Source organism: Loxodonta africana, chromosome 4 (genome assembly GCF_030014295.1).
Source record: "Loxodonta africana isolate mLoxAfr1 chromosome 4, mLoxAfr1.hap2, whole genome shotgun sequence".
Lineage (NCBI taxonomy): Eukaryota > Metazoa > Chordata > Mammalia > Proboscidea > Elephantidae > Loxodonta > Loxodonta africana.
In genome coordinates, this window is record NC_087345.1 from 89244300 (window position 1) to 89387268 (window position 142969).

General features: G+C 45.0%; 5 protein-coding genes across 6 annotated transcripts; all 5 read left to right on the forward strand.

Moving 5' to 3' along the window:
- The first annotated feature begins 34533 nt into the window (after nucleotides 1–34533).
- KRT2 (keratin 2) lies at nucleotides 34534–42328 on the forward strand. Its single transcript, XM_003405462.3, has 9 exons — nucleotides 34534–35088; nucleotides 36092–36306; nucleotides 36657–36717; nucleotides 37505–37600; nucleotides 38323–38487; nucleotides 38824–38949; nucleotides 39806–40026; nucleotides 41548–41582; nucleotides 41692–42328. Exons 1-9 carry the CDS (start codon nucleotides 34534–34536, stop codon nucleotides 41982–41984), a joined length of 1767 nt encoding a protein of 588 aa, XP_003405510.1. The 3' UTR covers nucleotides 41985–42328.
- A 15554-nt stretch (nucleotides 42329–57882) lies between these two features.
- Nucleotides 57883–62631, forward strand: LOC100657984 (keratin, type II cytoskeletal 1b-like). The gene is given in 9 exon segments (XM_010600696.2): nucleotides 57883–58120; nucleotides 59830–60044; nucleotides 60283–60343; nucleotides 60730–60825; nucleotides 61021–61066; nucleotides 61069–61182; nucleotides 61969–62096; nucleotides 62283–62503; nucleotides 62628–62631. Coding segments are annotated over 9 exon segments (1116 nt in total). The 5' UTR covers nucleotides 57883–57889.
- Nucleotides 62632–68457: 5826 nt separating this feature from the next.
- LOC100657695 (keratin, type II cytoskeletal 73) lies at nucleotides 68458–78594 on the forward strand. The gene is made up of 9 exons (XM_003405461.4): nucleotides 68458–68904; nucleotides 70289–70503; nucleotides 71287–71347; nucleotides 71966–72061; nucleotides 72794–72958; nucleotides 75637–75762; nucleotides 76135–76355; nucleotides 77546–77580; nucleotides 78368–78594. Exons 1-9 carry the CDS (start codon nucleotides 68458–68460, stop codon nucleotides 78592–78594), a joined length of 1593 nt encoding a protein of 530 aa, XP_003405509.2.
- Nucleotides 78595–101114: 22520 nt separating this feature from the next.
- On the forward strand, nucleotides 101115–113382 carry KRT72 (keratin 72). 2 transcript variants are annotated; one of them, XM_064284183.1, is made up of 9 exons: nucleotides 101115–101567; nucleotides 103107–103321; nucleotides 106663–106723; nucleotides 107174–107269; nucleotides 108064–108228; nucleotides 108837–108962; nucleotides 111625–111845; nucleotides 112464–112498; nucleotides 113127–113382. In XM_064284183.1, exons 1-9 carry the CDS (start codon nucleotides 101115–101117, stop codon nucleotides 113315–113317), a joined length of 1563 nt encoding a protein of 520 aa, XP_064140253.1. In that variant the 3' UTR covers nucleotides 113318–113382. The 2 variants fall into 2 exon arrangements, with proteins under 2 accessions (XP_064140253.1, XP_064140254.1); XM_064284184.1 differs by lacking the exon at nucleotides 108837–108962.
- Nucleotides 113383–130894: 17512 nt separating this feature from the next.
- On the forward strand, nucleotides 130895–138564 carry KRT74 (keratin 74). Its single transcript, XM_003405037.3, has 9 exons — nucleotides 130895–131365; nucleotides 131977–132191; nucleotides 132628–132688; nucleotides 133137–133232; nucleotides 133790–133954; nucleotides 135294–135419; nucleotides 137141–137361; nucleotides 137840–137874; nucleotides 138359–138564. The coding sequence occupies exons 1-9, from the start codon at nucleotides 130895–130897 to the stop codon at nucleotides 138562–138564; spliced, it is 1596 nt and encodes a 531-aa protein (XP_003405085.2).
- The last annotated feature ends 4405 nt before the right edge of the window (nucleotides 138565–142969 follow it).

Here is a 142969-nt window from a genome sequence, read left to right on the forward strand (position 1 = left end):
AGAGGGAGGGAGAATCACTTACCAGATATTAGACATGTGTTCATCCTGGTGAAGGGAAAGACAATCACAATATGGGGAAAGTAAGCTCAATTCGAACAAGGTCAGTGAAGACACTGAGAGGTACACAAGAATAAAGGACAACTGTAGATATAGTTGTGGGCATTTGTATATACATATTTCTTTGTGGTACATATATATTCATATATATAATAAAGCACATGGGAGCACAGTTATGGAAACTTCTTAGACATATCCAAACACCTTGTGGGACTCAGTTACTGAGCTTGAAGGCTAAGGACCATAGTCTCTGGGGACATCTAGGTCAATTGGCATAAAGTAGCTCATAAAGATAATATTCTATATCCTAGTTTGCTGAGTAGTGCCTGGAGTCTTAAAAATTTGGGAGCAGTCATCTAAGATACAACTATTGGTCTGTTTCTGCCTGGAGCAAAAGAGAGTAAAGGAAACCAAAGACTTAAGGAAGCAGTTAGTCCGTAGGACTAATGGCCCACACACAAAGCATAACCTCCTCTAGCCTGAGACCAGAAGAACTAGAAGGTGCCTGGCTGCAACTACCAACCACTCTGAACAGGGAAACAATAGAAGGTTCTGGTTAGAATGGGGGAAAAATGTAGAACAAAACTCAAAAAAAAAAAAAAAAAAAAAAAACCAGACTTACAGGAATGATAGAGACTGGAGGAACCCCCGAGACTATTGCCCTAAGACACCCTCTTAACCTGGAACAGAAGGCACTCCCGGAGGTCACTTTTCAGCCAAATAATAAATTGGCCTATAAAATAAACAATAACACCCATGAAGAATGTGTTCCTTTGAACAATCAACTATTGAGACAAAACGGGCAGCATGTGCCCAAAAGCGAAGACGAAAAGACAAGGAGGGGCAGGGAAATTGGAAGGATGGAAACAGGGAAGGCAGGTGCTGACGCAAAGCGGGGATAGCAACCAATGTCATGGAAAAATTTTGTGTATAAATTGTTGAATGGGGAACTAAATTACTGTGTAAACTTCCACCTAAAACACAATAAAATGTTCAAAAGAAAAAGAAATGTCTACAGATACCACCTTTCCTTAAATCTAGACCCATGTGTCTCCTCCATAGTGTTCCAGCTGGAAGAACAGAATCCTACCCTCAGCCTGTTGGCTGACCAAGTCATGGGGCTCCCTCTGAATGCTCATAACTTTGCAGTCCTCAGTTTGTAGCCATTTTTCCTTCTACAACTGGCCAAAGTTTCATTCCGTAACTGTGTGGCTTTTACATAGCCACCCCTCTAACAGAGTTCTGGGATTCGTCTAACTCTAGAGAAGAATGGGCTATTCAACTTTTCCCCAAACTCCCTCCACACTACTGTCTCCTCTCCCACAATTCTGGGTCTAAGGGAACCACCTAGTGCCCCAGAGAAGACAAAATCCAGCAGGTCCCCCTGGAACTCTTGCTTCTCAGATCTGAGTTCAGCTTAGCTCAACTCTGCCATCCCCACTCCTTCCCTTCAGGGAGGTTCTTCACTGGCCTTGGGGGCTGTTCATTATCACTTTGGGAGAGAGAATACCATAAGACGATCTTGAACCAGAGCCTGTGGTTTTCTTAGATTAGGAACCACGACTCCCCCTAGGACAGACTTCATTGGACTGGGACCTTCTTTTGATCCCTTTGAGGAACCATGAGGAAGTCTCACATAACTGTCCAGTTCTTTTAGCAACGTGTGTGGAAATTTTAACAGGGAGTTTATGGACATTGATAAAAGTTGCCTTCAAAAAATAATATTCTTTAAGTTAGAAATTATAAAGGTAGAAGTCCCATTGCCCCCTGTTTTATAATAAAAATTAAAGTAATAGCCCTTTACTGTCAAAAAAGGGAAAACATAGATAATATATGTTATATATTCTATGATTACATAAAACTATGTAATCGTAGAAATATTCATTTTTATTTATTTAACTTTTTAAGTTCTCAGGCAGACAGCATAATAAAACAGATGTTTGCCTCTGTGGGTAGAGTTGCAATGTATTTGACCAGCTACAAATGCAGGCTGATGTAGGTGTGTTGTGTTGGCAACTTAAACACTATAAGTTGCTTAAACATTGATGACACAATTTTCCAAAAAGGTAAAAAACTCTTGTAAGTTTTCTGATTGAAAAAAAAAAGGTCTTGCCTTGATTTGTACAATAGTGGCATTCCTCAACAACCCAGGATATTTTAAAACTCCAGAAAAACACTCGCATCTGTATGTGATATGTATGGAATTAGGTTCTGGGCTCAACAATCATAAATCGTGGGGCATTCAAAAGTTTTGAAAGAGGTCTAATGTAATCTGACCCCTGCTTAGTCAATGTTAGCAGTAGTCCCCCACAACATGGTGACAAGAAAAAAATATCTCCACAAATTTCTAAAAAAACAGTAATGCTGCTTTGGGTCATGTGTGGCTGTGGACATTTTTAGAGCAGGAGGGGAGAATGTGAGGCACATATTTTCAACTTCATTTTTTTCTTTTTTAGAGTATATGTGTGGGGGGAAGGAGGCTGAGAAAAGGCCATATCTCTATCTGAATGTATGCTATGTGAATCCCTGAATCGTGTAAATTTCTCTGTTAGTAACTCTTTATTTTGCTATTAAAGAAATTCATTCTCTTAAAAACAGGCAGAGAATCAAGAAGAGAACCCAGGGACCACTTTGCTAAAGGATCAGATAAAGAAAGAAGAGTCAGTAGAATGTAAAGAAACACTTGTTAAGGATGGGGAGAGAACAGGGGGTCATGGAAACCAAGAAGGGAGCACATTTTTTTTTTTTTTTTTTATAATAACTTTTATTAAGCTTCAAGTGAACGTTTACAAATCCAATCAGTCTGTCACATATAAGTTTACATACATCTCACTTCCTACTCCCACTTACTCTCCCCGTCTTGAGTCAGCCCTTTCAGTCTCTCCTTTCTTGACAATTTTGCCGGCTTCCCTCTCTCTCTATCCTCCCATCCCCCCTCCAGGCAAGAGTTGCCAACACAATCTCAAGTGTCCACCTGATATAATTAGCTCACTCTTCATCAGCATCTCTCTCCCACCCGCTGACCAGTCCCTTTCATTTCTGATGAGTTGTCTTCGGGGATGGTTCCTGTCCTGTGTCAACTGAAGGTCCGGGGAGCATGGCCGCCGGGATTCCTCCAGTCTCAGTCAGACCATTAAGTTTGGTCTTGTTATGAGAATTTGGGATCTGCATCCCACTGATCTCCTGCTCCCTCAGGGGTCCTCTGCTGAGCTCCCTGTCAGGGCAGTCATCGATTGTGGCCGGGCACCAACTAGTTCTTCTGGTCTCAGGATGATGTAGGTCTCTGGTTCATGTGGCCCTTTCTGTCTCTTGGGCTCTTAGTTGTCATGTGGGCTTGGTGTTCTTCATTTTCCTTTGCTCCAGGTGGGTTGAGACCAATTGCTGCATCTTAGATGGCTGCTTGTTAGCATTTAAGACCCCAGACGCCACATTTCAAAGTGGGATGCAGAATGATTTCATAATAGAATTATTTTGCCAGTTGACTTAGAAGTCCCCGCAAACCATGTTCCCCAGACCCCCGCGCTTGCTCCGCTGACCTTTGAAGCATTCATTTTATCCCGGAAACTTCTTTGCTTTTGGTCCAGTCCAATTGAGCTGACCTTCCATGTATTGAGTGTTGTCTTTCGAAGGGAGCACATTTTAAGAAGCACCCAGGAAGAGAAGTCAATAGGACCCGAAGGTTGGCTGAGGAGCTACAAAATGAGGGGAACCTAGAAATAGGACCAGGATTTGGACAGGTGAAAGAGATGAAGTGAGCACTTCAGGCCCTTTTCCTGGTGGCTAATAGGCAAACTATTGTTGGAGGCCAGAAGTTGGTCTATAGAGTTGGTTCCCGGAGCCAGAGTCGGCTGGAGTCTCACAACAGATGAAAGGGAAAGTAAAGAAGCCCATGAGACATTTGGGTGGCGCCCACAATTTTCAGTTATTTGTTAAAAGGATGGATGCCCAAAATGTACTGGACCTCTCTGTGTCACTGCATTTGTCCCTCCCACACCTCCTGGAGGGAATGTGGCACTCCCTACCAATCTATTATCAGAAAAATGGCACTGCATTAGTCAACTTGTGACCTTCCCGGGTTCATGTATGGTTGTTTCCACCTCTGCCTGGTGCCCACACCCAGTTTCCTATCTGTCAACAGGCCCTGCTTCTTCTGTTTAGGCAGTATGGAGTGTCCTCTGCTGGTACAAAGGCTCCTTTACATGAACATTGGAACTCATATTTATCATCACAAGGCATCGGCTCCCAGGGTCAGTGAGGGTGTATGCAGTTTGGATACTTCAAAAAATTTTCTTGAGAATAATAAAAAGCCTTTTTCTTGGTACTGTTCTGTTGGTTGTAAACACATAAGGAAGCATCTAAATACTTTTTTGGTACAGAGAGTCTGACCATTTCCTGGGCTGGAGAGGATCCTGAGTGATCATTCCTAGGGAGACAGGCACCCAGCAAGGTGAGGAGGGGACAGGGAATGGCAAAACTCAGCCCGATTCCGTTGGAAAGCCTTCAGGTGCTAACACTTCCAGAAAGTGGGGGTCAGGCTGGGAAGTGCAGTCAGTTACAAAAGCCACTGGTGAAGGATTTCTCTCAGGGGCGGACTGGCTCCTCAGTGGTTGTTACAAATGTAGGTTCTAGAAGAACTGGACAGGGAAAGCTGCATAATCCAGGATGGCTTAGCATTCTGGGCCATTTCTAAGGATGCTGTTGGACTTTTGACCCTCAGTACAGTGCCTTGATTTTTACTAGGAAGATGAACAAAAGACCACAGGAGTTTAGCCTCTGCCGTGGATAGGTGCTGTCAGCTATGTCCCTGGGACAAGTGGCTTTTTGACTGAAACAATGAGTGTTGTCCCCTTTCTTTTAGACCTGTCCTTCATGGTTGCTGTCTTAGGCTGGGTTCTCTAGAGAAGCAAAATAAATGAAGTGTATATATATATGTATGAAAAATTATATATATATATCACACCACACCCACCCAGTGCTGTTGAGTCGATTCCGACTCATTGCGACCCTATAGGACAGAGTAGAACTACCCCATAGAGTTTCCAAGGAGCACTTGGTGGATTCGAACTGCCGACCGTTTGGTTAGCAGCCGTAGCACTTAACCACTACGCCACCAGGGTTTCCTATACATATATATTTATATCAAGGCAATGGCTCATGAGGTTGTAAAGGCTGGAACGTCCTAAGTGCATGGGTCAGGATAGAGGCTTCTCCTGAAGAACGTAGCCACAGGGCTGGCGTACCCAAGTTGGGCAAGTCAGAGAGCAGGGCTCTTGCTCACAGGCTGTGAAGACAGACAAATCCCAAAGATCAGCAGGCAAGACTGCAAGTAAGCTGCTAGCTCAAGTCCCAAGAACTGGAGGTCAGATGAACAGGAGGCAGCTGCAGGATCCAGAGCAGGCAAAAACCAGAACACCCACTTATATTTGAATGTGGGCCACAAGCACAAGGAAAATCCCTTTCAACTGATTGGCTGCTCGCAGCAGATCCCATCATGGGAGTGATCACATATAAACTTTGAGAATCATGGCCCAGCCAAGTTGACACACAATCTTAACCATCACAGTCCACTCCATGTCAACTCAGCGCCTGTACACATCTCTCCAAACCATACATGATCTCTGAATAAAGGCAGTTACAAAGGTGTACTTGCACCTAACATGATACAACCAATACACTTAAAACTGAAAACACACTAGCTCCATTTACGTCTTATATTTTATAAGTGAAGAAAACAAAAATACTTGTTGCACACAAACAAAGCAGAAATAAAACCCACTGCCATCGAGTCGATTCCGACTCATAGTGACCTTACAGGACAGAGTAGAACTGCCCCATAAAGCAGAAATACTCGTAACAATTATAGTCCTCGTTTCTGCAACTGGTCACATAGATATAACTGATATTTAGAACTACTTTCTTCCACCACCCATTTTGTATTCGTTTTGCCCTCAGCAAGTACCTTAGCTGGTCATGGTTCTTTACCTGGTGGGGTGACCCAAACCTTCATTCCTGAAGGGTCTGGGCCACTAGTACTCATGTTGGAATTGGGTTGCTGTGGTTTTCCATTGACTTTAATCACAGGGCATAGTAGTATTAAGGGACACCCTAAGGCAGCTCCTGCATTCCAGACATACTCTTCTTTGTCTCCATTATGTAATATCAGTCCAATTTCCTCTTGATAATCAGAATCAATCACTCCAGCCAGTGGCGTAACTCCCTTCTTTGCCTGTTAATCCAGAGGCATAAGGAGTCCAAAGTGGCCAGGTGGCATTCTTAGCTTCCAGTTCAATGGAATCAGTGATGTGTCTCCAGGTGGGAGCATTCCTCCCTTTGGAACAAGGACCTCTAGACATGCACAGCGTAAGATCGCAGGGACAGGAAGCAAAAATCTTGTGAGTGGGTCACTAGGGGTAGTAGTGAGTGGTGTCACTCTCATTTCCACCCCTTGAATCCTGGATCCACAAATCCTGGCTATGGGAGAAAAAGTGTCATATATTGGATGCCAGTTTAGAGCATATACAGTCTCCTGGAGACCATTGCCCCAACCCTGCAGGGTATTGCCACCTACCTGGCACCATAAATGTGTCTTTAGGAGGCCATTCCATTGTTCTATAAAGATGGCTGCTTCAGGATGATGAGTAACATGGTAAGACCGGTGAATTCCATGACCATGGGCCCATTGCCACACTTCATTTGCTATGAAGTGAGTCCCTTGATCAAAGGCAATGCTGTGAGATACAATGATGGTAGAGAAGGCATTCTGTAAGTCCACAGATGCTAGTTTTGGCAGAAGCATTGCGTGAAGGGAAGGCAAATCCATATCCAGAGTAAGTGTCTATCCCAGTAAGGACAAAACTCAGCCTCTCCATGATGGAAGTGGTCCAATGTAATCAACTTGCCACCAGGTTGCTGGCTGATCACCTTTAGGGATGATACCATATTGAGGACTCAGTGTTGGTCTCTGCTGCTGGCAGATTGGGCACTCAGCAGTGGTTATAGCCAGGTCAGCCTTGGTAAGTAGAAGGCCAGGTTGCTGGGCCCATGCATAACCTCCATCCCTGCCACTATGGTCACTTGGTCCATGAGCAATGACAGGGGTAGCTGGAGAAAGAGGATGACTGGTTTCACAGAATGTGTCACCCAACTCACTTGATTGTTAACACCCTCCTCTGCTAAGGTCACCTCTTGGTGAGCAGTCACCATAAGATACAAATATACTCACTTCTTTGGCCTATTCAGAGAGGTCTATCCATAGACCTCTTCCCCATAAATTCTTGTCTTCAATTTTCCAATCATGTTCCTTCCATGTCCCTGACCATCCAGCCAAACCATTGGCCACAGCCCATGGACCAGTATACAATCAAACATCTGGTCATTTCTCCTTCCACGCAAAGCAAAAAACCAGGTGCACTGCTGGAAGTTCTGCGTATTGGGAGGATTTTGTTTCACTGCTTGTCCACTTTCTGGTGGTGCCTGCATATTGCACAGGACCATCTGTAAGCCAGGCACTAGTTTCCTCTTCTTCAGTCAACTGATCATAAGGAACTCCCTGTAAGGCCATAGGTGCAGACTGGGAGATGGAAGGTAATGTGACCGGAGTAGGGACCATGGGCTCTTGGACCACTTCCTTATGCAACTTACTTGTGCCTTCAGGTCCTGCTCGGGCCTGATCTTGTATATATCACTTCCATTTAATGATGGAGTTCTGCTGTGCATGTCCAACTTTATGACTCTGTGGGCCAGACAACACCCAGTTCATGACGGGTAGCTCAGGCTGCATGGTGACTTGGTGTCCCATGGTTAAACGCTCAGTCTCTACTAAGGCCCAGTAACAAGCCAAAAGCTGTTTCTCAAAAGGAGAGTACTTATCTGCAGAGGATGGCAGGGCTTTGCTCCAAAATCCTGAGGGTCTGCACTGTGTTTCACCAACAGGTGCCTGCCAAAGACTCCACACAGCATCTCTACCTGCCATTGCCACTTCAAGCACCATTGGATCAGCTGGATTATATGGCCCAAGTGGCAGAGCAGCTTGTAGAACTGCTGAACCTTTTGCAGATTTTTCTCTTGTTCTGGGCCCCACTCAAAACCAGCAGTTTTTTGAGTCACTTGATAAATAGGCCAGAATAACACACCCAAATGAGAAATATGTTGCCTCCAAAATCCAAAGAGGCCCACTGGGTGTTGTGCCTCCTTTTTAGTTGTGGGAGCAGCCAGATCCAATAACTTATCCTTCACTTAGAAGGAATATCTCTATATGTCCCACATCACTGGACCCTTAGAAATTTCACTGAGGTGGATGGTCCTGAAATTTTGTGGGATTAATATCCTACCCTCTAACAAGCAAATGTTTTACAATAGTAACCACATCCCGTCTACCTTGTCTTTGCTGATTGAATGCCACCACTTGGTCCCTACTACCAATCAGCCCCATTGTAGTTAGGAGTCTTAATTCAGTTAGGGCAGTTCCCACTGTCAAATCTGACTTACATAAAATAGCAATCACAGCAGACTTCAAGGATGCTGGAGCTTGTTTCACAAATTTGTTCCTCACGGTTGTAGTAAAAAGGTGTGTCCTCTGGGTATTCCATGTGTGGATTTGTGGGCCTAACCTAATAAATCCTCTCTAGCATGCCAATTTCCCTAAGGTTTTGGATGCCTTCTTCTGCAGTATACCAAGGCAGGTCTGGGACTTCAACTTGATTTAGTGTAGGCCACCTTGTATATCCATGCTTCAGCAACCCAACCAAATAAACTAACCCCCTTGAGCTGAAACATTGAATGAAGAATCTGTGCTTAGTGGACCCATATCAATAAACTCAGAGTCGTCCATCTTTATGTTCCTTGTACCATTATCCCACACCATTAATAGCCATTCCCACACATATTCCCCAGGTTTCTGTTTGTGCATATTAGAAAAGTCAAGCGGTTCTTTTGCAGTGTAGCGTACCTCCTCCTGGGTCACACTTTGTACTTTACCTTTTGGGACTCGCTAGGATGTAAGTCTAGTTATAGGTCTAGAAGCCAGAATCGGTAGGGTGGAATTATTTTGAGAACATTCAGCATTGTCTTGTAAAGCACCTGCCTCAGGAGATGCCCCAGGCAATGACTCAGGCAAAGACTCTTTAGAGGGAGCTGGGCTAATCACATATGATGGGAGTGGAGGGTTTAATGGTTTTACTGGGCAGGGTGGTTTAGCAGACAAATATGGAGTAATCTCTTCAAATGGAAGTGATGGGGCTGGTTCTGTTGGAGGGAGCAATTCTATGAAATATGGGGGCTCAATGTCTCCAGCTTCCTGATTATCTGCCCATAGGTCCCCATCCCAAGTTTCAGGATCCCATTTCTTCTCAATCAATGCCCTCACTTTAACTTCACACATCTCTTGGGGTTGGCCATTGAATTGGTGTTGTAATTCAGTCACTCTTACAAGAAGACTCTGGGTTTGGTTCTCAGCAATTTTAGCTCTGTTACTAAAAGAAATAAGGCTTTCTTTCAAAGCACAAGTGGAAATTTTGATGTCTTTTATGTGGCACTTGAGTTTTGACCCTGAAGCCCCGAGCACATCTCTTTCTTTCACCAGTTAGTTTAGCAAAAGTAGGACCAACCAACCAGCTTTCTTATACTTCTGGTTAGGACAAAACTGTAGAAAGGTATCATATATGCAAACACTCAGAGCCTTGCCTTTTGCCAATACCTGAACTATTGGAGGTGATATTTCTCATATTCGAATTGCCACTTCACACCATGGATTACAGTGCCCTCTTTACTACTGGAAGCAGAGGCATCAACATATTTAAGACTAACCAGACTTGAGAACCAATTTAGAAAACTCATTCTTACAATTTTGTTTCCCTAGGACCACTCTTGGTACCAAATGTCTTATGCTGAGTTCTCTAGAGAAGCAAAACAAGTAAAGTGTATAAATATATATATATATAGAGAGAGAGAGAGAGAGAGATTTATTTCAAAGAAATGGCTCATGTGGTTGTAGAGGCTGGAATGTCCCAAGTCCATGGGTCAGGATAGAAGTATCTCCTGATGCACATAGCCACAGGGCTGGCGTACCCAAGTTGGGGAGGTCAGAGAGCAGGGCTCTTGCTCACAGGCTGTGAAGATTGACGAACCCCAAAGATCAGCAGGCAAGACAGCAGGTAAGCTGCTAGCTCAAGTCCCAAGAACTGGAGTCAGATGAACAGGAGGCAGCTGCAGGATTCAGAGCAGGCAAAAACCAGATCATGCATTTATATCTGAATGTGGGCCAAAAGCACAAAGAAAATCCCTTTCAACTGATTGGCTACTCACGGCAGATCCCATTATGGGAGTGATCACATATGAACACTGAGAATCATGGCCCAGCCAAGTTAACACACAATCTTAACCGTCACAGTTACCAAATATGAACAATTAAACATATAAAAGAATGTCTGATCTTAGTTTGAAAAACCCTGTTTGGGATGTTCTCTCATCAGGACAGCTGCCCCTTGGTCAAGCCCATAGAGGATTCTCCTGAGACGGTGCTGGACAGGGTCTGGGCCCTGTTGTGGGTGAGTTGGATGGAAGCAGGCTGGAGGCAGGAGCCAGGGTCCTTGCTGAGAACATGCACAGTACACTTCTCACGAGGATCTGTTGGGTGGGTCAGTGCTGACTGGTTTCTCATGTGGGTAGGCTTAGGGCATGGGATACTTGTTCTCCAAACACATCAAATTTTTGTACCTCTTTATGCTGTTATGGAAACCCTGGTGGGGCAGTGGTTAAGTGCTACGGCTGCTAACCAAAGAGTTGACAATTTGAATCTGCCAGGTGCTCCTTGGAAACTCTATGGGGCAGTTCTACTCTGTCCTATAGGGTCACTTCACTGAGTCGGAATCAACTCGATGGCAATGGGGTCTGGTGGTGGTTGGTATGCTGTTACATCTTCACAAATGCTTTTGCGTTTTCCTGATCTCCCTTTCTTCCTTTTTTGCATGCAAACTCTTATCCACCCTTTTAAAAACCAGTCCACATGTCTTCCTTCCAGGTAGTCTCCCTTGACCCTTGCATCACTTTCCCATTTATGTTTACTTGGCTTCTGATACATCCAGTAGTGTCCTGGAGACAGCTTGCACTAGCTTGTGAAAGCCAATTGTGCAAATCTCTTCCCAAATTTGTGTTTATTAAAGTCATGTTGGTAGTTTGAAATTGAACATGGTAGGTGAATTTACACCACAGAAATTGGCAAATGCTTTCCCTTAGGCTTTCCTACCTCTGGAGAGCCAGTTGTTAAACATTTACCAGCACAGCATGGCCTATCTCTATTACTGTGCCTTTACTGAGCTCCCTCACTTGTGTGTCTCTCCCATGAGACAGTGAATTTCCTGAGGGTAGTACCGTGCGTTCTTCTCCTTTTCATCCCAAGGATGCAGCAGAGTGTGTGTTCCACCACAGGTGATCAGTAAATCCTGTTGCTCAATAAATTGGGTAGACAATAAGCACTGGAGGAATTCATAGGGACGACAAGGAGGAGATTACATCTGAGTTGCGTCTTGGAGGATGGGTTGATAGTAAGTAGTAGGGTGGGGCAGGTGGGATTCCTGGGGATATTACCAATTCCAGGGCAAGGGAATTCTTGTCCCGAAAGAAGATCTTATGAGGTAATCTCCACTTTTGATTGTAGTCACCTGTCTACACGCAGAGGTGTGATGAGATGAGGATTGAGGTGAGGTATCTTGCCCCTCTCCCAGGCCTAGGTCCTTAACTAACTTCAAATATTTGGAAGATGGGAAGGGGTGTATGGGGCGATAGTACCTATCTTAGCTTTTTATACTCAACAACCTACACATTCCTATTCTCCATATTCCTGCTGTGCATGAAACAAGGTATTTTGTTAGTCCCTTTTGTTATCATGCTTTCCTTTTGTCCTATACTTGGAGGAGCTGGAAGAACACTCTAGGCAAAGAGAGAACATGATGCACTACCTATGTGTCCCTGAAGGAATAATGGGTTTATCTTGCCATTGAAACATCCATTATCAACATTCATAGATTAACATTTGAGTATCTTCACTCACACTGTGCCAACTGCTTGGGATTAGAGAAACTCCTCTAGGCCCCAGGGGGACTGTCCTGTTTTTGGCAGCCTTCTGCTTAGTAATCCTCTCTCTTGGCTTGATAATGGATAAACAAGGTTTCTGTGGTGAGGGCACCAGGCTTTGGGGCAGGTGGTGTAACAGGAGTCTCATAGGCTCTTATAACCTGCCATGTGCCACCATGGAGAAGTAGGCATCTGGCAGAACCAGGGGCTATGCGGTCAATCCCATAGCAGGACAATCACCAATTTAAGGCTATTGAGGGTCCGATGGAGCAAGTGTTAGATTATCTGGGACTGTAGGAGTCCCTGGTGGCATAAAATGTTAAGAGCGAGATTACTTAATCGAAATATTAGCAGTTCTAACCCACTTACAGGTAGCTTGCTTCTGAAAGTCCTGGTGATCTGCCTTTAAAATACTATTGAGATCCATCCTGCTCTGCAAAACATGAGGTCGTCATGAGTTGGCATTGGCTTAACAGCAACTGGTGCTCTTTTTTTGGACCCACCCTATCAGGCCTTTCCTGGCCATTCTCAGGGGTGTGAAGGAGCATTTGGTTTGATGCCTAAACAGCCCTGGGGGAAGCATTGCAATAAAAGGTTTAGAAGCCTTGGTGGTGCAGTAGTTAAGAGCCTGGCTGCTAACCAAAATGTCAGCAATTCGAATTTACCAGCCTCTCCTTGGAAACTCTATGGGGAAGTTCTACTATGTCCTGTAGGGTCACTATGAGTCGGAATCAACTTGGTGGCAATTTTTTTTTTATTAAAGACATCTTGGTGGTGCAACAGGTAAGCACTTGGCTCCTAATAAAAAGGCTGGAGGTTTTAACCCACCCAGTGGCTCTGTGGGAGAAAGACCTGGTGATCTGCTTCTATAGATTACAGCCTAGAAAACACTGTAGGGCAGTTCTACTCTGTCACATGGGGTCGCTGTGAGTTGGAATTGACTCAACAGCACCCAACAACAACAACAAAGGCACAGCTCCTACTTGCTAACTATTTCCTATCATTGTGAGTAATTGAGTGTTGACTGCAGTAGTTACTAAGCCACTGTTGTTAGTCTACCTCAGGCCTTGTCTGGCTTGGAAAATTCAATGCTGCGAAGGGTGGTGTGGAGCCCTAGTGGTCCAGTGGTTAAGAGGTTGGCTGCTAACCAAAAGGTTGGCAGCAGTTTGAATCCACCAGCAGCTCCTTGGAAACCCTGTGGGGGAGTTCTACTCTACAGGGTCATTATGAGTCCGGATTGACTCGAAGGCAATGGGTTTGGTTTGTTTTTAGGGGCGGTGTGGTTCAGTGGAGGAGCTACTGGCCTGGGTTCCAGCTCTGTCACCAGGTAGTCATGCGACCTTGGCAAGTCACTGGACCTCAGTTTCTTCGTCTTAAAAATGAAGATACTTTTGAGTGGTCTCCACTATGCTTCTGAGCTATTAATTAGTACAGATACTAAAGTGGGGTGGAGAGCCTTTCAGAGGGGCAGAGTGCTCTCATTAAAGATGTGTATTGTGAGCAGGGGATTAAGTGGAAGAGGGTGGAGTGGGCAGAAGTGGGGCTCCCAGAAAGATTTGGAGTCTGAAGATGTTGGTGCAAGTCCTGGGTTTGTCACATTACTCATTTTGTGATCTTGGGCAGGTCACTTCACTTTCTGAGGCTCAGTTTGCTCATGAATGAAATGGGGAGAACAATCCTTGCCCTACTTATTTCAGAAGGAGATTGTCAAAATGAAATGACACAGGCCAGGGTAATCTGAAGCATTACTTGAAGTGAGCCATCATTACCACTGTTGTTCTTCCTTGAGCAGACTCCTGAGTGTGTGAGTGGGTTGGGGGGAGGTGTGCTTCCTGGGGGCACCAAGGTGGGGTCACCCCTCATTATTTCCTATGGCTTTGTTCTTATGGGCCTTGAAACATCCAAGACTCCTCCTTTTAAAAGACATACCTATTCATGTGGGCAGGGCTTGTATCCTACAACTGTTACAACTAGCTCTGTAATGAATGGCCAGTTAATACCTGAGTGGGGGTAAGCTGACCACCAGCTGGGACCAGGGTTAAGAGGGAACAGAAGCTTCAAGGAGTAGGCAGAGACTGGAAGGTGGGCTTGTAGGTCACAGGCAGGTGGTGCCTGGTCAGGTGGCAAGATGCAGCCTAGGAGATGATGTCGTTTTTATTTTATTAGCACAAGACTGAAATTTCTAGGCATTTTCTACAACTTCTGCAGACAATAGGAAAAAGTAGAAATATTTACTTTGTGTTGGAAATTGTGCTAAGTGCTGCATGTATTATTTCTTTTATTTTCAGATCAACCGTCTAAGGTTAAGTATTACTATTCTTCCCACTTTACAGATGAGAAAGTGAAGGTCGTGGAAGGGTAGGTAACCCTTCCAAGGTCAGAAGTTATAAGTAATGGTGCCAAGATTCAGTCCAGGTGTGTCTGACAAAGTCCATGTCCCTAACCAGTACACGTACAGCCTTTGCTTACTACAAGGTATTGTGCAAGGGTGAGTTATTATCATTGCTTTTCTCTCCCTAAACAGAGAATCTCTCAGGATCTTTCCTCTTGGACACTCCTCCCCACATCCACAGTAGCCCTCCTCCATCCTCTGTGCCTGCCCACCCATCTGCTCTTGGGTATGAGCAGAAACTCAGGGCAGCCTGATGCTTTTCATGCTGAGAAACAGGGCAAGGAGAAGACCAAAGGCTCAGCTTTTGAAAGTCTGAGGAGCTCTGCCTGGGACCCAGCCTCAGAAGTTTCTTCTCACTCCCTTTCCTTCTGGGGTTCTGGCAGATGAAATGAGGAGCATGCCCTCTCAGTCCTTTGAAGAGCCCTTGGTTTCTGCTCGTACCCAAGAGGGTGGAGATGGTGGGTAGGCAGGCATGGGGGGGTGCTTTGGATGTAAGTCAAGGGGGATGACTCCTGTCAGGCAGAGAGCCAAGTGTCGCTGCTAAAATGTTAGTGAGGACACCTGGCCTGGCATCTTCCAGCTCCATATCAAGTTTGACCTACATCCTGCCCTTGCCACTGCCCAGGATTTTTTTTTTTTAAATTTATTGTGCTTTAGATGAAGGTTTACAGAACAAACTAACTTCTCATTGAACAGTTAGTACACATATTGTTTTATGATATTGGTTAACAACATCGCTATATGTCAACACTCTCCCTTCTCGACCTTGGGTTCCCTATTACCAGCTTTCCTGTCCCCTTCTGCATTCTAGACCTTGCCCCTGGGCTGGTGTGCCCTTTAGTCTGATTTTGTTTTATGGGCCTGTCTAATCTTTGGCTGAAGGGTGAACCTTGGGAATGACTTCATTACTGACTTAAAAGGGTACCTGGGGGCCATACTCTCATGGTTTCTTCAGTCTCTGTCAGGCCAATAAGTCTGGTATTTTTTGTGAGTTAGAATTTTGTTCTACATTTTTCTCCGGCTCTGTCCAGGACACTCTATTATGATCCCTGTCAGAGCAGTTGGTGGTGGTAGCTGGGCACCATCTAGATGTACTAGACTCGGTCTGTTGGATGCTGCCCAGGATTTTTCCCTCTTCCCACTCTCAGGGGGAACAGGGGAGACTGCTCCTCCCCCTATTAGATAACTGTCCAGGTTTTAGGGCAAAGACTGCCCAGGTTTTAGGGTAGAAAACTTCTGCAGGAGCAAGGACTAGACAGATGTAGAGGAATCCTGGGGAGTCAGTTTACTATACTCTCCCACATGCTAATCTGGGAAAGGAGGGAAGTGCAGGTAGAAAATCGAGAAAGTGGGTGGCTGGTGAGTAAGAGATCAAACCCCAAGGGTTCGGGGAGTTGTTAAACTACTGAGCAGACAGCCTGGGACTTTTGATTAGCAGCAGGACGGAGTACTCACTCTCCCTGCTTCTTCACCAGCATCTCTCGTCTTGCCCAGGTAGATTCACTCACCTGATCAAGTCACTCTCACCACCATGTCTTCCCCCGGACAGCCCTCCAGCCCCCGGGATGACAGGCTTTTTACCTCCCAGCCTTCACACAGCTGCTGACACCCTCTCCTCCAAGGAGGCTTTGGTGGCTCCTGTACAACATGGTGTCAACTTCCCAGCCTGTGTCCTTGATTTACACCTCTCTCCCCACTGCACCACAGTAGGGCTTCTGGGTATTGGACAAGGTGACTTCTCCTGCTAACTCTTCACTGGGCGTCAGTCCCCAAAATTGCTGTGTCAGTGTCCCTGTCCCCTAAGAAAGCAGGACCTGGGCCTTTTAAACTTGCTTTTAACAAGGCCTCAGTAGTTCCCCATTGTTTCTACAATAACACACCAAAGAGGAAGTGAGCTGAATTCATGCCTTGGATGAAGAGGAAGGATTCCAAGAGTCATCCCCATCTTAATTAGTTTGTGGCATATGGACTCTCTGAGACACAGGAGGAAGGAGGGGATCTCCCATATTCTTCATATTCAATCTGATAATCTATCATACTTTCTTCCTCCCTATTCCTCTCATCCCCCTCCACCCACATCCACAGCCCTCCCTACCTCCATGCCCTCCTGGCCACTGGCATCTCCAGCCTCTTGGGTGTGAGCAGAAACCCCAAGAATCCTGACACTGCAGAGACCTCTCACCCATGCTCCAGTGTGTGTCTAGGAAGCAGTGGACTTGAGAGACAAGCCAGTCAGCACATTTGTTGGGCAATGTAAGTGCTGGCTCTGGGAGTGGGGCCTGGGGCAGATAGTGAGAAACACAAAGATGCGAGGTCATCTCAGGACAGTGGGGTTTAAACCTATCTGGGTCACAGACATGCCCCTCTGAGAACCTGAAATAAACTTTACTCCCCCTACTCTGAAACTGCACACCCCCATGTACACACATTCAGTGTTGCAAGAACTCTCCAAAGCCCAGCCATGGATTCCCCAGTTTAAGGACCTAGATTTGAGGGTTTGTGGTCCAAGACACATAAAGGTGGCTTGGCCACTTGAGAAAGCTGTGTGATAAATAAGGGGAATGAAGGCACTGGTGTGGTGGAGTGAGGGAGCTCAGTTAAGGGTGTGGGTACCCAGTGGGATTAATCAGCAGACACATTCTAGGCAAGGGGAATTTCAAGCAGGAGAGGGCTGGGGAGAGGAGAAAAGGGGAACATATGGACAGGAGATAAGGACAAGGGCCATTCAAAACCATCAGCCATTTGGCATCTCTGGAGAGACCCTGGGAACCCTTCTGTTGAACAAAACAAACACATGTCTTGGCTCTGCCACTCATCACCCATGTAATTGTAGCAAATCTTTTGATGTGTCCAAGCCTCAGTTTCCCCATCTGTAACAATTCTCATCTCATGGGATTGTTAGCAGATTTAATGAGATCAGGAATACAAAACCAGCCAACCAAGCAAACACCAACCAACCAAACTAACACTAGTAAAGGACAAAGTGCAAATGGGGTATATTTTAAAGACCTAAACAGAGATGAACGAACGATTTCTGTCCCCTCTAAGAGTGAGTAACTGGAGATGCTGTCTCTAGTTTTTGTGGGAGGGGGTACTAAGGGAGACCTACTCAGCTAAACCCAACACTCCCTTCTGCTTCCTATGGGTGTCAGAACTTGTCTTTGGTTAGTGTCTACACAGACGGGGCAGAGGAAAATGCCAGTCGTGACCTGGTTTCATGGATTTGCCTAGACAACCCTATCACAACAACCCCATCATAAATTCTGCCTTGATCATCTCTCTCTGGCTTGCCAGATAACCGTTATTTCTGCTTAATAGTGAATGGCATGAAGTTAAACCTCCGACAAAGAGAAGTACAGACACCAACGTGGCCTCCTAGAGGCTTCCAAGGTAAGGACAGAGTATCAGCCTCATTCTGTGGCAGGCCCCAACAAGTGGATATGATTGTCTGAGCCTTGCCCTGAATGAGGGGGCGAGGGAAGCCACTCTGGTGTTTAGGTGCCAGCTGAATACTGATTGGAGGGCTGGAGGGGGAGGTGGAGTTCCAAATAGACGCTCCACCCCCACTTCCCACCCCAGGGATTTTTCCTCTTTGGGAGGATGGATGACATTTCCATCTTGGGGCTCTCTCTGTGGGAGAAACACAGCACCAAGCAGGCAAACCCAAACAAACAGGGTGTTCAGATGAATGCCAGAAACAGCACGTGCGTTTCTGCCCAGGTGAGGGTATGGCCTGCAGATTTTATACTCTGAGAGAGTCCAAACCTCGGGCAAGCTTATCTCAATACTTCTCTGAGCAGCTAATGTGGGGTCCCGTAAGATAAGGGGGAGTTCTCTGCCTGTTCTCAGTATGCTGGTGAACTCTGATGTCCAAGGAAAGACAAAGAATAAAAAGAGAAGTTGCAGACCCAGATTTTGAACTGCTTTGCTGAGCTGTTGGCAGTGGTAAAATAATATTTCAAAGATATGCATACTTATTGATCAAATCTATTTCTAGGCACCTTTGAAAAACAGAGACATAAACCCTGGAGGAGCTTCCAAGTCAAGCAATCAAGACCTAATGAAACTACTCCTCTCAGATCCTAAGTATCCAGCATTGTAGGTGTTTCAGCTCCTGTCTGACAGTGAAACACTTTCCCTCTTAAGGGATATCTGATTGCCCTCCTCCTGCCTCCCTGGTTCCTCTCTGCCTGCTTTGCTGTTGTCATTCTGCCCTTGTCTTCAACGAGGAAATAAATGAGAGAAGGGTCTGCATCTTTCATTTTCCAAGCACTCCCAGTTTGTTTCAGCTCTCAGGGTTTAGCTATCAATGTCTCGTTGAAGCACAAGCAGACATCCAAACTTGAGGGACACTTAGGGATCTCTAGTCCATGCCTGCATTTTGCAGATGAGAAAACCAGCGCTCTGAAAGGCTGAGGGTTGCCTGCAGCTTCTGGGGTTAGTTGGTTGCAGGGCTGCAAATAGAGGGCAGTTCTTCAACTCCTCGTCTAACATTCTTTCCATTTCTTTTGGTTTCCAAATCTTTCTGTTCACAGGTGAGAAAAGGGAGGCCCGACAAGGAAGGAGATATGCCAAGGTCACACTGTTGTTTCCTGGCAGAGGGATTTGACTTTTACTCCTAAACACACTCACTCCAGTTTATCACAATGTCAACTTCCCTTATAAAAGTCCAGTTAAATAGGAGCTCTGATGGCGCAGTGGTTAAGCATTGGGCTGCTAATGAAAAGGTCGGCAGTTCGAATTCACCAGCTGCTCCTTGGAAACCCTATGGGGCAGTTCTATTCAGTCCAATAGGATTGCTATGAGTCAGAATCGGGTATGCACCTATGTAAATAGAGACATGTATACTGCTTTGAACACCCAATGGGCTGTGAAGTGCACCTATACCTCGTAAAAGTATAATTAAAAAAATTTTTTTATTGTTCTTTAAGTGAAAGTTTACAAATCAAGTCAGTCTCTCATACAAAAATTTATATGCACTTTGCTATATAATCCTAATTGCTCTCCCTCTAATGAGACAGCACACTCCTTCCCTCCACTCTCTTTTTTCGTGTCCATTCGGCCAGCCTCTGACCCCCTCTGCCCTCTCATCTCCCCTCCAGACAGGAGATGCCAACATGGTCTCTCGTGTCTGCTTGATCCAAGAAGCTCATTCTTCACTAGTATCATTTTCTATCCCATTGTCCAGTCCAATCCCTGTCTGAAGAGTTGGCTTTGGGAATGGTTCCTGTCTTGGGCTAAGAGAAGGTCTGGGGACCATGACCACCGAGTCCTTCTAGGCTCAGTCACACCATTAAGTCTGGTCTTTTTACAAGAATTTGGGGTCTGCATCCCACTGCTCTCCTGCTCCCTCAGGGGTTCTCTGTTGTGTTCCCTGTCGGGGCGGTCTTCAGGTGTAGTGGGCCCCATCTAGTTCTTCTTGTCTCAGGATGATGTAGTCTTTGGTTTATGTGGCCTTTTCTGCCTCTTGGACTCATAATAACCTTGTCTCTTTGGTGTTCTTCATTTCCCTTTGCTCCAGGTGGGTTGAGACCAATTGATGCATCTTAGATGGGTGCTTGCGAGCATTTAGGACCCCAGATGCCACTCTCCAAAGTGGGATGCAGAATGTTTTGTTAATAGATTTTATTATGCCAATTGACTTAGAAGTCCCCTAAAACCGTGGTCCCCAAACCCCTGCCTCTGCTACACTGGCCTTCAATGCATTCAGTTTATTCAGGAAACTTCTTTGCTTTTGGTTTAGTCCAGTTGTGCTGACCTCTCCTATATTGTGTGTTGTCTTTCCCTTCACCTAAAATAATTCTTATCTACTATCTAATTAATGAAAACCCCTCTCCCTTCCTCCCTCTCGTAACCATCAAAGAATATTTTCTTCTCTGTTTAAACTACTCCTTGAGTTCTTATAATAGTGGTCTTATACAATATCTGTCCTTTTGCAACTGGCTAATTTCACTCAGCATAATGCCTTCCAGATTCCTCCATGTTATGATATATTTCACGGATTCATCATTGTTCATTATCGTTGCGTAGTATTCCATTGTGTGAATATACCATAATTTATTTATCCATTCATCCATTGATAGACAGCTTGGTTGCTTCCATCTTTTTGCTATTGTAAACAGTGCTGTATGAACATGGCTGTGCATAGTATATTTGTTTGTGCAAAGGCCCTTATTTGTCTAGGATATATTCCAAGGAGTGGGATTGCTGGAACGTATGGTAGTTCTATTTCTAGCTTTTTAAGGAAGCGGCACATCAATTTCCAAAGTGTTTGCACCATTTTACATTCCCACCAGCAGTGTCTAAGTGTTGCAGTCTCTCCACAACCTCTCCAACATTTATTCTTTTGTGTTTTTTGGATTAATGCCAGCCTTGTCGAAGTGAGATGAAATCTCATTGTAGTTTTGATTTGCATTTCTCTAGTGGCTAATGATGGTGAGCTTTTCCTCATGGATCTGTTAGCTACCTGAATGTCTTCTTCAGTGAAGTACCTGTTGATATCTTTGGCCATTTTTTTAATTAGATTGTCTTTTTTTAATAATTTTTATTGTGCTTTAAGTGAAAGTTTACAAATCAAGTCAGTCTGTCACATATAAGCTTATATACAACCTTACTCCATACTCCCAGTTACTCTCACCCTAATGAGTCAGCCCACTCCCTCCTTCCAGTCTCTCCTTTCATGACGATTTTGCCAGTTTCTAACCCTCTCTACCCTCCCATCTCCCCTCCAGACAGGAGATGCCAATACAGTCTCAAGTGTCCACCTGATACAAGTAGCTCACTCTTCCTCAGCATCTCTCTCCAACCCACTGTCCAGTCCCTTCCATGTCTGATGAGTAGTCTTTGGGAATGGTTCCTGTCCTGGGCCAACAGAAGGTTTGGGGACCATGACCGCCGGGATTCCTCTAGTCTCAGTCAGACCATTAAGTATGGTCTTTTTATGAGAATTTGGGGTCTGCATCCCACTGATCTCCTGTTCCCTCAGGAGTTCTCTGTTGTGCTCCCTGTCAGGGCAGTCATTGATTGTGGCCGGGCACCAACTAGTTCTTCTGGTCTCAGGATAATGTAGGTCTCTGGTTCATGTGGCCCTTTCTGTCTCTTGGGCTCTTAGTTGTCGTGTGACCTTGGTGTTCTTCATTCTCCTTTGATCCAGGTGGATTGAGACCGATTGATGCATCTTAGATGGCCACTTGTTAGCATTTAAGACCCCAGATGCCACATTTCAAAGTAGGATGCAGAATGTTTTCATAATAGAATTATTTTGCCAATTGACTTAGAAGTCCCCTTAAGCCATAGTCCCCAAACCCCCACCTTTGCTCTGCTGACCTTTGAAGCATTCAGTTTATCCCGGAAACTTCTTTGCTTTTGGTCCAGTCCAGTTGAGCTGACCTTCCGTGTATTGAGTATTATCCTTCCCTTCACCTAAAGTAGTTCTTATCTATTAACTAATCAGTAAGAAACCCTCCCTCCCCCCCTCGTAACCACAAAAGTATGTGTTCTTCTCAGTTTATACTATTTCTCAAGATCTTTTAATAGTGGTCTTATACGATATTTGTCCTTTTCCCTCTGAATAATTTCACTCAGCATAATGCCTTCCAGGTTTCTCCATGTTATGAAATGTTTCACAGATTCGCCACTGTTCTTTATCGATGCGTAGTATTCCATTGTGTGAATATACCATAATTTACTTAACCATTCATCCGTTGATGGACACCTTGGTTGCTTCCAACTTTTTGCTATTGTAAACAGAGCTGCAATAAACATGGGTGTGCATATATCTGTTTGTGTAAAGGCTCTTATTTCTCTAGTGTATATTCCGAGGAATGGGATTTCTGGGTTGTATGGTAGTTCTATTTCTAACTTTTTAAGAAAACGCCAGATAGATTTCCAAAGTGGTTGTACCATCTTACATTCCCACCAGCAGTGTATAAGAGTTCCAATCTCTCCGCAGCCTCTCCAACATTTATTATTTTGTGTTTTTTGGATTAATGCCAGCCTTGTTGGAGTGAGATGGAATCTCATCGTAGTTTTAACTTGCATTTCTCTAATGGCTAATGATCGAGAGCATTTTCTCATGTATCTGTTAGCTGCCTAAATATCTTCTTTAGTGAAGTGCGTGTTCATATCCTTTGCCCACTTTTTGATTGGGTTGTTTGTCTTTTTGTGGTTGAGTTTGAAAAGAGTCATATAGATTTTAGAGATCAGGTGCTGGTCGGAGATGTCATAGCTGAAAATTCTTTCCCAGTCTGTAGGTGGTCTTTTTACTCTTTTGGTGAAGTCTTTAGATGAGCATAGGTGTTTGATTTTTAGGAGCTCCCAGTTATCTGGTTTCTCTTCTGCACTGTCTATAATGCTTTGCATATTGTTTTGCCATGTATTAGGGCTCCTAGCATTGTCCCTATTTTTTCTTCCATGATCTTTATCGTTTTAGATTTTGTATTTGGGTCTTTGATCTATTCTGAGTTTGTTTTTGTGCTTGGTGTGACGTAGGGGTCTTGTTTCATTTTTTTGCAGGTGGATATCCAGTTATGCTAGCACCATTTGTTAAAAAGAACTGTCTTTTCCCCATTTAACTGACTTTGGGCCTTTGTCAAATATCAACTGCTCATATGTGGATAGATTTATGTCTGGATTCTCAATTCCGATCCTTTGGTCCATGTATCTGTTGTTGTACCAGTACCAGGCTGTTCTGACTACTGTGGTGGTATAATAGGTTCTAAAATCAGGTAGGGCAAGGCCTCCCACTTTGTTCTTCTTTTTCAGTAATGCTTTACTTATCATGTCCTCTTTCCCTTCCATATGAAGTTGGTGATTTGTTACTCTATCTCATTAAAAAATATCATTGGAATTTGGATCAGAATTGCATTGTATCTATAGATGGCTTTTGGCAGAATAGACATTTTTACAATGTTAAGTCTTCCTATCCATGAGCAAGGTATGTTTTTCCACTTATGTAGGTCTCTTTTGGTTTCTTGCAGTAGCGTCTTGTAGTTTTCTTTGTATAGATCTTTTGCATCTCTGGTAAGATTTATTCCTAAGTATTTTATCTTCTTGGGGGCTACTGTAAATGGTATTGATTTGGTGACTTCCTCTTTGATGTTCTTTTTGTTGCTGTAGAGGAATCCAACTGATTTTTGTATGTTTATCTTGTATCCTGATACTCTGATGAACGCTTCTATTAGTTTCAGTAGTTTTCTTGAGGATTCTTTGGGGTTTTCTGTGTATAAGATCATGTCATACACAAATAGAGATACTTTTGCTTCTTCCTTACAATCCGGATGCCCTTTATTTCTTTATCTAGCCTAATTGCTCTGGCTAGAACCTCCAGCACAATGTTGAATAAGAGTGGTGATATAGGGCATCCTTGTCTGGTTCCCGATCTCAAAGGGAATGTTTTCAGACTCTCTCCATTTAGGATGATGTTAGCTGTTGGCTTTGTATAAATGCTGTTTGATTATGTTGAGGAATTTTCCTTCTATTCCTATTTTGCTGAGAGTTTTTATCATGAATGAGTGTTGAACTTTCTCAAATACCTTTTCTGCATCAATTAATAAAATCATGCGATTCTTGTCTTTTGTTTTATTTATATGATGGATTACATTAATTGTTTTCTAGTGTTGAACCATCCCTGCATACCTGATATGAATCCCACTTGGTCATGGTGAATTAGTTTTTTTATATGCTGTTGAATTCTATTGGCTAGAATTTTGTTGAATATTTTTGCTTCTAAGTTCACGAGGGATATATGTCCGCAATTTCCTTTTTTTGTGGTGTTTTTACCTGGTTTTGGTATCAGGGATTTGCTGGCTTCATAGAATGAATTTGGTAGTATCCCATCCTTTCCTATGCTCTGAAACGCCTTTAGTATTACTGGTGTTAACCCTTCTCTGAAAGTTTGGTAGAACTCTGCAATGAAGCTGTCCTGGCCAGGGTTTTTTTTTGTTGTTGGGAGTTTTTTGATTACCTTTTCAATCTCTTCTTTTGTTACTGGGCCAATTTAGTTGTTCTACCTCTGTTTGTGTTAGTTTAGGTAGGCAGTTTGTTTCTAGGAATTCATCCATTTCTTCTAGGTTTTCAAATTTGTTAGAGTACAATTTTTCATAGTAATCTGATATGATTCTGCTAATTTCAGTTGGGTCTGTTGTAAAATTGCCCAACTCATTTCTTTTTCTGGTTATTTGCTTCCTCTCCTGTTTTTCTTTCATCAGTTTGGCGAATGGTTTACCAATTTTGTTAATTTTTTCAAAGAACCAGCTTTTGGTCTTGCTAATTCTTTCAATTGTTTTTCTCTTTTCTATTTCATTTAATTGTGCTCCAATTTTTATTATTTGTTTTCTTCTGGTACCTGAGGGTTTCTTTTGTTGCTCTCTTTCTATTTGTTTAAGTTGTAGGGATAATTCTTTGATTCTGGCCCTTTCTTCTTTTTGTATGTGTAAATTGACCTCTGAGCAATGCTCAGAGGAAATTCTCAGAGAAATTCTATGAATTTCTTTTTTCTATTCTTAATGTCTTCTATAACCCAGTCTTTTTGGACAGGGTATTGTTCAGCTTCCAAGTGTTTGATTTCTTTTCCCTGCTTTTTCTGCTATTGGTTTCTACTTTGATGGTCTTATGGTCAGAGAAGATGCTTTATAATATTTCAATGTTTTGGATTCTGCTAAGCCTTGCTTTATGACCTCATATGTGGTCTATTCTAGAGAATGTTCCATGTGCACTAGAAAAGAAAGTATACTTGACTGCTGTTGGGTAGAGTGTTCTGTATATGTCTATGAGGTCAATTTGGTTGGTTGTGGGATTTAGATCTTGCATGTCTTTATTGAGCTTCTTTCTGGATGTCCTGTCCTTCACTGAAAGTGGTGTGTTGAAGTCTCCTACTAGAATTGTGGAGCTGTCTATCTTACTTTTCAATGCTGATAGAGTTTGTTTTATGTATCTTGCAGCCCTGTCATTGAGTGCATAAATATTTAATATGGTTATATCCATATGGTATAAAAAAATGGGATATTGTCCCTTTAATCATTATATAGTGTCCTTCCTTATCCTTTTTGGTGGATTTAACTTTAAAGTCTATTTTGTCAGAAATTAATATTGCCACTCCTGCTCTTTTTTGATTGTTTGCTTGGTATATTTTTTTCCATCCTTTGAGTTTTAGTTTGTTTGTGTCTCTAAGTCTAAGGTGCATCTCTTGTAGGCAGCATATAGATGGACCCTGTTTTTTAATCCATTCTACCACTGTCTCTTTATTCGTGCATTTAGTCCATTTACATTCAGTGTAATTATGGATAGGTATGAGATTAGTGCTGTCATTTTGATGTCTTTTTTTGTGTATTGTTGACAGTTTCTTTTTCCCACTTAATTTTCTGTGCTGGGTAGTTTATATATTATCATTTCCTCATATTTGTTGTTGTTGATTTTGTTTCAGCTGAGTCTGTATTTTTTTCTTGTGTTTTATTTTAATGAGTAGGATAGTTAGTCTCCTTTGTGGTTACCTTAACATTTACCCCTATTTTTCTAAGTTTAAACATAACTTTTATTTCTTTATATCGCCTTGTCTTCCTCTCCATTTGAAAGGTCTATGACTACATTTCTTAGTCCCTCTTTCTTGTTTTAATGTTGTCTTCTTTTGCATAATATCATTGCAGTTTCCCTCTTTTGAGAGTTTTTTAAATTTTGATTTATTTTTGTGATTTCCCTGTCTGGGTTGACCTCTGATTGCTCTGTCCAGTGTTCTAGTCTTGGGTTGATACCTGATATTATTGATTTTCTAACCAAAGAACTCCCTTTAATATTTCTTGTAGTTTTGGTTTGAATTTTTACAAGTTCTCTAAACTTCTGTTTATCTGTAAATGTCCTGATTTCACTTTCATACTTGAGAGACAGTTTTTCTGGATATATGATTCTTGGCTGGCAATTATTTTTCTTCAGTGCTTTATATAAGTCATCCCTTTGCCTTCTTGCCTGCATGGTTTCTGCTGAGTAGTCTGAGCTTATTCTTATTGACTCTCCTTTGTAGGTGACTTTTCATTTATCCCTAGCAGCTCCTAAAATTCTCTCTTTATCTTTGGTTTTGGCAAGTTTGATTATTATACATCTTGGTGACTTTCTTTTAAGACCTACCTTATGTTGACTTCCATGAGCATCTTGGAGAGATATCGTCTAATCTTTCATGATCTCAGGGAAGTTTTCTGCCCACAAATCTTCAACAATTCTGTCTGTATTTTCTGTTATCCCTCCCTGTGCTTGTACTCCAGTCACTCATAAGTTATTTCTCTTGATAGAGTCCCACATGATTCTTAAGGTTTCTTCATTTTTTAAAAATTCTTTTATCTGTTTTTTCTTCAAATATGTTGGTGCCAAGTGTTTTATCTTCAAGCTCACCAATTCTGCCTTCCACTTGCTCAATTCCGCTCCTCTGACTTTCTACTGAGTTGTCTAATTGTGTAATTTTATTGTTAATCTTCTGAATTTCTGATTGCTGTCTCTCTGTGGATTCTTGCAGCTAGTTAAATTTTTCATTATTGTCTTGAATAACCTTTTTAATTTCTCCAACTTCTTTATCTGTGTGTTCCTTGGCTTGTTCCGCTTATTGCCTGATCTCTTTCCTAATCTTTTTCCTGATGTCTTGAAGAGTTCTGTATATTAATCTCTTGTGTTCTGCATCCGTAATTCGAGGAAGGCACCTTCATCCTGAAGATCCCTTGATTCTTTGTTTTGAGAGCTTGTTGAAGTGAGCATGGTCTGTTTCATTATGTGATTTTATATTGACCGTTGTCTCAGAGCCGTGTATAAGTTATTGTATTAGTTCATTTTATGTTTGCTTACTGTATCTTAGCTTCTTACTTTGTTTTGTTTTAATATGTCCAAATGGGTTGCTTGAGTGAGATAGCTTGATTGTTTTCACCCTTGAAGCTCTGACATCCTGTCACCAGATGGCTAGAGCTGTTATCAGGTATATCAGTCTAGGAGTCCATTCAGTTTTCTTGTACATATTCAGTTCAGTTGTCCAGGTAGTGGTCATCAAATGTGTGGTACAGGCTTTGTCCTACAGTCTTAGGGGGGCAGGGGTGATTGGTGTAGGTACTGGTATCTGGTTGCAGCAGGGGGTCACGCTCTGAACAAGGCAGGGGCTGAGAACTGTCCTCTGAGTGTCTGTGAGGAAAGCATGTCCTTGTTCCCTACAGGGTACAGATGGGGGGTGAGGGGGTTCTGCAGATGGACCATGGACACCCAATGCTTTTGGTTGTAAGGACTGAGAGGTACCAGTTATCCTTGGACCCCTGCCACTGTGACATGAGTGCAGCCACCAGTCCTTAGGCCTCTGATACGGGTAGGTGAGGACCCTGTTTAATAGGGAAAGTGGTGTCAAATATCAAACATCCACCTCTCTTTTGCACAGCTGAAACAGTTGGAGTCTGCTAACAAGAGCCTATTCACCTGAAATAGGCCCACACAGGTCCATGCAGAGGGGAAAGGTATTCAAAGTCCACAGACCGTTTATGCCTGGACAGGAGTTGCTTCTGTCCTGAGTTCCTCAGATTAGTGGAGCTGGCAAATTATCTTTTCCCCCAGTTGTAAATTTGTTCCTTCTCCAAGGCCAGAAGAAAGGCTCAGGGCGCTCAACAGGACCTATCTCAGGCCCAAGGAAATCAACAGTCACTGAACCCAGCTTGGGGGCAGAGAGCCCAGTAAAATATATGCAAGTACTTGGCTTTTGCCGAGAGCACCGTTCTTCTCTGGTTCCGGAGGTGTGAGTAGGCTGTGTGGCTGGCTTCTTTTCCCTGAAGAAACTGTGGCCGAACGCTACTACTAACCTGCCACAGCCGCTCCCAGGAATGGTGCTTGAGGGATCCCAGCAATTCAGGTCTGGTAACTCCTCTCCACTTCTGAACAGTCTCTCCCTCCCCCTGCTGCTCAGTTCATTTTCTAACTTTGCCTTTGATGTTCAGAGCTCCTAGCTTGTCATAAATATAAGTATTTCATTTGTTTTTTCAGGTCTTTGTTGTAAGAGGGATCTTTGGCAGCATCTGGCTATTCTGCCATCTTGGCCCTGCCTCTCAAAAGTGTAATATGAATGTCATAAATTTAACGCATCCAAATGAAAGACTGTGTTATCTCTATTAAGCAAAAACCAACTGGTTAATTAACAATGATTCCGTGTACTTTTTTAGAATTTAAGAGAAGAGTTTGGGAAACCCATGATTTTTTTATGTGAAAAAAAAAAAAAATCCGCCCAGATTATTTTGAACATTTATCTTCTTTTTTTTTCTTGATTAAAAATGTCTGTAGCAAGCAGATCACCAAGAATCAATCAAGGGTTTGGCCATTCTTGCCAGAGTTAGGCATTCCAGCACCCATAGGTCTCAAGGTGTCTCTAAGAGCTTTGTTGTTAGACTCCGAGTAGCAGGAGTTTTCATTCTTACTTTTTTCCTTTCTCCGTCTCTCTCTGTTTTCCTACCTGCCTCTTCCTACCTTTATCCCTGGCCAACCCAACACAGGAAGACTAGAAAGCAGTAAAAGAGCTCATATTGGGGTGGGGAGGGGAGTGGGAGGGAGGCATCCTTAATGATGAGAAAGGGTGAGGTGGTGCGCTGAAAAGTTCTGATCAAGCCCCCTGTGGGTCCACAGGGGCACTGCTGAAGAATGGCAGGTATCCAGATAGAGGCACTGAAGTGTGAATTATAGCTGTCAATGGCAGCAGGGCAAATAAAATTAGAGAATGGAGTACCTAAATTGGAGGCGGCGAATAAGAAGGGGGCAGCATTAACTCTGGGAAAACCTGGAGGAGTCTTTGAATTGCTAGGAAGACATGAGTGGTATGGCTGTGATGATCTCACGTTTCTGCAATAACAACCAAGGTGGGATAACATATTCGACAATTGTGTTTTCGTTCTATGTATTGCCGTAGGTGGATATAGGGGTAATGGGCAAAAGTAAGAATATTGGTGCCAGAGGGAGAGGAGAACTTGGTCCAGAGAAATCATTTGGCTGCAAGGGGATTTGGGCTGGGAAAGCAAGAGCGTTTCACGGATGACCATTTTGCAGCTCTCTCTGTGTGAATGAAGACATATTGTGGGTAGAAACAAACATGCACACATATCAGAGCAATGCCATTAACTAGACAGCATTTTAGCAAACAAGGAACAAGCCCCAGTGAGTTGTACACAGCCCATTACATGCAACTGGGTTAACTGAGCTGTGGATCCCCTTGAGATCAAAGCTAGAATGTCTCACTTCCCATTTTCTGGATCATATCTGCTGGGGCCCCAATTAGAAAATCAGAACAATACATGGCATCTATGGCTACAGCAATGGGAAAGGAAGTGACTTTTCTTCAGTAGTTATTATGTAACAAGTACAATACTGGGGGCTCATTCATTGATTTGATGTCATTGCTCTGGGGTTGTTTCACTAGCTCAGCCAACATGCATCTAGTCCTTGTTGTGTGCTGGGGAGTTCTTCTGCCCTCCTTTCTCCTCTTTTTCTGGGTCGGCATTATTTTCGGGTAGTGAGCAGACCCTGCGTTCCAGGTAAGTCTGGCATGTATGTCCTGGGATCTTTTCCTTTAGGATGGGGTTCTGTGTAGTGGCAGCATTGAGTACTTCATGCTGTGGGTGAGCCTGGCTGCCTGCCAGCCTCTTTTCTCAGTAACAACTAGTTTGGTGAGGGTGACTTAAATCAATAGCACAAGCTTCACTGTAAGAAAAGAAAAGGACATGTTAGGTAAGAAAGGAGGGGCTGCAATGGAGAACTAGGTCAGGGGCTGGAACTACAGACTGAGCAAGCAGTTTCAAAATAATAATTTATAAAAAATGCCCTGGAGGGAAACATTGAGCAAGTGGCTTCTGTTGGGTGCCTGTAAGCCTCCTGTCCCACCTTCCCTTGGACCTACCGAAGCTGGGAGCTCTGTGGACCAGGATCTGCACTCTGGGATGGATGTGCCAGGGTAGTGGGCAGTGCAGGAACTGGACACCACCACTAGGGAGTCTTTGGCTTTGGGGCTGTCCTGCTGGCCAGCTTGTCTCCACCTCTTGTTGAGTGTCTTCTCTGTTGACGTTATTGCATCTCTGTGGAGTTTCACTTCCTCGAGCAGCCTGAACCCAGCAGCAGGGGCTGGGACAGGAGGGCTTTTTGTTTTATTTATTTATTTTAAAACTCGTACCCTTGATTTTCTTTCATTCCAGAGCAGTGTGAGCCAGATGGCATGGAGGTTCGGCAGCCCTGTTTAGCCAATGCTTTGAGTCTTTGGGAAGGAGAGATGAATTCCACTGGCCTGGGAGGGAAACCCCTGATTGGGTTGGGACAGAAACTTGAGACAGCTTTCCAGGTGGGAACAGGTACTTGAAAGGCTGTGAAGACTCAGAACATCACTAACATTCACATGCATACATCAGGGAACCCTGCATTCCAAACCAAAACCCACAGAGATGACCTCAGAATCATAGGCTTATTATCTGAGTGATGACTTTGTGCTAAGGGGGTGGAATTTTTTTTTTTTTAATAATTTTTATTGTGCTTTAAGTGAAAGTTACAATTAAGTCAGTCTGTCACATATAAGCTTATGTACACCTTACTACGCACTCCCATTTAGTCTCCCCCTAATAAGTCAGCCCGTTCCCTTCTTCCAGTCTCTTCTTTCGTGACCGTTTTGCCAGTTTCTAACCCTCTCTACCCTCCCATCTCCCCTCCAGACAGGAGATGCCAGTACAGTCTCAAGTGTCCACCTGATACAGGTAGCTCACTCTTTCTCAGCATCTCTCTCCAACCCATTGTCCAGTCCCTTCCATGTCTGATGAGTAGTCTTTGGGAATGGTTCCTGTCCTGGGCCAACAGAAGGTTTGGGGACCATGACCACCGGGATTCTTCTAGTCTCAGTCAGACCATTAAGTCTGATCTTTTATGAGACTTTGGGGTCTGCATCCCACTGTTCTCCTGCTCCCTCAGGAAGTCTCTGTTGTGCTCCCTGTCAGGGCAGTCATCGGTTGTGGCTGGGCACCATCTCGTTCTTCTGGTCTCAGGATGATGTAAGTCTCTGGTTCCTGTGGCCCTTTCTGTCTCTTGGGCTCATAGTTATGGTGTGACCTTGGTGTTCTTCATTCTCCTTTGATCCAGGTGGGTTGAGACCAATTGATGCATCTTAGATGGCCACTTGTTAGCATTTAAGACCCCAGGCGCCACAAGGCGGGTGGAATTTGATGTGAAAAATAAATAGGACCTTGGCTCTGCCCTGCAGAGGTCCAGGGACACTGCTTGTCATTATACAAGAGGACTGTGATGTTAGCTGTAAGGGAGGTACATACACAGCTAAGGGAGGGCAGAAGGGACAAACTAATTCCAACTGGGAGAATCTGGGGTGAGCATACACATCTGGTCGAGAATTTAGTTTATTTCCCATTGTTAACCAGTTAATCCCTCTCTGCTGAAAACTCGGGGCTCACTATTCTGCCCACAGGCCAGGGGCATGCTCTTGAAAACCTGTGAGGGTGCATTTGGGATTCTGGGCTTGCTAGCAGATTGTTGAGAGAAAAACTGGGGAGCAGAAAGATTTTGCTCTACAGGATCCCTGTTTTGTTTTTAGAGATAGCAAAGCTTAAAAACCCGTTTACACCAACAGGCCAGTATCCTCGTGGGGCAAGGGGCAGCCATGATAAATGGTCTCATTTTATAAATGAAGAAATTGAGGATCACAATGGAAATCAGTGGTAAAAAGGCACTGTCAGAACCAAGATTCTTAACTACCATTTTACTCCCTTAATTAATGAAAAGCATATTGTCCAAAAAAAGCATATTTAGATCGTGCAAAGGGAGAAATTAAAGACATGTGAAAATAAAACATAATATTATAGAATATCCAACTAGCCTTAATGCTATGCTCCACATTTCAAAAGAGAAGGGCTCTTCCTCTTCAACTAGACTTACAAATATTGGCTTACCGGTCTAAAAAGTGAAGGCACTTAGCAGACAGAATCAGAAGGAAGACCAGCACGATGGCCATATTATAGAGCAGTAAATCACGCAGGCTGAGTGCCCAGCACAAGTCTGGGTCATGGTAGATGCTTGGTAAATGTTTGTTCCTTTTTTCCCCATAGGGATTAAGACCTCCCAGAAGCTGGCATGGCCTCAGCACAGTCATAGCAGAGTGTTGGACAATTAGGGCGTTGTTCAGACATCCATAGATAAGAACGCATTAGGCTTTGGATTGAAACTCTCTCCAACGCTTTTTAGTTTTATGGTGTATTTGCATGTGTATAATTATACAAACTAGCTTTGGAAAAAAAAAATCAAGGAGCCAAATGGATTTTCTTCCTTGAGCATTCTCTTCTTGTACATTAAATATCTTGAAGAGCTCCCCATCCTTTACCCCTGCATGGGGAAGGGGGTACAGGAAGGCAAATAGGATTTATTGAGTGTCTACTATTAACTAGGAACTATGTTTAGCATGTTGTGTGTATTATTTCATTCTGTTTTCACAACAGCCACATTCTTCTTACTATTCCCTTTTTGTAGATAAAGAAACTGAGGCTCAAGGATTATAAATTATTCAAGTTTATTTAACTAAAATATAACAAAACTGGGACTTAAACTCACAGTTTACGTTTTATGTCATTTCATAGTAGCTTTGTACTAGCATCTGGGAAAGAAATTCGAGTTCTGTAGCTAATGGTACCTGTACGGGGTGGATGGTTGTAGCCACCAGAAGAGAGAATAACATACCAAGGGTGAAAGAAAAAGGAGATATTTTTGCTTTGCCCAAAACAATAACGGTAGCTTATATTAGTATTGTGCTTCATGGTTTTCAAAACACTTCATGTAAATTTTCCACTTTACAAGTAAGAATACAGAGCCTCAGAGTTTAATTCAAAGTCACAGTCAGTAAATGGCAAAAGTGGGACTCAAACTCAGAACTTCTGACTTTAACTTCAATTCTAGTATTTCATAGTAACTTTCCCACATACTTAGCCTCATGGACAAAGGAAGGACCGTGGTTGGGTTTTGTGCGAATGTTCTGTGCATGTGATGATTCTGGCCAGGCTTAACAGCTCTTCTGATGTCCAACTCTGGGTATCAGTGAGGGCTCTGCTCTCCCAATTGCTTAGCAGAATCACTGAGCAATACATGATTACTAACTGACTGAATTAATGTAAGGTTGGATCTTGACTTTTTGTAGTCTTTGAGTGCAACATTTGTTGGATGCTCAAATCACACAAACCCAGGAACAGAGGAACTTTCCTAAAACCCCTCATGCTCTGTCTGGGGTTTCATGTATAAAAGTGACAGAGTTGATGGGTATAAAAACTCTAGTTACAGGAAAGAAAATTCTCATCTACTCGTTGCCTGGCTTTGATACACTCCTGTGTTCCACAGGAAAGAAAGAACCAATTTGGAAAATGACAACTTGTTTGCAGCATCTTCCACCAACTTCTTTCTGTAAGAGGTTGCCTATTTCCCTACATCACATTCATGTTCCACAGTGTCTTTCCTGTATTGTTGAAGTTTTTTCTGCAACAGGGTTACAAGCAAAGAGGACTTTACGGCTGCCATTGAGAGGCTTCTGCAGTCTATAAACCTGGCATTCCTTTTATCAGCCGCACCAGAGTGGCAAGCCTGTACAGGCCCAAGTGGTAGCCAACTTCCCCTTGGTTCAGTCCAGAACAGGAAACAACATTCCCCAAAATTTTTTTCAGATTGAGAAACCCCAATCCTGATTTCCTTTTCTGATGATTTTACAAAAATCAAATTGTGTGACAGATGCTCAGATAAACAGAAGTTTGCAATCAAAGCAAGCTCTGGAATAGAGCTGATTAGCAGATTTTTAATGGCTATTAGCTTGATAATCACTCTCCAGAAATAGCTTCCAGGAAGACCAAACCCATGCATAAGTGCACCCGCACGTGTGCACACCAGCACCTACTTGACGGGTTTATAAGGGGACCCTGATAGCCTCCCGACAGCAGAGTTGAATCTCCAGCCTTAACTCTTCTCAGGAACCTTCGGCTTTCCTCACTGGGCAAGGCATCATGAGTTGTCAGATCTCGTGCAGACCTTGTGGGAGAGGAGGAGGAGGAGGTGGAGGAAGACCCCTGGGCTTCAGCAGCGGCTCGGCTCTGGCCTTCTGTGGGAGCCGAAGATCAGGCTTCAGCTTCCCCTGCTTGAGCCGCCATGGTGGTGGTGGACGCGGCTTTGGCAGCTGGAGTCTTGTTGGCCTTGGAGGAACCAAGAGCATCTCTGCTAGTGTGGCTGGAGGAGGTAGAAGCTTTGGCTCCAGGGGTGGATTTATTTGCAGAGGAGGTGGCTTTGGAGGAGGCAGTGGCTTTGGAGGTGGCAGCGGCCTTGGAGGTGGTGGTTTTGGTGGAGGCGGCTTTGGAGGTGGCGTTGGTTTTGGAGGCTTTGGGGGCCCTGGTGGCTTTGGGCCTGGAGGATTACCTGGTGGGGGCATCCATGAAGTCTCCATCAACCAGAGCCTCCTGCAGCCTCTCAACGTGAAAGTTGATCCAGAGATTCAGAATGTGAAGTCTCAGGAGCGGGAGCAGATCAAAATACTCAACAACAAATTTGCCTGCTTCATTGACAAGGTGAGTTAGGAGAAGCTGGCTCCTTCTAATGCTCAGGATGCCCTGCTTTCAGTGCTGATCAAAAAGGAAATAACATAGAATTGTTTCATTTAGGTGTCATTGGTGTAGCAGCCATGGTTTGTTTGCTTTGGGTTACTTGCAATTTCCAGCTGGAGAGGTGATGGCATCATGGGCTACATTTTCTATAACAGTAGGCAGTTAGGAATGATTTTGCCCCTTTGGCTTTATTGTTTCAGTCCAAATAAATAATATTTATGGAAAAATCTGAAAACCATAAAAAAGCTGATGTAGGCAAGTAAAGGACTGACTAGCTCACGCTGTACGACAGCTGGCTTTGGAAGGGATTGTGAGACAACTTCTGAGAAAGTCTTTTCTTCCCTAGAAGTTACTACTCTGTTAAATTCTGGGAAGCTGAGCCTGATATATCTGCTTGAGGATAAATAAAATTGCTGCCTTCAAGAGAAGCGTTCTCAGTTTTACGTCCATAAAGTCTTTATTCCTGTCACTTCGGAGTATTATTGGGCTTTCTCCTATTTCAAGGCAGGTGAACCTGTCTAAGGAATTTACAAGGTCTTAAAAACCAGGCCGAGGAGCCCTGCCCTCCAGTACTCTCATACTCAGTATCCCTAGGAGCAGCGCCAGTGAATGCTTGCTTCTGGTTTTCCCAAGGATTTATGCCAGGAATTCAGCTAGGACCGGGGAGGAAAATGGCCTGGAGTCTTGGGAGCAGCTACAAAACAAAACAGTGGGCAGTGAAGTTGGAAAGAAAGTTTTCCACACGAAGAGGGCCAGATGTAGTATTCAGAGTCTGTAGAACTTTCAAGTGTGCAGGCAGGGAGATCAGAAGCTCTACCTGGTCTGATCTGGCACTCAGCTGGTCAGAACGGAGCCTTATAGATTCTCTAATTCTCAAAGGAAGACCAGAGCTGACCCTGGGCAGTGTGGCTTGCTGAGCTGATTGGTGGGCCTCAGAGCTCATGGGCTCTCCTTTTGGTCTTGGTAGGTGCGGTTCCTGGAGCAGCAAAACCAGGTTTTGCGGACGAAATGGGAATTCCTGCAGCAAATAGATGGTGACACCTGCATCATCAACCTGGATCCCATCTTCCAAGCATACATTGCCAACCTGAAGAAAAAAGTGGATGTGCTTTGCGCCGAAAGGGCATCACAAGAATCTGAGTTGTGCCACGTTCAGGATCTTGTTGAGGATTATAAGAAGAAGTATGTAGCAGCGTAAACACTAAAGGGAGATACGTATCCATGAGTCACCTGAGCATTCCCCCAGAAAGCCACTGTCTCCCAGTTGCGCTTGTGGTGATAAAAGGGAGAGTCTCTGTACCTTTGTGGATCATTTGTGAGGGTATTTAGGGCTTTAGAGATCCTATTTTTGACATGTTAGTTAATTGATAGAAAACTGTCCTCACTTGGAATATTGTAGTTTCAATTTACACATTTAAAGAGTGTTTAATACTCCCAGAAGATTGGGTACTTTGGGTGAATCCAGGAGGAAAAGATAAGAAAAAGAAAAAACTAGACCTTGACTAATTGCTGCGTCCTTTGGGTGCCAACAGGTACGAGGATGAAGTTAACAAGCGCACGTGTGCTGAGAATGATTTTGTGACACTTAAAAAGGTGAGCAAGGGACTTCCATGGCTGGGGGGTGGTGAGCAGTAGCGGGTGCTTCAGGACACCATGTGTCCAAATGGACAGGCTGGAAAACAGCTATGAGTGAAAACAGCAGTAGCCAGAGAAAGGCGTGCCTGTGGCTGGTTCTCGTGAAACCAAGGTGTCTCTGTAGTTCAAGCTTCCAGTGGCAATTTTCAAAGATGTTCTGCAAATTTGTTAGAGCATTTCCTTATCCATAACCCGCCTAAGGCCTAACTGGGTCATAAAAATTGCCAACATAGAAAGCATCTTATTCTTCTCCTAAAGAGCAGAGAAAGGACTGGGACTTCCTTAGAATACCTTCTTAAAGATGCTGTCATTGTATAGACAAAGGTTTGAGCTAGAAGGCCAAAAGCATGGGTTCTTAGCCAGGTTCCTACAAAGACTTGGTGTACAATCCAGAGAAACTCAGGAGAGGTGGAATGGGCAGGCAGGATGGGAGAGCTGAGGACTGTGGAAACCCACAGAAGACATTAACAGCAGTTAGTGGGAAAACAGTATCTCAAGCAAAAGGGAGAGAATGGTTGGCAAAGCTTGGACCCACCAGAGCTCTGATGATCCTGGGGGGCTGTGACAAGTGGACATGGGCATGAAGCCCCCCAGCAGAGGTACATTGTGGCCCCATGGCTCATGGGAGGTACCTGGAACTAGGAGTGGGGTGAGTGGCCAAGAAATTGTGGGGCCCATGCAGGGAATGATGCAGCTGAGGGGTCGTGGCATGAATTTCACCAGAGGCCCCTGACTGTTCTTTCAGGATGTGGACAATGCCTACTTGAACAAGGTGGAACTGCAGGCCAAGGCGGATGTGCTGAATCAGGAGGTGGAGTTCCTGAAAATCCTCTTTGATGCGGTAAGGAGGCTGGTTCTGGACAGACCCTAGCTTCCCACCCTTCCTTTCCAGTTGGCGGAAAGGTAGAATGAATGGGGTTCATGGACCAGCTGACTTCAACTTGCCATCATTCCGGGACACTGGGGGAGCTTGTATAGCATAAGTCTTGGGGGAAAGGAACTTTCTCCTCTGATGTTAGAGAATGTAAGGCTCAGAAAACACCACCTCAACCTCCACACACTTCGCCTTGCAAATGCCCAGCTCACCTTGGGAAGATGCCTGCTCTGTTCCCGTTTCTATGATCAGTATGCTTCAGGGGTCAAAATGTATTATTACGCCTCCCCCACCCCAGCACACACATGTGATTCCTGAAACAGAAAGTAACCTTTAAGGCATTTGCCATATGGACACTTGAGTCCATAAGGTCAGTATGAGTTGGAATTGACTGAATGGCAACGTGTTTTTTGGTTAATGGGTTTGGGTAGACTTATCATTAACTGGCAGAAGTGTTAATTAGGAGGCTCGGAAATACAGACAGCCCTCCCTGTAGCTCTCAGATAAACTTTGGCACAGGCCTAAAAAGGGCGGTTGTGACATTTTTAATCCCACCCAGTGTGTGCTTAGTTTAAGATTTTGTGCATGTCCCTAAACATCAGGGCAGAGAATGCCCCCTCCCTGCCTTTGGGTTTCCTGCCTTTGGTTATGGGCAGGGAAATCATGGCCAGCCCTCCCTGTGTGTGTAGGAGCTGTCCCAGAGGCGGCAGACTATCACGGACACCAACGTCATCCTATCCATGGACAACAGCCGCAGCCTGGACCTGGACTGCATCATTGCTGAGGTCCAGGCCCAGTACGAGGAGATTGCTCTGAAGAGCAAAGTTGAGGCTGAAGCTCTATACCAGAGCAAGGCAAGTACTGGGAGAGCAGACTCACAGCACCTTACAACAAGCTGGGTTTCCACCTCCAGCCAGAAAATGCACAGTAAGATTATTGGTATTTTTATCTAATGGTTGTTAGATGTCATTCGCAGGAAAGTATCCACAGGACCCCAAATACCCCCGATCATGAATGGCATCAAGTCCCCACGGGGACATGAGATAGTCTGTTCACCTCCCAGAAATGCAACCATGACATTCAACTTGGTTGACCCTCCCTGGGCCAGTTGTCAGCCATCCCTTGGCTCAAGTCAAACCTTCCACCAAGTTGGAACCCACCTATGAACTGTCCTCCTCCTCCCATATTAGTACGAGGAGCTCCAGGTGACTGCTGGGAAACATGGAGACTGCCTGAAAGAGATCAAGGTAGAGATCTGTGAGCTGAATCGCTTGATCCAGAGACTGCAAGGGGAAATTGCCCACGTGAAGAAGCAGGTAAGATCCTGCCCTTAAGATTGGTCCAGCTTCTTGGGTTGAGGGAGGCTCCAAGGAGGTGGTGGAAAGTTGTATATACACATGTGCAAGTGTGTGTATATGTGAGAGAGAGAGTATAAGTGTGTGTGAAAGCGCGAGAGAGTGTAAGAATGTGAATGCATGTGTGTGAGGGAGGGAGGAAAAATTGTGAGAAGTTCTAATTTAGCACTATTGATTCCAAACGTCTCAAGCTTATCATAATGTAAGGTTTATAACAAATTTTTAGGGTGGCCTAAGAGACAGCCTAATGTAAGAATTAGTTTGGAAAAGAATTGTGTTCATTTTTGATCATGTGAATGAAACGGGACAATTACAGATAAAGCCGAAGTTAGTTTGCCTTGCTGTGGACTGCAGGATTAGCTTCCCATTTAGCTTGGCACTAGCCGAGGGGTAACGCAGGGGCAGTAAGTGTTGGAGGAAGTTGGCCTGGGAGAGGCCGTTAGCTTTCTAATACATAACGTGAGGGGTAGAGAGCCACTCCATGGGGAGCAGAGTTCTTGTGAAGCAGTCAACATTGAATGTTTTCATTTGCCTCTGTAAAAATGGGATAATGACTCTGCTGCGTGTCATGAGTATCCAAAGGAATCATGGGGGAAGCGTTAGGGTCCAGTCAAAGGCAACATGAGGAGATGATGCCCAGAGACAGCAGCAAGTCTCAGCACAGTTGTTTGCGACCTGCATTACCTGCTAGGGGAACCTCACCACTCCTGGGGCCAGTCATCCTGGCCTTCTATACCCCAAACGCATCTACTTACCCTCCCTGTGGTAGGCTCAACTCTCTTTGCACACGCAGAAACCTTCACTCCTTTTCTCACAGTGTAAGAGTGTGCAGGACGCCATCGCAGAGGCCGAACAGAAGGGAGAACATGCCCTCAAAGACGCCAGGCAGAAGCTTGTAGAGTTGGAGGAGGCCCTGCAACAGGCTAGAGAGGACATGGCCCGGCTTCTTCGGGACTACCAGGAGCTCATGAACACCAAGTTGGCCCTGGACGTGGAGATCGCCACTTACAGGAAGCTGCTGGAGGGCGAGGAGTGCCGGTGAGGGGCCACTGGGAGGAGAGAGGGCACTCTGACTCCCTTTCTTTCTTCCAGAACCAGGGCAAGAAGCAAAGGCAGTGAAAGTAGAGGGCAGGGCGGCTGAGAGCTTATGTTCACTATATCCCCAAGCAGTTCAGGACATAAAGTGTTACTGTAGTTGTTGTTGTTAATTGCTGCCGAGTCGATTCTGACTCATGGTGACCCCGTGTGTGCAGAGTAGAACTACTCTGTAGGGTTTTCAAGGCTGTGACCTTTCGGAAGCAGTTCTCCAGGCCTGTCTTCCGAGCTGCCTCTGGTTGGGTTCGACCTGCCAACCCTTCAGCTACTTGTTGAGCTTAACCATTATTATAGATTTATAAGCTTATCAATATAGAAAGGCTAACAAGGCAACTAAATTAAATTAAGCAGTAAATTAAACAGCTAAGACTTTTCTGAAAGAAAAAAATACAATGATGTGAAAACAGGTTAGTCCTTCCCAGTCTGAGACATTGGTCTCTAGGTGCACAGGACGAGTGACCTCTTTTCCCTTCATCCCGTAACCTGGAACGATACCCAGAACGGGGAGATGATGTTTCCGAACGTGATGACTGGCTGGGGTGTGCTCACCTGGAGCAGGTGCCAGATGTAGCTCTTTGTAGGTTTTTAGAATGGCAAACAGCACCACTTGTTAATCCTCAAAGAGGGAATATTTCCTTCCTCTGTGGTCTGAGAACTTTGTCAGTGATATTAGCATCCCGGTGATTCAATCTAGCTGGAGTACTTGGCAGGGAAAAAACTTGCCTCGACCAACAGCAAGCCAGCGTGAAAGAGAGGGAGTAGCTTTCTTTGGGCTGTTGCTTTGGATCTGTCTGAGAAGCCAGGCACTGTAACCCCAGTTTATAAGAGGAAGTGTGAAAAATTTCAGCTGAAGCACAAGGCATGGGGAGGGAGGGCAGAATAGGGAGGCTGCAGGGCTACCATTCTATCTACAATGAATTTTCACGGTGCGGCTTCATTCGAAAATTTCTGACGTGACATGATTCTGGATATCAGAGTCACTAAGACGGATTTGGAAACCCTGGTGGCATAATATAGTGTTAAGAGCTACGGCTGCTAACCAAAAGATCAGCAGTTCAAATCCACCAGCTGCTCCTTGGAAACTCTACGGGACAGTTCTACTCTGTCCTATGGGGTTGCTATGAGTTGCAATCGACTCAACGGCAACAGGTTAAGATGGACTTAAATACAAAATGTGCTGCAAAGCTGAACTGAATTTGGATTTTGGTCATTTTGAGTCAACAATGAAACTGTTCATTTTTGTCAGATCAAAAAATTTGAGATGAATGGAGAGGCAAGATCGTGCATAAATGTGGGGGCTTGTCCCCATCTCTGTGATCCGGCAGTGTAGAAGAAAGTGGGATCTATAAGGACCTGGGGGCCAATTTTGGAGGGTAAACTATATGTTTGAAGGTGGACATTTTAAAACATGTACACAGAACCTAAGTGCTTTGCCTGAAGTTATTTTCTCTCTGGCCCTTACAGGATGTCTGGGGACCTAAGCAGCTGCGTGACTATGTGTGAGTAGTGGAGGGAAATCTTGTCTTATGGGGCAGTGTGTGGGGTGGAGGCAGGAGGAAGCAGATGGAGGCATTTAGAACTTTGAGGTAACACATTCTCTCTCTGCAGCTGTGACAAGCAGCACCATTTCTTCAAATGTGGCATCCAAGGCCGGCATTGGACACTGTGGGCCTGAAGGAAGAGGGTTCAGTTCCGGAGGAGGAGGATACAGCTCGGCAAGTAGCAGTTATGGCTTTGGAGGCAGAGGATCTAGCTCCAAAGGTGGCAGCGGAGGCGGCTACTGCTCTGGAGGTGGCTCCAGAGGAGGCTCTGGCTCTGGAGGGGGAGCTTCTAGCTCTGAAAAGGGTTGTTCTGGTGCAGCTGAAAGTTGTGGTTCCGGCGTGGCCTTCTCTTTCAGATAAAGATGAGGTCTCCCCTCTGATTCTCCCACTCCAGAATGTACGATCTGTCTCTGTACATCTAATTGACAGCAAGTCAGATTTTGTCATCCTTCTCTGACGGCATTTTGGGGAAATGGATACCCACATGTAGTTTGGAAATATCTTCTCTCCAAACAAATTAGTTGGAACCAGTAATACCTACTGTCCCCTGGGGCAGGATCTTCTAGTCGTGCCCCATTCCCTGCCCCTCCTTCCCTCCTTGCATTGCCCGTTTGGTGGTCCTTTTCCAGACAGATACTCTGTTGAGGAGCCCAGGGCGGCCTGTTGGTTTCATCTCAAAGCACGCACCCGGGGAGACATGCTTCTTACATGTATAGTTCGTCTTGTTGACTTTGCTGCTTGATGTGCTGTGGTTTTGGTGTCTGCACAATAAACTTCATTTGCAATTCATATCATGTGATGTCTGTTTAATATCAAGACTTGGCACAAATGAGTACCAGGAGGTATCATTCATCACTATCTAACTCAAGACAGCAGAAAACGGAGAGATTTGGAAAGGATACAAGAAGGGTTTCCTGGAAAAGGGATGTGTTGCCCTGAGGGAAGTGTGGCTTGCAGAAGCCTAGGGTGTTTGCCTCTGGAAGTCTTTAAAAACAGGGATGAGGGAGGCCTACCGGAGTCAGGGAATTGGCGTGATGTTCTCAGAAAGCATTTGCCAGACCTGGGGGCTGTGGTATTGCCAGGAGGTGGACATGGGCATTGGTGGAAAATTCTCATTTCCAGAAAAAAAGCACTCTTCTTGAGAAGCATTTTCCTACAAATTCAACCTCCACTCCCATGTTCTGACAGGAGCTTTGATCTGAGGCCCCTTCTCAGCACTAAGCAGCTGAGCCTCCCAGAGCATCCACCCAGGCTGTCTACGCTTCCAAAACACCATCCCCCAGCCCGACATGGGTGATAGGCCACTTCTGTGTCCTTCCAATCGGGTGCCCTTTGGAGGCCCTCAGCAAGCCTGAAGGGGAATCTCTGGGGAAGCACCTGGAGACTATAAACCGCCTCCGAAAATAAGTAAATAAATGAAAAAACCCAATTCTATTTTGACAGAAAGAAGCCCTGGTGGTGCAATGGTTAAGTGCTCGGCTGTTGACTAAAAGGTCAGCAGTTTGAACCCATCAGTGGCTCTGTGGGAGAAAAGACCTGGAGATCTGCTCCTGTAAAGATTTCAGCCTAGGAAAACCTATGGGGCAGTTTTACTTTGTCTTACAGGTTCACTATGGGTCAGAATCAGCACACAACAATGTCCCCTTCTCCCAGCCCCCCACCCCCCGCCCCCCCAGTTCCCTGCCATCAGAGCCATCTCATCACATTCAGTAGATAATGCACGCTTCTTCTTTTCTCCTCCAATCCAGCAGCCCCCTGGAAGCCCCTCCCCATGGCTATCCCAATCAGGCAGCCTTCTCCCATGGGTGTGAAGATGACTTCAGCTCCTCCTCCAAAAGGCCCTGACACCTGGCGCTCAGGAATGGCTGGGCAGTTCAGGAATGGGCGCTTGGGGGTGGTATTTAGATTGACCAGAATTGGCCAAGCGGGAGTTTGTAGCTTCGGTTGGGTCAGGTCAAGCTTCATGTATGTGGTATCCAGATGTGACAGAGGTGACTCCAAACAACTCAGTAAGAAAGTTCTGGGGGATCCCTTTCTCTCTCATTCCATTCCAGCTTCAAAACCTTGGTGAGGTCTTGGTTAAGTCTGTGATCCTCTTCCTGTCTCTATGGGTTGCAGAGATGGCTTGGGGAGATGCAGCGGGAGGCATTAAGGGAGAACAGATGCCTTCATCTGGGTCTAGGCAAGCCAGGCCAGGCTTGCGGGTACGGGGCAGGAGGAGCTCCAAAGCCTGCAGGCAGCAAGGTGACAACACATAGGCTGACTGTTCTAGGGTGATCTGCCACTCAGAGAAGGGCCTCATTCAGGTTGGAGAAGACTACGGAGATGAAGGTGCAGGCTGGGAAGGAGAAGCGTGGGGGAGAGGTCTGGCTGTTTTAGGGGACACGCACAGTGTAAACAGAAACACAACCTTAAACGGGGACTAGTGTCCCAGACATTTGGGGCTGGAAGGGATCTTTAGCGATCAGTGAATCTGAATTTCCCATGTAGGTAAAGAAACAGGTAAGGCCCGGGGTGGACATAGAAACCAGGCCTCCGCCTCCTAATTCATTCACTTTTTAAAGGCTTCAGGAAAGGTGAGCCATTTTGATAACTTTCTGAGGGGAAAAGGTGAGGCGGGTAAGGTGGCAGCTTATATTCCCAACAACCTTAATTCCTGAGACTTTTGTTGATGTGGGTCTCTGACCCTACTGTGATTCATAGCTCCTCATTCTTAACCCACCTGGGGCACAGGCCTTCTTTTGTCGACTCCATTCAGACACATGTTACTTTCATTTTGGCCTCCAATAACAAAATTAATTCAGAGAGTTCCGTAAACTGATTCAGAGAGCTTCACGCCCGAGGTTATGAAAGAAATCCAATTACAAGCAAGAAATGGAGTGTTGAGCCAGCTCTGAGGGAGGGATTCTCCTTTCCCTTCCCAAGTGTTGCAGGAGGCTAGACCAGAATCTGGGTCACAGCCCTCCCACCAGGGCCCTCTTCCCTTCTCTTGCCATATTTGGCAATTGACTTCTCAGGTTCTGGACTTCGAAAGGGATAGGCACAGGCAGAACAGTTTTACGAGGTCTATTTCTATAGGGAACTAGGCTAAGTATTTACATTATTTGCAGAATATTTGGGATACCCTCCCACTTGTGGTTCTCTCCCTGTCTCTGTGAGTTCTGCTATGAATTCAAACAAGCCTCTTTTCTCCTCTTTACCAAGATCTCTTGTTGGTACAAGTGGTTTCAATTGGCTACTAACCTACCCAGCAGCTCCATGAAAGAAAGGCCTGGCAATCTGCTTCCAAGATTATAGCCATTGAAAACCCTGTGGAACAGTTCTACTCTGTAACACATGGGGTTGCCATGAGTCAGAAAAGGCTTGACAGGAATGATTTTTTTTTTTATTTTATTTTCTCCCCTTCACTCGTCTCTTTCCTGCCAACTCAAATGAGTGTCTCCAGAAAGCTTATCTCCTCTAGGAGTCTTGTCTGGATGGAACACTTGTGCTTTCTTTACTTGCTGTCAAGTGGGAAAGGCTTTGCACTGGGAGCCGTGAGACTTCAATGCTAATCTTCGGCCCTGGGGGAATTGTTGTACAACATTGGGCAAGTCATTTCACCTCCCTGGGCTTAATTTCCAAATCAGTTAAGGGAAGTGAAATGAGATTATCTCTACGGGCCCTTCCAGGTCTGATGAAAGTAAGCCTATCTGTGTGGCTGGGCCAGGCCGTTTTCATTCATTAAGCCTCCCAGCCTAATGGGAAAAGTCAGGAAAGAGGCTTAGACACACTGTGTGTTGGGTGGGAGAGAGTATTTGAATCTCTACACTATTCTCATTGTATTTCAGTTTAATTCAGCAAACCATCTATTGGACAATGACTGTGGGCAAAGTACTGCCCTAAGCTTTATGGAGGATATCAAGATTCCTCAGACAGTGCCTCCTGCAGGGAGCTTATAGTCTAGGAAAGGGATAGACAAGAAATGTATAAATTATAAATGTATAATCTGAGGCAGAATGTAGTTAAAAGCTACACTGGGAAGAGTCGTGGTGTATTAGAATCACCCAGAGAGCTTATTAAAATGGCACATTCCTGGTTCCAGCTCCCTACCCCTCCCCAGAGTTTCCGTCACAGAGGTTTGGGATGGAACGTGGAAGTCTGCATTTTTATTAAGCGCCGAGCTGATTCTGATGCTGGTGTTGCAAGGGATGCCAGTGATTCTGATGCTGGGTTGAGAAGCATTGACATAGAGTCTGAGGGAGCAGGCTTTGTTGTAGCAGAGATCTGGGTTTGATTTCTAGAACCCTAGAATTTAGTAAGTACTTAATGAAACACTGATGACCAGATGAAAGAATTGACCTTGGGAAAGTTACGTAACAACTCTGAGCCTTAATTTCCCCATTTGTAAGGACATAAGTATAGTATCTCCTGATGGTGTTGCTGGAGAGGTTAGATAAGTGATGTTTATTATGTAAAACATGTGCCATCATATGAGGGCCCTGATGGTGCAGTGGTGAAGAGCTGTGGCGGGCTGTTGGCTGCTAACCAAAAAATCAGCAGTTCAAATCTGCCAGTGGCTCCTTGGAAACACTATGGAACAGTTCTACTCTGTCCTGTAGGGTTGCTATGAGTTGGATCAACTTGACGGCAATGGGTTTGATTTTGTACAATTATAAGCATGCAGTACTTGGGCTACTTATGATTATTATTGCCATTACTAGAGTTATAGACAGTCTCATGGGATTGGGCGGGCTTCAAGTGTGAGATAACTTTACATCTAAACCCTGAGGGATATGTGGATTAATCAAGAAATAATAACAAATTATGCAAGTTCTTCCAGATAATAGGAGGGAACACTTCCCATCTTGTTTTATGAGCCAGCAATATCCTGATGTTAAAATCAGATGAAGACATTGTAAGAAAAAAGACTAAAGTCCAGTATCCTTCATTGGCATAGATTCAAAAATTCTGAACACAATATGTGCAAATTGAATCTAGAAATACGTAAAAATATATACTATATATATACACATATATGTATAATAATACATTATGATTAGATGAGGTTTAACCTATGAATGGAAGGCTGGTTCAACATTCCAAATTTAATTAATGTATTCACCTTATTGACATATAAAAGAAGAAAAAATATGATTTTCTAAACAGATGCAGGAAAAACATTTAAGAAAATTTAACAGCCATTTATGATAAAAAATCTCAGCAAACTAAGAATAGAGGGGGAACATCCTCAGCCTGATAAAGGGCATCTGTATAAACTTACAGCTAATGATACTTAATGGTGAAAGCCTTAAGGCTTGCCCCATAAGATTGAGAAGAGGTAAGGATGTCTGCTGTCAGTACTATTCAGCATCATACCAGGATATTAAACAGTATAATAAGGCAAGACATAGAGATTGGAAAGAGAAAATAAAATTTTCTTTACGACATGATTATCTATGTAGAAAATCCCAAAGAATCTACACAAAAGCTCTGAGAACCAATACATGAATTTAGGAAGATTATAGGCTACAGGGTCAGTGTATAAAAATTAATGGTATATCTACAAATTAATAACAAACAATTAGAAATTGAAATTAATAAAACAGTATCATTTATAATAGCACCAAATAGGATAAAATACTTAAACATAAAGCTAAAAAAAAAAACTTTTTTTTGTTCAGGATTTGTATGGTCAAAACTAAAGAAAGAAAGAAATCAAATAAATCTAAATACGTAGGGCGATATATCATCTTCATGGATTGGAAGACTCAAAATCATTAAGATGTCAGTTTTCTCCCAAATTAATCTATAGACTCAATGCAATCCTAATAAAAATCAAAGCAAGATTTCTTTTGTAGAAATTAATAAGATTATTCTAGTATTATATGGAAATGCAAAGTACCTGAACAGCCAAAATAATTCTGAAAAAAAAAAAAAAAGTTGGAGGACTCACACTACCTGATTTAAAGACTTATTATAAAGCAGTAGTAATCAAGACAGCATGGTATTGTCTAAAGAGTAGACACATTGATCAATGAGACAGAACAGAGAGTCCAGAAATAAAGCCATATTATTGTTGTTAGGTGCTGTCTAGCCGGTTCCAACTCACAGTGACGATATGTACACCAGAATGAAACACTGCCTGGTCCTATGCCATCCTCACAATTGTTGGCTTTGCTTCAGTCCATTGTTGCAGCCACTGTGTAAATCCATCTCATTGAGGGTCCTCCTCTTTTTCATTGACCCTCTACTTTACCAAGCATGATGTCCTTCTCCAGGGACTGGTCCCTCCTGATAGCATGTCCAAAGTATGTGAGACGAAGTCTTGCCATACTTGCCTCTAAGGAGCGTTCTGGCTGCCCTTTTTCCAAGACAGATTTGTTCATTCTTTTGGCAGTCCGTGGTATATCCAATTTTCTTCACCAACACCATAATTCAAAGGCATCGATTCTTCTTTGGTCTTCCTTATTCATTGTCCAGGTTTCACGTGCATATAAGGGGATTGAAAACCCATGGTTTGGGTTGGACGCACCTTAGTCTTCAACCTGACAGATTTGCTTTGTAACACTTTAAAGAGTTCTTTTGCAGCACAAAAGCCATATATGTATGCTTGATTGATTTTCATGAAAGGAATATGGTAATTCACTAGAGAATAGGATAGTGTCATGGATCGAATTGCGCCTGTCAAAAATATGTGTGTCAATTTGGCTAGGCCATGATTCCCAGTATTGTGTGATTTTCCACCATTTTGTCATCTGATATGATTTTCCTATGTGTTGTAAATTAATTCTATGACTATGACATTAATGAGGTTGATTAGTGGCAGTTATGTTGATGAGATCTGCAAGATTAGATTGTGTCTTAAGACAATCTCTTCTAAGATATAAAAAGAGAAGTGAGCAGAGACACAGGGGGACCTCATACCACCAAGAAAGCAATGCTGGGAGCAGAGCACATACTTTGGACCTGGGGTTCCTGCATGGAGAAGCCCCTAGACCTGGGGAAGATTGATTACAAGGACCTTCCTCCAGAGCTGACAGAGAAGAGAAAGACTTCCCCTGGAGCTGATGCCCTGAGTTTGGATTTATAGCCCACTAGACTTTTTTTGTAGACTGTGAGAGGATAAATTTCTCTTAGTTGAAGCCATCCACTTGTGGTATTTCTATTATAGCAGCACTAGATGACTAAGGCTGATAATTTTCTCCAACAAATGGTGCTGGAACAATTGCACTTCCGTGTGCAAAGAAATGAGCTTTGAACCATACCTTGCACAATATAAAATGACTCAAAATGAGTCATAGAGATAAACGTACAATGTAAAACCATGAATGTTCTGGAAGAAAACATACAAGAAAATCTTTGTGACCTAGGTTTAGGCAAAGACTTTATAGATACAACTCCAAAATTATGAGCCATAGAAGAAGAAAATCAATAAATTAAACTTCATCAAAACTAAAAACTTCTCTTCTGTGAAAGAGTGCAAATAGCATTAAAAGACAAGTCACAGACTGGAAGAAAATATTTGCAAAACATATTACTGATATGGAACTGTATCCTGAATATATAAAGAGTTCTCAAAACTCAATAATAAGAAAACAAATGTATCAATGAAAACGGGCAAAGATTTGAAACAGATACCTCACCAAAGAACAGATACAGATGGCAAATAAACACATGAAAAGGTGCTCATCATTATTAGTCATTGGGAAAAATGCAAATTAAAGCTACAATGAAATATCAGTACACATCTATTAGAATGGGTTTAAACAAACAAACAACAAGAAGAAAATGAACAATACCAAGTGGTGGTGAGAATGTGGAACAACAGTAAGGCTCACACATTGTTGTTGTAATGCAAAATTGTACAGCTACCTTGGAAAAGAGTTTGACAGTTTCTTATAAAGTTAAACATATCGTATAACCCAGAACATGCACTCTTAAGTATCTACCCAACAGAAATGAAAACATACATTCACAACAACAACTTGCATGCAAATGTTTAATAGTGCCTTTATTAATAATCACTAAAAAACCCCAAATGTCCTTTAACTGGTGAATGGATAAACAAATTGTGGTACATCCATATAATTGTTACTATTCAGCAATAAGTAGAAGGAACATATATATGAAACACATGAATGGCTCCCAAAGGCATTAGGCTAAGTGAACGAAGCCAGTCTCAAAAGATTACCACAGTATGCTTCCATTTATATGATGTTTTGGAAAAGGGAAAACTATAGGGAAAAAAACAAAAGCAAAAAAGCAGACTAGTGGTTGCCAGGAGCTGGGTATAGGGGAAGGGGTTGAGTACAAAGGGACGCAGGTGAGTTTTTTTGCAGTAATGGAACTGTTCTCTATTTGATTGTGGTGATGGCTACAGTACAGAATTAGTTTGTCAAAATTTATAAAACTGTACCTTGAAAGGGGTGAATTTTATCATATAAAACTATTCCTTAATAAGTGACAAATTATATACATATATATTAAACATGTACTTATTTTGAAGTCAGTTGTTGAGAACAAGGAGTTTGGTGAACATAAAAATCTGCAACTGGAAGATGAAAGGTGTCTTACTAGTCAATTTATTTCTGTGTTTTATTTTTATTACCCTGCATTGAGAAAGTCCTGATTTGTATAGATAGGTGAATGTAAATAGTAACAGAATTCTGAAAAATAATTTAATGCGTTGTTGAACTCCAGTGAATTAAAATTTACTATAGATCACATTTGAACGTGAATGATGTCTAACTTAAATTCAACTTTAATGAGGATTAATTTATGTTCAATAAAATGCAATAAAATGACACTTAAGTATGGTTTTAAAAACAAATGTACACACCATTCTAATCTTTGTAACAATAAATATAGACTATTTTCACCACTTCACATGAAGTTACTTCATGCCCCAGACAAATTTTGATCTACTTTCTGTCATTATAGATGAGTTCTCCCTGTTCTAGGATTTTTCCAAAGTGGATGTGTGATTTTACATTTCCCCCAGCCATGTATGAAAGTTCCAGTTGAGCCACCTCCTCGCTACCACTTGGTATTGTCTGTCTTTTTCATTCTAACGGGTCTGTAGTGCTATTTCAGTGTGGGTTTAATTGCATTTTCCTGATAACTAGTCATGTTCAGCCTCTTGGGTTTACTGGCCATTTATACACCTTCTTGGAAGGGTCTGTTCAAATCCTGTGCAGATTTTTATTGAGTGGTTTGTCTTCTTAGTATTCATTTGCAGGAGTTCTTTATATATTCTGGCTACCAGGCCTTTGTCAGATATACATACTGTTTGAGTACCTTTCTCTAGCGTGTGGCTTGCCTTTTCATTTTCTTAATGACATCTATAAAGATCAGACTTTTTAACACTGATCAATTTCAATTTATCAACTTTTCTTTATAGTTTCGGCCTTTGGTGTCTGTCTTAGTTATCTAGTGCTAAAAAAAAAAAAAAGTGCTGCTACAACAGAAACACCACAAATGGGTGGCTTTAAAAAACAGAAATTTATTTTCTCACAGTTTAGGAGGCTAAAAGTTCAAGTTCAGGGTGCAGGCTCTCAAGGAAGGTTTTCTCTCTCTGTCAGCTCTAGAGGAAGGTGGCTCTAGAGGAAGATCCTCATCCCTTCCTATTTCTTGACTTCTTGGTGATCTTCATGTGGCGTGGCATCTGTCTTTCCCCCAGCTGTGCTTCTTTGTTTCATTGCTTAATCTACCCCTTTTATATCTCAAAAGAGATTGACTCAAGGCACACCTGACACTAATACTGTCTCATTAGCATAACAAAATTCTATTCCCATGTGCGACTATAACCACTGGTATAGTCAGGTTTACAAAGCATATTTTGGGGAGACACAATTCAATCTACAACAGTGTCCTAAGAAATCTTTTCCTGCCTGATTTTCTATGTTTTATTTTAGAAGTTTTATAATATTATCTTTTACATTTAAGTCCGTGTTCCACTTTCAGTTAATATTTGGGTATGTATAAGGTAAAGGTTGCAATACTCCCCCCCCGCCCCAATATATATTCAGTTGTTTAAGCACCAGTTATTCAAAAGACTGTCCTTTACTCATCGAATTACCACATATGGGTGAATTTGTTTTTGGCTTCTGTTCTGTTTTATTGATTCATGTGTTTATTCTTAACACTAACACTACACTGTCTTGATTGTTGTCACTTTAGAGTAAGTCTTGAAATGAGATAGTGTAATTCCTTCAACTTTATTCTTCTTTTTCAAAATTATTTTGAATATTCTATGCCCTTTGAATTTACATATAAATTCTAGCAGCAGCTTGACAATATCTATCAAGAAGTACGGCTGAGATTTTGATTAGAATTATGTTAAATTCACAGATCAATTTGGGGCAGAACTGATATTTTAAGTATTTTGAGTTTTCCATTTTATGGACATAGCTTATCTCTCCTATGTTTCAGGTCTTATTTAATGTCTCTCAGCAATGTTTTGTAGTTTTCAGGGTACAGGTCTGGTACAAATTTTGTTACATTTATTTCTAATTGGTGGCCAACCAGTAGAACACCCTTACATCACATTCAATTAGCCTCAATCTCATATTTCTCTATTAGCCTAGTCCTTATGCCAATCGCTGGACTAATTGAAAACAATCTCCTTAAATGAAGGTCCTTGTAGTATAACATATTACAGTGGTCTTGTAAACCATAAATGAAGATTTATCTTTCAAGGACATTCAGGGAAGAAGCCTTCTGCTTCACTATCAACACCCAAAGCTGACGTTCTACTTAAACTAATCCGTGCAACATAAACATTTACTATGTACATTGTGCATTATGTGTGTATTCCCATCCATATTGTACTATTTATGTTTAATCTTGCATACCCCTTGCTATGTATAATCGTACATTACATTATCTGCCCCATGCATATAAGCAAGTACGTATTATTCATGTTAAAACACTAGTTATGATTACAACCCATTAAATTCACTATACCATGGATATTCATGTTTTATGCAATTATAAACGGTATTTAAAGAGTTTTTATTTACTATTTTTTTGCTGTTAGCATACAGAAATACAATTGTTTTTATATATTAACCCTGTATTAGCATGACCCTTCTAGAGCCTACAATAAATGCCCTGGGTAATCAGTGAGGTCTCTCCACTCCGGTTGGTAAGAAATCACCTAGTTATGTTTAAGCTCTAGGGATTGTTCAGCTTATGGGTCCCTCGTAGTAGTACTTTGCCCGACCTCATATTTTATGCATGTGTAGGTTTACTGATTACTAAGCCAAAAACTCAAGGGGACACTTACTGAAATTTATTGAGCTCTTTCCCTGTGTGTCCCTTTGCTCCTGTATTCTGGCCTGTGAAATCCAATCACCTCAGCCTTTCAGACCTCTAATCTCTGTCACCGCTACTCAGTGACACGGACATGCTGTATGTGTCCCCTTCCTGTACTCCGACCTGGACATCTCCTCCAGACAGAAACCAAGGCATTCATAGGGCTTACATCGTCTGTATTCCTTCTCTCAGAGCTCAAAGTTCCATGCCTCATGCTACCCAATGTCTAAAAACAGTTGTTTTATATATTTGTTGGGTTTTTCTAGTTATTTCTGGGGGAAGGAAAGGTCCTGTACCAGTTATTTTCTCAGGAGCAGAGCAATAGTATTTTGATTTAAGTTTTGATATAGTTTAAATATTTCTTTAAAAAGAATCGAGTATGTGTGGCACTGCTGAAGCACCTTTGTGAAGTCGCTGTGGCGTTGAGGGAAACAATCTCATACATAGTTGGTAAGGGTGTACATCAGAACATCCTCATTGGAAGACAAGCAACATTGCTCAAAAGAAAAATGCACCCACCATTTGAACCAGGAGCTCCCTTTTATGAGTTTATCCTACAGATACAGTGCCCATGAGCATAAAGAAGTGTGTGCAAGGATGTTCACTGAAGAATGTCTGGAATAGCAATAAACTAGAAACAACCCAAATGGCCATTAGTAGAGGACAGGTTAAGTGAATAATATAGTATTCATTTTACTATAGTAAAATACAATGCAGCCATTAGAAATAATGAGACAGATCTGTATGCCCCAATATAGATTAATATTTCTGATATATTAAGTGAAAAAAGTATGAATAGTATGCTACCACGTGTGTTGAAAGCTGTTATATATCCTTGTAGTTACATGGAACATCTCTGGAGGGATAGCCCTGAATCTGGTAACAGTAGATGCTTTTCTGGAGTGTAGTTGGGGGATTGGAGACTGGGAGACCTTGATACGAGGAAAATTTACTTTTATGGTATACTCTTTTGAACTCTTGATTTTTAAAAATCATATTATGTGCTATCTAATAAAAAGAGAAAATTTAAAATGGAAATCTTTGATATGTTCATTGGAAAAAAAGCAAGTTACAAAACAGAGTACTCTGCATGATCCCATTAGGGAAAAAAGTTCATATTTGTATATATTCATGTAGGGTATAAAATGTCTAGAAACAGACACCAGGCTTTAATAGTAGTTTCTGGTTATCTTTAAAAGATGGTTCGGCGTGGGGTGGGGACAGGCAAGACTGCCGTGTTTGTTGGTGCAGGCGTGCGCTGCATAAAGGTGCTGATTGGCACTCAGCTTCATAAGCCATGTGTGCTGACATGGGGTTGCATCGATCTGGAGGTAAGGGTGTCTTTGTCTAATTGTCACTAGTGGGCTAGCAGTTTGGGTTTTTGCACAAGGCATATATTTTCTTACCGCCGCCCATCTGTTGTTTGTTGTACTGTGGTGGCTTGCATGCTTCTGTGATGCTGGAAGCTATGCCACCAGTATTTCAAATACCAGTGTGATCACCCATGGTGGACAGGTTTCAGTGGAGCTTCCAGACTAAGGCAGACTAGGAAGAAAGGCCTGGAGATCTACGTCTGAAAATTAGCCAATTAAAACCTTATGGGTCACAACAGAACACTGTCTGACCCACTTGCTTTGGATACATCATCAGGAGGGATCAATCACTAGAGGAAGACGTTGCATTTAGTAAAGTAGAGGGCTGATAAGTGCGTGGGAGACGCTCAGTGAGAAGGATTGGCACAATAGCCACAGCGATGGATTTGAACATGCTGGCAATTTTGAGGATGACCCAGGACCCGGTAATGTTATGTTCTGTTGCACAAAAGGGTGGCATGAATTGGAGTTGACTCGAGGCAGCTAACAACAACATGCATTTCCTTTATAATAAGAACAAACTAAAAAGATATTATTTTTTCCTGATCATCCATTGTGCCACAGCACGAGGAACACCGCAGGTTTCTGTGCAGTCTGAAGGAAGACAAAGCCAGCAGCCTGCTGGAATGGGCTGGAACAGGTGGGGACTCTCCAAGACGCACAAGCAGGGGCTGGGAGCGGGGACAGGGCTTGGGGACTGAATGCAGCCTACTTAGATTATGTAGACTGGAAACTTGTTAGGGGCTGGGAGAACAGCTTCTGTAGTTCATGATGCCCCAGGCCTTGGTCCAGAGTCAGATATACATTCATTGGTGCTCCAGAAAAATTTTTGAAAGTGATTTAAAAAAAAAAATGATGACTTTCACTATTCCTCCTGGGTTAGGACACCAGCCTTGCCTGAAAAAGAGGAGGAAAAAATAGACGGTGTTGCACAATCACGTTCTGCCTCTGCCTGGGAACCCACAGCCCTTCCTCCTGTCACTTTCATCATAGTTAACATTGTCAGCCTAGACCTGGTCTGTCTTCTGACCCTCGTTTCTCTCTCACTCTTCCAGTTTTCTGTGACCCGTCTCAGATCCCTGGTTTCCCAGCCCTCACATCCAGTGGGGCCCCTCCCCTACTTCTGTTAAGATTGCATTCTCTCCCTTCTCCCTCCCCTGCTCTGAAAACTGCTCAAGTTTCATCACTTGCCTCCTATATGGGGTCCCAATCCTCATCTCCTAAGCATTTATGGATTTAATATTTGATTTAATTCAACATTTATGTATTGAGTTCTGGAATCAGGCAGCCTTGGTTTAAACGCTGCTTCCACCACTTAACTAGTTGCATCTCTTGGGCAAAGCACTTCATCTTTGGAATTTTGTTTCCACTTCTAAAAAATGAAGATAATAGTAGCACCTAATCTGCAGTGCTGTTGTGAGGATTAAATGAGGTTATCTCATTTAGCACCATATCTGGAACACAATAATCGGACAATAAATGCTACCCAAGCTGCTTAGTGCCGCGGCTGGAAAAAGAAATGGCTTTGATAATTTATCTTTATAAAATGTCCACAGTGAAAGCTAACATTTGTTCCCACGCCCCCGAAAAGCTTCTGTAATACCCTGGTTTAGTAACAATGACAGGTGTCGCTATCACCCTATCTTATAGATAACGAAACTAAGGCTCAAAAGCCCATAGTCACAAAACCAGGAAGCGGTGGACCTGGATTTGAAAACCAAGACTAAGAATGTTAAACCCCACATCATTCTTCCTACATCCCACTCTGTTTTGCTCCTTTGCCTGGATCTCCACCCAGTGACCGGGTAGAGGGTGCTCCTACAGCGGTCCCGGCCTGCTACTGAGGACTGGCTCAGCCGGGAGGCCACGGGATTATAGAGTGGAGAGACAGCCTGGGCCCAGAGAAGGAGATCAACTGAGAGAGGGTGCGAGCCTGGCCAGTGCATGTTTGTGTGTGTGAGTGTGTGTGGTTGTCTCATAAGTCACTTTTGTGAAGTCTGCAGCCTTGGGGGAAGAGATTAGGGGCCCAAGATGGGGCCACTAGTCAATGCGGTAACCTCCATTTTCCTGGCCTGGGTAAAAGGGAGAAGAGGAGCCTGGGCCCAGAATATCCTCCCTGGTTGCTGCCCTCGTGATATGGAGGGACCAAAAGGACTCAAGTGTCCTTGGCCTGCTTAAGTGTCTGCAAGAGGGTTGCTTCACCTCCTTTCAAAGGAATTTGGAGCCTCGTGGGGCTGAATTGTTTCTATTATAAAAATAATACTTGCTCATTATTTTAAACTTAGAAAAATAGATGGAATTTTCATAAGTCAACCACATGCAACAACTACTGTTAGCATTTTGATATATTTTCTTTTTGAACATGCTCTTCTAAAGTATTGAGCTTCAGTCAGTTTTTAAAAATACATAGCTATACTCATACTATACCTCCGATCTTATGCTAGGATTTTTTATATTGCTGTGTTTTCATGGTCATAATGATGATTCAATTTTGATTTCTGATTTTCTCACTTAACATTATGACAGATATACTTTTAAGTTTCATAAGCCCTGTAACTATTATTTTAACTGTCTGTATAATATTACATTGATGGGCATAGTGTATTTAACTACACTATGTCTGGAACATTTGTTTTGGGAAAACATACATCTCTATCTCCATATCTATATCATCTATAACTGTATTTTAGTAGAAAGGCAGAAATAAAGCCCTGGTGGGGCAATGGTTAGGCGTTTGTCCACTAACCAAAAGGTCGCCAGTTCGAATCCACTAGCCGTCCCTTGGAAACCCTATGGGGCAGTTCTACTCTGTCCTGTAGGGTAGCTATGAGTCAGAATTGACTGGACGGCCGTGGGTTTGGTTTTGGTTTATAGTAAATCCCATAGAGTGGATATCTCTGAATCACCATTCTTTCTAGATATCAGTTACATCAATGTATCTGTTCTAAAACTTCTAGAAAATGTATTTCGAGTTTTAATACCACTCTGGTAGAAACTCAAAGTGTTGAAATAGCAACAATCTTAGAAAACACCCTATCAAGAGCTTTTTGGGTATAATCGCACATACCTCGTATTGCCTAGGTCAGCAGATAGCTGAAAAATAAATAATAATAATAAACTAGGCAATAGTTATTTGACATACTGTTCCCAAGAAGATAGTATTATTATTTTCTTGTCACTTTCAGCTTATTGCTGCAGGAGAGCCAAACCCATATATTTGTGTTTGGGAAGCTGCCAACTCCAGGAAGTATAATAAGGGGAGCCCTCCATGTCTGTCAGAGAAACATTGAGACACCTTCTTCCACCTTCTCACTGTTACTCACTCCCCTTGAGGAGCCAGCAGATCTTTGCTCTGAGGAGCCAGAGCATAGGTGTCAGTAGAGGCTCAGTCACCCTGCTTGGTACCGGAGAGGGGCAGGAAGCTCCCTGCTGGTTTGTAAGAGTGGCAGCTGCTACCAAGGCTGTGCTGAGCCTGGAGGTTTCAGTAGACAGGGTCTTGTTAGCCTTGGTGGGGGCAAGAGCATCTCTGCCAGTGTAGCTGGAGGCCTCGGCCATGACGACAGGCTGGGGAATCATGAGGGTGGACGTTTCAGGATGGGCAGCCTTGTTGGAGGGGGCTTTGGCCTTGAAGTTGGTCTTGGGGGGTTTGGGGCTGTACGCCCTGCTCTCTGCCCTGGGAGCACCCAGGAAGTTGTAACGAACCAAAGCTTGTTGGAGCCTCTGGATGTGAAGATTAACCCTGAGGTCCACTAGGTGAAGCAGCAGGACCAAGAACCAATCAGGGAACTTAACAACAAATTTGTCTCCTTTATTGACAAGATGAGTGCCAATGCCTAGAGGACAGACAGCCAGGACTGCATAACTCCAGAGACCTTCAGAAAAGGTCTTTCTGTGATTATGGAAATGTGGCCAATTGCCACATTATTGGACAGTGTAGGTCTGGATTATCTGAAGCCAATTTATTCAGTCCCTGTCTGGTGAATTTGACCCAGGTGAAAGGTGCTCACCTTGTTTTTCATGCTCTCCAAGCCTCCCTAGAAAACTGGGTCTGAACCTCAGCAACCTTCCACTGGAGTGTCAGTCTTGGGGTCTGGCAGCATCACTCTGAGGTAAAGGTGATTCCTCCTGTGTGCACAGTAAATCATGTCTGGCTGACATGTCCAGTCTTAATGAATTCGGGATAGTCAGTGATATTTTGTAAGCGAAATGTGTTAAGAAATTGGCAAATGTTTTCTTCCCCCTAAGTTGCCATGTGTTTCTGAGTCTAGGAGGTTCTTTCTGATCATGTTGGCAGCAAACTGACAATTCTGCTCTCAGTCAGAAAATAAGGAGGGGGGCACAAAATGAGATGGCGCCCAGGGTCAGTTAATGGGTTCAGGAAAAGGAGCATAGAACCAAGGCAAATGATTTGGCCAGGTGATTTTTTAATTCCATTGGCTAGGCTGGGAGTGGTGAACTATATTCGTTGCTCAAATCCTGACCATCTATCTACTCTTTAACACCAAAAGGAGGCCAGACTTCTCACATTAGCCATACAAAACCACCTTGAGTAAGGCTGGAGAGAGTCCTGGGAGAAGATGAGGTGGGCAGGCTATATCTTGAGTTTGCTCCTATAGGACACTCGGGATTATCTGGGAAGATTGTTCTATTTTTGCCTAGCCCCACATTTCTTGGGGTGCCCCTCCTTAGGGAGTGGCAACTGTGGATTAGCATTATTGCATAGATTTGGAGCTGGAAAAATGAAGAGGAGCCAGTAAGAATTAAAGTAGAATTGGTGAATGTGCCCCAAACCCAGTGTTTAGGGCTGTCTTATCAGTGTAGACCCCTGCATTGAGGAACCACATCCCTCCCTTGCCTGCCTTGGAAGGTTGCTGGGTGGTTGGGAGGAGGGAACTGGTAGGGCTGGGTGGTGTGAGGAGATTTGCTGTAGGGAAAACTTGTCTCATGATCTTTACCAGGAAAGTGCTGAAGACAATGCTCATTATCAGTTAACTCTCCTTCTCTTTTGCTACTTGTTGCTTGCTGTTAACTTCCAATGTCATGAAAACAGTGAGAAAGGAGAGGATAGGGAATATTTTTTATCTACATCAAGTAGTTGGGGTTATTTGGTAAAAGAACATTCCTGAGAGTGTGTGACTTTGTTGGCTCATTAATGAGTCTCTTCCTAACATCTCCTCTGCCTGAATGACCTAGGCCAATGGTCCTCAGACTTTGGGGGGAATCAGAATCAATTTTGGAGCTTGGTAATTTGGCCCAGACCCTATCCTACTTTAAGAATCCTAGGTCACTGTGCTTTTTATGATCTTCCAAGGGATTCTAATACACCTCAGAGTTTGAGTACCACACTCTGAGCAACTGGCCGTATAGACATACTTGAAATTTCCTCAAATAATAGGGCTGAAAAACCTCTTTCAAAGCAGGTCGGGAATTAAGGCTAAACTAGAATCACTCATTACTCTTGCCTGGCCAGCAGGGACTTCTCAAGCCCATGATGACCCTCATCTAGGGCTGAGCCTTTGATGCCCTGACTCCAGGTGCGGTTCCTGGAGCAGCAGAATCAGATGCTGCAGGCCAAGTGGGTACTGCTGCTGCAGCTGGATGCCAGCACCCGCACTGCCAGCCTGAAGCCTGTCTTTGAGGGCTACATCAGCAGCCTGAGGAGGCAGGTGGGCCACTTCACAGCAGAGAAGTCCAGGCAGGAAGCAGAGCTGAAGAACACCCAGGATTCTGTGGAGGAATACGGGAAGAGGTGAGTGAGTCAGAGGAAGGTAGGGGAGTTGGTGCTGGGCCAAAATAAATGTGACTCCCTGGTCTAGGTCTAAAAGAAGTGTGATGGCACTGAATTGGTCTCTGTTTTCAGGAATCTCTGGGATTTTTTTTTTTTTCTTGTGAATCTGTTTGTGGTTGTCTGCACAGAGGTGTAGAAAGTCGGGGTAAAGGGAATCTGTTTAGACATAATAATAATTTTATCTACTAAATCCCAGCAGATATGAAGCAGAAATCAACCACCAGACAAATGCTGAGAACGACTTTGTGTTGCTTAAGAAGGTGAGAAACGGTTGGCTTTACTCCCAGGTCTTAATTCAGTTATCTTTCACCCTGCTTAGAACTGGGGCACGATGCCTTTCTCTGTGAATAATCCCAGACTCCAGCTAACCTCTGAGTGAGCAGTGCGCCAAGAGCAAGCCTGAAAGCATTAATAAGAATAAAGACCACCCTGCTTTCTGGCTCAGGAGTTCTGTTTTCAACTTTTTAAGGATATCACTGCTCAGATTACAAACCCACTTGACATTGTCCCCACTCTTATTTTTAGATGGAGAATCGATCTTCCCCCAATGCTTGCCTTATTGATGCTACTCTCTCTAGCATCCTGACCGTGCAGGTCAAAGCCTTCCACTCCCATATTCAGGGTCCCATTGCCTCCCTTCTTTTAGGATGTTGACAGCACCTCCTTGGTCAAGGTGGACCTCAGTGCCAAAGTGGATGCCCTGCAGCAGCAGATCAAATTCCTCCAAGTCCTGAACACCACTGTAAATGTGGGGTCTAAGCTTCCTGGGAGGCCCTGGAATGCTTGATAAATGAAAGAACAGGGAGAAGGCTCCAGAAGGGAAGTACCATCAACTTCCCCTAAGCTTCCATGTGGACTCGTGGTGAGGTGGCTCTGGGAGCCTGAGAGGTGGGTGGGTAAGTGTTTCCTTTGGACTGATCTCTGCCCTGCTGCACAGGAGCTGGCCCAGGTGCAGCAGATAGTCAATGACACCAAGGTGATCTGTTCATGGACAACAACCAACACCTAGACCTGGATGGCCTCATCTCTGAGGTTCAAGCCCAGTATAAGGAGATCATCCAGAAGAGCATGACTGAGACCGAGGCCCTGTACCAGTGCAAGGTGAGCACCTGCTTGTCCCCAGATGGATTATCAGGATCCTCCAGCCCCTTACCCTCCACCCGGTTGACTTGCTCCATTGGCCCTGTGGTTGGTAGGCTGTTCTGACAACCTGTGAAAGTCTCTGGCTCAGTTACTGGAAATTACTAAGGCTCTGGCTTCCTGGGGACTTACAGTCCTATGTTGGAGGAGCTGACCCCGCTTTGCAGAGTCAGGCACATTTAAAGCCATCAAGGACTCACAGCCCCATGTGTTGGCTTTCAAACTGTTACAACTGGCTCTTCTTCCCAGGTATCACGGTGGCCAGTGTTTCAGTCCAGACCAGCTTCCTTCTTCCTCCATGTGCTCCCCATTGTCTTCAAATTCTACCATCTATGGAAGCGTGTCTTTAGGATCCTGACCTTCCTAATATTTACTTGAGAGAAACAAGATATAAGGTGGTTCCGCGGCAGAAAATAATGATTCCAGGTCTCCACAGAAGATAGTGACTTCCGCCTGCTGTGAATTACCTATGTTACTCTCTTTCCCTTCAAGACTTAAATGAAAAAGACAGACTAGAGGTGTTTTCTTGCCTGAGATGTGGCTAGGTGATCTTTGATAGGTATATAACTATGTTGTGTATACATTCCTAGCAGATAGGAATATGTCTTCTATGTTTCATCCACAGTGGCCAGACTGATCAGGACACACAAATTCTGGTTGAGTTAGGGCTTAGAGATCTGGGGTGAGGAAGCCTATGGATTGGCTCTCCTTGTGACATTTTTCATTCTTGGCTTTTCCTGATTCCAATACCAGGAGCTCCAAGGCACTGCTGGGAGAAAGGGTAATGACCTCAAAGTGATTAAGCTGGAGGTCAGTGAGCTGAACAGAGCCAACCAGAGACTTCAAGCTGAAATCACCAACCTCAAGAAACAGGTAGAGTACCAACTTGACAGTGGTAGCCTTTGAGATGGGGTTAAGATGTATTTTTTTCCCTACTTTTCTGTATTCTCACATTTTCCACAATAAATTGCAATTATAAGAGTGGGGAAGACAGAAGCTAGGTTAAGGTTGGTATCTGGTCACGTGCTCCACTCACTGCCTGCTGCTTGCCCTTGGCAGAGTACTAGTCTGCAAAACGCCATCTTGGAGGCAGAGCAGAAGGGCAAGGTGACCCTTAAAAATGCCCAGGAGAAGATGGCTGAGGAGGATGCTGCCCTGCACCAGACCAAGAAGGAGCTGGCCTGGCTGCTGCATGAGTATCAGGTGCTGGTGGGAGCCAAGATGTCTCTGGACGTGGAGATCGCCACCTACTGCAAGCTGCTGGAGAGTGAGGAGAGCAGGCGCGTTATTCAGAGGGAATGGGCAATGTCTTCACTAAGGTCATGGTGGTGGCATTCCATCTCTGTGTCAGCATTCCATCTCTATAATGGGACATTAATACCCACTCCTGAAATGCCACCCAAGCTGAGGCTTGGAGGAGGGAAGAAAAAGCCATGCAGAGTGAGAGACTTCTTAGCACTCACACAGTGCACTGCAGAGGCAGCATTCATAGTGTGTCTTAGTCATCCAGTGCTGCCAAAACAGAAATACCAGAAGTGGATGGCTTTAACAAATAGAAGTTTATTCTCTCACAGTCAAGTAGGCTACAAGTCCAAATTCAGGGCACGGCCTCCAGGGGAAGGCTTTCTTTCTCTGTTGGCTCTGGAGGAAAGTCCTTATCATCAGTCTTCCATTGCTCTGGGAGAATCTCAGGCACAGGGACTCCAGGTCCAAAGGATGCACTCTGTTCCTGGTGATGCTTTCTTGGTGGTGTGAGGTCCCCAACTGTCTGCTTGCTTCTTTTTCCTTTTATCTCTTAAGAGACAAAAGGGGGTACAGGCCACACCCCAGGGAAACTCCCTTTACCTTGGATCAGGGAAGTGACCTGAGTAAGGGTGGTGTTACAATCCCATCCTAATCCTCTCAACATAAAATTACCAACCAAAAAAGCCAAACCCAGTGCTGTCAAGTCGATCCCGACACATAGCGACCCTATAGGACAGAGTATAACTGCCCCATGGAGTTTCCAGGAGCACCTGGCAGATTTGAAATGCCAACCCTTTGATTAGCAGCCATAGCACTTAACCACTATGCCACCAGGGTTTCCAACATAAAATTACAATCACAAAATGGAGGACAACCACACAATACTGGGAATCATGGCCTAACCAAGTTGACACATATTTTTTGGGGGACACAATTCAATCCGTGACACAGTGTGAACACTCATGGTCTTGACTGACCCATAGGGACTGATCTCAAGGCATACAGCCATGTGTAGTTTTGCTGAGATATGACCTGAATCATGTCCATCCTGATGCTGGTGTGCTGAAAGGAGTCAATTAAGGGGTGATTCTGGCTGGAACACTCAACATTCCTATCACAATGCAGTTTTGTTGGTCTTTACTCATTGTGCCATATGAAGAAACTTGCAAAAGATGAAACCTTTGTTTTTAGTGAAAAAAGAGGGAAGAGATAGCCAAGTGCCATTGCTGGTAATGAAATTGAGGAGGTCTAAGAAAAAGGATTATTTGAAACCAGAAAATCACTGTTTTGTACAAAAAAAATGGGGAGGCTGAATTTTGTGGTTGCTTGATACAACAGTGTTAGTGGCACACCATATTCTCTGTACAGAAATAGGAAAGAAGAGTTGGTAGGATGTTCACTCAAGTACTCTAGCTAGTAAACCAATTTAATTTTTATGGAGGGAATAACATAAAATGGGTATATTTGGGATTTGGGAATTAGGAGACACTTGGGATACATCCTTTGGCAATATTGATGGCATGATGAAATTCAGTGTCTGTTCTCTCCCTAACTCTATCCCTAGAAAAGTGAGATAGATTTCTATCTTAATAATTTATGACCTAGATCCCAACGTAGTACCTGGGACAGAATCAGCCCTCGATACAAGTTTATTAAGTGAATGGATGAATGAATGAGTAGATGAATGGATGGATGGTCAGACAAATAGATGAACAAGACTCCAAAAGGTCTGCATAGCACTGAATGTGGAGTCAGAAGACCAGCTGAGGGAGTCTTCAAGGCTGGGGTCAGTGTTTTTTTGGTCATATGTATCCTTTCGGATTGTTGTTATTGTTGTTAGATGCCGTCGAGTCGGCTCCAACCCACAGTGACCCTATGCACAACGGAACGAAACACTGCCCGGTCCTGCGCCATCCTTACAACCGTTGTTATGCTTGAGCTCATTGTTGCACCACTGTGTCAATCCACCTCGTTGAGGGTCTTCCTCTTTTCCGCTGACCCTGTGCTCTGCCAAGCATGATGTCCTTCTCCAGGAACTGATCCCTCCTGACAACATGTCGAAAGTACGTAAGACGCAGTCTCGCCATCCTTGCTTCTAAGGACCATTCTGGCTGTACTTCTTCTAAGATAGATTTGTTCGTTCTTTTGGCAGTCCATGCCATATTCAATATTCTTCACCAACACCACAATTCAAAGGTGTCAATTCTTCTGCGGTCCTCCTTATTCATTGTCCAGCTTTCACATGCGTATGATGCGATTGAAAATACCATGGCATGCGTCAGGCGCATCTTAGTGTTCAGGGTGACATCTTTGCTCTTCAACACTTTAAAGAGACCCTTTGCAGCAGATTTACCCAATGCAATGCATCTTTTGATTTCTTGACTGCTGTTTCCATGGGTGTTGGTTGTGGATCCAAGTAAAATGAAATCCTTGACAACTTCAATCTTTTCTCCCCTTATCATGATGTTGCTCATTGGTCCAGTTATGAGGATTTTTGTTTTCTTCCATACTGAAGGCTGTGGTCTTTGATCTTCATTAGTAAGTGCTTCAAGTCCTCTTCACTTTCAGCAAGCAAGGTTGTGTCACCTACATAAGAGATGCAGGTTGTTAATGAGTCTTCCTCCAATCCTGATGTCCCATTCTTCTTCATATAGTCCAGCTTCTCGTATTATTTGCTCAGCATACAGGTTGAATAGGTGTGGTGAAAGAATACAACCCCGATGCACACCTTTCCTGACGTTAAACCAATCGGTATCTCCTTTTTCTGTCCGAACCACCACCTCTTGATCTATGTAAAGGTTCCTTATGAGCACAATGAAGTGTTCTGGAATTCCCATTCTTTGCAATGTTATCCATAGTTTGTTATGATCCATATAGTCAAATGCCTTTGCATAGTCACTAAAACAGAGGTAAACATCCTTCTGGTATTCTCTGCTTTCAGCCAGGATCCATCTGACACCAGCATTGATATCCCTGGTTCCACATCCTTTTCTTAAACCAGCCTGAATTTCTGGCAGTTCCCTGTCGATATCCTGCTGCAGCCGTTTTTGAATGATCTTCAGCAAAATTTTGATTGCGTGTGTTGTTAATGATATTGTTCTATAATTTCCACATTCGGTTGGATCACCTTTCTTGGGAATAGGCATAAATATGGACATTTTCCAGTCAGTTGGCCAGGAAGCAGTCTTCCATATTTCTTGGCATAGACGAGTGAGCACCTCCAGGGCTGCATCTGTTTGTTGAAACATCTCAATTGATATTCCATCAATTCCTGGAGCCTTGATTTTCACCAATGCCTTCAGAGTAGCTTGGACTTCTTTCTTCAGTACCATCAGTTCCTGATCATATGCCACCTCTTGAAATGAACATTGACTAATTCTTTTTGGTATAATGACTCTGTATTCCTTATGAGTCGGAATTGACTCGATGGCAATGGGTATTCCTTCCATCTTCTTTTGATGCTTCCTGGGTCGTTTAATATTTTCCCCATAGAATCCTTCACTATTGCAACTCGAGGCTTGAATTTTTTCTCCAGGTCTTTCGGCTTGAGAAATGCTGACGTGTTCTTCTCTTTTGATTTTCCATCTCCAACTCTTTGCACATGTCATTATAATACTTTGTCTTCTCGAGCTGCCCTTTGAAATCTTCTGTTTGGTTCTTTTACTTCATCAATTCTTCCTTTTGCTTTAGCTGCTTGATGTTTGAGAGGAAATTTCAGAGTCTCCTCTGACATCCATCTTGGTCTTTTCTTTCTTTCCTCTCTTTTCAATGACCTTTTGCTTTCTTCATGTATGATGGCCTTGATGTCATTCCACAACTCGTCTGGTCTTTGGTCACTAGTGTTCAATGAGTCAAATCTATTCTTCAGGTGGTTTCTAAATTCAGGTGGCATATGCTCAAGGCCATATTTTGGCTCTTGTGGACTTCCTCTGATTTTCTTCAGTTTCAGCTTGAACTTGCATATGAGCAATTGATGGTCTGTTCCACAGTCTGCCCCTGGCCTTGTTCTGACTGATGATATTGAGCTTTTCCATCATCTCTTTCCACAGATGTAGTCTATTTGATTTCTGTGTGTTCCATCTGGTGAGGTCCATGTGTATAGTCTCCATTTATGTTGGTGAAAGAAGGTATTTGCAATGAAGAAGTTGTTGGTCTTGCAAAATTCTATTATTTGATCTCCGGCATTGTTTCTATCACCAAGGCCATATTTTCCAACTACTGATCCTTCTTCTTTGTTTCCAACTTTCACATTCCAATCGCCAGTAATTATCAATGCATCTTGGTTGCATGTTCCATCAATTTCAGACTGCAGCAGCTGATAAAAATCTTCTATTTCTTCATCTTTGGCCCTAGTGGTTGGTGCATAAATTTGAATAATAGTCCTATTAACTGGTCTTCCTTGTAGGTGTATGGATATTATCCTACCACTGACAGCGTTGTACTTCAGGATAGATCTTGAAATGTTCTTTTTGATGATGAATGTAACACCATTCCTCTTCAAGTTGTTATTCCCAGCATAGTAGACTATATGATTGTCTGATTCAAAATGGCCAATACCAGTCCATTTCAGCTCACTGATGCCTAGTATATCGATGTTTATGTGTTCCATTTCATTTTTGACAATTTCCAATTTTCCTAGATTCATACTTCATACATTCCAGGTTCCGATTATTAATAGATATTTGCAGCTGTTTCTTCTCATTTTGAGTCATGCCACATCAGCAAATGAAGGTCCCGAAAGCTTTACTCCGTCCACGTCATTAAGGTCAATTCTACTTTGAGGAGGCAGCTCTTCCCCAGTCATCTTTTGAGTGCCTTCCAACCTGGGGGGCTCATTTTCCAGCACTATATCAGACAGTGTTCCGCTGCTATTCATAAGGTTTTCACTGGCTAATGCTTTTCAGAAGTAGACTGCTGGGTCCTTCTTCCTAGTCTGTCTTAGTCTGGAAGCTCAGCTGAAACCTGTCCTCCATGGGTGACCCTGCTGGTATCTGAATACTGGTGGCATAGCTTCCAGCATCACAGCAACAGGTGAGCCCCCACAGCACAACAAACTGATCCTTTAGGATTAGCACATATAAAGGGCTCATTGAATGTATGCTAAATGAGTGACATCATCAACTGTCTGATGGATCAGCACAGGTACTCCGTAGGCATACTAAGTGGATTAAATGAGCTTCTGTGTGCAAAGAGCTCTTTCAGTGCTGTAAAGAGCTGCCCCAATGCTGGCCATCACAAGTGGAGGCAATTATCATTAGGTGAATGTCAAGGGTGGGGGCAGTGGGCGGGTACAGGAACATATAAGTCAGGTTGTGCAGGTGAAGGTGAGCAGAGCAGCACAGAGGACAGGATACTTGTCTTTCCGGGGCACAGCATAGGGCAGCAACCAGAGGCAGGTCCCTGGAAGCTGGGCCTGGATTCCTAGTGGATTCATCTCCCATGGCTTAGGCCAGTCTGAAAACTGTTTCCAGTAGCCCTGGGAAGCAAGGCTGTGGGAATCTCTTCCCAACCACATAAAAGCAGGCCAGTCAGGGTCCCTACAGCAACCCATCTGATGGCAGCACCATTGTGAGATTTCTCACAGATGATGCTGCCAATTAAAGGTCTCCCTTCTGCACCCCCGCAATCCTGGCCCCTACAACTCCCTGGGGAAGGGCAATTGAGGCTGTGATAAACCTCCCAGCCAAGATCTTTCTAGGGATAAATTGGCCTGGCTAATTACCCCATGAACAGCTAATAATTAGATAAGACCCAAATTACATGAGCAAGTCGTGCAAGCCCAGCACTTTGAGGGTTTTCAAGCTATCTACCTAGTATCTTGGATTTTGCTGGGGGAAAATAATCTCTTGCTTGCAGGCAAACTGGACCCACAAATTAGGGCTGTGGCTCTCTCCTGCACCTTATAAACGGGAAGCCTGAGATTGCAGAGTGGTGAACTGCATCTTAGCTAAGGGTTAGCATCTTATTCCAGCTCTCTGGCCATCTCAGCATGAACCGTCAATTCACCTGCAAGTCCGGAGCTGCCACCAAGGGGGGCTCCAGTAGCTGCTTGGCGGTGCTTCCTGGGGGCAGCTCGTCCTCCTACCGGGCAGGGGGGAAAGGGCTTAGTGGGGGCTTTGGCAGTTGGAGCCTCTATAGTCTGGGGGGTGGCCGGAACATCTCCATCAGTGTGGCAGGTGGCAGTGGGCTGACAGGTGGCTATGGATTTGGCCGGGGCCGGGTCAGCGGCTTTGCGGGCAGCATGTTTGGCAGCGTGGCCCTGGGGCCCGTGTGCCCAACTGTGTGCCCTCCAGGGGGCATCCACCAGGTCACCATCAACAAGAGCCTCCTGGCCCCCCTTGACTTGGAGTTGGACCCTGAGATCCAGAAAGTGCGCGCTCAGGAGCGGGAGCAGATCAAGGCGCTGAACAACAAGTTCGCTTCCTTCATCGACAAGGTTGGGTTTTCTGGAGCAAAGCTGGGCACAGAGCCCCTTCCCTTCTACCACCTTTCTTTTCACTGAGGCAGAAGAAGGCAGCACACCTTCCCAGGATTCAGACACAGCCAAGGATAGAGCAAGGAAGAGCTGAACAAAGCTGTGGACACCAGTGCTGAGGCATGGGGAACTAGAGGGGTGAGAGGAGCTAGAGAGCTTAGTCTGGGAAGGTTTCCAGGAGGCAGGGAAAGTGGCCTAGTGTTGAGAAGTAGGACAGTGACCACCTGCAAAACTTACATGCCAGGAAAAGAGGGGCCTGTGCCAGGTTTTCAGACCTGGGATGTCTAGAATGGCATGGGACCAAGCCCCTGCCCTAGGAAACTCAGATCCCAATCAGGAGACAGACTCATAACCTATAATACACCCAACCTAGGAGGCAAGGCAGATATTGACCAGTTCCATGCTCAAGTTTTAGGATCACTGAGGAACAAAGTGGCAGAAGGATCTTGGGAAGTGGAGATTTCCTGAGGCTAGGGAAGCAGGGAAAGCTTACCAGGTGACAGGTAGGTAAGGTGGTGAAGCATGAGCAGGAGTTTGCCAGACAGAGGTGGGGAAAAGGCAATGCAGAGAGACGTCTGGAGGATGGTGAGAACTTGGGGGTTGCTTGAGTGTTGGGTGAACAGTGGAGGAGGGAGAGGAAGGGCTGGGTACATTGTGAAGGGCACAATAAGGAATTTGGACTTGATCTTATAGTTGATGTGAGTCACCAGAGGGTTTTAAGCAAGGGAATGATATACTTGTAGAATGCAACTTAAGCAAGTTTGTTCTCTCTAGGGAAATGTTCTGATTAGATTGATCTAGACGTAAAAGCAACATAGAAGGGCTTGAGATCCTCGAACACTGAGCACCTGCCCTCTGGCTAGGCTGGGAGAGGCCATGACCAAGGGCACAGAGAATTGGCAGAGCACAGGCTATGTGATCAGACCAAAGCAGAAGGGTCCAAGAGTGTGAAGAGTAAGCAGTACAGGCCAGCTTCACATATCTAAAGACTTGCCTTAGAAAGCAGCCCAGGGTGAACATAGAAATCTACCCAGGAAGGCTTCAGTAAGTATGGAGATGGCAGATCTTGACTAGATCATGGAGGGAACAGAATAGGTTGAGGCCCCTCCTGACCTTACGGGCTGCCCCAGAAAAAGAATTAGAGTCAGAGCGCCAGGTAAAAAGGGCCCAGGTAGGGAGGGGCATGAGCGGCTGATTCTTTCCAAGAACTGAGGCTTGCCTATTCAAACTAGTGCAGCATAACAAAACACAGCTGCTTTCCAGAAAAGGAAACCCCACAGGCTTTCTCTCCATTTACTGAGAGTCCGTGGAGCTGGTTCCAGGTGTCGGTTGTTTGGGGTTCCAGGTACGGTTCCTGGAGCAGCAGAACCAGGTGCTGGAGACCAAGTGGGAGCTGCTGCAGCAGCTGGACCTGAACAACTGTAAAAATAATCTGGAGCCCATCCTCGAGGGCTACGTTGGCAACCTGCGGAAGAAGCTGGAGACGCTGTCTGGGGACAGAGTGAGGCTGGACTCAGAGCTGAGGAACATGCGGGATGTGGTTGAGGACTACAAGAAGAGGTGAGCAGGGAGAGGGGCCCAGGAAGAACCTGCCTTTTTGGGCTGTGGTTCCCAAGAGACACTGGGGCATTTTGTCTCTGGCCTCAAGGGGACTGAGGTCAGATGGGAGTGACCTGTCCTCAGCTCCTCTGCCCAGGAAAGATGAGTGCCTTCTCTAGGAGGCTGGTGGGACACACAATGGACAGGCAGCCTCTTGGGCAGTGGCAGTGCTGTCCTGTCAGGTATCCACCTCCTTGGCACATGCCCTCCCATTTTCCACTCAAGAGAGCCGTAGTGTGGGTACTCCACAGTCTCTCGGTTCCTCAGCTTTCTCAGTGTGCCCCCAAGTTTCAAGGAACCCTTCCAGCAGGGCAGAATGTTTGAATTTCTATTGGACATTGGGTCTTGCTCCTTTTTCCTACTCTGGGGGAAAGTTCTGGCTCCTTGGGACTCATGCCTAGGGATGGAGTGGAGTTGTTGGGAAGGGTTTAGGCAGTGGCATGACACAGAAATCATGACTGAAAGGGGCAGTGGGCATGTCCCTGTGATTTGGATACTGAGTGGGAGGAGGAAGAATCTACTTACTTCCTAAGCATCAGAAGTAATCCAGATCCCAAACCATTTGGTCACCTGTCCACTCCTCTGACCAAATAGTTCTATTGAGTTGGGACAGGCTTGCAAATATGTAGAATAATACATGCAAAACATAAAAGATATATAATATGGGAATCCCCCTTCTCATTTCACAGTGAGAACACACACACACACACACACACCTTGCTCATTTTGCCCTTTTTGCTGCAGGTATGAGGAGGAAATAAACAAACGCACAACAGCTGAGAACGAATTTGTGGTGCTCAAGAAGGTGAGGAGGGCGGGGCACTTCCCTCAAACACCTGGAGGTGTCATGTGGAGGTGGCATCAGACATGACAGATTAAGGTCTGTGCTCGCTACAGAAGGGCCTGGAGCCGAGGTGGCAAAGGAGAAGTTGGAAGGATTTATTGCTGAGGACATCTTGGGACAACTTGATGTTTATCTAGCATCTATCACTTTGTTAGCCCTCTAGTTTTGTGTGGATGGAGATGAGCCCAGGTGTGGATAGTCAGTTCTTAGGTCTGGCAGGACATGGTTTGGGAGGGCTGCAGGTTCACCTTCCAACTATACTGTCCCTAGTGAATCACTGTGGCTGCCCTCCATTCACTCTGACTGCTCAGTGACCATATGGGGATAAGGCTCCTATACTCTCTTGGAGAAACAGAAGGCAGTAAAAAGATTCTGTTTTTGAATAGGGCAGAAGGCAGTCCAGGGCACAAGGGACTGGCCCAAGTTCTCGAAATGAGTGCAGGGTGAAAGTCAGGTTCCTGCCCACTAGGTCTCGACTCTATTCCCTGGGGCAACTAGCCACAGGGTTGGGGTCTGGGGTGTCAGTTGGTGGGAAAGCCCTGCCTGGATTTGAATCAAGGCCCTTGGGATTCTCCTCAGGACGTGGACGCTGCTTACATGAACAAGGTGGAGCTACAAGCCAAAGTGGATGCCCTGGATGGAGAAATCAAGTTCTTCAAGTGCCTGTATGAAGGGGTAAGCCTCCCCACTCCCACCCTCACTCTGCCTTCAGGAAGGACAGGCATGTGAATGAGTGGTTATTTACTCACCAATAACTTTGAGAGCACAGGGGATCTCCAGCATTAGGTTGTCAGGAGCTTTGTAGATCAAAGAAGGAGTATAAATCTATCCCAGGGCCCCAAAATGATGTGCCCATCACTCTTGGCCTGGCCTCCAATGTCTTTCCCCCATGTCCTTCAGGAATCCATGGGTCCTTATGGGGATTCCCATTGATGGTCAGCCAAGCATATTCTTATTCTTGCCTGTCTCCTTTCTGCTGTTTGGAATGTTTCCTGGGTTCTTGGACAGGAATCCCCAGGGATGGAGGTGAGGAATTCACAGACACTTTCTATCTCCTCAGTGCCCATCTGGCTTCAAGCCTCAACCCATTGACCAAGCATCCATGGGCTTTTGTTTCCCTTGTATGGTGTCCAGACTGTTTCCCCTCCACCTTCTCCACCTGTGACCTGTCTCAAGTCATAAACAGGTGGGCTGTTTTTTTTCTTGTGCTGCTCGAAACCCAGTCAGCAATTTTTAGATGTGATATTGAAACCTCTGGGATGGTGAGCACCATTTTTACAAACTTGGGGGAATGTAGCTTGCATTTGTTGGGATGGTTTGGGGGCCATCCTGCTGGACAGAGCCATCAGCTTGGCATCTTCCTCTGGCCACAGTGGCAATTCATTCTTCCTTGTTTCTCCCCTGCAGGAGATTGCTCAGATCCAGTCCTACATCAGTGACACGTCTGTCATCCTGTCCATGGACAACAACCGCAAACTGGACCTGGACAGCATCATTGCCGAGGTTCGCACCCAGTACGAGGAGATTGCCCTGAGGAGTAAGGCAGAGGCCGAGTCCCTGTACCAGATGAAGGTGAGGCTATATCCACCTCAGAGTCATCCTCAGGTCTAGTCCTGGTTTTGTTTGTCTTCCCTGTGGCCCACCAAGGCCCACACTTGCTGTGAGCACAGAGCTGTCCTGGGAACTGGGGGGAGCCCCGTCCTAACAGCAGCCATTGGAGAACGCACACAGCCAAGCGCAGTGAATGTAGTGGAACAGAATCTGTGAACACTAGCAGGACAGGTGGGGCAGCACAAGGAATGACTTCCTGGAGGCAGAAAATTCTACACTGAGTCTGGTAGGGAAGGAAACTGAAGAGTTAGCATCTCAATTCCCTCATTAATTATAGTAAATTAGGGAGTCTTTTCCAGTGTGATCTGGGATCAGGTAACTCCTACCTTTTCATTCAAGTCCAACTAAAAAGATGAAGGGAGAGTCTGAGTCATTTAGATCTTACCTCCTCTAGTGGGCTGTGGGTGAGACTTGATTCTTCAGATAACTTGGTTTCTCAGATCAAGATGGCACCTTCCTAGTTTTCCCTTGCTGTTTCGCAGGCTCTTTCTCAAGGAAAAGCCATACTCTCAAGAGATCTTATCTTGCCCCTCCTCCTGCTTCCTTGCTACCCTAGAGATAGAGAGATTTGGTCTTCAGGTTTGAGAGGGTGAGAAGCTTTCAAGGCCAAGGAGATAACACAGGCCAGGACTTCTTGATAAATGTTCAAACTCAAGTCCCCAGTCCCTCCATATTGCTTCTACAAAACAGGGTCAGGGGATGACCATGTGGACTAAGCAGTCTGCAGTTGTTGGTGGCCAGTGCTTAACCTCAGGCTGTTCCCCTTCTGGAAGAATTAAGCAGGTTTACACAGGCATGATTTTTGGACCATTTGCTGGTTGGGGTTATCCATGCCTCCACTTCTCTGGTTAGGGGATAAATGCTTATTGAGCAGAATTTCATTCATAACAATAATATTATGAGGGCTTATGGTGCAGTGGTTAAAAACTTAGCTGCTAACTGAATTCACTAGCAACTCTGAGGAAACCCTATGGGGCAGTTCTACTCTGTTGCTATGAGTTAGAATTAATAGCAAAGGGTTTTTTTTGTTTGTTTGTTTTAACAGTCCTTTTAAAGATGAAGAAACTGAGGCTCAGGGGGTTTAAGGAACTTGCCAAAGGCAGTTAGCTGGTAAATAATGGAGCTGCATCTGAATCTAGGTGACTGACTGCAAATTCCATGGTGTTTAGACAGAAAATCAGATGATTTTGGTTAAGGAATATTTATGATAAGGGCATTACATGGGTTGAGAGTTGAGCGGCAGGAGGATGCTCACCTGTTCACCTCAGAAGGAAACTACTTGGTGTAAGTATTGGAGAAGGAGTCAGTACCTCCCTCCTGGTCAATGTGTGGGAAGGGCCGTTCTGCTCACATAACCTTGCAGAGAAGCAGGAGATCGTTACCTATCCTAACCAGGGTTTCCTGTCCATAGGTTAGCACCCAAGGAGGATAGAGAGAAGCCCCCACAGAACTTGGCATCTCTATGAGGAATGCTGAATCTAGGCCATGCTGGGGCCAGCTAAGAGACAACTGACAAAGCTGAGCACTTGGGGACAGAGATTGGGCAGTGCACAGCCACCAGAGTTCTGAATGTCATACATATTTTTTGTTTCCCTTAAGTCAAATTCTGGGGTAGAATTGAAGTCCCTTCTAACTATCCAAGAGATGACATCAAAGGCAGGAATAGTGCAAAACTTGTAGATGACTCAAAATGCAGGGCTTGTAGGGTTGGAGTATAGTCAAACCTCCTACTCCCCACAAACACACACACAAAAAGCCTTTCCATGCTAAACCCTCTCCCTCCCTCCCAGCCCAGTAAGACTGCCAGTAACCTGGGGCCTAGCTGAGCTTTGGAGGGGAGGAAGTCATAGAAAATACAGACGCACAGCTCACCGACTCTGTGTAATTCATTCATTCATCAGAACTTTTCTGAGCACCAACCAGACAGTATGATAGTACTGAGAATTCAGAAATAAAAGAAATAGTCCCTGCCGAACAGTCTGATAGGAAAGACATAGAAATGTGTGATCACAGGTCAGTGTGGTAAGACCTATGGAGTGGTATGTCAGGGGCTGTGGGAACAGAAGTGTACCCAACTGGGAAGTCCTCCTGGAGGAAATAATTCTGCATTGGTTGAGTTGGAGCTAGCTAAAGAAAGAGAAAGGAGATGGAGAAGAGTTTTCCAAGACAAGGGAGATGCTCATGCAAAGACTCAGAGACATGAGAGCACATAGGACATTTATGGAAATGTGGGACTGTTTGGCACAGCTGGAGAGGAGATGCACAGGGGTGGTGGGAAATGAAGTTGGACATCAGACCTCAAAGCACCTTGATATCATGCTCAAGAGTTTGAATTTGACCTTGAAGACAATGGTGAGCTTTGAAGGGCTATAGGCAGAGGAATGTCATAATAATTGGAGTTGCAGTGTGGAGAGCTCTGGGTGGGACTTCAACAGTCCTTGTAACCATCAGTGAGATCAACTGTGCTTAAGGCAAACAAATTCAATTAACAGGTGGTTGAGTGGCAGGCTACCTACACCTGGTGAAGGAGGGGACCCCTTAACCACTTTCATCCCATTCCTTAAGCAAAGACACAGTCTCTGTACCAGGCTTAGCTCAGCCAGGCTCTAAATGACCCTGCTTTGGCCCCTTTCCTCTAGTTCCAGGAGCTCCAGCTGGCTGCCGGGCAGCATGGGGACGACCTCAAACACACCAAGAATGAGATCTCAGAGCTGACCCGTCTCATCCAAAGGCTGCGCTTAGAGATTGAGAGTGTGAAGAAGCAGGTGATGGGGGCTGGGGCTCCTGCCTCATCCCCTAGGGAGGGGTGAACTGTCTAGCACACTCCCCTTTGCTCCTTTCCTACTCTTGGTCTTCCATCTCAGAACCCCTCCTTCAAATGGAGGCGCAGTTCTCATCCCTGGTACTGAGCTCCCATCCAATGCCTGGAACAGCTAGAAGCCACTGGATTCAGAATAGCAAGCCCACAGTCCCAGGTTAATAGGACCCCACGGCTGCAGAATTGGCTATGTCTGTGCTCTAGGAAGTGGGGCAGGACAGAGGAGGGTCCATCTGAAGAGAACACACTGGGGAGGGAAGGCGAAGTGAGGCTTGAGGTGCCTTAGGACTCAGGGGCAATGCTATCTTGTGACCCTCAGTGCTCCAACCTGGAGACAGCTATTGCCGATGCCGAGCAGCGGGGGGACTGTGCCCTGAAGGATGCCCGGGCCAAGCTGGATGAGCTGGAGGCCGCCCTGCACCAGGCCAAGGAGGAGCTGGCCCGGATGCTGCGCGAGTACCAGGAGCTGATGAGTGTGAAGCTGGCTCTGGACATCGAGATTGCCACTTACCGAAAGCTGCTGGAGGGCGAGGAGTGCAGGTGGGTGGTGGGATGGGTCTTATGGCCTCACGGCTGGAAGAAACTTTGGAACCCTCTGATTCAGAGTTTTCCAGAGTGTGGGGACAGTCTGCTAGAGGAGCTGGAGATGCTCGTTAGGTCACCTACAAATTTAGCCTTAAACAGCATCCAATCAGGTAAGGAGACAGTGATTTCCTTTTCAGTTCTACTTCAACCCTTCAGATTATGTCAAGGAGAAAGTCTCAGCTTGGTGCTGTTGTGTCTTTAACACCCCTCTGACACTTGCAAATCTCTCCTTTTAATCAAGAGAGAGTAGATCTATCTCAGGTTCAGGGTCTCTGGGCAGACAACCCTATCTAGCCAAAGGTTTTTAAAATTCTGTTTGTTTTCCTTGTATCTACTTTTACAGCTTTTTGGGGGTGGGGGCAGGTAGTACAGGTTTTCCATTTACCCTAGTGATATAAAATTTTCTTTTAAGATAAACGCATTTTTTATTATAAAAAGCAGTCAATTAAAAATGCTAAATATATAGCAGTATGGGCTGTATATGGTCATAGCAACCATTGGGAAGGTGGTACATGAAGCATCAACACCATATATTTAGTACACTAGTGGCAACTCCTGATCCTAATATTGCCATACACGTGTCTATTCAGGCAGAAGTCACATAAGAATAAGGAAGTAGGTTCAAGAAAAACCCAGCAGGAGGGGTCCTGGGAGTGGTAATAGTGGTGGAAACTCCAAGGCTGTGGGCTTACACATCTCCAAAGTGTGACGGGTAGATTAAGGAGGGAGAGGGGGGTGATTAGAAATAAATAAAAAAAAAAAAAACCCAAACCGAAACTCATTGCCTTCGAGTTGATTCTGACTCTACAGGACAGAAGTAGAACTGCCCCATAGGGTTTCCAAGGCTGCAATCTTTATAGGAGCAGACTGCCATATCTTTCTACAGAGGAGTGGCTGGTGGGTTCGAACTGCTGACCTTCCAGTTAGCAGCTGAGCACTTAACCACTGTGCCACCAGGGCTTCTTTTGATTAGAGATACATAGGCGAAATTAATGCCATTAATGCCATTTGACCAGCTGGAGGGGTTCAGGCAGGCTGAGCTAGTCTGGCTCATGATTGATTCATGGACCAGTGTTCAGGCTGTGGTAAAACTAACTATGGGATTCCATGTGACAGAGATTCCCTGTGCTTTTCTCTCTGTGCAGGATGTCTGGAGAGTACACCAACTCTGTGAGCATTTGTGAGTATATAATGCCTCTGAAGGAATATTTCTAGGTCATAAACAATCACAAAGTGATTCCACAGGGACCCTCGTGGAATAGCCTGGGCTCTGCCTGGTAGACCACCATTGTCATGTACTTGCCTCCCTGAGCCCTGCTGCCTCCCCATTCAGAGCTGCTTCTTGCTGAGCAGAGTCAGTGCCCCATCATATTCTGACATTTCACAATGGCACCTTCCCCAGAAATCTCACCTGTGTTAGGATGAAACTCTCAACCCTGCTCCTCCTCCAGTGGCCCCAGCCTGGGCTTTCCTGCATAAAGGGAAACTGTGAGCTTGAAGAGTCAAACTTCCTCACTGAGAGTGCAGACACTGTCACCAATGGGGGTAGACTGACACTTGTAATTGGTTTTAATGACCCCCATGGGGCCTAGCCTGGTCTCCCTCTGAGAGATGAGCCATCAAGAAATAAGGACATTCTTTGCAAAGAATTAAGAATGTATTCTAAACTTAAATGTAAGAACTGATACTTGGGCCTCAGCTGCTCTTTGAGAAGTATATATTGCCCCTGCTACTCCTGTTTGTTCAACAAATGAGAAGGTGCCAGGCTTGGGGGTCCCATAGGATCTGGGATATTTCCCCCATGCTTGAGATGCTCAGGAGTTGAGTGTGTGCCACTAAACCCAAGTTCATGTTTGATGTGACACATTTGCTTAAGAGGATGACTTTTAAGCTAGTTAGGGCTGGAAGGCTGGGGCAACCCCTATTCTAGGACACAGACTAATCATTCCTCCTTTCATCCTCCACAGCAGTCATCAGCAGCTCCCCAGCCGGGACTGCAGGCACAGGGGCCAGCTTTGGGTTCAGCGGTGCTGGCACCTACGGCTACCGACCCAGCTCTGCCAGTGGGGGCTACAGCATCCTGTCTGGGGGATGCATCACTGGCAGTGGGAACTGCAGCCCCCGTGGGGAAGCCAGGACCAGGTTGGGAAGTACAAGTGAATTCAAGGACCCCCGGGAAAGACGTCAGCTCTGAGCTCACCCACAAAGAAAATCATGAGATAAAGTGAAAGACAGCACATTTTCTAGCTGTCCACCTTGCCTGAGTTTCCTCTGACTCCCTTCTCCAGGAAATTTCCCTGTCATGCTAATCTTCTTGCTTTTCTTTGCCACTGATACCACCTCTTCTTCGACCTCTCTGTCTCAGTCTTTCTTAATGTAGAATCAAGATTCTAGGGCTGGAGTCATTTTGCCCATCTTTCTGCCTCCATACAAAGAGACCCCTTAACTCAGTCTCTCCTTCTGCAAACACTGCCAAAGATAAAGACTTGACCCTTTCTCTGACCTGCATGTCCCCTTTCAGAGGAGAGATGTCTTTCTCAAGTGTAAGCCCGATCCTCCTGCTGCCTCTGCTGTGCCTTGGCTTAGGTAGTTACTTGGCCAGGTGCTCCATGTGTACATGAAGTTTCAGATCCACTGACAGGCCTGCAAGAATTGTCTCTAGCCTGGATTTTCTGTTAAAGAAACACCAGCTAAGGGGAAATACCTGGTTACAGGTTGTATCTTGCATGGTCACTGCAAACTAGATAGCCAGGAGTACCCCTTGAGGCTGGTCCTACAAACGAAGGAATGTTTGCTCTAAAATAAATTCTGCCCTTGTTCAATCCTTACCTCCCTGCTTCCTGCATCTACCAATAAACTTGTAAGATTCATGCAGGCCAGGCTGCTTTGCTCTTCTGAGGGAACCCTAATCTCAGGCCACATCTCTTCTACACATGGAGTGGCCAGTGACCTAGAACTTGGGGCATTCAAAATCTGGCCTTTACCATAGAGCCCCAAAGTGTCTGTTGACCTGAGTGGAAGAGATTGGGGGGATGACATTCACACAGACTGGAGGATCCTACCATTACCTCCTCTGGAATTTGTAATACATGGGGTTCATCTATATCCTCTACCCCCAGCAATGTATCTTCTAAGTCATGCCTTCCTCAGGCCAGTGGTCCATGAGTGGGCAACCTTTAAGAACATTCAGGTTATTAGAGGAGAAAGAGCCAACACTTGTCTGGAGTATCTTGCCACTTGTCTGGTGGTAAGATTTAAAACTGGCCAAGAGGCAGCCGGAGGCCACTTCCAGAAAGCCTATGGCTTCAGTTATGGCTATTCCCTGCTCCCTGGAAAAAGCTCTAAGGTAGATTTCTCTTTAAAGTAATGACCCATTGTTTTTGGTCCTTAGTGAAGTTTCCACTAGGTTGAGTATGTATGTTATGAGTTTGTGTGTGTATGTGTGTGTGTATAGGTATGGGACCATCTCCATTACACACACCACTCAGATTCCATAACGACCTTGTGCTCAGAGATTTCTCATAGGTCCCCAGCCCATGATGATACTGATAGGATGCAACAAGATGCAAAAAAAAGCAAGTAAGAGGATCACACACACTGAGGCTGGAGTTCACATATTGCATCTAAACAGGGTCCCTGTGGGTCCAGAGAGAGTCCTAAACTTCAAGTTAATAGACTTGGTTTCAGATTCAGGCTCTGCAACTAACTGGTGATTATGGACAAAGTTCTCAACTTATTTGAGTGCCATTGTCTTATCTGTAAAATAGATAGAATAATACCCCTAGATTGTCCTTAGGCTAAAAGGAGACAACATGAGGATGTCTTACGCAATCCCTGGACCAAAGTTCATGCTTAATAAATGTTAGTGGAAACAGAATCTTGTCCTCAATCTTGTTGATTCAAAACTGACTTAATTAGCTTACTGAAAATGTTGTTTAGATGCAGTTAAAGCAATTAGCAGGAGCCATGGTAGTGCAGTGGTTAAATGGCCAGTTGCCAACCAAAAGGTTGGTGGTTCGAACCCAGCAGCCGCTCTGTGGTGGAAAGATGTGACAGCCTGCTTCTATAAAGATTTGTCTTGGAAACCCTATAGGGCAGTTCTACTCTGTCCTATAGTCTTGCTATGAATCGGAATCAACCTGACAGCAATGGATTTAAAGCAATGAGCAAAACCCAAACTTTAAAGAGATTACCTTATAAACTATAACAGCAATATACTTATTACCAAATGGAGAACTGGCTGGCAGAATAATTAATCTCAGGGAATATGTTCTTAGCGGTAGGGCCAGTGAAGAAACTGTGATCAGTTTAACAAATTTAAGCATCTATTATGTGCCTGGCATGTGTTAGTGCTGGAGATACAGTGACGAATAAACCTGGTCTATATCCCTAACCCTTTCAAGATTCAATTAATTTCTCCTTTGAATTATCTGCTGATACTGTGTGTTTTCACTAATGAAGGCATGCTGATTAAAGGACCAATTGAGAATTTTTGTTATGAGTTATGGATTTTGATACCATTATCTGGGATCATGTATGTCCAAGCAGCCTCTGGATGACATAAATCCTGCCAATAAAATTATTAAAAAATTTTTTTTTAAGTTTCATTTCTTGAAAATTTGCAAAACATGAGGTAAAACATAAAGGCAGCTGGCAATGACTGCAAACACATTTTATTCTAGTTTCCTTCTTCCTAGACTTTTTATTATTTTTCATGAAACTTCTCAAAACATGGTACAATGCATTATTCCTTACTGCAAAAGCAGTGCTTATAGCCCAAATAATAAATAAACCCAAGGAATTTCTTTTTTTTTTTTTAAACTCAGGAAAACTACCACTGCAATGCATTCTTCATTACTGCAAAAGAAGTATTTAGAGGCAAAATAAATAAAACTAAAGGAATTTGAATCTCAGAAAAATTATAACTGTTATGTATTCTTCTCCCCACACGTCTGTCAGTTTGTCATACTGTGTGGGCTTGCGTGTTGCTGTGATGCTGGAAGCTATGCCACCGGTATTCAGATACCAGCAGGATCACCCATGGAGGACAGGTTTCAGCTGAGCTTCCAGACTAGGAAAGACTAGGAAGAAGGACCCGGCAATCTACTTCTGAAAAGCATTAGCCAGTGAAAACCTTATGAATATCAGCAGAACACTGTCTGATATAGTGCTGGAAGATAAGTCTCCCAGATTGGAAGACACTCAAAAGATGACTGGGGAAGAGCTGCCTCCTCAAAGTAGAGTTGACCTTAATGACTTGGATGGAGTAAAGCTTTCGGGACCTTCATTTGCTGATGTGGCGTGACTCAAAATGAGAAGAAACAGCTGCAAACATCCATTAATAATCGGAACCTGGAATGTACAAAGTATGAATCTAGGAAAATTGGAAATTGTCAAAAATGAAATGGAGAAGGGGGGCCAAGATGGCTGACTAGGTAGACGCTACCTCGGATCCCTCTTGCAACAAAGACTCGGAAAAACAAGTGAATCGATCACATACATGACAATCTACGAACCCTGACCAACACACAGATTTAAAAAGCTGACCTGAGTGACAGAGACTGAGAACAAACAACTACGGGGAAGCAGCGACTGTTTTCGGAGCCTGGAGCCAGCGTCCCAGCCGAGGAACCTTGGCGCCAGGCTTTGGACTGGGTGCAGGGGAGCTGAGCACCACATCCTGTGACGGTGCAAACACGGGGCGCAGCCCCAGCCCCCTGAACTGACCTTGGGAGGGAGCCCAGCCAGTCAGCGCTGGCGGTGCAGCAACGCGGCTGGTGGGAGGAGAAGTTGCTGGGAGGCAGCGACTGTTTTTGGAGCCGGGAGTGCAGCATCCCAGCCAGGGAACCTTGACGCTGGGCTTTGGACTGGCAGCAGAGGAACTGACCGCGGCTTCTGAGACAGCACAAGCAGGGCACGTGGACCTGACCCTCGGGGGCAATCTCTACCCAGCCAGCGCACACAGGCGACACGCCCCTCGGGAATCTCAGATAAAACAGTCATCCCAAGCAAGATAAGTAACTTTGTCTGTATTCCGGGATGCTACTCTATCCTGTTTTTCTGAACCCTCCCCTCCCCTTCCCAGGCGGCTTCATTAACATTGGAATTTCCTGAGCCAGAGGGAGAACTGCTCCGCGGTTTTTCTTTTCCTTTTTTTTTTTTTTTTGGTCTTTTCCTAAACCATTCTTCTGGCCTGAGAGAAGCAACCACAAAAAACCCAGGGATCAAAAATCCTTCCCTAATTGGACTAAAAACACAGAACCAGCTCCAGCCAAGCATATGTGATCCACAGTCTTGGGCTTTCATCCCTACAGGGAACAAGGTGGCTATTATAATGCAAAGGGATTTCTGATAGGGATCTGACCACATTTGTTTTAGCGGATTTACCGGAAAGACAAGTTTCCCAGGTCTGATATCTCTGCATATTCAACAGAGCCCTCACTGACCCACAACAGGGAACTGAGGGCTGAAGCTCCCCCCAGACCACCTAACCTCCTGCCTTAGGGGTCTAAGGAGGGTGACACCTACCAATCTGTAGAGGTACTTGCATTGGGGGCCTAAGGTACAGCTGCAGAGCCCACCCACCAAGGTGCTTTAGGAATAGAGACACACCTACCTCACTGACACTTGGGGGAAGCCTGTCAGCTTCCTGCCCCCCCGGAGTGTGAACCCCAGCTGCTATTAGACTCTGGTGCACACAACTATCACCACTACTTCTCAAGGTGAATAGGTGACAGTGTGCATCACACACTTGATGACCCAAAATCAGATTCTACTCAAGAATAGTGAATGGACTCAGGCATATATATCTGGTAACAGCCCAAACCAGCTAGTAATAGGTCATAAGTGAGTCAAGGGCTACAACAATCAAGACAGCGCAATCTAGTAGCCCATCCACGTATATTGAAAGAAAATAAAACAAGATAAGACTCAGTGAGCAAATATAGAAAAAATCACTACAATATCTTAGTGATGGCTCGGAGACAGCAGTCGATATCAAACCACATAAAGAAGCAGACCATGACTGCTTCTACAACCCCCCAAACTAAAGAATCAAAATCTTTCCCAAATGAAGACACAATCCTGGAATTATCAGATACAGAATATAAAAAACTAATTTACAGAATGCTTCAAGACATCAGGGATGACCTCAGAAATGAAATAAGGCAATCTGCAGAAAAAGCCAAGGAACACACTGATAAAGCAGTTGAAGAACTCAAAAAGATTATTCAAGAACATAGTGGAAAAATTAATAAGTTGCAAGAATCCATAGAGAGACAGCATTCAAAAATCCAAAAGATTAACAATAAAATTACAGAATTAGACAATGCAATAGGAAGTCAGAGGAGCAGACTTGAGCAATTAGAATGCAGAGTGGGAAATCTGGAGGACCAGGGAATTAATACCAATATAGCTGAAAAAAAATCAGATAAAAGAATTAAAAAAAATGAAGAAACCCTAAGAATCATGTGGGACTCTATCAAGAAGGCTAACTTGCATGTGATTGGAGTCCCAGAACAGGGAGGGACGACAGAGAACACAGAGAGAATAGTTGAAGATCTGCTGACAGAAAACTTCCCTGACATCATGAAAAACGAAAGGATATCTATCCAAGATGCTCATTGAACCCCATTTAAGACTGATCCCAAAAGAAAAACACCAAGACATATTATCACTAACTTGCCAAAACCAAAGATAAAGAGAAAATTGTAAAAGCAGCCAGGGAGAAAAGAAAGGTCTCCTTCAAGGGAGAATCAATGAGAATAAGTTCAGACTACTCGGCAGAAACCATGCAGGCAAGAAGGCAATGGGATGACATATACAGAGCACTGAAGGAGAAAAACTGCCAGCCAAGGATCATATATCCAGCAAAACTCTCTCTGAAATATTAAGGCGAAATTAAGATATTTACAGAGAAACACAAGTGTAGAGAATTTGCAAAAACCAAACCAAAGCTACAAGAAATACTAAAGGAAATTGGTCAGAAAACCAATAATATCAGATACCAGCACAACACAAGGTCACAGAACAGAACATCCTGATATCAACTCAAATAGGGAAATCACAAAAACAAATTAAGATTAATTAAAAAAAATGCTCAAAACAGGGAATTATTGAAGTCAATATGTAAAAGATTATAATAATCAAAAAGAGGGACTAAATACAGTTGGCATAGAACTGCCATATGGAGAGGGATACAAGGCGATATAGGACAATACAAGTTAGGTTTTTACTTAGAAAAAAAGGGGTAAATATTAAGGTAACCACAAAGAGGTATAACAACTCCATAACTCAAAATAAAAACCAAGAAAAACATAACGACTCAGCAAATATAAAGTCAAATACTATGAAAATGAGGAACACACAATTTACAAAGAAAAACATCTCAGCACAAAAAAGTAAGTGGAAAAATGAAATTGTCAACAACACACATAAAAAGGCATCAAAATGACAACACTAAACACATACTTATCTATAATTACGCTGAATGTAAATGGACTAAATGCACCAATAAAGAGACAGAGAGTCTCAGACTGGATAAAGAAACACGATCCGTCTATATGCTGCCTACAAGAGACACACCTTAGACTTAGAGACACAAACAAACTAAAACTCAAAGGATGGAAAAAAATATATCGAGCAAACAATAAGCCAAAAGAGCAGGAGTAGCAATATTAATTTCTGACAAAATAGACTTTAAAGTTAAATCCACCACAAAGGATAAAGAAGGACACTACATAATGATAAAAGGGACAATGGACCAGGAAGATATAACCATATTATATATTTATGCACCCAATGACAGGGCTGCAAGATATATAAAACAAATTTTAACAGGCTGAAAAGTGAGACAGACACCTCCACAATTATAGTAGGAGACTTCAACACACCACTTTCGGAGAAGGACAGGACATCCAGTAAGAAGCTCAATAGAGACACGAAGACCTAATTACTACAATCAACCAACTTGACCTCATTGACTTATACAGAACTCTCTACCGAACTGCTGCAAAGTATACTTTTTTTTCTAGCACACATGGAACATTCTCTAGAATAGACCACATATTAAGTCATAAAACAAACCTTTGCAGAATCTAAAACATCGAAATATTATAAAGCATCTTCTCAGACCACAAGGCCATAAAAGTGGAAATCAATAACAGAAAAATTAGGGAAAAGAAATCAAATACTTGGAAAATGAACAATACCCTCCTGAAAAAAGACTGGGTTATAGAAGACATTAAGGAGGGAATAAGGAAATTCATAGAATGCAACGAGAATGAAAATACTTCCTATCAAAACCTCTGGGACACAGCAAAAGCAGTGCTCAGAGGCCAATTTATATCAATAAATGCACACATACAAAAAGAAGAAAGAGCCAAAATCAGAGAACTGTCCCTACAACTTGAACAAATAGAAAGTGAGCAACAAAAGAATCCATCAGGCACCAGAAGAAAACAAATAATAAAAATTAGAGCTGAACTAAATGAATTAGAGAACAGAAAAACAACTGAAAGAAGTAACAAAGCCAAAAGCTGGTTCTTTGAAAAAATTAACAAAATTGATAATCCTTTGGCCAGACTGACAAAAGAAATACAGGAAAGAAAACAAATAACCCGAATAAGAAATGAAATGGGCCACATCACAACAGACCCAACTGAAATTAAAAGAATCATATCAGATTATTACGAAAAATTGTACTCTAACAAATTTGCAAACCTAGAAGAAACGGATGAATTCCTGGAAAAACACTACCTACCTAAGCTAACACAATCAGAAGTAGAACAACTAAATAGACCCATAACAAAAAAAGAGATTGAAACGGTAATCAAAAAACTCCCAACAAAAAAAAAACCCTGGCCCGGACGGCTTTACTGCAGAGTTCTACCAAACTTTCAGAGAAGAGTTAACACCACTACTACTAAAGGTATTTCAAAGCATAGAAAATGACGGAATACTACCCCACTCATTCTTTGAAGCCACCATTTCCCTGATACCAAAACCAGGTAAAGACATAACAAAAAAAGAAAATTACAGATGTATATCCCTCATGAACATAGATGCAAAAATCCTCAACAAAATTCTAGCCAATAGAATTCAACAACATATCAAAAAAATAATCCACCATGCCCAAGTGGGATTTATACCAGGTACGCAAGGCTGGTTTAATATTAGAAAAACCATTAATGTAATCCACCATATAAATAAAACAAAAACCACGTGATCTTATCAATTGATGCAGAAAAGGCATTTGACAAAGTCCAACACCCATTTATGATAAAAACTCTCACCAAAATAGGAATTGAAGGAAAACTCCTCAACATAATAAAGGGCATCTTTTTATACAAAGCCAACAGCCAACATCACTCTGAATGGACAGAGCCTGAAAGCACTTCCCATGAGAACGGGAACCAGACAAGGATGCCCTTTATCACCGTTCTTATTCAACATTGTGCTAGAGGTCCTAGCCAGAGCAATTAGGCTAGACAAAGGAATAAAGGGCATCCGGATTGGCAAGGAGGAAGTAAAATTACCTCTATTTGCAGATGACATGATCTTATACACAGAAAACCCTAAGGAATCCTCCAGAAAACTACTGAAACTAATAGAAGAGTTTGGCAGAGTCTCAGGTTATAAGATAAACATACAAAAATCACTTGGATTCCTCCGCACCAACAAAAAGAACATCGAAGAGGAAATCACCAAATCAATAGCATTCACAGTAGCCCCCAAGAAGATAAAATACTTAGGAATAAATCTTACGAAGGATGTAAAAGACTTATACAAAGAAAACTACAAAGCACTGCTACAAGAAACTAAAAAGGACCTACTTAAGTGGAAAAACATACCTTGCTCATGGATAGGAAGACTTAACATAGTAAAAATATCTATTCTACCGAAAGCCATCTATACATACAATGCACTTCCGATCCAAATTCCAATGACATTTTTTAATGTGATGGAGAAACAAATCACCAACTTCATATGGAAGGGAAAGAAGCCTCGGATAAGGAAAGCGTTACTGAAAAAGAAGAAGAAAGTGGGAGGCCTCACTCTACCTGATTTCAAAAGCTATTATACAGCCACAGTAGTCAAAACAGCCTGGTACTGGTACAACAACAGGCACATAGACCAATGGAACAGAATTGAGAACCCAGATATAAATCCATCCACATATGAGCAGCTGATATTTGACAAAGGCCCAGTGTCAGTTAATTGGGGAAAAGATAGTCTTTTTAACAAATGGTGCTGGCGTAACTGGATATCCATTTGCAAAAAATGAAACAGGACCCATACCTCACACCATGCACAAAAACTAACTCCAAGTGGATCAAAGACCTAAACATAAAGACTAAAACAATAAAGATCATGGAAGAAAAAATAGGGACCACCTTAGGAGCCCTAATACAAGGCATAAACAATACAAAACATTACCAAAAATGACAAAGAGAAACCAGATAACTGGGAGCTCCTAAAAATCAAACACCTATGCTCATCTAAAGACTTCACCAAAAGAGTAAAAAGACCACCTACAGACTGGGAAAGAATTTTCAGCTATGACATCTCCGACCAGCGCCTGATCTCTAAAATCTGTATGATTCTGTCAAAACTCAACCAAAAAAAGACAAACAACCCAATCAAGAAGTGGGCAAAGGATATGAACACACACCTCACTAAAGAAGATATTCAGGCAGCTAACAGATACATGAGAAAATGCTCTCCATCATTAGCCATTAGAGAAATGCAAATTAAAACCACGATGAGATTCCATCTCACTCTAACAAGGCTGGCGTTAATCCAAAAAACACAAAATGATAAATGTTGGAGAGGCTGCGGAGAGATTGGAACTCTTATACACTGCTGGTGGGAATGTAAAATGGTACAACCACTTTGGAAATCTATCTGGCGTTATCTTAAACAGTTAGAAATAGAACTACCATACAACCCAGAAATCCCACTGCTCGGAATATACCCTAGAGAAACAAGAGCCTTCACACAAACAGATATATGCACACCCATGTTTATTGCAGCTCTGTTCACAATAGCAAAAAGCGGGAAGCAACCAAGGTGTCCATCAACGGATGAATGGTTAAATAAATTCTGGTATATTCACACAACGGAATACTACTCATCGATAAAGAACAGTGACGAATCTGTAAAACATTTCTTAACTTGGAGGACCCTGGAAGGCATTATGCTGAGCGAAATTAGTCGGAGGGAAAAGGACAAATATTGTACAAGACCACTATTATAAGATCTTGAGAAATAGTATAAACTGAGAAGAAAACATACTTTTGTGGTTACGAGGGGGGGAGGGAGGGAGGGTGGGAGAGGGTTTTTTACTGATTAATTAGTAGATAAGAACTACTTTAGGTGAAGGGAAGGACAATACTCAATACATGGAAGGTCAGCTCAACTGGACTGGACCAAAAACAAAGAAGTTTCCAGGATAAACTGAATGCTTCAAAGGTCAGTGGAGCAAGGGTGGGGGTTTGGGGACCATGGTTTAAGGGGACCTCTAAGTCAATTGGCAAAATAATTCTATTATGAAAACATTCTGCATCCCACTTTGAAATGTGGCGTCTGGTGTCTTAAATGCTAACAAGCGGCGATCTAAGATGCATCAATTGGTCTCAACCCACCTGGATCAAAGGAGAATGAAGAACACCAAGGTCACACGATAATTATGAGCCCAAGAGACAGAAAGGGCCCCATGAACCAGAGACTTACATCATCCTGAGACCAGAAGAACTAGATGGTGCCCGGCCACAACCGATGACTGCCCTGACAGTGAGCACAACAGAGAACCCCTGAGGGAGCAGGAGATCAGTGGGATGCAGACCCCAAATTCTCACAAAAAGGCCATACTTAATTGTCTGACCGAGACTAGCGGAATCCAGGCGGTCATGGTCCGCAAACCTTCTGTTGGCCCAGGACAGGAACCATTCCCGAAGACAACTCATCAGACATGGAAGGGACTGGACAGTGGGTAGGAGAGAGATGCTGATGAAGAGTGAGCTATTTGTATCGGGTGGACACATGAGACTGTATTGGCATCTCCTGTCTGGAGGGGGGATGGGAGGATAGAGGGAGTCGGAAGCTGGCGAAATTGTCACGAAAGGAGAGACTGGAAGGGCTGGCTCATTAGGGGGAGACCAAGTGGGGGTATGGAGTAAGGCATATATAAACTTATATGTGACAGTCTGACTTGATTTGTAAACATTCCCTTGACGCTCAAAAAAAGTTAAAAAAAATAAAACACAGGTAAAAAAAAGAATGAAATGGAATGCATAAACATTGATATCCTAGGCAAAAAAAAAAAAAAAAAAAAAAGGCATTGGTGACCTGAAATGGACTGGTATTGGCCATTTTGAATCAGACAATCATATAGTCTACTTTGTTCGGAATGACAACTTGAAGAGGAATGGTGTTGCATTCATCGTCAAAAAGAACATTTCAAGATCTATCCTGAAGTACAACGCTGTCAATGGTAGGATAATATCCATACGCCTACAAGGAAGACCAGTTAATAGGACTATTATTCAAATTTATGCACCAACCACTAAGGCCAAAGATGAAGAAGTAGAAGATTTTTATCAGCTGCTGCAGTCTGAAATTGATGGAACATGCAATCAAGATGCATTGATAATTACTGGAGATTGGAATGCGAAAGTTGGAAACAAAGAAGAAGGATCAGTAGTTGGAAAATATGGCCTTGGTGATAAAAACAATGCCGGAGATCAAATGATAAATTTTGCAAGACCAACAACTTCTTCACTGCAAATACCTTCTTTCACCAACATAAACGGCGACTATACACATGGATCTCGCCAGACGGAACACGTTGTTGTTAGGTGCCGTCGAGTCGGTTCAGACTCATAGCGACCCAACGCACAACAGAACGAAACACTGCCTGGTCCTGCGCCATCCTTATAATCGATATGCTTGAGTTCATTGTTGCAGCCACTGTGTCAATTCACCTCATTGAGGTTCTTGCTCTTTTCTGCTGACCCTGTACTCTGCCAAGCATGATGTCCTTCTCCAGGGACTGATCCCTCCTGACAACATGTCCAAAGTATGTAAGATGCAGCTTCACCGTCCTTGCCTCTAAGGAGCATTCTGGTCACACTTCTTCCAAGACAGACTTGTTCACTCTTTTGGCAGTCCACGGTATATTCAATATTCTTTGCCAAAGCCACAATTCAAAAGTGTCAAATCTCCTTTGGTCTTCCTTATTCATTGTCCAGCTTTCACATGCATGTGATGTGATGGAAAATACCATGGCTTGGGTCAGGCGCACCTTAGTTTTCAGGGTGACATCTTTGCTCTTCAACACTTTGAAGAGGTCCTTTGCAGCAGATTTACCCAATGCAATGCATCTTTTGATTTCTTGACTGCTGCTTCCGTGGCTGTTGATTGTGGATCCAAGTAAAATGAAATCCTTGACAACTTCAGTCTTTTCTCCGTTTATCATGATGTTGCTCATTGGTCCAGTTGTGAGGATTTTTGTTTTCTTTATGTTGAGGTGTAATCCATACTGAAGGCTATGGTGTTTGATCTTCATTAGTAAGTGCTTCAAGTCCTCTTCACTTTCAGCAAGCAAGGTTGTGTCATCTGCATAACGCAGGTTGTTAATGAGTCTTCCTCCAATCCTGATGCCCTGTTCTTCATATAGTCCAGCTTCTCGTATTATTTGCTCAGCATACAGATTAAATAGGTATGGTGAAAGAATACAACCCTGATGCACACCTTTCCTGACGTTAAACCAATCGGTATCTCCTTGTTCTGTCCGAACCACCACCTCCTGATCTATGTAAAGATTCCTCATGAGCACAATGAAGTGTTCTGGAATTCCCATTCTTTGCAGTGTTACCCATAGTTTGTTATGATCCACAAAGTCGAATGCCCTTGCATAGTCAATAAAACACAGGTAAACATCCTTCTGGTATTCTCTGTTTTCAGCCAGGATCCATCTGACACCAGCAGTGATATCCCTGGTTCCACGTCCTCTTCTGAAACCAGCGTGAATTTCTGCCAGTTCCCTGTCGATATCCTGCTGCAGCCGTTTTTGAATGATCTTCAGCAAAATTTTGCTTGCGTGTGATGTTAATGATATAGTTCTATAATTACCAAATTCGGTTGGATCACTTTTCTTGGGAATAGGCATAAATATGGATCTGTACCAGTCGGTTGGCCAGGAAGCTGTCTTCCATATTTCTTGGCAGCCCTGCATCTGTTTTTTGAAACATCTCAATTGATATTCCATCAGTTCCTGGAGCCTTGTTTTTCGTCAGTGCCTTCAGAGCAGCTTGGACTTCTTCCTTCAGTACCCTCAGTTCCTGATCATATGCGATCTCGAAATACTTGACCATCGACTAATTCTTTTTGGTATAATGACTCTGTGTATTCCTTCCATCTTCTTTTGATGCTTCCTGAATCGTTTAATATTTTCCCCATGGAATCCTTTACTATTGCAACTCAAGGCTTGAATTTTTTCTTCAGTTCTTTCAGCTTGAGAAACGCCAAGCGTGTTCTTCCCTTTGGGTTTTCCATCTCCAGCTCTTTGCACATGTCATTATAATACTTTACTTTGTTTTTTCTCGAGATACCCTTTGAAATCTTCTGTTCAGTTCTTTTAATTCATCAATTCTTCCTTTTGCTTTAGCTGCTCGACGCTCAAAAGCAAGCTTCAGAGTCTCCTCTGACATCCATCTTGGTCTTTTCTTTCTTTCCTGTCTTTTCAGTGACCTCTTGCCTTCTTCAGGGATGATGTCCTCTATGTCATTCCACAACTCATCTGCTCTTTGGTCACTAGTGTTCAATGCATCAAATCTGTTCTTCAGGTGGTCTCTAAATTCAGTTGGGACATACTCAAGGTCATATTTTGGCTCTTGTGGACTTCCTCTGATTTTCTTCAGTTTCAGCTTGAACGTGCATATGAGCAATTGATGGTCTGTTCCACAGTCGGCCCCTGGCCTTGTTCTGACTGATGATATTGAGCTTTTCCATCATCTCTTTCAACAGATGTAGTGAATTTGATTTCTGTGTGTTCTATCTGGTGAGGTCCATGTGTATAGTTGCCGTTCATGTTGGTGAAAGAAGGTATTTGCAATGAAGAAGTTGTTGGTCTTGCAAAATTCTATCATTTGATCTCCGGCATTGTTTTTATCACCAAGGCCATATTTTCCAACTACTGATCCTTCTTCTTTGTTTCCAACTTTCGCATTTCAATCTCCAGTAATTATCAATGCATCTTGATTGCATGTTCCATCAATTTCAGACTGCAGCAGCTGATAAAAATCTTCTATTTCTTCATCTTTGGCCCTAGTGGTTGGTGCATAAATTTGAATAATAGTCCTATTAACTGGTCTTCCTTGTAGGCGTATGGATATTATCCTATCTCTGACAGCATTGTACTTCAGGATAGATCTTGTAACATTCTTTTTCACGATGAATGCTACACCATTCCTCTTCGAGTTGTCATTCCCAGCATAGTACACTATATAACTGTTCGATGCAAAATGGCCAATACCAGTCCATTTCAGCTCACTAATGCCTAGAATATCGATGTTTATGTGTTCCATTTCATTTTTGAGAATTTCCAATTTTCCTAGATTCATACTTCGTACATTCCAGGTTCCTATCATTAATGGATATTTGCAGCTGTTTCTTCTCATTTTGAGTCATGCCACATCAGCAAATGAAGGTCCCGAAAGCTTTACTCCGTCCACGTCATTAAGGTTGACTCTACTTTGAGGAGGCAGCTCTTCCCCAGTCATCTTTTGAGTGCCTTCCAACCTGGGGGACTCATCTTTCAGCACTATATCAGACAACGTTCCACTGCTATTCATAAGGTTTTCACTGGCTAATGCTTTTCAGAAGTAGACTGCCGGGTCCTTCTTCCTAGTCTATCTTAGTCTGAAAGCTCAGCTGAAACCTGTCCTCCATGGGTGACCCTGCTGATATCTGAATACCGGTGGCATAACTTCCAGGATCACAGCAACGCACAAGCCCCCACAGTATGACAAACTGACAGACATGTGGGGGTGATGCTGGAAGATAGAACATACAGAAATCAAATTGACTACACCTGTGGAAAGAGATGATGGAAAAGCTCAATATCATCAGTCAGAACAAGGCCAGGGGCAGACTGTGGAACAGACCACCAATTGCTCATATGCACGTTCAAGCTGAAACTGAAGAAAATCAGAGGAAGTCCACAAGAGCCAAAATATGGCCTTGAGCATATCCCACCTGAATTTAGAGACCATCTGAAGAATAGATTTGACCCATTGAACACTAGTGACCAAAGATCAGACGAGTTGTGGAATGACATCAAGGCCATCATACATGAAGAAAGCAAAAAGTCATTGAAAAGACAGGAAAGAAAGAAAAGACCAAGACGGATGTCAGAGGAGACTCTGAAATTTCCTCTCAAACGTCAAGCAGCTAAAGCAAAAGGAAGAATTGATGAAGTAAAAGAACCGAACAGAAGATTTCAAAGGGCAGCTCGAGAAGACAAAGTATTATAACGACATGTGCAAAGAGTTGGAGATGGAAAATCAAAAGGGAAGAACACGTCGGCATTTCTCAAGCCGAAAGAGCTGGAGAAAAAATTCAAGCCTCGAGTTGCAATAGTGAAGGATTCTGTGGGGAAAATATTAAACGACCCAGGAAGCATCAAAAGAAGATGGAAGGAATACCCATTGCCATCGAGTCAATTCCGACTCATAAGGAATACAGAGTCATTATACCAAAAAGAATTAGTCAATGTTCATTTCAAGAGGTGGCATATGATTAGGAACTGATGGTACTGAAGGAAGAAGTCCAAGCTGCTCTGAAGGCATTGGTGAAAATCAAGGCTCCAGGAATTGATGGAATATCAATTGAGATGTTTCAACAAACAGATACAGCGCTGGAGGTGCTCACTCATCTATGCCAAGAAATATGGAAGACAGCTCCCTGGCCAACTGACTGGAAAATGTCCATATTTATGCCTATTCCCAAGAAAGGTGATCCAACCGAATGTGGAAATTATAGAACAATATCATTAACATCACACGCAAGCAAAATTTTGCTGAAGATCATTCAAAAACGGCTGCAGCAGGATATCGACAGGGAACTGGCAGAAATTCAGGCCGGTTTCAGAAAAGGATGTGGAACCAGGGATATCACTGCTGGTGTCAGATGGATCCTGGCTGAAAACAGAGAATACCAGAAGGATGTTTACCTGTGTTTTAGTGACTATGCAAAGGCATTTGACTATATGGATCATAACAAACTATGGATAACATTGCGAAGAATGGGAATTCCAGAACACTTCATTGTGCTCATGAGGAACCTTTACATAGATCAGGAGGTGGTGGTTCGGACAGAACAAGGAGATACCGATTGGTTTAAAGTCAGGAAAGGTGTGCATCAGGGTTGTATTCTTTCACCACACCTATTCAACCTGTATGCTGAGCAGATAATACGAGAAGCTGGACTATATGAAGAAGAATGGGACATCAGGATTGGAGGAAGACTCACTAACAACCTGCGTTATGCGGATGACACAACCTTGCTTGCTGAAAGTGAAGAGGACTTGAAGCACTTACTAATGAAGATCAAAGACCAAAGCCTTCGGTATGGATTGCACCTCAACATAAAGAAAATAAAAATCCTCACAACTGGACCAACGAGCAACATCATGATAAGGGGAGAAAAGATTGAAGTTGTCAAGGATTTTATTTTAGTTGGATCCACAACCAACACCCATGGAAGCAGCAGTCAAGAAAACAAAAGATGCATTGCATTGGGTAAATCTGCTGCAAAGGATCTCTTTAAAGTGTTGAAGAGCAAAGATGTCACCCTGAAGACTAAGGTGCGCCTGACCCAAGCCATGGTATTTTCAATCGCATCATACGCATGTGAAAGCTGGACAATGAATAAGGAAGACCGAAGAAGAATTGACGCCTTTGAATTGTGGTGTTGGCGAAGAATACTGAATATGGCATGGACTGCCAAATGAGTGAAGAAATAAATCTGTCTTAGAAGAAGTACAGCCAGAATGCTCCTTAGAGGCAAGGATGGCGGGACTGCGTCTTACGTACTTTGGACATGTTGTCAGGAGGGATCAGTCCCTGGAGAAGAACATCATGCTTCGCAGAGTACAGGGTCAGCAGAAAAGAGGAAGACCCTCAATGAGGTGGATGAACACAGTGGCTGGAACAATGAGCTCAAGCATAACAACGATTGTAAGGATGGCTCAGGACTGGGCAGTGTTTTGTTCTGTTGTGCACAGGGTGGCTATGAGTCAGAACCGACTCGACGGCACCTAACAACAACAACAATATATTCTTCATTATAACAAAAGCAACACTAACAGCTAAGAAGCAGAAGCAGCTGCCCTGGAATACTGCAGAACTGCTCACAGCAGTGCAGTCTACCTGCTACACATGGAACCGATGAGTTCACAGGAGTTCTAATTTCTTGAAAAGTACCACTGCAATGCATTATTCCTTATTGAGAAGGAATTATTTACTGTTCAGAAGCTAGAAAAGAAAGGAGCTAGTTAATACCTAGAAATGATGAAAGGCATAAAAGAGAAAATGACCACTATGACTGATTGAAGACTGGCAATAGCTTATTCCTGCCATAAGTACGTTTTCATGAGAACATAGAAAAAAGAAACAGTGAGAAGGCTTATCTCACAGAATTGAAGGCAAACCTGTCAAAACATGTAAAAATTTTAGAAAATTCGCACATCCAGAAGGCATCACCTAAGACAATGTTCAATGTACACAAAAATGAGGCTCCCACTCAGGATTTTCTAGTTTTATGCATTTCAAAAGGCTCCCACCTCAAGGCTAAATGCATTAAAATCCGGCTACCCCCTTTCCAAAGAACTTCAGTGGCATAAAAAGTGGGTTGGGTACCGTATGTCCCACACGTCTTGAAAGGGTTTAATGGAGACACAGGTATAAAAGACGTACCTGCAACATGGTGGGGTATTGGCAACAAAATAAGTATACGCAAGATACAGAGGCAGTACAAATGTGAATGAGGAATTTCAGGGAGGCATACATGCAGAGCTTTAAAGGATGGATAGGAGTTTACTATGTGGATGAGAAGAGGGAGTAGGCATTGTAGACTGAGGGACTAGAATGGTAAGAATGGGTACTTTTTGCTGGAGCATGAAGTATAAGGCTGAAGGAAGTTCAGCAGATGGAGAGGGAGGCTACAGTGATACCTGAAGCTGGGGAAGGAGGCAGCAGCCAGATCAGAGAGGCCCTTTCATGTCTGTTAAGGAGCTGAGATTGTATCCTGTAGATTATGGTGGGTGGGGGAGTAGTTCAAAATAGGTGAGAAAGGTGGTCAAATTTGAGTTTTGTGTGTAGACCTTTCTCAGAGAAATATGGAAAATGGGTTGGAGATGGGCCAGACTGGAAGCTGGGAGAGCAGTTAGGAGGCTATATCAGTGGGCTGGGACAGGTATGACAAAGGCCTGATGGGGGCAGTGGCAAAGGGATGGAGAGGAAGGACAGAGTTCATGAGACCTCTGAGGGGGTAAATCGGTAAGAAGCAATGACTGTTTGGATGTTGGGGCGGCAGGGTAAGTAAGGGAAAACCCTAGGATGACTCCCAGGCCTCTGATTTCTCTGAGCATAAGTGGTAGTGCCACCCTGTGGAAAAGGGGTTCCAGGAGAAGTACAGATCTTGGTGGTTGAAGGTGAGGGCAGTTGGCTGAAGGAGTAGATCTGGGAGTCCTTAACATGGTCTTAAAACAATAGGCAAGTGGATGAGATAATGTAGGGAGAAGATGTACATTGAAAAGGGAGACAGGAAGAGAGCAGAATCCCTGGAGGAAGTAGAGGAAGAAGGTCTAGGAAGAAGATTGGGGTGGAATAACCAAAGAGGCAAGGGAGAAAGAATTTGAAAGAGGAAGAATTGGCCAACACAGTCAGTAAGGCCAAGTCAGACAAGAATTGAAATGGTATTCATTGAACTTGGCTATTAAGGCGAGATTAGTGACTTTAATGAGAGCAGTTTCAGGGGAGAGATTTTGGGGGTGAGAAAGGAAGCAGAGAAGGTCTAATAGAGATCAGAAGACTGATGAGCATGAACTTGGGATAAAGAACATTGACTATTAAAGGATATTTCTACCATCTAACTTTCATGCTTGGATTCAGATAATTAACACTGGCTGCCTTCAACAGGCAATCCCTGAAATCTCAGTGGCTTAACACAGCCACTGAGTTTATTGTTTATTCACAGTCCATTGCAGACTGTGGAAGCTTGTCTAAGTGATTTCTCCAATGGGAGTGCTGGAGATCTGGGTTTCTTCTGTCTTGTAGCTTCACCAAATGGAACGCCTGGGCTTCAAAGTTATTGAGACACCCTGATACTATGGGCCCTGGATACCCTGCTAACTCAGAACTGAAGCCACTCTGAAGCCCACCTTTAAGCCAGAGATTAGACAGGCCCATAACACAAACAGTAACACACGAGGGATGTGCTTCTGAGTTAAATCAAGTATACAAGACCAAACGGGCAACATCTGTCCAAAAGTAAAGAGGAAAAGGCAGAAAGGGACAGGAAAACTGGAGAAATGGACATGGGGAACCCAGAGTGTAAAGGAAAAGGGAAAGGGTGTTGACACATTGTGGGGGGATTGCAACCAATGTCACAAAACAATTTGTGCATGAATTTTTGCATGAGAAACTAATTTACACTGTGAACTTTCATCTAAAGCACTATAAAATAAACAAAACAAAAAACTCAAAGTCACTGAGATAGCGGAAAGGAGAGGAGGAGGAGGCACACTGGCACATATTTCACTGCCACTCACATTTCATTAGCCAACACTAGTTACATGGCCCCAAACCCCTACCAAATCACAAGGGAGGCTGGGAAATGAGGAGGAGAATGTGGATATTTTGTGAATACTCCTAGTCTCTGGCACAATCTTCTGGCCACTAGGCTGAAAATTTTTTCTCCCTTGAGCATGCTGGAACTATTCTTGAAAGCCCGTACAATAGAACCCTGGGCACACTGCCATAAATTAGGTCATGTTGCATATTACATTTACTACATTTAGATTTTCTTTATGTGTTTGGGAGACATTGTAAGACTGCTTACATTTTGGAAATTTAAGTGGTGAAGTGAAGATAACTTTGTTCAGTGTTTCTTCAAGTGTATTCCTTGAAACCCTGGCTCCCATAAGACATTTGACTAAAGAGAGGGTGGTCTTTTTTTAAAACAAACTTTGGAGCAGCAGAAAGCTCTAAGCTTATTAATAAATCTAAGAAGTCCTGCTATAATATACCTTATTGTCCTTATTACCCAGCATAGGCTCCCTCTTCTGCCCCCTCTTTTCTCCACAAGAGTCCCGTTAATTTCCCGAGAGCTAGTATTCTAGACATACATGTCTGGGCAAAAGAGACCCATTTTAATCAGCAACACATTTGCAAATCCCTGTTTGGGGTGTTTCTTCTGCCAGTGGCCAATCCCAACCATTCTATGTTGCTGTGTTCTGGTTTCAAAGGGTGATGTTTCTGGCCTTTCTACCAATCCAAGGGTTGCTGTAGCCCGAGAAATAATGGCAGTGGTGGCCAGCAGGGCCTGAGGTGACACAGTAAACTGCTGTCAGAGAAGCCCTCCTCCCAAGCTACAGACATATCTTTTTATCTCCCCACGTCTCCCACACACCTGATGCCTCTGAAACCTGGTGTGTCACTTCTTTCTCATCATAATCTGTAAGAAAGGAGGTCCTGGAGGATGAGGGATTCCTGGTTCATCCAGCCAGTCATCCCTTCACAGGAAGATAAGAAAAGGTCAGCTCACTGTCCTGACCCCAGGCAGAAGTACCCCGGTCCCAGAGGGATGAGTGTCTTAGAAAGTTCCCAGAAAAAGGTGATTCCAAAATTCTCTTTGTAAGCCAATCCTATGTAAGTTTCTCCTCTTTCCATTAAACCCTTTTCTTCGTTTTCTATTCTCAATAACCAGAATTAATAAACTTTCCTGTGCTTTTGCAAAAACACTGTCTAGAACCATGGGGTGGAAGAAGTTTCATGAAATAATGAAAAGCATAACCTTGAGCTTCTTAAAGGGGCTGCTGGTCACCCAGCCACACTAACACTGCCCTCCCCTCTCCAGAGGGACTGGACTACAGCCCCTCCTCTCAGATAGAACCTACCCGTGACACGCTAGGCTCCTCTATCTGCTCATCTGTGGCCGGCGCCATCTCCACCACTCACCAATGCCCCCACAACTTTGTCCCCATGGGATAAACACCTTGGCTGTTATTAGGCCCTGTGATTGGCTCTGCGGAGGCTTTGTCATTCAGTAGTCCCCAGGCCCTACAGGAAGCTCAGGCTCCAGGGTATGACTGAGGACACAGGCTTGTCCTAAGCACCAGTCTGTGTCACCTGCATCCTGAATGTCCCTCACGCCAGGGCCTGGGCTGAGCCCTGGGGGTGTAGGGGAGGGAGGGGTAAAGCCAAGGGACCTGTCAACCTGATGGGGTAAATGAGACACACACCCAGGACAGACAGACTGAGAAATCAGTGTGATCAAATAGAACTCAGCCTGGGTGCCAGGAAGGCAGTCTAGGAAAGGCTGTTTCTAAGAGAAGACCTGAAAGCAGCTAAAGTTGGAGAGTAGAAAATTAGGTTAGACCAAAGAAAGATACTCCTGGGTGCATATGGAATGAAGTTCTAGAATTTAGTTCTTGGTTTCAGGTCTGAGTAGACTTCCTCGGCCTTTCTTGTCCTATTAACATTCCAGTCCTGAATCAGCAATGCCAGGCAGCAAGTGTCCGGATCAGAGGTTCCTTGGATTGGATGAATGAGCCTCTTTACTACTAAAAGAAGAAAACAAAAACTTTCAAGAAAGACCATCTTCCAAACCACGCCCTAAGCCTTCTTGAACCCCCTACCCAGGCCTTCTTCTTCCCTCCTTTCCAGCTAATATCTCCCCACTCTTATTCCAGAAATGCTTTTCTGGAGGAACCTTTTTGCTCGGGCCAAAGTCTCTTGCTAGCACTTATGACCAGAGCTCTCATGGACCACAAATCTCACCTGGGTTCACTGTGTCCTGCCTCCGCCAACAGATGAGAGGTCCCTGCCAGTGCGGCAGAATGCTCCTCCCTGGAACTTCGCTGTCAGCACTCTGGACAGAGCTGACCCCTTCAGAAGTCTAGGGAAGCAGGAGGGGACAGGCTAAGGATGATTCCCTGGAACATACCTGACCCTGTTCATGCCCTTCTGGGGCAGAATCAGTCCGGACATTTGTTTCCTCTCTACCCTAAACACACACAACCTGAGAGGGCCAGACCCACTGGAAGCTCCTGCCAGAGATTTTAACAGTGATAACCCCAGTAATTGGAGGGCAGCGCAGGCGATAAGGTAGCCAAATTATTATAATACAGGATGGAAGCAGCACAAATGCAGGGTTCTGGGCCATTTTATAGAGGATTCATGGGGAGTTCAGGGTGGAAGAGACAAACATCTCTGAGAAAATAAAAAAGGAGGTGGCAATTTCCGAAATGAAGAACCAAGAGGCCCGCGTGACCTAAAAGATGTGGCCGAACTACAAATTAGGCTGACTGCAGCCGGCCCAGCCCAGCACTTGAGCTATTTAAGGGACAAGCGGGAGCTGAGTGTTCAACCGCTCCTCTGCGCAACCAGCTCCTCGCCCCCTGCACCGCCCCCTAGCGCCCTCCGTGCAACCATGAGCCGCCAGTTTAACTTCTACTCCGGCGGGGAGCACCTGGGCTTCAGCGGCTGCTCAGCTGTTATCTCGGGCCGGGTCCGCAGCAGCTCAGCCTCGTTCAGGGCCGGCGTCAAGGGCTCGGCCGTCTTTGGCAGCAAGAGCCTCTTCAGCTTGGGAGGCAGCCGGCGCATCTCCATCAGCGGCCGGGGCGGCGGCTACACGCTGGCTCAGGGCGCAGGCGGCTGTAGGGGCCGCGTGGGCGGCTTCGTGGGCACGGTCTTTGGCAGGGCGGGGCTGGGGCCGGTAAGTCCGTCCGTATACCCACCTGGGGGCATCCCTCAGGTCACTGTCAACAAGAGCCTCCTGGCCCGCCTCAACGTGGAGCAGGACCCCGAGATCCAGAAAGTTCGTGCTCAGGAGCGGGAGCAGATCAAGGCACTGAACAACAAGTTTGCCTCCTTCATCGACAAGGTGAGTCCTGGAGCATCTGCCTGTCCCGACACTGGTGCCCCAGTGGTGCCCAGCTCTGTCACTGATGAGTGGTGTGAGAAATTGGGGGAAGTATTTAACCGATTTTTTTAAGCGTCTCTTTCCTCATCTGTAAAATGGGCACAATAATGTTTCTTACCACAGAGGACTGTAATGAGGCTTAAGTGGGACATTTACAAAGTACTTAAAACAGTGCCTGGCACGCACGCCCAATAAACAGGAGTGCCATTCATTCCTTGTCCAGACCCTGGGTGGGGAAGGATGCTCTAGGGGCAGGAGCCCAGTGGAATGGGCCCTCTGAAGGCTCCTGATATCAGACAAGTGTTGGGACACACATCCAGAACAGGGTCACTAGTGGGCCACAGGTCAAGGAGCATCACGAGAACGTGATACTCTGCAAATGGGGAAGGGCTTGGAAGGAAGGAAGCAGGGTAAGGATGTAAGTCAGGAAGTTTTCTGGAGGAGATAAGAGAAAGGGCCAGAAAAGGAAAGATGGGACTGAGAGAAGATTCGAAAGGAGAGCATGTCAAGCAACCCATATGTGTTGGGGGGATGCTGAGAAATTGGGGTAGTAGGGCGGATGTCTCTGGAAGATTTGGAGACAATGACCCAGTGAATGCCCACATCCAGCCTAATTTTACCCTTATCTCCCTCTGGGTAGAAGGTCTGGATCAGGACTGACAGGGGACATAATAGCAACGACTTATATTTATGGAGAATCAGTGCCTGGTACTGTCCCAAGTAGTTCTCATTCTCAATGCACAACCATGATTCAAGTATTATTCTGCCTTGCAGATGGGAAAAGTAAGACATAGGGAGGCTAGAAGTGTGCTCACATTAATAGAGCAGTCAGTGATAGAGTGGTCTGTGTCCCTCACCACGAGACTAGGGAGGAAAAAGTAATGTGGTTGGAGGGGAAAGGGAGTGGTGGGAGGAACATCACCATGATCCCAGAGGAAGAGATCATTTTCTCCCTCTTACTAAGTCAGCCTGTCCCCAGCATGTTCCCTTCTCTCCCTCAAGCTAAAGAAATAGGTGAGAAGAGGACAGCTGTGAGTGGAAGACAGCCTGAAGTTCATGAGTCCAAAATGTGAAATCTTTAGTCAAGTATGAAGGAACTATGTAAAGATATGGTAACCTGCTTTGAAAAATAAACAAACCAAGAACAACGGAGATACACATAAGAAAGAACACCCTAATCACAAGAGCAAATTTCTAAGGCTATTCCCCAGTCACTGTTTCTCCCCTGCTTCCCATTTACTTTTACTCAGAAATTGCCAGCATTTATAGCAAAAGAATCTACCTCAATCATCCTGGTTTCTTTTTCTTATTTCTTACCTTGGAGACCCAGATGGGCAGGTCCACCTGTCCGAAGGTACCCTCTGATGAGCCTTGGCTCCTTCTTGCCCCGCCTCTCCTTCCCTACCCCCAGGATGACTGCCTCTAGTTTACGGTCCTCCCCCTACTCTTGTGAGGCAGACAGGATGGGGATTCTGGGCCATGATCACCTTTGGGTTCCAGGTGCGGTTCCTGGAGCAACAGAACAAAGTGTTGGAGACCAAGTGGAACCTGCTGCAGCAGCTGGACCTGAACAACTGCAGGAAGAACCTGGAGCCTGTTTATGAGGACTACATCAACAACTTGCGGAAGCAGCTAGAGACACAATCAAGAGACAGGGTGAGGCTGGACTCGGAGCTGAGAAACATGCAGGATTTGGTGGAAGACTACAAGAAGAGGTGGGTGGAGAGGCAGAGAATATTCCCCTGGAGAGTCTTGACTACAGATGAGGTTTTCATTAGGTTCCAGCATTTTTGCCTCATTAGAACTTTTACTGATACCATTGCTATTTCCTTTCTCATAGGGGAGGGAGGGAGATCCAGATAGAACAGGACTTAAAAAGAAGATAAATGTACATGAAATGGTACTCTGAATTGCTTAAGAAGTGATGTGCTCAATTTCAAGCACTGAAAGAGAATGATCTCAAAACCAGAAGGACAATCCAGATGGCTTTGTAGCTCCTCTTGAGTGAGGTTTGCCATGGCAGTTCTCAGAATGAAACACCCCACCAATCCCAGGACAAATCTTAAATCCAAGCAAAAATGAGGTTTTTAAAATTATTTCATGTTGAGGCATTATCTGTGCTGTGGAATCCCACTGCTAAAGAGAATAATTGAGAATGTATTTGGAACCAGAGATGGTTTCTTTTCTGACATGAGCCCAGGATAAGAGAGTGATCAATCTAGGCTCAGTGAGACTGGGTCTTTTGGAAGCTTGCTTCGAGGTGCCAGGATTTCTAGGGATTAGTGGCTTCTTCCACAACTCAAGGAGGGTGGAGATGATAGGAATTGGGCTCTTTCTCCTGTCCCATGCTCAATCTGTGTGTGCATAACTATTCTGCCAGTTCCCCCAAAGCAGAGCCCACTCTGTCCTGAGTCCTGCATGGAGATCATGAGGAAGGAGGCGACATGGTTACTGCCCTCAGAGACCACCCAGAAACTGGGGACACTTTCTGATAGCCACCAATAAATGGAAATGAGTATAGTGTGAACTGAGATGGAGTGGAATTAGGAAGGGAAGTGGAGATTTGTGTGGAATCTGGAAAGAAGGGGAGGCCGCCAGGCACAGCTCAGGTCAGAGGCACTCAGGGCCATCCTGCCTCTGGGCCTTTTGGAGGGGAAAGGCCAGGTGTTCCAGAGTTGCCACTCACTACCTGGCAACTGTTGTACAATGTTTATTGTTTATTTTTTCCTCCCTTAGTTCCGTGAGGTCAGGCGTATTTGTTGGTTTTGTTCAGTGGTTTATCCCAAGTGCCTACAAAGTGCCCCACACTCAACAAGTATCTCTTAGATGAATGATTACATGTCACAGAAGGACTTACTGGAGATCATTTTGAACAATTGTTCAGCAACAACTCAGATCATTCTTTCTTTTGGTTGAAAACCACCTGACTTGCAAAAAGCGTTTGTTTCCTAGTCAATAAATTCATTTTCTTTCCCAATTTCTAGGAATTTTTTCAAAATACCCTCACCAAAACTGATAAATAACCATTGCTTATATTATTTAATCTGCCTTTTAGAGACATCATGCTTAATCCAATAGAACAGAAAGGACGGGAAAATAAAAACATTGTTAGTATTCAATACATTTTTGCCAGTTCTTTATAATATGCTTTTATCCCGTGCTTCTATATATGTACACAGACACACACGCACACAACTTTGGAGCTGCAGATTTAGCTCATTCCATTTATGGAAAATATCTGTCATCTAACTTAATTGGCTAATCCAGTCTTCATTGTCAAGCTAGAGAAATAAGACTTACTTTCTGTTGGAAAAAAGCCTGACTTCGTTTCTAAACTCAAATAAAAATGCAAAAGGCATTTTGGGGACTATTCTAAAAACCACTCAGCAATGAACTAAGGAATATCTTGTACAATAAGTTATTAAAAACATTCAAGACTAAAATGATGTAGATTTAGTATAATTTCTACATCTATTTATGTTACAAAACAAGATAAATGTATTCTTAATTATGCATTGTAATATATTTTAAAAATTACTTATTTAAAAGTCAATAACATGGTAAAATATATTTTTTAAAAAATTTGTACATATGTACTGAACTCTGGCATTTGGTTTCTAGAAGTAAATAATAAGTAAATAATGAAAAAATTAGATTAATGCCATTAATTTTGATGGGCAGCATGATCAAACTTTTCCTATGTATTGTATGAAATAAAGACATAAACTGCTAAAAGCTAATTGGTCTGGCTGCTAGCATATACCTTCATTTTTATTGATAGGAGATGAGCAATATTAAACGTTTACTGAGACAATAGGGGAACCCTGATGGCAGAGTGGTTAAGCTCTTGGTTGGTAACCAAAAGGTCGGCAGTTTGAATCTACCAGCTGCTCTTTGGAAACCCAATGGGGGTAGTTCTGTCCTGTCCTCTATAGGGTCACTATGAGTCAGAAATTGACTCGATGGCAATGGGTTTGATTTTTTGGTTTTAAGACGAGGTAAGAATGAACTGTAATAGAAACTGTAGGTTTTATCCAGTGTAACTAGCAAATTTAGCAGTCTCAGAAATCGTTTCAGCTGCATTTAAAGAACCCACCTCACTAACCTGTACTTCTTCAGCCAATCAGCAGTGCTTCTTTTGCAGTCAGTGGGGTGACATGGGAATGAAGGAAGAGCTGAAAAGAATTGTTTATGTTTAAATATATAAAAAAAGCCATTTTCTGGCATTAAGTATTTCTTACCAGCGGTCTATTTGGTTTGCTGTCACAAGTGTCCTGTAATACATTCTTTGATAGTAGCAGGGGATGGAAGAAATGAGTTCTTTAAACGAAATAATCGGTAATCTTACCTCCTTAGTCTGCAATGTATCTGAATTAAGAACATTTCAGCCCCATCTAAACACCCTCTTTCTAAGGCCTTGCTTCACCTAGAACAGAAATATGTATAAGAAATAGTGGAGAAAAATCTAGGTGACATTGGCCTTGGCGCTGATTTTTTAGATATAACACCAAAAGCGCAATCCACGAAAGAAAAAAAAAATCGATAAATTGGACTTCATTAAAATAAAAAACTTTTGGTCTGTGAGAGAAATAGGTATAACACACAGCCCAAAGGTGGGGCTATGATGTCTTGATCAGCCAAGAAAGGAATGGTGTTTAGTTGATGCCTGGGAAGCTTTGCACCCTGGGCCAATGCACCTGACTAAAGTGCCAGATGGTGGAGAGCAGCAGCTTTCTGTTGTAGCCATAAAAAAAAAAAAAAAGGAAAATTGTGAAAAGGGAAGGCACAGGGACATAGAGCCTGCTTGACGCCTTAACTGCAGGTGCGTTCTCAGGCAGGCGCATTTTAGGGAAGACTGCAGATGTACTGAGGAGCTGGAAATTAATTCCTTTAAAATTTCCCTTGCTCTGTGTACCCTAGGGATGCATGGACCCTCAGTTTGAAGACAGCCACCCCACAGCTCTTGGCACAGAAGTGAACACTAACTGATAGCGAGCATTTGAAGAAATGAATTATCCCAACAGTAATGCTGTTTCCTCTCTCTTTCCCCATGTAGGTACGAGGTGGAGATTAATAGACGCACAGCTGCTGAAAATGAGTTTGTGGTGCTCAAGAAGGTAAGAAGGGAGCAGGAAGGGCCAAAAAAAGCCCAGAGGGCTTCCTGAGAAGACTGGACGGTGATGGTTGTAGGACGGTGATGGTTGTAGGATGACAAAGGGGACGCTGGGGATCACTCAGTCCCTGGGGCAAGGGTGACTGAGGTTCACACTTCCCAGCTACCCCTCCAAGTCCTTGGCTGGGATGCCTACTGCTCCCAGCATCTCCAGCTTAAAATTCAGTTAGTTTTCCACATTGCTGGTGTAGCCACGTGCGCCAAACATGTTAGCACATTAGTTGGTTCGTCTCTTGGGGACTGGGCCCTCCCCTGTGAAGCATGGGGTGGAGGGATGGAGAAGGCTGTTTACACATGGCTGTCACTAGAGAACCCAAGGCTCCTCATGGCAGGGAGGAGGGGAAAGGTGGGCAGTTGGCCCCTCACAGAGTGCCCAACTGTCATGTGTCTCCAGGATGTGGATGCCATCTACAAGACAAAGGCTGAGCTCCAAGCCAAAGTAGACTCCTTGACAGACGAGATCAAATTCTTCAAGTGCCTCTACGAAGGGGTAAGGACTTCGCTGGCATCTCTTTTGTGGTCTGCTCCTCTTACAAGTGGCTCTGGTCCTTGCCTGCATCCTGGATGATTGTGTGGGCCCAGGCTTGGGAGGGAGAAACCATTCAACTCCGTGCAGTTGACAAGCACCAGGGCCTATTATGTGGTGAGCATTTAGCTAGGGTTTTGCGGAGACCGTGATGGACAAGAAATGATTGCTGTCCTCAAGGAGGTGACAGTCTGGTAGGGAAAACAACATGTTGATGAGTTTTGAGAGAACCAAGGAAGGCATGGTGAATTCTGCCTGAGGTATCAGGAAAGGTTCCTGGAGAAAGATCAGAAAGATTTCAGTGGGTGCAGGGAAGGGCATGGCATTCCTGGCTGAAGGAGCAGTACAGGTGCAGACTCAGAAGCCTGAGAGGTGCAAGGGCATCAGGGGTGTGGCAGGATGCAGAGGCCTGGAGAGGGGAAGGTCACTGGGACTCCCTAGAGAGCTCAGAGTGCCACAGGGAGTTCAGACTTAATTCTATGGCTGGAGAGGAGTCATTGTGGGTTTTTGAGGAAGAGAGTGTGGAATGAGGGTAAGAGAAATCCTTAGTGCATGATGGAGAGGCAAGACCTACCATTTGGAGCTGAAAATCCAAGGCCTTCATTCTCATAGGCATGGCAGGCTACTACTGAAGGTAGGGTTCAAACACTGAAGAAGAGCAGAAAGTGGCAGTGAGGAATTTGTCCGAGGGAGGGTCAGGGGAGGTGGCCCTTCCTGGGGAATTTCTAACTGGACCCCCTTTTCCCACTGTCCCCCAGGAGATTGCTCAGATCCAGTGCCATACCAGTGACACGTCTGTCATTCTTTCCATGGACAACAATCGTGAACTGGACCTGGACAGCATCATTGACGAGGTCCGTGCCCAGTATGAGGACATCGCCCTGAAGAGCAAGGCCGAGGCCGAGGCCCTGTACCAGAGCAAGGTGAGAGCTGAGTGCACCATGATCACAGCTGCTGCCCTCTCATTATGCGTGTGTGTGCACATGTGTGTCTGTGTGTGTATGCATGTTTATCTGGGCTCAACAGAGACCTCCTTTGTCTTGATGCTGAGCTTTGTTGCCTGCACAAGCCCAGAGAGCTCAGTCACAGTCTCTACATGTGCTGGTGACATACATGGGGCTTAGCTTTTCCCCTGCCATGGTCCTTGGCTGACAGCTGAGTTCACACCAGCCACAGCCCTGGTGAGACTCTGACACAGTGTCTCTGGCTAAGCCATGTATCTCTATTTTTCTTCTTATTTCCAGCTTTGGCAAAATGCAGACAGGAAATTCAAACTCCACAGAGGTTCTCATGTTTGAGATCTCAAGGATCCTATTGACCTGGAGCAGGGCCTTCCTGCCCAGAAGGAAATGAGGGTGTCCCTTTCCTCTTCCTTCTTCCCATCACTTTCCCCCTCCTTCCTTCCCTCCTCACTTGTGCCTACACTGTTTAGACATTGAGAATGGCATGTGGTCACCCTCCTCTACCACCATGCTAACCACTCTTAAGCAGGGTGAATTCTGAGCTGTCTTCTCTTGTCACCCAACCCCAGATCCAGGAGCTCCAGGTGACAGCAGACCAGCATGGTGATGACCTGAAACTCACCAAGACTGAGATCTCAGAGCTCAGCCGGCTGATCCAGAGGATCCGCTCAGAGATTGGGAATGTGAAGAAGCAGGTGGGTCTCTGAAATGGGTCCGCTAACAAGAATATGCAAGAAGGGTAAGACACAGCCCCTGCTTAAGGAGTTTGCAGTCCATCCAGAGAGCACAGTCAACACACATATGAAATGATAAGGCATCCCACACCCTGTGTGGCCACTCTGTAAATGCTGGGGGAGTTCAGAGACGTGGGAGGTGGATGAGGTTCAGAAGGAACCTTTCTGCAGGAGGTGATTACCTTGGGCTGGGGGGCAGAGAGGAGAGGAGGAGGTGTTCAGGGAAGGGGCCAGGTGAAGCCTGAATCAGAGGTGGGGATGTACATTACAAATGTAGGGAGGAAGTGCACCTTCCTGGTACAGAATGTTCACAGTGGGGATGGGCCTGGCAAGTAGAGGATCCACTGGGTAGGAATGGGCGGTTTATGAGCAGCCATCGAAGCCAGGCCGGGGAGGTTAGACTTGAAGTAGAAGTAAAAGGGAGCTATTTGTAGGTTTCACATGATGAATTGTGGCCAGCAGTGGATTTTAGAAGAGTGGAGAAGGAAGTGCCTCCCACCCTAGCCTCAGGGCTCTGCCACATGCCTAGCCTTCCCCGAGGTTGTGGCTGCGGCATACACTGAGGTGTCCCTTTCTGGGCATTATTGGGGCCACACCTGTGGTTCCTGATAAATGTGGAAGGTGTCTCTTACCTTCTGGTAAATATGATTTCTTAGCATGGTGGAAGCAGGCAAACCGATGAGTTCCCCAAAGTTTGTGGGAGTCAGTGCGAGGATTTAAGGCTCAGCTTTCTAGGTAAGTCAAGTCGCCCCATCTCCTTGCCCTCCCTTTCACTGTCCCCCTCCCCCAGGCCTGCACACATACAAGAGGGGAAGGGAAAGAGGGGAGGAGGGTCTCCTCTGTGCGCTGAGCTCATGGCAGTGAAAGAAGGAAGACCAGTGTTAACTAACAGCCTATAGTGGGTTCTTTTTGTTTTAAATCAAGATGTGCATAAATACAGGAAAAGTGCAAAGGTGTTTGAAGCTACGCTTAGCAGTTGATTACAGTGTTTAACTGATAAAACACTGCAAGTTCATGCTTGGGTGAGCTTATTACCAGAAAGAGACTTTTTAAAGTGATCAGAATGACACTGCGCTATGGAGGTCAGGGAAGACGTCCTCCAAGGGGAACAAGTGGGGGTCACGCGCAAGGTTTGGCTTCCATTGTGGTTCTTCTTGAAGGCCCTCAGCCAAGGTCCTTTTGTGCCCTCCTGGCCCCTTCCAGAAAAGAAGTAGCCCACCGTTTTACCTGCAGAGTCTTTTGACATGTGTTGACCCCAGAATCCCTTTGAATATTTGTCTCAGAGGAGGCCAGAATTTCACCTCCTCTCAACTTGGACCACATTCATAAGAGCCAGGCTTTGGAGCCACAGCTTACCCCAATCTGGGTCAGTGAACAAAAGCAGAGGACAGTTTGAATGAATTCAAATCACAGTGTTTGTTTCTACACCCCCCCCGCCCCGAAGAGTACATGGCCACAGACCCAAGAATGCGATACAGTTTTCCATGACTGAGCAACTGGGCCTTTGGTGACTCCTCTGAGGCTGTGGGGCGCTCATCCAACATGTAGCGGTGCTTGTGCTGTTGGGAGGGTGGTGCCAGCTCGACAACAGTCTAGAATCCCATCTGGCCTCAGTTCCAGCTGTTCTGCTTGGGATAACGCAGACTTGACAACCCAGGAAGGAGATGTCCCAGAAAGAGAATCCAAGTGCTTAACCAAAAACCACCACGTCGCATCAAGTCGGTTCTGACTCTTGGTGACCCCGCGTGTTACAGAGTAGAACTGCTTCATGGGGTTTGCTCGGCTGTAATCTTTACGGACTCAGATTGCTAGGACTTTCTTTTGCTGTGCCACTGGGTGGGCTTGAATTGCAACCTTTAGGGTTAGCAGCTGAGTGCAAACCATTTGTGCCACCAATCCCCCAGGGCCTTGGCTGGGAGACCAGAACATACACCCAAGACTCAAAGGCTTAGAAAGCCCACCTGGAAGCTTTCTCTTAAACGCAAGCGCAGAGCCCCTTCTGCAGTTTTCTCTAGCAAGTTATGTGTTTCCACTTCATAGCAGGTGTTTGTAAAATTGTAAAACCTGTTAGTTATGCAAAAGTATCTTTTAAGCCTGTTGCCTTTTAGCCTGACCCTCTGGGGAATTCTGAAAGCCACATTCCAAGTGTGGCGGGTTTATTATTAATATAGTAATATTATATTAATTGAAACTTTATGAGTCCCAATTTTTTTCACAATTTACAGGATCTCCCAAGACAACCTTCACATTCTGGGACTGAATCAAGTCCAGCCACCCAGGGATTTTTTTTTATCAGGATTGGCCTTAGAATCTTACAGCCAGTTTTACAGACCAGGAGGGAGAGGGCATGGGTCACATGCCAGGTACCCCCTTCTCAGTGCCCTTCCCCTCCTCTCTCCCATGGTGAGGGCTCTTCACCTTCAGATGCTGAGGGCTGAGCTCAGAAGAAGTGCACCTGGAGTCAGGGGGAAGGACAGATTAACCTCTGGCGATTTACAAAATTAGATAAATCAGGAGGGCCTCAAAGAATTTACTTCAGTCAGATCCAAGGGAGAGGAGGTTGCGTGAGCAGGATCTCAGAACTGGGATCTGACTCAAAGGGCTGAATCTGTTTGCCCCTCAGTGTGCCAACTTGGAGATGGCCATCACTGATGCTGAGCAGCGGGGGGACTGTGCCCTGAAGGACGCCCAGGCCAAGCTGGATGAGCTGGAGGCTGCCCTGCATCAGGCCAAGGAGGAGCTGGCCCGGATGCTCCGTGAGTACCAGGAGCTGATGAGCATGAAGCTGGCCCTGGACATGGAGATCGCCACCTACCGCAAGCTGCTAGAGGGCGAGGAGAGCCGGTGAGAGGCCAGATACCTTTTGCCTGGGGCAGTTATCACTTTAGCAGGAAGATGGAAGGCAAACTGTTTCTGTTCTGCTCCATTGGGGAAAAAGCATCTAGAGAATGGGCTTGCCATGAAGTAGGAAAGGCCAAAGTTAGTAAGAAGGACTAGGTTGTAAAAGTATCAAAGAGGTGGTGAGAGAGATAGTATTAGCATCATCAGTGTTTGAGATACAGAGCACCCCTGGTCCTTCATGAAGCATTCTTTCTGGTGGGTGGGGAAGGGGCAAGATGGCCTCCAAGAGTCATCCAAATTCAGTTTCTCTGACAAAGTCTGGGACCCAGAGAGGTGGTGAGCTCGCTTCTTGTAATTGTCTAAGACCAATGGTCTAGCTAGAGGGAAGCAGAGGCACAATTACCCCACACAGCAGATAATCCCAAAGCCACTCTGATGCAGGGCCGATACCTGTAGCAGGTTTACCATTCTAGTTCGACAGTTTCTGAGTGGTCTCACTGGGGCCTATGGAACGGAGTGGGGGCCAGCAATTCCGAGAGGAGAGGAGGCTAATTCTCAGAGATGACAGATGGGGTGACTGTTTATGGAGGATTTATCTATATTTTTCTTTCACCTTCTCAGGATGTCTGGTGAATATCCAAATTCCGTGAGCATCTGTAAGTACCTGTAGGACTTGGTCCTGCCTGTGGTCACCTTACCAGAAGTCTAAGTCTTTCCATGACATGAAAGAAAAGGCAGAATAACATAGACGGTTCAGGGGAGGCTTAGGGGCACAAAGAGGAAGCTGCAATAAGAGGGCTTGAGGGGAGCCCAAAAGGCCAAAAGACAAAAGAAGAGCTGAAACAACCTCCTCCAGATTTGAAAACTAGAAAGAGTGTAGGTGAAGTGTTGTATTACTAGGAGGCAGGGATGCTCCCAGCTGCCCCTTCTCCAGCAACAGCATCAGCAGCATCAGAAGACCCCAGTGACGTGCCTTTCTTCATTTGGTCCTACCCATGGGGAAGTTCACTGATAGAGCCCTGTCTGCTAATAGCTTGAAGTCTGGCATTGATAGATGGACATAGGCTGATAACGGAAAGGGCTAAGTACATGAAAAATGAAACCACATCAGGTCAGTGCTGATATAAATCTCCTAGTAAACTAAAAATACACAACAGAGAGCCCTGTCTCTACATGAGGCCACCACAGGGCAGAGAACTACGGAAGTGGTTGGGGTGCCCGGGAAGGGCTTTGAGGCAGGGTGCAGGGCTGACGGGGGCTGGGGTCTTCTCTCATCCACTCCAGCCGTCATAAGCAGCACCAACGCTGGGGCAGGTGGGGCGGGCTTCAGCCTGGGATTTGGCGCCTCGAGCAGTTACAGCTACAAACCTGCAGCCACCGATGTCAAAACCAAAGGCAGCTGTGGCAGCAAATTCAAGGGTTCTCTTGCCAAAACCTCGGGCAGCAGCCGTGGAATGAAAAAGGCCTCCAGATGAAGGGCAGCAGAAAGCTCAGAACCCCTGCATCTCCCTGTCCTTCTGCGGGTTCCGTTTCCAGCCAGCAAATGTCTCCTCCTGTCACCACAGTCCCCATCCCATCCGCCTCCCCTCTGTCCCCAGCAGGGCAATGCTCTGATAGGGACAGTCCCGTCATGGGCTCTCTTGGCGACCACTCCTCCTTAGTCCCCTTCACTGGGTTACTGCTCCAAGATGCAGAGAGAACACACATACCCAGTTGCCAGCTCTTCTGCCCGCCTGTCTTTCTTGGGCCTTTGCTGCAAGGGGCTTATTTTATCCTGTGATTTGGACCATGTCCAGTTCTCTGCTTCTCCCTCAATAAACAATCAATGCCATTTGGTTCTCCGGGTGGAATAATCCATTACCCAGGATGTTGACAGCTGCGTTGCCCTGCCTGACTTTTCCTGGTCTAACCTGTGCTGCCCTCAGGGTCCTGGCGGCTGGTTGCTGCTGTCTGGTTTTGGCGAGGCTGGCATTGGGTGACAGCTGATCTTAGTGAACAGCTGAGTTTTATTACTGATGCTGCTGCCAGGCAGGCTTAGGGCTTCCCATGCATGGTGTCACCTATCCCACACAATGGCCCTCTGAGATGGGCGTCATTATCCCATAATACAGAGGCTCCCAGGAGACACCTGGACTGTCAGACATCAAAGCTTCGGTGTGGCTTCTAGCTCTGGTTCTCAAAAGCTCCTGCAGTTTACCACACCAACTGCCTGTTGTTGCTAGAGTGGTCCCTCTTTTTTATTTTTTTAATTTCTGCCAACCCACTCCCCAGTAGTCTGGTTCTGGCCAGGTGGGCACTGGGTGACAGCTGATCTTAGTCCTAGTCCCCTGCGACCACTGGCTGTCTTATTCTTCTAGTCACTGTCTTTTCTACCCTGAAGCTTGAGGCTTGTGTGTATATCAGTTTATAGCTGCATCTGTTATCTATTGTGTATATACAGTAGTCATTCACTGCACATGTTTTCAGTGAGCACAGACTGTGCCAGGCATCAGTCAGGCATTTGGGAGGCCAGAGGAAACAAAACAGGCTCAAACCCTATTCTCATAGAGCTTATACCCTACTGGGGAGAATGTAACAAAAAACAAACAAAGAAACATATAATACGATGTCAAGGAGTGATAACTGCTACCAATAAGGTGGAGTAAGAGGCCAGAGGGATACAAGGATGCTCTTACAGGTGCGTATTTTTCTGCAAGGGTGTTTGTTTTCTAAGGATTGGTTAGCACAGTGCATTTGAGCAAGACACAGTTGCAGGATTGGTAAGGGTATGGCCACTTACGAGTGTGAGCCTCATTTGGGAGTGGCATTCAGGGTGTCCGTGACCGCTTCTCCTTCCACAATATTCCCTGTCCTTAAACGCTAGCCTTTCTCCAAGTATGCCGTGAATTTTCACACCCGTGCACTTAGGGAATCTCAGCTGTAGGTGCTCATTCTCCATGGATTGAAAGCCTGCTTATCCCTCACGGCGCAGCATTTCAGCCATGTTCGTGCTTTTCCTGGTCCCTCCTGAAAGTTATCAAACACTAAACGACAGGCAACATTTTAGCCACTCGCTCCGTTACCGTCCCTGTCCATTTTATAAGGGAGCAAACTGAGGCCCAGATGGTTGTGATCTCCCCAAGTTTCAGTGCTGGTGAGTGGCAGGGTCGACACCCACAGCACCGTTCCCGACCCCATGTTACAGTTGGTGCGTTAGTTTCCTGGAGTCACGTTAGCAGCTCATATGTCTGTCACCTCACCCCACACCTCCTGACCCCTTGTCTCAGGGTCCTCAGGTCTGGCTCACAGTAGGCACTCAATTCACATTTGCTGCAGGAATGCAGATGTGATATGCAAATGATTAAATACATTTGTGTTAATAAATTTTATCTACATTCACATTATGCAGTTTATATAATTTATTGTCTTAACAGGGACACTTTTATTCTGGAAAAATGTTATACCAGATCCTAACACAACAAGCCAGAGCTGTCTCAGGCAAATGGTCCCCTAGGTCTAGCACATTGGCTGAGTCATCATACACCTGGCTTCGAATCCTGGCTCTTCCAATTTTTAGCCGTGGCCTAGTGCAAAAGAGCCCTGGGGGCACAGTGTGGTTAAGTGTTCAGCTGCTAACTGAAATGTTGGTGGCAGTCTGTTTCTGCAAAGACTACAGCCTTGGAAACCCTATGGGGCAGTTCTACTCTGTCCTATAGGGTTGCTATGAGTCGGAATCAACTAAGGCAGTGGGTTTGGTTTTGGTTTGGGTATATGGTAATAATATATTATCTGTTTGTGGGCTTTCTGGGAAACCCTGGTGGTGGTGGTGTGGCTAAGAGCTACAGCTGCTAACCAAAAGGTCGGCAGTTTGAATCCACCGGGTGCTCCTTGGAAACTCTATGGGGCAGTTCTACTCTGTCCCATAGGGTCACTATGAGTCAGAAACAACTAGATGGCAGTGGGTTTGGTTTTTTGGTTTGGTGGCCTTTCTGTTTGCCGGCTGGGCACTGGCTCATGACTGAAGGGCGTGGATTAGCAGCAGACTGAGCCCAGAGATCTGACCAAGTGGGCTACCTGAGGGGTGTAGGGCACAGGCTCTAGTCATTAATGCACGCTCCCATGCAGTCACCAGCTGCTAATTTCCAAGCAGGAAAAGAAGGCCTTAGTGTTTCTATTTTGGACACACACTGCCCTCTGCCATTGGTCCCGGGTACTGCACCTTCCATCTCTGTGCCTAGAGGAAAGTCGGCCCTACAACTGAGATAGGATGTGGGCAGATCTTGGACAGGCTCTGTGCCCACCACGGAGCTGCCAGCTGGCGGGATGCAGCTTCTCTCCCTGCCATGCCCAGGCTGACCCCACCCACCGTTTAACCCTGGCCCCAGCTCCCGTCTCCCTCCCTCTCCTCTCTGACCTCTCCTCTTGCAGGAGGGAGGTGGGAGGACTGATGCCACCTGCCAACGATTGAACCTCTTCCCTTCTAGTTAGAGAACCTGAGGGCTTCAGCTAGCAATTCTGCAACAAGCTCCTCAGAATCTTGGTACTGATCCAGAGGTCCCATCACTTGGCAATACCTACCACTCCTGAGCCCATCTGCAGCAGATGCAAGGGGAGCCTTCTAAGAACTCTCTCTGATGCAGTGAATGATCCAGGCATGTCATCTCATCACCATGTCATTCCTACCCTGGTACCCCAGGAACTACAGAGGAAGGAAGGGATCAGAGCTGAACACAGACAATCTGGGAAGGCTTCTGCAAGAAAGGACAGGGACATGAGTTGCTGGAGAGAGGGAGCTTCCTGAAGATGTTTAAGGTCCCATTTGGCAGCTGCTCTGGGGTTTGAGTGGCGCTTTGCCAACCTCCAATCTCCTTCCCACTGCCTCCATCACTTCTGTCCCCTGTGGGTGACAACTGCACTTGGGACAATCCCTTTGCCTGCTCAGCCCTCACGTTCACTTTTGGCCACCAGAGAGGCTGAGGGGTCTCTCCACTCTTGCAAGCCACCTTCCATCACCCATCCCATTTCCTCCACCTCCAATGAGTCATCCATGCCGCGTTCCTGCTAAGATGCAGAACCCTCTCATGAGCATAGCCCTTAAATCCCTCCTTCTTCCTTCCAACCTGCCCATTTCCAGGATGGCTGAGTTATTCCTCTTAGACCCAGCTCTCAGAAAATTCCAGATCATTCTGGCTGAAACTCCAGATGTAGCACCAAATTCCAGATTAAAAACCTCTTCTGACTTGTGACCTGAACCATAGCTCGGTGGACCCGGAGCTGAAGGGATCTTGAAGGTCATGCAGTAGATAAGGGCACACACTTTGCTATATTCTTTTGTTTGCTTTTTTTCTTTGGTCACTTACTGTGACTTGGGCAACCCAGTCTCCCTCTTCTATCTCCTCATTTGTAAGGTTGCAAAAATTAGAGTATGTTTTTCACATGGTCGGTGTGAGGATAAAATGAGTTAAAGCATTCAGGTCCAGCATTGTGACTAGCGCAAGCCCTCAGTAAGGCTTGTCTGCATTAGAGGCAAAACTTCCAGGCTAGCTTCCTGCTCCATTCCAACCCTAGGCCAAAGGCTCTTCCTCAGTTGCATTCTCCTTGGCCCTCCCACATCCATTTCCAGAAGGTTCTCCCCCATGCTGCTGGCCCTCTTGGCCCTCCCTCTATTATGCCATGCAGCCCTGCCCTTGTCTCACGCAGCCCTCTGTTGCTTTTTTCTTAACTGAGAGCCATGTTGCCGGTCCCCTGTGTTCACTGGCTCACATTTCTAGACCACTGGCTTCCCTAGTGTGCGTCATTCTCCCCACTTGCTGATCTCAGGCTCGCAGCTCACTTCACAACCTGCCCCTCAACCCATAGCTGCGCGTCACAACTTGTAGCCTAGGCATCAAGGCCTACTCACCTCAGTAGGGGGCACATGAAACTGGTGAGATGGGGACTCCAGCTGCAATGCTTCCTGCCTCTTTCTCCAAATGGGAAAGGTGGATAGAAGTTTTCCAAAGGGCTTCTGTGTGGTCTTGGCTTCCGATTGAGGAGCTCACACACTAACCTCAGCGTCAAACAAGCCATCACCTAAGCCTCACCTCCCCAGCCTCTAAGTCAGTGGCAGGGTTGTATCTGTTTGGATCCCTCAGCCCCCAGCAGTAAGGAGGCTTCCTGCATCCAGCAGGGAACTCAGCCCTTCTACCCCCAAGCTGGAGCTTGATGGAAATGTCTTTCATGGAACTGTGGAGGATTCAGTTCAACCCCTGCCTCCAGCCTTGGGTTTATCTTCCACCTCTTATGTGTTCGTAGCCCTTCCCCTCAGTATCGACCCATCCCCCCCCCACTGACCCAGCCTTTTTTAGCTCCCTTTTCCTAACTGGAGTTCCTGGGTAGTGTAAACAGTTAATGTGCTTGGCTGCTAACCGAAAAGTTGGCAGTTCAAGTCCACCAGAGGTGTCTCAGAAGAAAGGCCTGGCAATCTACTTCCAAAAAAATTAGCCACTGAAAACCCTATGGTGTACAGTTCTACCCTGACACATATGGGGTTGCCGTGAGTCCGAGTTAACTTGGCAGCAACTGGGTTTCCCTAAAAAGAAAAGAAACAGTTGCCATGGAGTTAATTCTGCCCCATGGCGACCCCAGGTGTTGCAGAGTAGAACCGTGTTCGTAGGATTTTCAAGGCTGTGACCTTTCGGAAGCAGCTCACCAAGGCTCTCTTCTAACTACCAACCTTTTGGTTAGTAACTGAGAGCCTAACTGTTTGTGCCACCCAGGGGCTCCTTTTTGTAAGCTACCCATTTCTTATTTTTATATTTCCTTCTTGATGCCCTACTTTTGTATTTTTTCCTCTCAATTTCCACCCTATCTATGGTTATCCAGGCCCCACAGTGCTTGTGTTTCTCCCCTTCTGTCTCCGTGCTAACCCCTTTCCTCAGACCCCAGCAGCCTCGGTTATAGTGTGGGCACAGGGAGGGAGCTGGCCATCCTCCCCTGCCAGGCATGGTGTCACCCCCTGGTTAGCCCACAATCTAGCCTCTCCCTAAGGGGCCAGGTGGTGGTGGGGTGAAGGGGACTCTCCTTCCTGTTTGGACAGTAAAGTGCAACGCTCCGATGGGAGATAGGGAGCATGTCATTAGTGATGACTGTGGGCGTAATTACAGCCCGCGAAGCAGCTCAGCTTGCTTGCTTTGGAAATGAGCAGAGAGAGGAAGAGGCAGATCAAGCAGCAAACTCCACGGTCGTGATCAAAAGATTAAGGAGTTTTTTCCCAGCCTGTCTCTTCTCTTTCAAGAACGAATCATACAGTAAAGGGCCTGGGGATCAGAAAATGCCTTCCAAGCCTCCTGCAGAAGTGGCTGGGGTGGAGGGGTCTGAGGTAAGGGGGTGGATGAAATAACCCATGAACGGAGACTAGTGGTGTTTTGTGATGTGAATTGAAGAAAACGTGTCTCCCCTGAGCGAGCCCGTGCTTGTCTTTGACATAGTTCTGTGCGCTTGAACTAAGACAAAGCTCCTGTGATCACTAGTTAGGTGGTGGGGCAGAGTTGTAAAGGCCTCAGAGAACTTTTCTTTCAAAAAGGAGGAAAGAATGAGAACTAAAGACTGCTTGATCTAGAATAAAAGGGCTAGGAGGCTGTTCTGGCATAAAGGTCTTAGCACAAGAATAGAAAGAGAGGAAAACAAGAATGGAGGGGCTTGGGGGAGACAGAATCCAGGATGTGCTGAAGGAAAAGGGATATCCGGGCTGGGAAAATGAAAACTGGTCTGCAGAGCCCTAAGCCAGAGAGAAGATGGGCAGATTTCCCCTGGATAAAGCCCTGGGGATACTGGTTGGGGGGAAGTTGGGAGCCATCACTTCTGCCTAAGGCTCAGAGAAGAAAAGACCCAGAGGACTGGAACGGAGAGCTCAGCCAGCCTGGAAAAAGTGGGCGAGAGCTCAGGGAGAATCAGAGACCCTGATGACCCTCCCTTTGGGCAGAAGGGAGACTCCTGACCAGAAGCTCCAACATATTTGTACAATATGAGCCTATTCTTGAGATTGGAGTCCCTGAGTGGTGTAAACGGTTAATGTGCTCAGCTGCTATCAGAAAGGTTGGAGGTTTGAGTCTACCCACAGGCACCTCAGAAGAAAGGCCTGGTGGCCTACTTCTGTAAAATTAACCACTGGAAACTCTGTGGAGCGCAGTTCTACCCTGACACACATGGGGTCTCCATGAGTCAGAATTGACTCAATGGCAACTGGCTTTTCCCGGTTTTGTTCTTGAGATGTAGCCAAACCACCCAGAGCTGCCCCAGAGAGACATACAGGTTGTATCCAGGACTAAGTGCCCAGTGAAGGGGTGAGTGGGGGCTGAAATTCAAGTGTGTTCCCTGGCGTAAGGCTGCATCTGCCCAGAGGAAGGGGCACCTTTTCCTAATGGGGAGAAAGATGCTGTATGGGCCAGTGGCAGCCCTGAAGCTATTCAATAAAACTGTCCTGACATTTCCCCTGAGGAGGGAGGATGAGACATGCCTTTGGTGAGCAGTGAGAAGGAAGGAGATGCTAATGCTGAGAAGAGGAAGTCGGAAGGACCCTGTGCGCAGGGAAAGGTGTTCGTGGCAAGATGGTTCCCCCACTTTACCTTGAGGAGCACTGGCAGAATGTCCTATGAGACCCTCAGTGATAAGGGGACCACCATCAGGTTTAAAGTCACCAGATGTTCTTTGCTAAGTTTTTTAAATAAATAGACTTTTTTTGTTTAGGTGCAGTCAAGTTGGTTTCAACTCATTGTGACCCTACGTACAATAGAATGAAACACTGCCCATACGTGCGCCATCCTCACAATCATTGCTATGTTTGAGCCCATCGTTGCAACCACCATGTCAGTCCATCTCATTGAGGGTCTTCCTCTTTTTTGCTGACCCTCTACTTTACCAAGCATGGTGTCCTTCTCCAGGGACTGGTCCTTGCGGATAACATATTCCACGTATGTGAGATGAAGCCTCACCATCCTTGCTCCTAAGAAGCATTCTGGCTGTACTTCTTCCAAGACAAATTTGTTTGTTCTTTTGGCAGTCCATGGTATGTTCAGTATTCTTTGCCAACACCATAGTTCAAAGACGTCAATTCTTCTTTGGCCTTCCTCATTCATTGTCCAGCTTTCACATGCATATGAGGGGACTGAAGATACAATGGCTTGGGTCAGAAGCACCTTAGCCCTCAAAGTGACACCTTTGCTTTTGAACATTTTAAAGAGTCTTTTGCAGTACATTTGCCCAACACAATATATCATTTTATTTCTTAACTGCTGCTTCCCTGGGTGTTGATAGTGGATTCAAGTAAAATTAAATCATTGACAACTTCAGTATTTTCTCTGTTTATCAGGATGTTGTTTATTGGTCCAGTTGTGAAGATTTTTGTTTTCTCTATGCTTAGGTGCAAACCATACTGAAGGCTGTGGTCTTTGGTCTTCATCAGTCAGTACTTCAAGTCCTCTTCGTTTTCAGCAAGCAAGGTTGTACCATCCGCATATCACAGGTTATTAATGAGTCTTCCTTCAATCCTGATGCCCTGTTCTTCTTCTTATAGTCCAGCTTCTCAGATTATTTGCTCAGCATACAGACTGAATAAGTATGGTGAGGGCATACAATCTTGGTGTACACCTTTACTGAGTTTAAACCACACAGTATCCCCTTGTTCTGTTTGAACAACTGCCTCTTAGTCTATGTTCAGGTTCTGCATGAGCACACTTTGGTGTTCAGAATTCCTATTGTTTGCAATGTTATCAGTAATTTGTAATGATCCACATAGTCAAATGCCTTTGCATAGTCAATAAAACACAGGTAAACTTCTTTCTGGTATTTTCTGTTTTCAGCCAAGATCCATCTGACATCAGCAATGATAGCCCTTGTTCCACGTCCTCTTCTGAACCTGGCTTGAATTTCTGGCAGTCCCCCGTTAATGTACTGCTGCAACCATTTTTGAATGATCTTCAGCAAAATTTTACTTGCATGTAATACCGTTTGATAATTTCTGCATTCTGTCGAATCACCTTTCTTTAGAATGGGTGGAAATATGGATCTCCTTCCGTCGGCTGACCAGGTAGCTGTCTTCCAAATTTCTTGGCATAGATGAGTGATTGCTTCCAGTGTTGCATCCATTTTGTTAAAACATCTCAATTGGTATTCCGTCATCCCCTGGAGCCTTATTTTTCACCAATGCCCTCCTGTACCTTGGACTTATTCCTTCAATACCATCAGTTCTTGATCGTATTCTACCTCCTGAAGTGGTTGAACGTTGACCAGTTCTTTTTGGTGTAGTGACTGTGTGTATTCCTTCCATCTTCTTTTGATGCTTCCTGCATCATTCAACATTTTGCCCATAGAATCCTTCAATATTGCAACTTGAGGCTTGAATATTTCCTTCAGTTCTTTTAGGTTGAGAAATGCTGAGTGTGTTCTTCCCTTTTTGGTTTCTAACTCCAGGTCTTTGCACATTTCATTATAGTACTTTACTTTGTCTTCTCGAGCCACCCTTTGAAATTCTGCATTCAGCTCTTTTACGTCATCATTTCTTCTGTTCGCTTTAGCTACTTGATGTTCAAGAGCAAGTTTCAGAGTCTCTTCTGACATCCGTTTTGGTCTTTTCTTTCTTTCCTTTTTAATGACCTTTTGCTTTCTTCATGTTTGATGTGCTTGATGTCCTTCCACAACTTCTCTGGTCTTCAGTCATTAGTGTTCAATGTGTCAAATCTGTTCTTGAGATGATCTTTAAATTCAGATGGGATATCCTGAAGATCATACTTTGGCTCTTATGGACTTGTTTGAATTTTCTTCAACTTCAACATGAACTTGCATATGAGGAATTGATGGTCTGTTCCACTGGTGGCCCCTGGGCTTGTTCTGACTGATGATATTGATATATTGCCTCTTTCCACAGATATAATAGTTTTGGTAAATAGACTTATGGTACAATATCTACTGGAGTTATACAGCACCAAGAAGTGGAAATTTTGACCCTGTTGTCGTCTGTCTGGGATTTGGATACATGTAACTTCAATGATCCATACTAACTACTGGAGACACTAATATTCTGAAATATGGTGGTTGATGTTAGGGTGACAAACCATCTCAATTTCCCAGAACTGTTCTGATTTTAGCACCGAAATTATCATGTCCTGGAAAACCCCTTAGTCCATGGCAAACTAGGACAGTTGATTACCTTATAAGATGGTTTTTAGATACTCCCTATAATCTTCTCTGGGTGCTTTTCCTCATCTTCTCTGCCCAGAGTTACCCCTTCTTCTTCTCACTAACACAGACCTTTCTGCTTCATTCTCTCCATATCCTTTCCCAGCCCTTCTCAGCCCTGTGTCTATAGCCCTAAATTGCTGCAGTGAGCCCTGCCCCACCTCTCTGAGTCATCTGCTGTTGGACTTGGTACTCCCAGGACCCAGTAAATTTCATGTCAGGGAGGTGAACAATGTTGGCAGGAGGGCATGGAGACAATGAAAGAAAAATAAGGTGAACTGTATTATTTGAACTATCTAACTTTGGAAGAGAATTGAAAAACAAGCTCCTTTCAAACCAGTTCACACAGGCAGAGGGTGTTAGATTTCCCCACAGAGCTCACTTTCAAAGGGAAATCAAAGAATTCAGTTTGAGGTTCTTTCCATCTCTAAGATGTTGTGCTTTCTCCCCAGGTTGGTTGTTCTCAAGTTAGCCCAGAGATCCTTTAAGCTTCTGTTCTGTACCCAGGGCAGTCAAAAGGCCAATGGGCTATAGAAAAATGACCTTCATTCTCAAACCAAACAGATATGACATTGGTTATGTCCATTTAGGATTACTTATGACACTGAAGAGTGTGGTGTGCCCTTCAGTCAGGCCCTCACTGCCCAGAAATATCCTAAACCAAGATGGTGGTGAGGTTGTGGTCCAAATGGATTCAATTCCCTCAGGGCTCCCTGTGCTACCTGTCTCCCCCACAGTTCTCCTGTGTTACTTGGCACCTATTCTTTAACCTAAAGCACTGACTCTGTGAGGTTGCTTCCCCTCAAAACCCTCCCGTAATTCCACAGTGTCTGCAGGGAAAAGGGAACCATCTTAGCCTGCCCACCATCTTTCTCTGGCCAACTTTGCTAACCTCTACTCCCCAAGCGAAGCCTTATCCTACAATCTGCATGGGTTGCTCACTGCTCACTGGATTGCACAGTGAACCTACCCAGATCTGGCCCACCTTCAAGCCCCTAGTTTAAGTCCCCAGTCCCCACCCCAGATGTCCCCACCTACTTAATTCTATTTTTTGTTTTTAATCTGCATTCCACTAAGAGTTTATCTGAATCATGTATTTAAGCATCTAATTCATTACAGGCATGTGGAGTTAAAACATTAACAATAATGACAGCAAGACAACTTACATGTGCTTCTATTTTGTCTCCTCCAGTTCAATTTTAACTTTCTAGAGGGGAAGGAGTGTGTCTTAGACATCTCTCTCAATGTCTAGCATAGGGCAATACACACAGTAGGTGCTCAATTTTATACTTATTGCATGAACCAATATATTCAGACCTTGGGACACTCCTTAATCTAATCAACTTAAGGACTGGGTGTAGAGTGTGATGATTAATGAAATAGTAGCCAACACAGGTGAAGGTTGGAAGTGTCAGGGATCCTACTGCGTAGGCCAAAGGCAATTCCCCTGCAATTAAATTCCCTAGGAATCAATTAGGAGATTAGGAAGGCCACTATGGGTGGCCACGTTCACAACAGTGTTGTCAGGAAATTCCTCTCTTCCGTGTTCATCACAACTACCACTAATATCACTACCATTATTGTCATCATCATCATTATCATCATCATCACCACCACTATCATTAGACCCTTACTCATTAAACTCCAGCACAGGGCCTAGCACATAGGAAGCACTCATTAATTGCTTCTGGAATGAATACAAAGTGTGCCTGGACCCCTAGTCCTAGTCCCAGCTCTCCCCAGGCCCACTTCTGAGCATGGATGGCCTCAGTTCATTCTGTAGTATTTGTATGGCCACCTGAAAATCTGCTTTTCACCCAAAGTCTTCTCCAGTCTTGAAGATCTAGTGTCTTTTCCTGCATTGTAAATGTTCTTCTGTTGAGGTTCACCATATGAGGTCCAGCTCCCCTATGAGATTGGGGCTCACACTTAGCCAGGCAGCAGAGTGCAGATTTTGGCCCAGGAGACTCCGATAACCAGAACCGTATTTATTTTCCTTCTGAATTCCTTCAATTTGGCTACTGGGGTTCTAGAATAAAATACTCCCCATAAAAGTGAGTTTTTTCTCTCCCTCTGCGTATCCCCATTTTGGCTGACTTTCTCTCTGAACACTAGCGTGATGTTTAATCTTGAGAAGCCACCTTATGCAGTCTCATACTTCAGCAGCAACCTTTTCCTTACGTTATACACTCATCTCAAAAACCTAATAGAAACATAAGCACGAGAGACTCATAGACCATAGATCTCATGCCTGCCACATGAATCCAAAAAGCCTAATTTTCATCTCTTTCATACAATATGATGGTTGGGAACATGGACTTGAAACTAGGCATGCTTGAGTTTAAGTCCCAGTTCTGACTTACTAGCTGAGTGGCTTTGGACAAGTTCTTAAATGTCTCTAAGCCTTAGTTTCTTCAACAATAAAATGAAGCTAATAAAATAAGGGTTGAATTAGGCATTCTGTGTAGTGCTTGTCTGTCAGTTTGTCATACTGTGGGGGTTTGCGTGTTGCTGTGATGCTGGAAGCTATGCTACCGGTATTCAAATACCGGCAGGGTCACCCATGGTAGACAGGTTTCAGCTGAGCTTCCAGACTAAGACAGACTGGGAAGAAGGACCTGGCAGTATGCTTCCGAAAAAAGTTAGCTAGTGAAAACCTTATGAATAGCAGTGGAACATTGTCTGATATAGTGTCAGAAGATGAGCCCCTCAGGTTGGAAGGCACTCAAAGACTACTGGAGAAGAGCTGCCTCCTCAAAGTAGAGTAGGCCTTAATGATGTGGATGGATTCAAGATTTCGGGACCTTCATTTGCTGATGTGGCACAACTCAAAATGAGAAGAAACAGCTACAAATGTCCACCAATAATTGGAACATGGAATGTGCAAAGTATGAATCTAGGAAAATTGGAAATCATCAAAAATGTAATGGAACACATAAACATCAATTGAATTGAACAATCATATAGTCTACTATGCCAGGAATGACAACTTGAAAAGGAATGGCATTGCATTCATCATCAAAAAGAACATTTCAAGATCTATCCTGAAGGACAACGCTGTCAGTGATAGAATAACATTCATACGCCTACAAGGAAGACCAGTTAATACGACTATTATTCAAATTTACACACCAAACACTAAGGCCAAAGATGAAGAAATTGAAGACTTTTACCAATTTCTGCAATGTGAAATTGATCGAACATGTAATCAGGATGTATTGATAGTTACTGGTGATTGGAATGTGAATGTTGGGAACAGAAGGATCGGAAGTTGGAAAATATGGCCTTGGTGATAGAAACGACATCAGAGATTGCATGATAGAATTTTGCAAGACCAACGACTTCTTCATTGCAAATACTTTTTTTTTCCAGCATAAAAGGTGACTATACATGTGGACCTCCCCGGATGGAATACACAGGAATCACATTGACTACATCTGTGGAAAGAAATGATGGAGAAGCTCAGTATCATCAGTCAGAACAAGGTGAGGGGCTGACTGTGGAACAGACCATCAATTGCTCATATTCAAGTTCAAGTTGAAGCTGAAGAAAATTAGAATGAGTCCATGAAAGCCAAAGTACGATCTTGAGCCAAAGTATCCCACCTGAATTTAGAGACCATCTCCAGAATAGATTTGATGCAATAAACACTAATGACCAAAGACCGGACAAGTTGTGGAATGACATCAAGGATATCATATGTGAAGAAAGCAAGAGGTCATTAAAAAGACAGGAAAGAAAAAAAGACCAAAATGGATGTCAGAAGAGACTCTGAAACTGGCTCTTGAATGTAGAGTAGCTAAAGCGAATGGAGGAAATGATTAAGTAAAAGAGCTGAACAGAAGATTTCAAAGGGTGGCTTGAGAAGACAAAAAATATTACAATGACATGTGCAAAGACCTGGAGTTAGAAAACCAAAAGAGAAGAACATGCTCGGCATTTCTCAAGCTGAAAGAACTGAAGAAAAAACTCAAGCCTGAAGTTGCAATATTGAAGGATTCTATGGGAAAAATACTGAACTATGCAGGAAGTGTCAAAAGAAGATGGAAGAAATACACAAAGTCACTGTACCAAAAAGAATTGGTTGACATTCTGTCATTTCAGGAGGTAGCATATGATCCAGAACTGTTGGTATTGAAGGAAGAAGTCCAAGCTGCACTGAAGGCACTTGCAAAAAATAAGGCTCCAGGAATTGACGGAATACCAATTGAGACGTTTCAACAAAGGGATGCAGGGCTGGAAGTGTTTACTCATCTATGCCAAGAAATTTGGAGGACAGGTACCTGACAAACCAACTGGAAGAGATCCATATTTATGCCTATTCCAAAGAAAGGTGATCCAACCAAATGCGGAAATTATCGAACAATATCTGTCATGGATTGAATTTTGTCCCCCCAAAATATGTGTCAACTTGATTAGGCCTTGATTCCCCATATTGTGTTGTTGTCCTCCATTTTGTGTGGTTGTCCTCCATGTTGCGATTGTTATGATTTTCTTGTGTTGTAAAGCCTAATCTCTGCCTGTGGTAAATGAGGCAATAGATTATATTAAAGAGGATTAGAGTGGGATATAACACCCTTACCCAGGTTACATCACTGATCCAATGTAAAGGGAGTTTTTCTGGGGTGTGGCCTGTACCACCTTTTATCTCTTGAGATAAAAGGAAAGAGAAGTGAGCAGAGAGTGGGGGACCTCATACACCAAGAAACCAGTGCTAGGAGCAGAGCGCATCCTTTGGTTCCTGTGCGGAGAAGCTCCTAGTCCAGGGGAAGATTGATGAGAAGGACCTTCTTCCAGAGCTGACAGAGAGAGAAAGCCTTCCCCTGGAATTGAGCCCCTGAATTTGGACTTCTTGCCTACTGGACTGTGAGAAAATAAATTTCTCTTTGTTAAAGTCATCCACTTGTGGTATTTCTGTTATAGCAGCACTAGATGACTAAGACAATGGCATTAATATCACATGCAAGTAAAATTTTGCTGAAGATTATTCAAAAGCAGTTGCAGCAGTACATCAACAGGGAACTGCCAGAAATTCAAGCCAGATTGAGAAGAGGATGTGGAATAAGGGATATCATTGCTAATGTTAGACGGATCCTGGCTAAAAGCAGAGAATACCAGAAAGATGTTTATCTGTGTTTTATTGACTATGCAAAGGTGTCCAACTGTGTGGGTCGTAACAAATTATGGATAATATTGTGAAGAATGGGAATTCCAGAACACTTCATTGTGCTCACGAGAACCTGTATGTAGATCAAAAGGCAGTCGTTCAAACAGAACAAGGATATACGGCATGGTTTAAAGTCAGGAAAGGTGTGCGTCAGGGTTGTAGCCTTTCACCATACCTTATTCAATCTGTATGCTGAACAGATAATCTGAGAAGCTGGACTATATGAAGAAGAAAGGGGCATCGGGACTGCAGGAAGACTCATTAACAACCTGCCATATGCAGATGACACAACCTTGCTTGCTGAAAGTGAAGAGGACTTGAAATTAAATGAAGTGTGGTCTTTAATGAAAATTAAAGACCACAGCCTTCAGTATGAATTACACCTAAACATGAAGAAAATGAAATCCTCACAACTGGACCAATGGGCAGCATCATGCTGAATGGAGAGAAAGCTGAGGTTGTCAAGGGTTTCATTTTGCTTGGATCCATGGTCAACACCCATGAAAACAACAGTCGAGAAATGAAAAGACACATTGCATTGGGAAAATCTGCTGCAAAAAACCTCTTTAAAGTGTTAAAAGGCTATGATGTCACTTTAAGGACTAAGGGGCACCTGACCCAAGCCATGGTATTTTCAATGACTTCATTTGCTTCTGAAAACTGGGCAGTGATTAAGGAAGACTGAAGAAGAATTGACGCCTTTGAATTATGGTGTTGGTGAAGAATGTTGAATATACCATGGACTGCCAAAAGAAGGAACAAATCTGTCTTGGAAGAAGTACAGCCAGAATGCTCCTTAGAAGGGATGATGGTGAGACTTCTTCTCACATACTTTGGACAGGTTATCAGGAGGGACCAGTCCCTGGAGAAGGACATCATGCTTGGTAGAGGGTCAGCGAAAAAGAGGATTGATACCGTGGCTGCAACAATGGTCTTAAGCATAGGAACGATTGTGAGGATGTCACAGGACTGGGTGGTGTTTCATTCTGTTGTACATAGGGTCACTATGAGTCGGAACTAACTTGGCGACACCTAACAATGACGACATGTAGTCCTTGGCAATTGTGCCTGGCACCTGCGAAGTAAATAATAAATGCTCTTTCAGCTACTGGAGTTGAAACTGACTTGGTGGAAACTGGTTTTATCCCTATCCCTGTAACTGATATTTTGCCACCATCTTTGCTACTGCTCCTACACATAACACTTCAAACCTCACTATCTCTGAGTGCCTATGCTTAGCCAGCTTGGGGGAATATAAGCACAGCCTTCTGGAGGCCCCTAAAACCCTCAGTCAAAATTAGCCCCTCATCCTTTGGCATACCTCTAATCTTTTATTCATAAAGCTCTTCTGTTCTTCCGGAGTTTAGGCCCTGGGGGACTGGAGCCCTGTGTTAGTCACCCTAGGTTGAGGGACTTACACGGTTTGTTGACATTCACACATCAGCACAGGAAGAAGGCAAACCCAGCAGGGACAGCAACCTCGTTTACTTTCTGTCTGCTGCTGCCTTCGCAACCTGGCTCAGAAAACCACAAGAAACCACTTCAACTGTGCCATTCATGCCTTAGGGCTAGGTCCTGACAGGAAGGCTGAGAGACAGGGTCTCTGGAGGAGCTTCCACTGTTGCCTCAGGGGCTGAAAGGAAAACACTCTGAGGAAGGGAAAGATCCTTTGAGATCCTCTGTTCATGGCCTACACTCCATCCCCCAGTTCGAGTTCACGTTCTTTCTCTTTCCCCTCCCCAGCAGTGGGAGATGTTTTCTGCCACTCTCTGGCCGACTCAAATGGCTCAAGTCTCCCCAATTTAGTTATAGAAAGTGGCCACAGTCCTGTCTTAGGGCAGCTACTGTATTTTTACGCAAATAGTAGGCATCTTCTAAGTTTGTTTGCCAGCTGCATTGTCCTCCCACAAGATATTTTCATAAGTTTGTTACGCTATTTTTTTTAAAGCAACATGTATAAAAAAATCTGCGTAATAGTGCTTACAAAAATACCTTGCAGGGGAGGACACAGTTGGCAAATAAACATAGCAGGCACGTGTTATTTGCATAAAAATTGGCACTAGATAGCTCTTGGTCCGTTCCATTGTGCGCAGCTGTGTTCCTTAGAGTGACCCAAAGAGTGACTGGATTTTCCTGGATCCAGATCTTTGAAGACCCTCATCATCTCCTTCCCACTCCAAGTCTTCTCTTCTCTTGCAGGAATACTTTGGCTCCTCAATGCCTCGATAGTCGGGAAATGGTCTTTCCTGGGAGGAAATCTGGGGCTCTTGGGTGAGCCCTCTCTGGATAAAGCCAGGCATTTTCCTGCTCCCTGATGACAGATAAACGAGAAGGAGGCAGCACTGGAATAATAAAGCTAGGTGATCTCTGGAGGGGATAACTCTCCAGATCCCTAATTAGGGAGCACAGATAAGCTCCAAATTAGACCATTCCAGCTTGCAAGGGCAGCATATTCAGCCCACATATCCGAAAGCCTTTGTTGCTGCAAAGGATTTGAAGATCTCTGTTCTACAAGTTGCCCATGGCCCCTGGCTCTTTAGCAGGAGGACAGGAGATAGTGGAGAGACGCCCTTTTCCGGTGTCCTAGGCTGGACAAGGATAAAAGGAGGCAGCCCTGGGTGCCCTGTCGGTGTATTCTTTGCTCCGTCGTATGCTGGCTTTCTCTAGCTCTGTCTACTCCATCTGTCCCACCATGAGTCGACAACTGAACATCAAGTCTGGTGGTGACAAGGGAGACTTCAGTGGATACTCAGCAGTCATGCCAAGGAAGGCTGTGGGCAGTGTGGCTTCTTATCGGGCAGCTGGCAAAGGGGCTGGGGCTGGCTTTGGCAGTCAGAGCCTCTACAGTCTGGGAGGGAATCGATGTATTTCCTTCAGTGTGGCAGGTGGTGATGTTCGGACTGGAGGCTATGGCTTTGGGCATGGCTCTGGGCACAGAGGGGGCCGAGCCAGCGGCTTTGCTGGCAGCATCTTTGGCAGTGTGGCCCTGGGACCTGTGTGCCCATCCATGTGCCCACCTGGGGGCATACACCAGGTCACTGTCAACAAGAGCCTCTTGGCCCCCCTCAACATGGAGCTGGACCCTGAGATTCAGAAAGTACGCACCCAGGAGCGAGAGCAGATCCAGGCGCTGAACAACAAGTTCGCCTCCTTCATCGACAAGGTGGGTCTCATAGGAGGAGGAGAAAGCAGTCTAGGGAGATAGGAGCAACTTCTCTACTGCCTGGAAATGGACTGGGCATTGTGCATGAAAAGTTTGCAGCTAGACCTCAGGAAGGACTTCCTAAGCATAAACGGAGAAGAGACTTGAAAACTAGGTAGAACAAAGGAATAAATGAATGATGCTTTTTCGGGGGATTTGACAGAGAAGGGTGGGAAATTGTTGTGTGAAAGGTAGCCCTGCCTTGAGAAAGACATAGCGTGTTTGTGGAGGACAGCTAGATGGATCTCCAGTTTTTTGAAAAACTGAAAGCCTAATGAGAACAGTACTATTCAGAAGGAAGGGATCATTGTACAGGAAGGAAAGTTTAGCTGAGACATAAAGAAGACCATCTCCTGAGCCCTGGGTTGGGCAACAGAAGGCAGCTGTGAAATCTCCTTCTTCAGTGAGTTTTCAATGATTGGTCGTCTAGAAGGCTATGGAATGAGCACTTGTAAGGGGTTTAGTTTGCAGGGCATGCCATAGGTTGAGAGTAGTTTAACCTTCAGGGTCAATGACGTATGTCCATGATACCATTCATTGTGGTTCCAGGTGTCTGTTGTTTTGGGTTCCAGGTGCGGTTCTTAGAGCAGCAGAACCAAGTTCTGGAGACCAAGTGGGAGCTGCTGCAGCAGCTGGACCTGAACAACTGCAAGAAGAACCTGGAACCCGTCTTTGAGGGCTACATAGGTAACCTGCGGAAGCAGCTGGAGACGCTGTCTGGAGACAGGGTGAGGCTGGACTCGGAGCTGAGGAACATGCGGGTTGTGGTGGAGGACTACAAAAAGAGGTGAGCAGGTCCCACCAAAAGGTGATGGGTCATTTTCCCAGAGGCTGGTGGGGTCACCTAATCTCTGTGCCATTCTTCAGGAGGGGAGGGAGCATGTACCAAGGCCAGGGGCTCCTACTCCCTTCTCTGGTTTCTGGGGAAGGGCCCACCTGTTTGATCAGAACTTTCTACTTGATTGAGAGGAAGGGATTCCTGTGCTATTGACCAACTTAATGGTTGGTTCAGTTAGCTGGTTTGGGGCACTTGGGTAATTTCCCAGCGAGTGGAATGTAATGGAGATAGCCCAGGGACATCTCACTCCACCAGCCACCTCTGCAATGCTCACCCCTGGAGAGCATCTTTAGCTCTCACCACTCACCTGGCCATTGGGAGGAGGAGGTAACTTGGGGCTGGCTGTGGGGACTGGGGCCTCTTTACCTTCTCTCCCTGCCCACAGATATGAGATGGAGATTAACAAACACACAGCAGCTGAGAATGAGTTTGTGGCACTCAAGAAGGTAAGGGAGAGAAAGGCCTACAGACTCTGGTCTCTCTTGCTCTCTCCATCTCGAACAACTCTGCCCAGGACTCCAGCTCAGGCCACCTGGGGGAGAGGGCTGGTGCTTGAATGAGTGTGGAGTCATAGTGCTGGCCTCCAGCAAACTGGAGAAGGACAAACGCCCAGGAAACAGACAGAGATAAAGAGAGGTCTGGTCTGGGAGTCAGGAAGCTGGTCCTGTGTGATTTGAGGAAACTCACTCTACCTCTCTGGGCTTGTTTTCTCCAGGTATTTTCCCAAAGGCTCAGTGAGTCTGAGAAAAGAATTGATATTGAGTAATTTTATTCATTGAGATGCTTCCCTTTGTGGACAAAAATAGGATAAGCAGATGGCTTTGGGGGCAGGGGCAGGGCAGCTAATGGGATGAGGGTTATATTGACTGATGGTTGTGGGTGACCTCTTGGCAGGACGTAGATGCAGCCTACACGGCCAAGGTGGAGCTTCAGGCCAAAGTGGACTCTCTGGACAAAGACATCAAGTTTCTCAAGTGTCTGTACGATGCGGTGAGGACACTCCTATCCAACCTCTTCTCTCCCCATCCCCGCCTCTTTTCAGCTGAGGTCTCTGGTAGAAGGAAGATGCTAATAGGAGGGATATAGGATAAATGGAATGAAAACTGTTTTGATGGGAAGATGCAAAACCCTGCAATGGGAGGCCATGGAAGTGAGAGAGCTTGGGCTCCAGAGGCCATATACCCAAGAGAAAATCTCATCTGGGCCACAATAAAGGCCTTGTCCATGGGCAGGAAAATGGACAAAAATGACCCCATGAGGTCCTACTAAACCACAGATTGCTGGATTCTCTGATATTGTAGCATATACATTCTTGCACCTGACTTATATGCCTCCTACTGCTGGTGGCAGGTATTTGGTGCTTCCTGCTGCTATGGCCATTCTCTCTGTGTTTGATCAGACAGCTCTCCAGCAGGCCCTCCTTCCCTCCACTTCAGCCCTGTAGGTCCGAGTATCTCCTTTTGCCAGAGACCACAGGCCCAGAAGATGGAGAGAGCAGAGGAGGGAAGCTAAGGGGATCCTAACTCTGTCCTCACCTTTCAACTCAGGAGATCTCCCAGATCCAGACACATGCCAGTGAGACCTCCATCATCCTGTCTATGGACAACAATCGGGACCTGGACCTGGACAGCATCATCGCTGAGGTCCGCACCCAATATGAGGAGACTGCCCTGAAGAGCAAGGCTGAGGCTGAGGCCCTGTACCAGAGCAAGGTGAGCACTGGTGTTATCCCCTCCACTGGCCCCTCGCTTCCTGGGAGGGGACACCTCCCCCAGAGAATGAGAGTTACCTTTGTAGGCATGCTGAATGAAAGAAGGATTGATAACTATGTTCTACTCAATGAGTTAACCGTACTGTACCCAAAAAGAATTCTTGGCATAGACTGTTATCAGGGAAATATAGAATTTTTTGGATGAACATATCCAACAGAGAGGGTCAGGCAACCCTCTGATGGGGGAAAGAAATGAGGGGTTCCCATTATAAAGCAAATGGATTTACAAGAACTTGGGCATAGAAGCTATGGGGTGGAAGAAGCGTGACAAATATGGAGGAGAATAGCTACACAGAGTATCTTGATTGGTGAAACTGGGATGGGGTAGGTAGTGAGAGAAGAGGAAGCCTTGGGCTCTTTTCTGATGAGCATGGAAAGACTTCGGAGAGGAAGAAGCAGGATTCCAGGAATGTTCTGAGTAATAGAAGTGATGCTTTGGGGTGAAACCCTTCAGGGATGTCATCTTTTACCTGGGCACTGACCAGGGCTTACACCTGCCCTTGCTCTATGATTCCTTTTCACATTTGTTAAATCCCAACAACAGCAAGGATCACAGGTGTGGTTCATCCTGACTCTGGCCTCCACTTGTTCCTTCTTCCTTGTCCATGCCATGCCATTCCATCTTCCCTCAGGGACTGGGCAAGGTGAGAGGGAGTGATTCAAATTAAAGGTCCTGATCCAACAATTCCAGCAATGCTGCCTGTAACCCACCACCCCCAAAGGGTAGATGTGACCTTTGGCTTCTCTGCCCCTCTGCCCCTGCTACTAAGAAAGGGCTCCAGGAGAATGTAAGTTTCATGAGCACAGGGGCCTTGCCCATCCTACTCTCTGCTGTATCCCCAGGCCCTGGAAGAGAATCTGACCTTTAAAATGTACCTCTCTAAATATGTCTAAAATGAATGAATGAGTGAATTGAATGAAGGGGAAGGCCATTTAGAGAGTGCTTAATAAATATTGACGGAGTGAACTGCATCTTTCCTATCCAGCCCAGGAAAGACTGCAGGCAAGGGTGGTCAGGAAGGAGGGTAGGACCAGCAGACAAGCTCTGCTTAGAGAAGAGGGTGGGTTTCATGGTCAGGACCACCACCAAACAGCCGGAAGGATACTCAGATCCTGGCTCCATCACCTCTTGCTCCAGGGCCACCTACCCTGGTTTGCTGCAGTTGTCAAGTGTTTGGACAGATCACTGTAGGGCTCTGGAGGTGGCCTTATGCCAACCTTCCCCTACCTTGGTGAGGACAGTCCTTCTCATCACCACCTTCCTCTCTCTGGGAAACCAGATCCAGGAGTTGCAGCTGGCAGCTGGCCGGCATGGTGACAACCTCAAATACACCAAGAACGAGATGTCAGAGCTGAACCGGCTCATCCAGAGGATCCGGTGTGAGATTGGCAATCTGAAGAAGCAGGTGGGCAGCATCATCCCCAGAGTTCAAGTTCATCCTTGTGATGGGGAAACTGGAGACAACCCTGTGATAAAAGTCAGATCTCCCCAGCCTGGGCTCAAGAGCCCCTTGGCCAGCCACAGTCCCCTCCTTCCCATCTGCCTTTGTTCCCTTGAGATGAGAAGGGGCACCTGTTCAGAACTGGGGGTGGGGTGGGGCCTTGAACTTATTTCATCTAACTATTGTAAAGGAGAAAACCAGGGTTGCAGAGGGGAACTGACTTGCCCGGAGTCCCCCAGCTGGTTATTAATAGAGTCAGGATCAGAAGCCAGGTTTCCTCCTTCTTTTTTCCTCTCTTAGTTTCTTTCTGTGCCCAACAAGCCTGTCCCATCTCCCCATGGGGTATGCCACTCTGCAGGCAGGCCCCAAGCCTCCTCCTCTGCCGGGCATGGAACACACCTGGAATACATGGGGTGTGCATCAGAGGCCCCTCCGTTACAATATTAGGTTCCTGCCTCAGAGATGCGGGATGGTCCTGGGGACTGAGTGGGGACAGCAGCAGATGAAGCTCTCGTAGCCCCCCTCCCCAGGTCGTCCCCTGGGCGATCCTGTCTTACCTGCAAGCAGTAAGTCTCTAAACGGCATTAGGGGAGATGACTTTGAGGGAGGGAAATCTTTCCTGTGACTGCCCCACAGAACCAGGTCAATCCTGCTAGTGGTCAGATTGCCAAACTGAGAGGTCAGAACCCACTCTTCTCTCCCACCCCAACAACCCTCCACATCTGGCAGTGTGGTGAACACGGGGTCAGCTTTCTGTCTCTATATCACCAGCTTCCAGACTCCTGGAGGACCCTTCTCCCCACTCTGTTAGTTCTCGGCATCACAACATTCCTAGATATTCATCAGAGTATAGCTTCTGAAGTTGCAGCTGTCATCCAGCCCTTAACCTCCTGCCTCAGAAGTACAAACAGTCAACACATTTGTGTCCTAACCGAAAAGTTGGAGGGCCGAGTCCACCCAGAGGCACCTTGGAAGAAAGGCCTGGTGATATACTTCAGAAAAGTTAGTCATTGAACACTCTGTGCAATGACACATGTGGAGCACAATTTTACTCGACACACATTGGTTCTCTATGAATTGGAATTGACTCAGCTGGTTTAACCTTTTGCCCTAAGAGAAATCCCCTTCCCCCACCCAGACCAGATGTGAAAGGCAGTTATACAGACTCTCCCTGCAGAGTGGGGAAGAGTTCAGAGACCCTCTCACTCTTGGTAATAACAGGTAGGAAGGGCCCCTGATGGGGAGAAATTCTGTAGGCAAGAGTCCAGTCCATCACAGCAGGGGCTCTTGGCACACTGTCTCATCCTTAGAGGGCTCCTGGCTGGAGGCCTAACTCCTACAATTGCCATCTCAGGGGTGATTCTTCTAGACCTGGGATACTCTGAACCTACAGCCATCAGAGGTCTCCAACCCCAGGCCCTCAATGGCACCTTTGCAAATATCAAAGCTTCTTCCTGCCCTCCTAAAATGCAACTACTTCCACAGATTTTCACAACAACTCCTTTAAATATCTGTCTGCAGCAGAAAATAGAGGAGACCAGGTTCTGGTGGAGGCTCTGTAGCTACTACATGCTGTTACCTTGAGCCTCAGTTTCTTCACCTGTAAAATGAGGGGCTATGCTACCTAGCCTACAAAATCTAAAATTATTTGTGCTGTAATGGTCTCCCTGTTTTTTGGCCTTCAGTGCTCCAACCTGGAGACAGCCATCGCTGATGCTGAGCAGCGGGGAGACAATGCCCTGAAGGATGCCCAGGCCAAGCTGGATGAGCTGGAGGCTGCCCTGCACCAGGCCAAGGAGGAACTGGCCCGGATGCTGCGTGAGTACCAGGAACTCATGAGCCTGAAGTTGGCCCTGGACATGGAGATCGCCACCTATCGCAAGCTGCTGGAGGGCGAGGAGTGCAGGTGAGAGGGGCAGAGGGGATCACTAAGCTGCCGAGGGAGAAAGGGCTATAAGTGGCTCCCACCTGGCTGAGGGGCCATTAGGGAGCTGGGAGATGAGAGACAACAACGCTGGTGACAATATGAACCAGGCAGGTGATGTTTTGACAGTTGAACTCTGTGGAAGCTTTGTGCAAGGGGATGTCAGAGCAGAACCATGTAGCCCCAGCTGGCTGTGTGGTGCAGTGGAAAGAACCACTGGGGTCAGACTGATGTGGGTTGAACAACTGGCCTTGCCACATACTAGCTGTGTGGCCCTGCTATCATTTAATGTCTCTGAGTCTCAATGTTAAAACGAGAATTATAATCTCCATCTCCTGGGGTTGTTGCAGAGATGAATCAATATAATCATATGTATAAAAGCAGGCATCCAGTAAGGCTTAGCTGAATCTGACTCTAGACACTTCCCTGAGGTCTCATCCTCCCTAACCTTGTCTTATAGGATGTCTGGTGAGAACCCATCTTCCGTGAGCATCTGTGAGTGTTGTGGAAAGACACTCTGGGTGGGAAATCTGGGGACCCTGAGACAAGGTGCCCCAGCTGCCCTAACTATCTTACCCCATCCAAAAGTTTGCATTACTCCCTGTGAAGGCTCCCCTGGCTTTGAAAGAAACCTATTTCCTTTTAGTCCTATGGAAACAGTGCCTGTTTCCTTCCTGCCTCTCCCTGGTGCATTGCCATCTAGAAAAAGCATTGAGAATATGGACTTTGAGCCAAACAGTCCTGGAATCACCAGGAGAGCAGGAATCATGCCTGTGCCATGTGGCCCTCACCTCACACAAGGTGTGGCACAAAACAGGGCCTGAATTCCTATTTATTTGCTCACTGACTAGTGAGGGCTCTTGTGAGGGTGAAATGGGATGGCGTATATAGAGCAAGCCCTTGGGGATGACAGTCACTGTAGCGTCATCACTTGCTGATTGACACCCTTGCCTTCCCTGCTCTTGCCCTTCCTCCTCAGCTGTCATCAGCAGCAGCAGTGGAAGCAACTACGGCTTCCATCCCAGCTCCGTGAGTGCCGACCTCGGGGCCAGCAGTGTGGCCAGTGGCTCCGGCAGTGCCCGAGGTGGGGACACCAAGGCCAAAGGGGCCTTAGTGGGAGACCCCAAGGACTCCGAAGGCAAGAGCACCCCGGTCGTCACCCCAGCCCGGAAAAGCACCCGATAAATTTTCTGGACCCACTTGCACTAGCACCTGGAAGAGGAGATAACCTTGCCACCGCCCAAAGACATCTGCCATACCCAAACCCTCGTGATTATCTCTAGCACACTCGATTGTCCACATCGTGGCCTGTCTTACTTTCCGGTTCAGATTGATGTCATTACTTCCTGTTTAATTAGGTCCTTTCTGGCTTTTCTGACTTCTCATTTCCCTTGCTGCCTTTAGCTGGCAGGAGGCTTTGGAGGCCCAAATCACGGTTACCTTCTTGGCCCAAAGGAAGCTGTAATCACCCCTGGGGAGCGAGAGAGAAAGGAGAGAGAAAAGTTCAGGGAGGGAGAAACGTTTTGTTCTGTGCTTAGGCTGAGGTTCTCAGTTAGTTGTACTTCCCCTTCCAGCAAGGAGGGGTGAGCATGGAGATTTACAACCAAGAGGAGTTGCCTGCCTCCCAGACAGGTCTTTATAGAATAAAGACTCCATTAATGATTTAGGAGAAGATGTGTACAGTTTTGGTCTACCAACTGCACCCAGATTCACAAAGCCAAGTGAACAAGAATTGGCAGTTTTCTGCCACTTTGTATCACCCAGCCATTTCCTTTATTATCAGTCATATCTATTACCATTTATTAGTCTCCTACTATGTGCCAGGCACCCTACATGCATTGCCTCAAATCCATGTCCAGCCCTCCAAAGAAGATGTGATCAGCAGCCTCAGACAGACAAGAAGCCTGGTCCTCTGAGAGGCTGCATAACTGCGTAGTCGCCATCCCCTCCAGGTGCCAGAGTCAGAAGGCAAGTCCCGCTTGGCTGACTCCAGGACCTATGGTTTTCCATGGCACATCACTGCCTCTCTAACAAATGGATGTCAAAGTCACGGGTGTTTTTGATGATGCCAGCATGATTACGTGGGCTTTCTGTCATCTCAAGGCCCAAAGGTGTCTGAATGATCCTCTCTGGCCTCTTCCAGGGGCTGTGTAGCTTCTGCCTCTCAATTTCTGTTGTTATGAGCCGTGCCCAGTGAATGGAGCTGCATCTTTTGTCTCTGGGTGGTACCGCCAGCTCTGATGTCTTGGCTGTTGGTGTAAATATTCCTAAGAATGGCAACACCTTGTCCCTCCTTTGCTTGAGTTAAGGACCCTGAACTTCTGCTGTATATTCAATAAACTGCCCTTGAGTAATGCACTCCTCTGTGTGTCGATCTCCCCAAATTGATGGTGTTCCCTGCCGTGTCCGCACATTTGCACAAGCCTTATTGGGATACTGGAGGCCCAGCCAGAGGAGGGAGGTGCTAGAGACTGTTCTGCAGGTGATTTCAAGTTGTTGGAGAGATGGCACACACTCAAAGCCTTGCATTTCAGGGAAGGGAAGCCTAGTGCAGCAATGCTGAGAAGTGACTGGAATGGACAGGCTAAACAAGGAGGGCTTCCTGGAGGAGGAGGGAAGTTTTGTTGAATAACCAGAAAGATGGGCATGTAGATTCCTAGAAAGAAATTTGAAATCACATCATTATATAGTAGGTTTGGACTCAGGTTTTGTGTGTTTATCTTGGTGAGGAGGTAGGAGGTCTCAGTTTTTAAAATAAGTAATGAGGCTGAATGGGAGCCCTGGTGGTATAATTGTTAAGTGCTCATCTGGGCTGCTAACTGAAAGATTGGTGGTTGGAACCCATCCAGTGGCTCCCCAGGAAAAATACCTGGCAATCTGCTTCCATAAAGATTACAACCAAGAAAACCCTATGGGGTGGTTCTACTCTGTCACATGGGGTCGCCATGAATTGGAATAGGGTCCAAGGCATCCAACAACAGCAAGTCAGCTTTTCAGTCAGTATTGTGTTACAGGTGTGTGGGGGATGTTTGCCCCTACAGCCCTCAGGGCAATTGGTCAGGCCTTCCGAGGTCAGGTCCTTGGGGGTCAGAGGTCGGGTCCTTGGGGGGCGGGTCCTCAGAGGGCGGGTCTTCAGCCCCCAAATTTCCCCCATTTACCTTGCCACTCCGTATAGAAGGAGCCCTGCTGGTGCAGTGGCTAAAGCACTTGGGTGTTAACCAAAAGGTTGATGACTTGAACCCACCAGCTGCTCTGTGGGAGAAAGATGTGGCAGTCTACTTCCATAAAGATTTAAAGACTTAAAAGCCCTGTGGGGCAGTTCTACTTCGTCCTATGAGTCAGAATCAATTTGTCAGAAGTGGGGTTTTTTTTTTTTTTTTTGATTGCCATTGAGGTATTAAGGAGCTCCTCTTCTATATGTGTCAGGATACAGTAAACCTTGGGAGGTACAAGAACCCAGGAACCTGGAATCGCAGTCTTTTGGGCTTTCTGCCTCAGAGCCTCCCTCTGAGGTCACTGCTGTCATTCCCGAGGTACTGGGAATAATGCCCTGGGAGTCATGAGGGTTCTGTACTGCCCTGCCACTAACCAGTCACTATTACACTCAGATCAGAACCAGTGGTTTTTAATCTTGTGGATCATGGCCCCTCAGAGATTTGATGAAGGCCATAGGTGCTTTCCCCTGAACAGCGTACAGAGTATGTGTGCATATTCAGAGGCTCACAGACCTCTGGAGCCCATCTAGGGTCTGCCTGGGCTGTGTGTCCCAGATTAAAAACTCCTGGAGCAAATGCTCCTGAGGCCATTCCCAGTGCAGATGCCTTTCCCAAAAGGCCAAGCAACTTCCCATTGACCCAGGAAGAGGGGTTGAGGTGAAAGGGTGAGGAATACATGAGCTATTCGTGAAATCACCCCCTCAAAGGCTACCAGGCAGGTGTGCTCTTGACTTCTGGAGGTGCCAGCCCTGGCGCTGCTGGGCTATGAGGCCTGAGTGCTGGATGCTGGGTGAAGGGCCCCAGAGGGCAAGCAGATATGCCTCTGCTGGGGCACTGAGGAAGGCAGAGAGGGCAGCCAAGGGGCCACCCTGAGGTCATCCTACCCTGGCTGCAACTTACCTGCCTGAGACATGGAGAGATCCTTTGTCATCCGGGACTTAAATTAAGATCCTGAGAAGTGAACAGGGGTGACTGTGTTCTTGCTTTAGAATTCAGTTTGGAGATTCCTTTGAAGCTGAAGAGGGGAAATCATGAAGACAGAACTAGAGGTGACCATTAACTTCAGTTCCACAGATCAGACTTCAGGGCATGGGAAAGAGACCAGAATGGACAGGTGAGTGGGAGGAGGACCCATCTCACTGTAAAGGGCTTTGGCTGGAGAGGAGCCCAGGAGAGGGAAGGAGCATCACATAGTCAGGGAGGGGAAAGTGTTTGGCTCAGATGCTTGTGTAGACCTCCAGTGAAGCTCACTTTAGGGCCTGAGTCATCTGGCCCGGTGATGTTTATGCTCTCGTGGTCCCTCCATGTGGCTTGTCATTGACATCATTCATGGTCTCCTTTAAGATTCCATTCAGGTACCCACTCTCTGGAAAGATCTTCCTGAGCCCCCAGGCTGGATGGAGTGCCTGTCTTCTGGGTTCCTGCATCACCCAGTGCCCACCTCCACCATGGTACTTCTGCACGTAATTGAGATGGTCCTTCAGTCAGCCTGGTTCCATCACCACCAGACTGGGGCTCCACAAAGGCAAGGTCAGCCTTGTTCTCCTCTGGGCTTAGCGACTGGTAGCTGCTTAAAAAAAGGGGAGGTTTACCTAACAGAGATACTCAGAAGATAATGTTTCTATGATCTTTCTATCCAGCATAAATGTGTTTAAAAGTTGTGTAGGGTAGCAGAGAAGAGGCTGGAGAACCCATGGTTCCTGGACTTTGCTCCTAACATTTCCCAGCATATGGGGAAGTAGCAACCTGGTAGAAAGGTAGAGAGAGCCTTCTGGGGCCAGCAGGGGGATGGAGATAACTTATCTTCCATTCGACTGGCTAAGAGCAAGCCTGGGGGACTTGGGCCTCGGGGGAGATAGCCTTCTGATGGCCAAGAGTTGACTCTCCCTCTGGACACTTCTGTGCTGCCCAGGGTAACCATAGGTATCTCAGCTAAGTAAGTGCTCGTTTAGCTAACTTCCCATGTCTCAGACTGGTCATGAGAGCAATTCATAGCCCTTTGATTGTCTGCTGTTGTCCTTGAAAAATGTTTGTTGAATTGAAGTAGTTGAAGCCAGAAAATGGCAACGTTCCATCCACACGCACGGGCTGTGGCTTCCACCCAGTGATTTGGATCAGGGTTTTGAAAGTCTCTCTCAATGAAGTTCCCAACCTGCTCTTTACCTTGCCCAACCAGCTAAAGTGGGCACAAAATTAAATTGCTGCTAGAACCTTCACTCCACCTGGGATTGAACAAAAGATACAAGCTCAGGGATGGCAGATCTACCATCTAGACTGAGAAGTTGTTGAGGGCAGGCCTATATCTTCTTCTATCCCCAGTGTGTGGCAAGTGCCTGGTACAGAGAGGCTGCTCAGTAAACTTATGAATCACTGAA

Excerpts from the sequence above, each read along its gene's own strand:
- KRT2 (XM_003405462.3), top strand. The coding sequence starts at position 34,534 with ATGAGTTGTCAGATCTCGTGCAGACCTTGTGGGAGAGGAGGAGGAGGA. Across the intron at positions 36,718-37,504 it reads ATTTTGTGACACTTAAAAAG|GATGTGGACAATGCCTACTT; the intron begins GTGAGCAAGGGA and ends CTGTTCTTTCAG. Across the intron at positions 38,488-38,823 it reads AAGCTCTATACCAGAGCAAG|TACGAGGAGCTCCAGGTGAC; the intron begins GCAAGTACTGGG and ends CTCCCATATTAG.
- LOC100657695 (XM_003405461.4), top strand. The coding sequence starts at position 68,458 with ATGAACCGTCAATTCACCTGCAAGTCCGGAGCTGCCACCAAGGGGGGC. Across the intron at positions 75,763-76,134 it reads TTGAGAGTGTGAAGAAGCAG|TGCTCCAACCTGGAGACAGC; the intron begins GTGATGGGGGCT and ends TGTGACCCTCAG. Across the intron at positions 76,356-77,545 it reads CTGGAGGGCGAGGAGTGCAG|GATGTCTGGAGAGTACACCA; the intron begins GTGGGTGGTGGG and ends CTCTCTGTGCAG.
- KRT72 (XM_064284183.1), top strand. The coding sequence starts at position 101,115 with ATGAGCCGCCAGTTTAACTTCTACTCCGGCGGGGAGCACCTGGGCTTC. Across the intron at positions 107,270-108,063 it reads TCAAGTGCCTCTACGAAGGG|GAGATTGCTCAGATCCAGTG; the intron begins GTAAGGACTTCG and ends ACTGTCCCCCAG. Across the intron at positions 112,499-113,126 it reads TCCAAATTCCGTGAGCATCT|CCGTCATAAGCAGCACCAAC; the intron begins GTAAGTACCTGT and ends CATCCACTCCAG.
- KRT74 (XM_003405037.3), top strand. The coding sequence starts at position 130,895 with ATGAGTCGACAACTGAACATCAAGTCTGGTGGTGACAAGGGAGACTTC. Across the intron at positions 135,420-137,140 it reads TTGGCAATCTGAAGAAGCAG|TGCTCCAACCTGGAGACAGC; the intron begins GTGGGCAGCATC and ends TTTGGCCTTCAG. Across the intron at positions 137,875-138,358 it reads CCCATCTTCCGTGAGCATCT|CTGTCATCAGCAGCAGCAGT; the intron begins GTGAGTGTTGTG and ends CTTCCTCCTCAG.